This window comes from Sardina pilchardus, chromosome 2 (genome assembly GCF_963854185.1).
Source record: "Sardina pilchardus chromosome 2, fSarPil1.1, whole genome shotgun sequence".
NCBI classification, from domain to species: Eukaryota; Metazoa; Chordata; class Actinopteri; order Clupeiformes; family Clupeidae; genus Sardina; species Sardina pilchardus.
In genome coordinates this window covers 11,598,803-11,739,671 of record NC_084995.1, presented here as the reverse complement: position 1 = coordinate 11,739,671, position 140,869 = coordinate 11,598,803, and the positions used below count along the sequence as shown (strand labels likewise).

The window sequence follows — 140,869 nt, the reverse complement described above, 5'->3', positions numbered from 1 at the left end:
CTCCAGACTACTGATTGTATCTCTATGTGACTTGTCAACTGACTGACTCGGATTGTGACCAGTATTCATCTAAAGCATGGAAATGTCCAAATGAATAAATGTGAATGTAAATGTATTACTGATTGTGACTGTGTTCACCACTACATATAGAGTAGACGTCACTGCGTGTTTAGTGTGGTATGGAGTGTGATACTGTCCAGGTCTCTTCAGGTGCCCATACAAAAGTGTCTTCAAAAGTCGCCTATGGACAAGTGTTGCGAATTAGCACCTGGGGTAAAACACTCAAATAATGCATTTGGTTTGTCCAATACAATTGCTATGTCCATATCAAATAAGCAATAATAATTAGGGCTGTCAAAATACAGTAACTGATTAATTTTGATCAATAAATCTGAAAAAGAAATAACGCAGATTAATTGATTCCATATTACTTTGACCTGGAGCCAAAATAAAGTGTTGATTAACATAAAGTCCTCTGCAGTGTCTGCAGCAAGGAATTTGCATATCACCTGAGTTCGACAACTCTAAAGCAAACCACATCAGTGCAAAGAAATAGCGTTGACATTGACACATTGAGTGTCCTCTAGGTTATAACTGTGGCCTGAAATGCCTTGATATGTGAAAATAACTTCTTTGCTAAGCACTTTTGAATTTATTTCCTCAGCATCTTAGGTGATGTTATAGATTGTTATGCTCATTATTTCCACAGTAAAATAATAATAAAAGAGGTTTTTTTTTTACTTTAATGTCACCAATGCTGATTATTCATTTGAATTGATTTAATTGATTTGAATATATCTAAAATACTTTCGCAGCAAAAATTATATAGGCAAATAATTTAGATTAATTAATCACAGAGTATGTAATGAACTAGATTATTTTTTTAATCGATTGACCCCAATAATAATAATTAAAAAAAAACACGAAATAAAAGGTATGAGGATGAGCAACCATTTACAAGTCGACTGGGTTTGGGTTCCTGCACAAACACATGAAAAGATAACAGAATGGTTAGTGCCTGCACAATTATCCAAAACTTTAACACCATTAGACGAGATATGTGCCATGCAATTACAGTCACACAGAAATGAATGTAAAGAGGCCCTGAAACACTGGGACAAGAATGGAAAAAAATAATGTTTCTGCTCACGAACCAAAACTTATGTTTTTCTTATGAAAAATTATGTTTTCAGTCAGAGAGCAAAACTGTTTCTACCAGGAAGACTCAGTAGACAGAATAGAATCAGATAACAATTTAATTTGAAAGGAGTTGCTAGAATACAAGTATAGAAAGAGTTCGGGATAAACATCAATCTTTGGCGCAGGCCCCCGTCTCGAATCCGTCCAGGGATGAACGGAACTCAGATCCTGCTGGTCGAAGAAGCAGGGGCGAAGAGCCTACCCCCCGATGTCGAGACCGGGACCAACTGGCGGCGGTGGTTGTGAGGGAGAAGGTGCAGATAGCATGCTGCGGCTGACAAGATGAAGACTGCTGGCCATGGTGGCTGGAGGGGTGGTGGAGGGAACGACGAAGACGGCGTACTGAGTAGCAGAGAGAAGTGTTAGAAAGAACAGTTTTAAAACACCCGCTGAATTCCTATAGGCTAGCACTGATTGAATGAATCGAAGATTGGGGGTGTTCCCCGAAAATGTAAACATGGCTATGATTCGTTACGTGAATGAATGGGTGGAGTAAGAAAGATACACTACGAGTCTCCCTAGTAGAACTTTCGCTGAAGCTATCATTTCTACCAGGAAGACTCAGTAGACAGAATAGAATCAGATAACAATTTAATTTGAAAGGAGTTGCTAGAATACAAGTATAGAAAGAGTTGGGGATAAACATCAATCTTTGGCGCAGGCCCCCGTCTCGAATCCGTCCAGGGATGAACGGAACTCAGATCCTGCTGGTCGAAGAAGCAGGGGCGAAGAGCCTACCCCCAAAGAATGAAAGATGCCCGCCAGGGCAGTAACTCAGTAACCTAAATCTGAGAGAAGAATAAAGATTAATATACGTATGACATTACATTTGATTACGTGCGTGGGCAGGGACGATGAGGATGTGCCTAGCCGTTAGAGTGTAGATAGAGAACTAAAGGGGAATTGTTAAGGGACACTTTACATGTTTTCGCTATTGTGGGGTGAAAACAAGCCAGGCGACCAGCGTCTAGGGCAACCTAGACCGAGCGATGAGCCGGGCAACCGGCGACCAGGGCAACCTGGACTGTGAGCTGGGCAACCAGCGTCTAGGGCAACCTAGACCAGTGTGATGAGCCGGGCAACCGGCGACCAGGGCAACCTGGACTGTGAGCTGGGCAACCAGCGTCTAGGGCAACCTAGACCGAGCGATGAGCCGGGCAACCGGCGACCAGGGCAACCTGGACTGTGAGCTGGGCAACCAGCGTCTAGGGCAACCTAGACCAGTGTGATGAGCCGGGCAACCGGCGACCAGGGCAACCTGGACTGTGAGCTGGGCAACCAGCGTCTAGGGCAACCTAGACCGAGCGATGAGCCGGGCAACCGGCGACCAGGGCAACCTGGACTGTGAGCTGGGCAACCAGCGTCTAGGGCAACCTAGACCAGTGTGATGAGCCGGGCAACCGGCGACTGTGAGCTGGGCAACCAGCGTCTAGGGCCACCTAGACCTTCGTGACGGGCCGGGCAACCGGCATCCAGGGCAACCTGGACTGTGAGCTGGGCAACCAGCGTCTAGGGCAACCTAGACCGAGCGATGAGCCGGGCAACCAGCGACCAGGGCAACCTGGACTGTGAGCTGGGCAACCAGCGTCTAGGGCAACCTAGACCGAGCGATGAGCCGGGCAACCGGCGACCAGGGCAACCTGGACTGTGAGCTGGGCAACCAGCGTCTAGGGCAACCTAGACCAGTGTGATGAGCCGGGCAACCGGCGACCAGGGCAACCTGGATTGTGAGCTGGGCAACCAGCGTCTAGGGCCACCTAGACCTTCGTGACGGGCCGGGCAACCGGCATCCAGGGCAACCTGGATAATGAGCTGGGCAACCAGCGTCTAGGGCAACCTAGACAATGTCACGGACCGGGCAACCGGTAATCAGGGCAACCTGAATCATGAGCTGGGCAACCAGCGTCTAGGGCCACCTAGACCTTTGTGACGGACCGGGCAACCGGCATCCAGGGCAACCTGGATAATGAGCTGGGCAACCAGCGTCTAGGGCAACCTAGACAATGTCACGGACCGGGCAACCAGTAATCAGGGCAACCTGAATCATGAGCTGGTCAACCGGGCCAAGTTTAAGATACCACAATAGCTACTGGCATGCTGTGCCCTTTTAACTGATCAGTAAATGTGTAAGGCAAAGCCTGAATATAACCACCGCCACCAGATTATGAATAGTAAATTGAATGGTACCTTAGTTATTGTTGACAGTGACTTCTGAGCATTGAAAACGTCATATGGGGTTAGTCTGATGTAGCGGAATAAGCATCAGAGGACCATCTTCCCAGAGTTTTGATGGATGAAGATGAAAGCCCCTTTTGGGCTGCGGTCGTGGCTGCGCCGATGCGGAAGGAATGAGTGGTGAACTTCTTTGGTGAGAGATTGCATATAGGTTACGCAGAACATTGGCTGGGTGCTGAACCAGGAACGTGACATTACTGAAACATCTGATGTGATAACAGAGGTAAAGCAGGAGGGACGTGCGGTCATAGTTTAAGATAATTGACCATGGAGACAAACGGGCAAACATTATTTATTTTAGCAATTGAAAGGTGGAACCTGACTCAGAGGAATCAGTTTTGGATATTTAAGGAATAAGGTGAAGTGAGTGGGGAAGAGGATATATCAGAAAGACAGAGATGCGTAAGGGGTCGAAAGACTGAATTCGTAGTGAATTCGCCGCACCGAATGAAGCCATGAAAGCCATCCGAAAAACGGCCTCTAGTTGCAGCCACGTAAGGCGAGTGGTAGCCGTGTTTAAGCGCTGTCACTAAGCGGTGCAATATCTGCCGTAATAGGAAGGCGAGAATCAGTTGAACGCGGGGAGGAATTTGAGATGCCTCTGAGGAGAAGACGAATTTGAAGATTTGAAAATAGACTAGGGAAGCCAGGGTCGTGGAGTCTGGCGTGGAATTGAATGCCTGCGAGTGTTTTCCGAATGGAACAAGTTTGAGGCCACGATGATCCGACGATACACGAGAAATGCGCAGACAGAAAAGAGAACGGGAAGGGCAGCGTGTGGTGGTGCTGAGAAAACATAACGAACCAGGACCAGGCAGAATAATAAGCGTATAGGCTACGATTCGATAAGAGCGGATGAAGCAGCATCAGATGAAAATGCGAGACATTCATCGGATCATTTTATCTGCGAACCACAAATCATTGTAAGGCCCCCAAAGCCGAGAGATGGAGCGGCATCCGTGAACAGCTTGAGAGAGACTGACGAGTCGGTGTGATCGTTATAATAAGAAATGCTGTTCCAATGCTTCAGCAACTTGGCCCAGAAGCCGAGATCCGACCGACAGCCCGAATTGAGAACAACGGAGTCGGATGGATTTTCCACGGAGTGGGCCGGGTCTAACGGCGAGATGTAGGCTAAGGAGCGCCCTTGCTGGATGATGAGCATCGCTAAATTCAGGTGGCCCAGGAGAGAGAGGAGTACTCTCTTGGTCACCGTACCGACTGAGAGGGAAGAGTCGGACACTTCGCGGATTCTGGTAAATTTTTGACTGAAAGCAACGAGGAGTTTTCGTAGGCTACCTTAAAAGTGTTTCCAAAATCATTTCGGTGGTTTATCATGCTCATGTTTTACCAGGCTACCTTGGAGAGCGTAATCAGATATGGCATGACGGCTTGATTTGAAAACCTCCCTGTGACTTTAAAACGAAAATAAATCATTTAGTCCATACAGCGATGAAAATTATTGGCCAGAAACAACACAAAAACACCCAGTCAGTCTTCGAGCAAGGTATGCTGACACAGATAGACGGAATACTCTGTGACCTCTCTCAAGTCCTTTTTCACAATACGATGCCCAGCATCCTGACATCCTGGACCATGAGCTGGGCAACCAGCGTCTAGGGCAACCTAGACCAATGCGATGAGCTGGGCAACCAGCGTCTAGGGCAACCTAGACCAGTATGATGAGCTGGGCAACCAGCGTCTAGGGCAACCTAGACCAGTGTGATGAGCCGGGCAACCGGCGTCCAGGGCAACCTGGACTGTGAGCTGTGCACTGTATGGTGGGTTCACCATTGCAGACAAACGGATTTAAAAAATTATTTGTCCCAATCTCCATCAATATTCCTAATAAACGACTTAAATAGACATAGCCTATATGTAGGCTGCACCACATGCCATTCTTATGCCTTTGTTTTGACGTCCATCCTTTTTAACCCATTAACTGAGTATGTTAGGCCTACTGGAGCTCCAAGGGCAGTTCACATTCTGTCGATGGGTTCTCCTATGCTGTCAGTAGCCTGTGTGACAAGGTCTCAGTGTTTCTATTTATGTAATGTTGTGTAATGTGTTGTCTGTCATGGTCATGTTATAGCTGGGTTGCTTTGATGAGCCCAGGACAATTTTCCCCATGGGGACATTAAAGTAGGCTATACTCTGTTCTGACAACTCGTACAGGGTGAACGGCACTTCAGCTTTCACTTCGCGGCCCTCTGTCGGCTATAACGAAGGTGTGTAGCGTAGTTCGATTAAATGAGACATCGGAAACTACAAATTTGACTCGCTTCGATGTCGCGAAACGTCTTACTTCATAAGCATGCAACATATTCTGCCTTGTCTGTTGTTTGCTGGATAAACAATAGCGTGTGTGCGACAGCAAAGTGGATGAGTGTTGCTTTAACAGAGTCGAGGATTAACCCAAATCCGAGAGGTGACGGGTCTTTTCGGCAGAAAGGAGGACCCCTTGCTAGAACGTTGCGAATGACGTCCAGAACTGAACTGGTCTCAGCTGGGAAGTTAATTAAGTAAATAGTCCAGGAGGTGCAGAACGAACGGTAATTGACAGACATTTAACAAAAGCCAGCACAGCGCTTCTGAAAGCAATTAAAATGTGAGGACTAGGCCTACTCTGCACCCGAAAGAAGCCTTAGCCTACAGCAAAGTAGAATTTCGACTGCCATTTTACGCAGAGGCCAGTCGGGGGGTGAATTGGCATAGCCTGCTTGAAGCGTCGGTAGACTAATGACGGCTTTAGCGAGAAGAGCGCCTTGACCAGCGATTTTAATGAGGTGAATAGCATTATCCGGGAGACATAGGCCTAGTGGAGAGAAGGCTCGAGAGGAATCATTTCGTGGACCGGATTCGGAATGAGGTGAAGACATGTCGAAAATCAGCCTTTTCTTGCCGAGTAGCCTAGCATATAGCCTTTCCTTATAGCCACGCCGAGTGAGTTTACACGGAAAGGGTGAAAAGTGTCCAGTCCAGCGTGATTATAAAGCGAAATATAACAAGCGGACTTGGCAGAGAATGCATTGTGATACTGGTAGGAAATTGTAGGCTACCTCCGGCCATGAAGGTAGCCTATGAATCCAGTTCTATTCTGCGGTCAGGATAGCCTACACGCTGCAGATGACGTCGCGATACGGACCAAGCAATCGGATCAGAATATTTTTAAAAGACTGAACGACATCGCAATCTACGAGTCGACGATCGATTGCGGGAGATGGCAACAGCAAGGAAGCAAGATGTCTTTACCTTAGAGAATGATTTGCCTGAGTTGTGTAGGGATGGAGACAGTGGAGGGAGCAACGAAGCTCCTGCCGAGTAGGAGCAGGGAGAGCTGTTGCCAGAGAAGCCGGCGAGACTTGAGTGCCAGCTAAAACTGTAGTTGGGTTAGCCACAGAAAAACCCGTGCTGGTGTTTGGTGCTTGGATGGGGACGAGCCACTGGATGGCGGCGGGGGCCGTCGGTGCTGCAGACGGCGAGGAGGACAGTAGAGCTTGGCGCTGGCATCCCAGCGCCTGAATCCTGGAGTCGATTGCTGTGATCGACGCAGTAAGAGAGAGAACCGCGTCCAGAATGGGTTGAGGCGATGCGGGAGAGGCCGGGATCGGAGCAGTAGACTACCTCGTAGGCTACGAGGCGCTGGAGTGACGTGCTAGGACGACCGGATGGTTAGCAGGGGAGACGAACCAGCAGACATGGTAAGACAATTGTCTTTAAATTACGTAAGAAGAAAGTAAGCAAACGTTGACGACTGAGCTTTGAACGACGAAGACGGCGTACTGAGTAGCAGAGAGAAGTGTTAGAAAGAACAGTTTTAAAACACCCGCTGAATTCCTATAGGCTAGCACTGATTGAATGAATCGAAGATTGGGGGTGTTCCCCGAAAATGTAAACATGGCTATGATTCGTTACGTGAATGAATGGGTGGAGTAAGAAAGATACACTACGAGTCTCCCTAGTAGAACTTTCGCTGAAGCTATCATTTCTCCTACCTGATGTTAGTTATTCAAGGCAAACATCACCAGCATGCCAATGACTAAAGTCTTCCACCAAGTTCCATGGATTTGGTTTCCTGCAGAGGACTATACACACAAAAGTAATAATGATAATGATTGATAATGAAATTACCTGAATGGTTAAAGGTATATCATGAATGGACATATACATGCCCCCAATTAACCATGTGCATAAGTAAAATAACAGTGTTAGCAATATGACAAATGTGATTGATTCACTCACTCACCACAGAAATGTTACACTTATAAACAGTGTCTTTTGGTTCGCTCTCAACATTTGTCTCTGCTTCATAGAGGCCAGAGTCATTCTTCTGCACATTGAACAGCTCCAGAGAGAAGGTGGTCACATTAAGATTTACTCTGTTTTTGTAAGATGAAGAAATGTCGACCTTGTTGTCCACAATCACATAGGCTACTCTACAATAATTGTGTTGTTCACGCTCCATTTGACAACTCTTAAGTTGCTCTTGTCCACATGCGTTGTTATATTCAGGGTGGCTGATCGTCCCTCTTGCACCTCTTTACAACATGCTGAGACTAGAGACACAGAGAATAATGTGCAAATAGTAAAAAAAAAAAATCATTTTCATCTAATTAGTAATCCAACTCTATCTCTTGAATTTCCCCTTTCGGTTTCCACCACATCCTCTGACCTGAGACAGGCAGGCCTCATCTGAGAGCTACTCTACTGCAAACACATCCTCAGAGATCCCACTCATACACTACACAATAAATGAACAAATTAATACATTAATCAAATGTTGCACAAAACTTATACTACAGATGTGCCAGTGTTGATAAGATATTTTATTAATTTGAATGCATGTGGGGTGGGTTGTAATATACGTGTTACAACCTACCCCTGGCTACCCCTGACAGCCATGTGTATCTTTCTGTAAAGGTCTAGTGCTTTGGTTTATGCTTGGATGAAATACATCATGTTTTGCCTCAGAAACTACAGTTTAATATAATAAGAGGCATGTGGCAGTATCTTCAATGGTATAAGTACTAAACAAAACATAGCCGTGGTGAGAAATTTTATGTCAAATCAGTTTTTCCTTATAAAATTAGAACGGGTGACATTATATGCTTAACAATTATGTGGGATAGTGGTGGAATTGTGCTGAGGTGATCATATGTCTAATATCTTATTCCTGTTTTGGAATTGGTGGTTAGAACTTAGGTGTTACCAGTTCTCACTTCTGCAACAGGAAATGGCCCCTTAGATGAACGTTGTGCTGTGCTCTTACTTCTCTAAACAGAATGAGAACCCTGAGGTGGAGCAGGCCAACTACCTGACTGCATTTGGTCAGGGTGAAAACCTTGAATTTACTGATTTAAATCATATTTACCAGGGCTTCATTTGAGCTGTAAAATGTTATGACACCTTCCACATTAGATCCGGCACCTCCCGTCCCACTATGGGAAATGAATCACTGAACTGAAAAAAAAATGCTCTTCGTGTATTGTTAAATGTTGTTAATTAAAAGCATAGTTCGGTATTTTACTCTTTAAGCCCGTTTTCTGTATTGCCTATAGGATGCAAACGAGTGGTTGACACAGAAATCTCGAAGATTGATCCTTTTGCTGCAATTTGGCTGCTTTAGAATGTTCTCTGTATGGCTTAGCATTGCTCGCTATGGGCCAGGATGATTCTGTTCTTAAATGTAGCAAACAGAAAATATGAGCAGGCCCCCTTTCCATTTCCGGTGGCCGAGTAATAAGTCTCAGAAACCCTTTAGGTCTATGAATGGGATTTACAAAATGCCTAATATAACACAGCAGAAGTTGAATTTCGCTGCATAACTTTCTATAGAAGATCGTTGAAGACCAGTAACCACTCTGTGAGTGTGAGTTAAACGAACGTTTAGGGGTGTTTTAAGGACAGAATCGTCCTGGCCCATAGCGAGCAATGCTGAAGCCTTACAGAGAATATAGTCTTGTTTCACTAAGGGGAAAAATATAAATAAAGACAAAGTTTGCATAACGTCTTCAAATACACTGGCCATCCCAGGCAAAAAACGTTCATTCCTTTGACTTGTCGGCCCACTGCTTGTCCGGTTCACCCCCTTTGCATACCAAATGGATTGCAAAAGGACATAGAACTGCACTGGACCAATGGGGCTCTATGGCTCTAATGCCGTTTAGAGTCGCTGGATCAACCCCCCCCTTTTCACTCCGGGACCTCCTACTTCACAAATGAAGCACTGATATTTAGCCCATGTTTCGGTTGTTTCTAAAAACAAAGTACTGCCACAGCCAGGCTGTGATATGCAGTCACAGATCATGTAGAAAGGAATCTGTTCACACTGATGACCTGTTCCACTCTTATGGCCGACACAAATCATGAGTTGCTTACTGTCAAATATGGCCATCGCGGTCCATATATACACGGGGTGAGCGGTTAGGGCTCACTGAGGTGGGGTGGGGTGAATGACACAGCAAGCAAACGTGGACATTTGGTGCAGATTGTAGATGTATTTGTATTGGATACAAAATAATAGAAAACAAAAATACTTTAGACAAAACTAAGCACAAATCAACCAACAGGTTAGTCCTCCATAAAAAAAATCAATACTCAACATGCAGCCTCACAACAAACTGTCCTCTCCCATAAGACTCTCCAGACTTCCCTCCGAGGCAGAAAAGCCTTCCTTTAAGCAATATATTGTTTGTATTCTTCTTCCTGCCAAACCTTACCATACTTGGATCTGACCAAATATGGATTGCCATTGTCATTCTTGACTACAACACTGATGTCAGAATCAAATGCTTTGCTAACATGGACCTTCTTATGATAGTCATCGGCATAAATCTTCACGGTGACTTGCCCCTTTCCTGTTTGGAACGATTCATGACTGTCATGTGGAATCTGTGCAGTATAAACACGGCCATGTGGTCCTCTCAATTCCACGTAGATGTCACTTCCAAATGCATTGGCCACATTGGTGTGGTGTGTGTTGTCCTCATCCCAGGCCCTCCAATATCTTGTAAATAAATACAAATAGCAGTGTTGCTGACACTGATGCCAGCTTGAAATGCATTACAACACATATCCCATAAAACAGACCCAGTGGAACACCTTCTTGCTCAGTTGGTGTTTTTGAAGTACCATACACTATGCACACATACACAATCCAACACACACTGACACAGGTCAAATACACACACGGACACATGTACAAACACAAAGACACACACATAGACTTGTGTGTTATGTTTTAAAACTATATTCCATTCTGCTAGATCACCTTAAATCATACACTCTAGTTTTAAATCATTCCTATCCATGCCATTTCTAGGCTTTTCCTTGAAATTGAACAAAAATGGCATTTTACCTGTATTGCTTCTATTTGGATTGTATGTCAGGGGTTAAGATATAAAATGAGTACACAAAATATGGAATAATTACGCAAAAGTCTATATTTGTGCAATTGTCTAGTTGGTACAATGGGTGTGTATAAGATGGACTATCTGGGTCTTCCTCAACATCCCTCCTCGATCCTCGGTCCTCCAGACTCATTCCCACTGATCTATAACTAGCACTAGATAGACTATCCCATTGTTGCTGCCCCATCATTCTTTATCTAAATCAGTGGGAACGAGGACCGAGGAAGGAAGGGAGGATATATAAAAGACGAATGAGAGGCACCCTATATCTCTACGCAATTTATATTACATAAAATAACATGGAACTATTGTTTTGGGATTTTTCTATTGGGTTTTGCTGGGACAGTTTGCTATGAATCAACAATACTTTGAAGATATAACCTGCATATGTTGTGCTTGTTGACTGCTATGTGCAAACACATAGCAAACATACTGAATACATGGACGCCAGATGATTTATGTGTATTAATGTATTAATGTCTTTACCTACCTTTCCATCCAGCCTTGACTAAATTGCCCTGAGGGAAGAGACATATGTTTTATTTGTGTGTTTTGTGTTATATTTCTATGAATGTGAGCAATTCATAATTGTTAAACTTTAACCATAAATGACCACATCATGTGTACAATTATTACCCTCAACAGAAAAGTTATATCACGGTGAAAAATCATGTACGTACATGTGGATAAGGCCTCTTATGAATGGTTTAACTGAAGCCCTGAGGGAGTGATACCAAAACTAAGGACCAACTAAGCTGTTCAGATAGGTAACATAATAAGCTACACATGTGTATTGAAGTGGAAATACACATGCAGAAAAAGCAGAAAAGAGTCCAAACTTGCTAGAGTGAGATTCCTTACCTATAAGGTGGACGAAAGGAAAGAGGAAACAAAAGGACGCTATGCAAGGGAAAAACAGACACATGCGTCAAAACAGAACTGTGCTTGTGTACTAAGCTATGTGCAGTATAGCCTAACAGTTGTCGGTGCAATTCTTGGCTTCCAGCGTTGTGCCCTTGGCACTGAACCCCGAGTTGCTCCAGGGACAATGTAATCCCTTGTAATATAATTGACATATGTAAGTCACTTTGGTCAAAAAAAATGTGTCTGCTAAATTTAATGTAGGTGGTATCTGTCTATCTATCAAAGACACAGTTTTCTTAGTTCAGTAGGTCGTAGTCTACATGAAATGAGATGTTTAGCAGGCACACATGCATATTCTGAAATCTCCTACCTAGTATCTGCATTAGTGTTGGCCCCCTTGGGACTTCAGATACTGTGGCATTCCACAGAGACATAAAGAGAGAGAGATAGACAGGGAGAGAGAGAGAGAGAGAGAGAGAGAGAGAGAGAGAGAGAGAGAAAGAGAGAGAAAAAAAAATTAAATCCAGAAGTGGCAGTAGCCTACATTTATAGTAAAAAAAAACATTTAACATTGTTAGGCCATGTTACATAATACATGCAGGTGTCTGAATTGATTCTGCCATGGTGGTTATTGTATTTAGCAGACATTTCGGCTAAACAATAATTTGATTGTTAGGCTACTTTGGTAGAGAAATTCAAACAGAACTGTCAAAGACATTTGTCAAACATTCTTCATTATTCCTGCATAGCAAATTAGATTTTATCCCTGGCAGTCGGAGGCTTTCTGGTGGAGAATCTACCCTCGCCCATGTTACCGACTCGTGTTCCCTGGCTTACAACCATGCTGCCCGTTGACATAAACATTGATTCAGTTCCAGAGTGGGTCGTGGCCATCAACAGCTCATTTGCATGTAAGGCAAACAGGCCCCAGCCCAGAGACAGCCTATTCTGACAGGGACTGAAACTGGCAAGAATGAAGCTGCTGCTAATGTGTAATCAGAGGGAGATTTTTTGAAAGCAGCTTCAGGGACATGTCTTCAGCTTCAGGGACATTTGTCTATCCTGACGTGTTAAATAAGAAGTATAATATGGGACCTCATCATTAAGAATCAGCCCTTTGTCCTGTCTGGCATTACAGTAACAATGTTTCTACTGCCATCTGCAGGGGGCAGAGGAGTGATACACCTCACCTCTGCTCTCTTCTCCTCACCTGTGTGCTTGCTGGGTGATACACCTCACCTCTGCTCTCTTCTCCTCACCTGTGTGTTTGCCTCCCTTCCAGTCTGGGGTGTGAGGAGGGCTGGGCAAACGCTTCCTTCTGCTCCTGTTCACATGGCCTTCTGGAGACAAAGCAGTCAACACACAACAGTCATCTACTTATAAAACATCGGTGAGCAAATTTCTGGTTAATTATTTTTCAGCCAAATCCTACATCCAAATACTTATAAGTATCTGATTTACCAGTATTTGACCTGGTGCTGAGGAGGTATTGAATAATGCATAATTTGTACAAAAATACAGACTACACATAACCCCTGACCCTATTATGAATCCAACCCTGTTTTAATAAGTGGCTCATAGGTGGTAAATCCTACCCAGGTCTTGAAGCACATAGGGTTGGGTGTCTCTCAGTACACAGTAAAAGGCGGATTTGACTCTGTCTCCTCCTGAGTCCAGAGCTTTGTAGAGCTCCCTCACTGAAGTAGCCTAGCTAGGAGCAGATCCAGTCAGTGTCCTATAGGCCAGGGGCGTTTTCTAGACTGTAAGAACAACCTGGGCTTAGTCCCTAATGTCAATGCGCGCGCACAGCGCGCGCCGAAAATTTTTTGAAGGGGGACATTAAGGGGTGCGCGAAATGAGGAAGGCAATGGAGGATTTACAGTAGCCTATTACAGTAAAATACAATGTTATACTCCTACATTGTATCTTTTACAAGGAACACAAGATAGCCTATGAAGAGCACTATTGAGAGAAAAAATAGGCTTATCTGACTATAGCTGTTACAACTACCCATAAGCTTACACTATCCAGAGACACACTACAGTGTACTACCAGTGGATGACAAGGAGTCTGAGTAGATATAGCATAGCCTATTGTAGGTCTAAATCAAAACATACAATTTTCCTTTTCGAAGTTGAACTTTTAAGCCTATAGCCTACACTCATCTGCTCCTCTCAGAATGTGTGTAGTAGACAAACACATAGTCCTACCAACGATTCATATCAAGCATCTGCCATGGCTATATGACAAACAGGGGTCTGAATACAACTTCTGATATGAAAAATAAATTATTTTGAAGTGGGGGAAATGGGGATGTATGAAAAAATGCAGAAATTTGATGTGATTTCAAAAAAGGATTTCTCGTGATTACCGCTAATTATACAGATACATTCTACACGCCATTGGAATCAGTAGGATCTCCTGTTTATTACAGTGCATGAAAATGCACTGTACTGTTCTTCCTAGGCTTCTTCTTCTTATTATTATTATAGTGCATGAAAATGCACTATACTGTTATTCCAAGTCTTCTTATTATTACAGTGCATGAAAATGCACTGTACTGTTCTTCCTCGGTCTTCTTCTTATTATTATTATTATAGTGCATGAAAATGCACTATATTGTTCTTCCTAGGTTTCTTATTATTAGAGTGCATGAAAATGCACTCTACTGTTATCCGACATCTTCTTATTATTATTTTTCCTCTAACGTTTTTGTGCGCGCAATTCAGCTTCAACCGTTTAACATAGAAACTTCATTCAAACTGCGGTGCGTAGGTCTTACTTAGGTGACTTCAGCTATGTATTTTTCAACTTTGTAACTTTTATACTTTTTGAACTATTAAATAAAAACTATTCAAATTTCCCCCATAGACTTAACATTGCTCATTATGACATCACGGCAGCAATTAGAATGTTACCCCAGCTGGTCAGCCACCTGGGCACCAACTGTCAGTTTCTCTCAGGCTTTAAGCATACAATCTCTCTGAAGACTACACATATCCTGTTAAACTGTTTCCTCTGTCCACAACTGTTTCAAAATAAAAGTCCTCACTGCAATAATACACTATTAAATCATTTAACCATTGAAACTACTCAACTATTTAACTGTTCAACCATTCCAACCGTCAGTTATCATCAACTATGCCTCCAGTCAACTACATGAAACCTCCATGTACCTAGCAACCAACATAGCAACCATTAAAATCAAGCGTTTATGACCGTTTCCATAGCAACCAACATGATTTTACTACAGTAACTTCTTTATTCCTGATAGTGGCCACCATAGATACCCTATCAACAAATGTTTCAAAATAAAAGTCCTCACTAGCAAGTTAGCTAGTTAGCATAGTTAGCATTTTAGCATAACTGCTAGAAATGATTAGCTAAGTTAGCTAATCAACCTGGTTAGCATTGTTAGCATTGTTAGCATAGTTAGCATTTTTAGCATAACTGTTAGAAATGATTAGCTAAGTTAGCTAATCAGCCTGGTTAGCATTGTTAGCATAGCTAGCATTGTTAGCATTGTTAGCTTAATTGCTAGAAATCATTAGTTCAGTTAGAACTGTAATGTTTAAGCTTTAAACTGTCTACCTTCACACTATCAGCTTTCTTTAAACTATGCAACCACCATGTTTACCCTAGCTACATCTTAGTAACTATATCTACATTATCTACTGTATCTATACATTTTTGCATTTTCATGCACTCGTAATTTCCCTGGAATTACATTCTCTAGTTATTCTTTTTCTTCTAACGCTCGCAATTCAGCTTGAACCGTTTAACGTAGAAACTTGATTCAAACTTTGCTACGTAGGTCTTACTAAGGAGACCTGTGCAATATATTTTTCAACTTTGTAACTGTTATACTTTTTAAACTGTAAATTAAAAACTATTAAACATTTCCCCATAGACTTAACATTGCTCATTATGACATCACGGCAGCAATTAGAATGTTACGCCAGGTGGCCAGTCCAGGTGCAGCAGCTCTCTCTCTCTCTCAGGCTACATACACTGGCTCTCTTAAGACTAGCCAGTTAAATTGATTACACCTGTATCTGTATCCACTACTCTCAGTAGAGAGCTGTGTCTCTCCAGTCTACAAGAATATAAGGCACATTCCATCCAACTTTCTATCCATTCATCTTCTTCAGACCATTCACTCATCCACCCATTAAACTGTCTATCAACATCTATTAAACAATCTGCCTATCAACATCCATTAAACTCTCTGTCTATCAACATTAATTAGACTATCTACATTCAACTTTTAAATGATTTACTCTGTCTCAGGCTTTAAGCACACTCTCTCTTAAGACTAGCCAGTTAAATTGATTACACCTGTATCAACTACTCTCAGAGAGCTGTATCAGTGTCTCTCTTAACAAGAATATAAGGCACATTCCATCCAACCTTCTATCCATTCATCTTCTTCAGACCATTCACTCATCCACCCATTAAACTGTCAATCAATATCTATTAAACAATCTGCCTATCAACATCCATTAAACATTCTGTCTATCAACATTAATTAGACTATCTACATACAACTTTCAAAGTATTTACTGTGGGTGCCTCTCAAGCAGCGTTTATATGTCCTCCCTCGCTCCTCGATCCTCAATGATCTACATAAAGAAAGATAGAAGAAGGGCTAGACTATCCCATTGTTGCCGCTCCATCATTCTTTATGTAGATCAGTGAGGATCGAGGAGCGAGAGAGGACGCGTAAACGCTATATGAGAGGCACCTTCTGTCTCAGGCTTTAAGCATACAATCTCATTTAGACTACAGATTCTGTTTCACTACTTCCTCTGTCCACAACTGTTTCAAAATAAAGGTCCTCACTGCAATAATACACTATTAAATCATTTAACCATTGTAACTACTCAACTATTTAACTGTTCAACCATTCCAACTGTCAGTTATCAACTATGCCTCCAGTCAACTACACAAAACCTCCATGTACCTAGCAATTAACATACCAACCATTAAAATTAAGCGTTTATGACCGTTTCCATAGCAACCAACATGATTATGCTGCAGTAACTTCTTGCTTCCTGATAGTGGCCACCATGGATACCCTAGCAACAAATGTTTCAAAATAAAAGTCCTCACTAGCAAGTTAGCTAGTTAGCATGGTTAGCATAGTTAACATTGTTAGCATAGTTAGCATTTTTAGCATAACTGCAAAAAACATCTAACTAAGTTAGCTAATCAACCTGGTTAGCATTGTTAGCAATTTTAGCATAGTTAGCATTTTTAGCATTATTGCTAGAAATCATCAGTTAAGTTAGCTAATCAACCTGGTTAGCATTGTTAGTTTAAGTTAGCATTGTTACCATAGTTAGCATTTTTAGCATAACTGCTAGAAATCATTAGCTAAGTTAGCTAATCAACCTGGTTAACACTGTGAGCATAGTTAGCATAGTTAACATTTTTACCATTACTGCATGAAATCAGTAGCTAAGTTAACCAATCAACCTGGTTATCATTGTTACCATAGTTAACATTTTAACATGAATAGAAATCAGCAAATCAAAATGTTTCAGCTTTAAACTGTCTACCTTCACACTATCAACTCTCTGTAAACTATGCAACCACCATATTTACCCTAGCTACACCTTAGTAACCATATCTACATTATCTATCTATTTTTGCATTTCATGCACTGGTAATTCCTTGGAATTGCATTTCTAGTTATTATAGTGCATGAAAATGCACTATATTGTTCTCCCTAGGTTTCTTATTATTATTAATCCAACTTCTTCTAACGCTCGCAATTCAGCTTGAACCGTTTAACGTAGAAACTTGATTCAAACTTTGCTACGTAGGTCTTACTAAGGAGACCTGTGCAATATATTTTTCAACTTTGGAACTTTTATACTTTTTAAACTGTAAATTAAAAACTATTAAACATTTCCCCATAGACTTAACATTGCTCATTATGACATCACGGCAGCAATTAGAATGTTACGCCAGGTGGCCAGTCCAGGTGCAGCAGCTCTCTCTCTCTCTCAGGCTACATACACTGGCTCTCTTAAGACTAGCCAGTTAAATTGATTACACCTGTATCTGTATCCACTACTCTCAGTAGAGAGCTGTGTCTCTCCAGTCTACAAGAATATAAGGCACATTCCATCCAACTTTCTATCCATTCATCTTCTTCAGACCATTCACTCATCCACCCATTAAACTGTCTATCAACATCTATTAAACAATCTGCCTATCAACATCCATTAAACTCTCTGTCTATCAACATTAATTAGACTATCTACATTCAACTTTTAAATGATTTACTCTGTCTCAGGCTTTAAGCACACTCTCTCTTAAGACTAGCCAGTTAAATTGATTACACCTGTATCAACTACTCTCAGAGAGCTGTATCAGTGTCTCTCTTAACAAGAATATAAGGCACATTCCATCCAACCTTCTATCCATTCATCTTCTTCAGACCATTCACTCATCCACCCATTAAACTGTCAATCAATATCTATTAAACAATCTGCCTATCAACATCCATTAAACATTCTGTCTATCAACATTAATTAGACTATCTACATACAACTTTCAAAGTATTTACTGTGGGTGCCTCTCAAGCAGCGTTTATATGTCCTCCCTCGCTCCTCGCTCCTCAATGATCTACATAAAGAAAGATAGAAGAAGGGCTAGACTATCCCATTGTTGCCGCTCCAACATTCTTTATGTAGATCAGTGAGGATCGAGGAGCGAGAGAGGACGCGTAAACGAAATATGAGAGGCACCTTCTGTCTCAGGCTTTAAGCATACAATCTCATTTAGACTACAGATTCTGTTTCACTACTTCCTCTGTCCACAACTGTTTCAAAATAAAGGTCCTCACTGCAATAATACACTATTAAATCATTTAACCATTGTAACTACTCAACTATTTAACTGTTCAACCATTCTAACTGTCAGTTATCAACTAAGCCTCCAGTCAACTACACGAAACCTCCATGTACCTAGCAATCAACATACCAACCATTAAAATTAAGCGTTTATGACCGTTTCCATAGCAACCAACATGATTATGCTGCAGTAACTTCTTGCTTCCTGATAGTGGCCACCATGGATACCCTAGCAACAAATGTTTCAAAATAAAAGTCCTCACTAGCAAGTTAGCTAGTTAGCATGGTTAGCATAGTTAGCATTTTTAGCATAACTGCAAAAAAACATCAACTAAATTAGCTAATCAACCTGGTTAGCATTGTTAGCAATTTTAGCATTGTTAACATTTTTAGCATTATTGCTAGAAATCATCAGTTAAGTTAGCTAATCAACCTGGTTAGCATTGTTAGTTTAAGTTAGCATTGTTACCATAGTTAGCATTGCTAGCATACTTAGCATTTTTAGCATAACTGCTAGAAATCATTAGCTAAGTTAGCTAATCAACCTGGTTAGCACTGTGAGCATAGTTAGCATAGTTAACATTTTTACCATTACTGCATGAAATCAGTAGCTAAGTTAACCAATCAACTTGGTTATCATTGTTACCATAGTTAACATTGTAACATGAATAGAAATCATTGGTTAAGTTAGAACTGGGAATGTTTCAGCTTTAAACTGTCTACCTTCACACTATCAACTCTCTGTAAACTATGCAACCACCATGTTTACCCTAGCTACACCTTAGTAACCATATCTACATTATCTATCTATTTTTGCATTTCATGCACTGGTAATTCCTTGGAATTGCATTTCTAGTTATTATTCTTCTTCTAACGCACGCAATTCAGCTTCAACCGTTTAACGTAGAAACTTCATTCAAACGTTGTTGCGTAGGTCTTGCTTATGCCATGCCTGCTTTGTATTTTTCAACTTTGTAACTTTTATACTTTTTAAACTATTAGTTAAAAACTATTACAATTCCCCCCATAGACTTAACATTGCTCATTATGACATCACGGCAGCAATTAGAATCTTAGGCCAGGTGGCCGGCCACCTGGGCACCAACTGTCAGTTTCTCTGGCTTTAAGCCAAAGTCTTTTTAAAGCAAGTCACGTCACTCGGCAGCCATATTGGCCATGGGGTCGGGCAGCGAGTTTGACCGGAACAAGACCAGGCTCTATCTAAATGAATGGGGAGAGAGCTGGATGTCCATGTTTCCGAGGTGTAAGAGACATAAAAATAACATGTTTGAAATCGCGATGAAAATCTGACTAAAATCGCTGAAAGGGTTTGGTGGTTTTGTATCAAATTAACGCTTAAAAAGCCTTTTTCTTACTGGTAATTTTGGACTGCGCATGCTCTATTCTTCACGACGCAGCTTTCAAAAAGCGTGACCGCCAAGGATCGGCCAAATGATTGGAGCAACGGCACTGGAAGAGGCGGGACATGTGCAAACCATAGCCAACCGGTGTAAACAACCGCCATCTTTCGCGTTACGAAGTTACCCCATGCTTTTCAATGGGCGATTTTTCTAGTGCAGTGTCTCCTCATATATAAGTGTCTCTGTTTAAGCATACAGTCTCTCAGAAGACTACATATCCTGTTAACTGTTTCCTCTGTCCACAACTGTTTCAAAATAAAAGTCCTCACTGCAATAATACACTATTAAATCATTTAACCATTGAAACTACTCAACTATTGAACTGTTCAACCATTCCAACTGTCAGTTATCATCCACTATGCCTCCAGTCAACTACATGAAACCTCCATGTACCTAGCAACCAACATAGCAACCATTAAAATTAAGCGTTTATGACCGTTTCCATAGCAACCAACATGATTATACTGCAGTAACTTCTTGTTTCCTGATAGTGGCCACCATGGATACCCTAGCAACAAATGTTTCAAATAAAAGTCCTCACTAGCAAGTTAGCTAGTTAGCATGGTTAGCATAGTTAGCATCGTTAGCATAGTTAGCATTTTTAGCATAACTGCAAAAAATCATCAACTAAGTTAGCTAATCAACCTGGTTAGCATTGTTAGCAAATTTAACATCGTTAGCATAGTTAGCATTTTTAACATTGCTGCTAGAAATCATTGGTTAAGTTAGCTAATCAACCTGGTTAGCATTGTTAGTAAAGTTAGCATTGCTAGCATAATTAGCATTTTTAATGTAACTGCTAGAAATCATTAGCTAAGTTAGCTAATCAACATTTTAACATGAATAGAAATCATTAGTTAAGTTAGAACTGGAATGTTTCATCTTTAAACAGTCTACCTTCACACTATCAAATCTCTGTAAACTATGCAACCACCATGTTTACCCTAGCTACACCATAGTAACCATATCTACATTATCTATCTATTTCTGCATTTTCATGCACTGGTAATTCCTTGGAATTGCATTTCTAGTTCTTCTTCTAACGCACGCAAATCAGCTAGAACCGTTTAACGTAGAAACTTCATTCAAACTGCGTTACGTAGGTCTTACTTATGACATGTGTGCTATGACTTTTCAACTTTGTAACTTTTATACTTTTTAAACTATTAGTTAAAAACTATTACAATTTCCCCCATAGACTTAACATTGCTCATTATGACATCACGGCAGCAATTAGAATCTTACGCCAGGTGGCCGGCCACCTGGGCACCAACTGTCAGTTTCTCTGGCTAAAAGCATACAGTCTCTCAGAAGACTACATATCCTGTTCACTGTTTCCTCTGTCCACAACTGTTTCAAAATAAAAGTTCTCAGTGCAATAATACACCATTAAATCATTTAACCATTGAAACTACTCAACTATTGAACTGTTCAACCATTCCAACTGTCAGTATCATCCACTATGCCTCCAGTCAACTACATGAAACCTCCATCAACTGTATCAACATAAGTCTTCCTAATTCCATCCAACTTTCTATCCATTCATCTTCTTCAAACCATTCACTCATCCACCCATTCTAAACAGTCTGCCTATCAACATCAATTAGACGATCTACATTCAACTTTTAAACAATCTCCTCTGTCTCAGGCTCAGGTATCTCTACACTCTGGCTCTCTTAAGACTAGCCAGTTAAATTGATTACACCTGTATCTGTATCCACTACTCTCAGTAGAGAGCTGTGTCTCTCCATTCTACAAGAATATAAGGCACATTCCATCCAACTTTCTATCCATTCATCTTCTTCAAACCATTCACTCATCCACCCATTCTAAACAGTCTGCCTATCAACATCAATTAGACGATCTACATTCAACTTTTAAACAATCTCCTCTGTCTCAGGCTCAGGTATCTCTACACTCTGGCTCTCTTAAGACTAGCCAGTTAAATTGATTACACCTGTATCTGTATCCACTACTCTCAGTAGAGAGCTGTGTCTCCATTCGACAAGAATATAAGGCACATTCCATCCAACTTTCTATCCATTCATCTTCTTCAGACCATTGACTCATCCACCCATTAAACTGTCTATCAACATCCATTAAACTCTCTATCTATCAACATTAATTAGACTATCTACATTCAACTTTTAAATTATTTACTCTGTCTCAGGCTTTAAGGATACACTCTGGCTCTCCTAAGACTAGCCAGTTAAATTGATTACACCTGTATCAACTGTCAGTTTCTCTGGCTTTAACCCTTTCATGCGCAACGTCCACATGCGTGGACAGTAACTTTAACTCTGTTTTCTACTTATTTATCATGTTGATATACACCAATCCACTTCAGGGCAGTTTTAGTAGGTCCTTGGCAATATATTAACAATATGTATCATCTTATATTTGGAATATTGACTGCTTGATGACATCATCAATTCAACATGAGTGACAGTAATGGCAATATGCTGAATGCTCCAGACATATCTGTAAAAAGCTAGTACTCAAGAAGGCAAAATCATGTAAAAAAAAATATTATGCTGTACAGGAGAGTGTGTTGAACAACTCTATGTTTTCAGAAATTAAATCGGATGTAAAATAGAGTTTGTAGACCCTAAAAAGCAACTGTCCACGTATGTGGACGTTGCGCAACAGAGGAGTTAAATGGCCAAAAATTAGATTTTGTAATTTGACTTTTTTTTTTTTTTTTTTTTTCAAATATGATTTTAATTGCTTTTAATTACAAAGAAACAAACATTTGGTAAACATATTTATAAATAATGACCTAATTACATGTGGTAATGCCAAGGTGGTATGGTAATATGGGGGTAGTAGAGGGGTGGGTGGGTAGTAGAGGGGTGGGTATGAGAGTACTAGAGGGGTGGGTGGATTAGTAGTAGAGGGGTGGGTAGTAGGGATGTAGTAGAGGGGTGGTTGGGTAGTGGTGGTAGTAGAGGTGGGTAATATGGGGGTAGTAGAGGGGTGGGTGAGGGTCGGTGAGCAATAATGGGGGTAGTAGAGGGGTTGGGCGGGTAGTATGGAGGTAGTAGAGAGGTGGGTGGGTAGTATGGGGGTAGTAGAGGGCTGGGTGGGTAGTATGGAGGAAGTAGAGGGCCATAGTTTCCACATTTTCTGTCATTACATTTTATTCTTTTTTACCCCTTTGTTGCGCACTGTCCACATACGTGGACAATAACATAACTTCTATATAAAAGCATATTTTTAAAAAATTCCAACTGATTTTCAATATTGGGCTCATATAGAGTAATAAAATCAATACTAAAAAAATCTAGACACTTTTCTTCATAATGCGTGCATGAAAGGGTTAAGCATACAATCTCTCTGAAGACTACATATCCTGTTAACTGTTTCCTCTGTCCACAACTGTTTCAAAATAAAAGTCCTCACTGCAATAATACACTATTAAATCATTTAACCATTGAAACTACTCAACTATTTAACTGTTCAACCATTCCAACTGTCAGTTATCATCAACTATGCCTCCAGTCAACTACATGAAACCTCCATGTACCTAGCAACCAACATAGCAACCATTAAAATTAAGTGTTTATGACCGTTTCCATAGCAACCAACATGATTATACTGCAGTAACTTCTTGGTTCCTGATAGTGGCCACCATGGATACCCTAGCAACAAATGTTTCAAAATAAAAGTCCTCACTAGCAAGTTAGCTAGTTAGCATGGTTAGCGTACGCTAGTTAGCATGGTTAGCATAGTTAGCATTTTTAACATAACTGCAAAAAAATCATCAACTAAGTTAGCTAATCAACCTGGTTAGCATTGTTAGCAAATTTAGCATTGTTAGCATAGTTAGCATTTCTAGCATTACTGCTAGAAATCAGCGGTTAAGTTAGCTAATCAACCTGGTTAGCATTGTTAGTAAAGTAGCATTGCTAGCATAATTAGCATTTTAGCATAACTGCTAGAATTCATTAGCTAAGTTAGCTAATCAACATTTTAACATGAATAGAAATCATTAGTTAAGTTAGAACTGGAATGTTTCATCTTTAAACTGTCTACCTTCACACTATCAACTCTCTGTAAACTATGCAACCACCATGTTTACGCTAGCTACGCCTTAGTAACCATATCTACATTATCTATCTATTTTTGCATTTTCATGCACTGGTAATTCCTTGGAATTGCATTTCTAGTTTTGATAAGTTTGCCATAGGGCAGTAACGAAATCATGAGATATTTCACAGAGAAGAATGGGTATGACGCAAAACTGCATGTGACATTCATTTTTGTATGTACAGTAACTGTAATTTTCAACGCTAAGTATATCGCGAACCGTTCATCATAGAAACTAGTGGGTAGTGCCACTGTAAAGGCCAGGTTACGTAGTTTCATATGATATGCCTGTTATTTCTATGCGAAAATATCTCGCAGCAATATGACTGAAAAGAATGGGTGCGGCCGCGGCCGCATCTCTCGGAGAAGGCAGAGAGGCCGGCGGCCCGATGGTAATAATCTTCTCGCGGCCCGGTAGCCTACCCATAGATTGAGAAACAAACACTGGGCTAGCCCATGTAGAAACGTGAGGTTGTATTGTGATGCCAATCGATAGCTTGCTTAGCCTACTACTGGTGGTGCTCAACATTTAGCATCAGGCAAATGCTGGTTGATTTTGAAACTGGCTGATAGATTCAAGCATTACAAAAATTTACCCCGGGCTCGGCTCAAATTACCCCGGGCTGAAGCCCCGGTAAAATCGGCTGGTGACGCCACTGGGCCAGAGTGAGAGATTTAAATTTAATTCTGGCTACTATAGGGAGCCAGTGGAGAGTAACTAGGAGAGGGGTTACATGTGTCCTCTTTGGCTGATTGAAGACCAGTCGTGCTGCAGCATTCTGAATCAACTGTAGTGGTCTTAATACGCAAGCAGGTAAGCCAGCTAACAGGGAATTGCAGTAGTCCAGCTTGGAGATAACCATTGCCTGTACAAGAAGCTGAGTGGAATCTTGTGTCAGATAAGGTCTGATCTTCCTAATGTTGTACAGGGTATACCGACATGACTTTGCAATTGAGGCAACATGCTCAGAGAAAGTAAGTTGGTCATCAATTATGACACCCAAGTTACGTGCCGATCTAGTTGGAGTCAATGAGGATGAATCAAGCTGGATGTTCATCTGTTGGGGAATGGCTGTTTTTGCTGGAAACACCAAGAGCTCAGTTTTTGAAAGATTAAGCTGAAGGTGCTGATCCTTCATCCAGATTGAAATATCCTTCAGGCATGCAGAGATCCGATGGGAAACACTAGAGTCCTCAGGTGGGAAGGATAGGAAAAGTTGAGTGTCGTCCGCATAGCAATGATATTCAAATCCATGAGAGCGAATAATCCCACCTAAAGAAGTGGTGTAAATAGAGAAAAGGAGGGGCCCTAATACTGATCCTTGAGGGACTCCTGTAGTGAGGTCATGAGACTTTGATATCTGTCCCTGCCAAGACACGCTGAAAGAACGCCCTTCAAGGTAAGATTTGAACCAGTCAAGAGCTTTCCCAGAAATTCCCAGTTCATATAGTGTAGAAAGGAGAATGTCATGGTTAACCGTATCAAAGGCTGCAGATAAATCTAACAGAATTAACACTGATGACTGAGCAGAGGACTTAGCTACTCTCAATGCTTCAGTCACAGATAGAAGAGCAGTTTCAGTAGAATGACCACTCTTGAAACCAGACTGCATAGGGTCTAGTAGGTTATTCTGATAGAGGAAGTCACACATTTGTTTGAAGACCACTTTCTCCAAAACCTTTGACAAGAAAGGAAGAAGGGAGACAGGTCTGTAGTTCTTCACATCAGTTGAATTAAGTGTACTTTTCTTCAGCAAAGGTGTAATTCTTGCCTGTTTAAAAGAAGAAGGAACTATTCCAGAACTGAGTGAAGTATTAAATACATGTGTGACTGCAAAATTGCAAGTGTGGTTCCTCTTGTTCCTTATGCGTCTCAGACTTCCAGATGTAAACAAGGAGCGATCGCTTCCTAGACAAACTGCAAGGCTGCAATAGCGGATAGGGACACTGGGGGCGGGAGGAAATTTTACTGTTTTCGATAAAACTGGTCAGTCAAGCAAAACAACGATGTTATGACTATGAAAATGTTGCATAGGGTCTCTTTAAAGTATCCAAAGGTCATCTTTCTGTATCTCTCTTATTTACACCGTCAATCAAATGTGACTCAATTCAATTTTGTTGGTGTAGTTTTGATTAGAACATAAACAAAGCAAAAAAAACCCACATGGATTACGTTATTTTAAGATTAGTTTTAGGCCTCATTCTTATGTGGAAATAAATCCAATATGTGTACCCATGCGACAGTCGTGTAAATGGACAGATTGGATATTCCCTGTGATTCTCAACTTGCACATCATTATCATTAAAAATGGCTACAATCTTTTACCCATCTGTATTTTTGCTGTCATTTCAATGACCAAACCATCCTATGTGCATGTGGGTTGTTCCAAGTGTCCCATTATATTTAAAAGGGACATAAATACCGTATAACGTGTTTTAAATGCTGCTGTGTCTCTGTCTCTACAGTATCTGAATGTGAGGTGTTGGAGGTGCTGGAGGGAGGATCAGTCACCCTGGAGATAAGGGGGCATGTGGACAAGAACATCTTACACACGCTTGAGTGGTCTGTTAACAGAACAACAATTACAGAATACAGGAAAACAACTACCGATATTTATATTTCTCCACCTTATAAAGGCAGATTAGAATTTGATCAAAACAACTTCTCTTTGGAGCTGAGGAATCTGATGAAGAATGACTCTGGTCACTACATAGCAGAGAAGAATGTTGACGGCAAACCAACAGAGATTGTGGCTGATTACAAAATGTATGTCCTGGGTGAGTGATTCAAAAGTTTCCATATAGTAGCAATATGGTTATTGTTTACATGGTTAGAGGGTTAGAAGAGAGTATGAATATGTCAACACACTTGAATTTGACTGTGTTTATGTTCTGCATGCTAACGTCTCTGTGTGTTTGTTGTGCATGCTCATATGACTTAGCACTTAGCATGTTTGCATGTCTTGTTTCTGAAATTTCACACGCATCTATCTTATCTTTTTGCCAACAAGTTAATTCCACAAAGTCTCTAATGCATGCCATGTCAACTCATGTTATGGTGATACGTGCTCTTTTGGGTCTCTGTTGTTTCAGGCAGTGTAGCGCCCCCTTCTGGAGTATCTTCATATCTGCTGAGGATCCTGCTGCTCTCTGTGGCTCTGATAGCTATGGTTACTGCTGCCATCACCGTCAGAAACAGAATGCACAAATCAGAATGATCACACACACACACACACACACACACACACACACACACACACACACACACACACACACAAAGTATGTAAGTGGTTGTACAACGGCTATTGGCCATGTTAAATTTCCTTACCTTGTGCTTCTCCTGAGACATACAGTTTATTGCTTATTGTTTATTAATATTTATAGGATCCCCATTAGCTGGGGCTTACGTCCCAGCTGTTCTTCCTGGGGTCTGACAATACAGACAGATAATAAATAATTAAATAATTAATTACGTTAACAAACCTTAGATTGACTCCATACGTATACAGAAGCTCACACACACACACACACACACACACACACACTCACACACACATATATATACATAATCACCTACACATAATATATACAAAAAAAACCCTTCTCTTAGATATATACCCCCCACTGCTCAGATCACAGCTGTTATGCATGATTGACTAAGGTGTGTTTTTTGAACGCATGTTTTTTATTTACTTTAGTTAAAAAATTGGCCGCTTGTTCCATGCTGCACTTGCTCTATACAGTTGAGGCCAAAATCATCAGCCCCCCTGAAATTTTGGCGCATTACTCTAAAATTCCCCCTTTTTCATCCCTGGTCAAATTTTAAAAATCAAACATTCGCCAGTGTTATTATGTAGAATCTGGTGCATTTTGGAGTGTTAATATTATTATTAGAAATGCTTAATCTCAAATTGTGTGAAAAGTGGAGTGGTCAAAATGATTAGCCCCCATATGATTTTTTTGCTTTTAAACACACACGACCAACCTGTCACCTTTCAAGCCGCACCTTTGCAGTCAGTTAATGTCCAGACCCCACCTGAACATCCAATTAGCATTGATTGTTTACCTAAAGACGTCAAGGAGCAGGCCTACAGACACTTGAACACCTATAATATGGAGAAAGGCTATACTGTAATTTCTAGATGCTTCACAGTGTATAACAGCCGTGCAAGACATCATTACAAAGTACCAAGAGTTCCAAGTTTGTGCATAACAAACCTAAGTGTGGATGAAAATGCTAAATATCTCAATCTACAGTATAGAGAAAAATCATCAGGTACTGTATGTTAGCAAGCATCCCCGCACATCCACCAAAATGATTGTTGCTGACCTTGAGATCTCTGAGGTTAAAGTCTTGAGGAAGACAGTAGCGAGGGCTTTATATTGTGGAGGCCTCCAAGGTCCTTCATCGGCCGAGAAAAAACACATTACTTCAAAAGGGGCGCTTCAATGTCAGACGGAACTTTGCCCATGCACATGAGCTGTTTGGGCACATGGATGTTGCCGATGTTTAGTGAAAAAAGATAAGGCCTACAACCATAAAAATACAGTTCCCACAGTGAAGCATAGTGGTGGGAGCATCATGTTATGGGGCTGTTTTGCTGTCTCAGGCACAGGGAGGGAGCCTTGTTTGTGTGCATGGGATCATTAAAAAGAAAGATTATGTTGACCTTTTGAGGGATAACATCAAGACGTCTGCTCTTAGTCTAGGCTTAGGTCGCCACCAGGTCCTTCAGCATGATAATAACCCAAAGCATAGTGAAAAGTGGTCTAAAACGCCCTAAAGTATACCAAAATCAAGGTGCTGGAATAGCCCACACAAAGACCAGACCTCAACCCCATTGACAATCTGTGGCATGTGCTTAAAGCAAGAGTCCATACAAGAAAACCATGCAGTTTGGACGAGCTGGACCTAAAGAGTGCTTAAGAGATATGTGCCAAAAGACTATTCAAAGAAGTTGTTGTCAGTTGAAGCAAAGAAAGGCTACACTATTGTCTATTAATGGTCTGGGGGCTAATCATTTTGAACATGTCAATTCTTGCTTTTCTTGTCACAAATCAGAGCATGAGTAAAAAATGATCATAAAACTTTGTGGGCATACTGTCTTTGCTCTTTTGTAATCATATAAACTAGGTACATTTTTGGAAATGGTAATTTTCTTGTATAAACAAAGGATTATGTCTGAATTCACAAGGGGGGCTAATCATTTTGGCCTCAACTGTATCTGACTGTGCGTTGAAAGGAGTTGGAATTGGCCTTAGGTACAGTAAATCGTCCCGCAGCTGCATACCTTGTGTTATGATTATGAGCATTATGACTTTTGCAGAAAAGATTATATTGACTCAGTGGTGTTTTGTTGTTTAAAATTGTCCAGGTTTATGTTAGTATGGATGCATTCAGCCTATCTTCAACTTTCAACCAGTTTAAGTGTGAGTGCATGTGGTTAATGTTTTGTCTTGTATGGACATCTACAGTAAGAACAAGTCGTGCTGCTTTGTTCAAATGTTCTTTGGTGGCATTTGACCATACAATACTGCAATATTCCATCTGAGAGAGGACTAATGTCTCCGTGACCTTCTTTTTAAAATCTGTTGTTAGGAATGTGCTACTGCGTCTAAGTAAGGCTATTCCACTACTAATTTTTTCACTGTCTGGTCAATTGGTTTAGACCAAGACAGTCTACTGTCTAGGATGACACCTAGTAGCTTAACTTCCTTTACCTGTTCTATTGGTGTTTTGTTAATAGAGAGATTAAGCACTGGCCCATGACTTAAGGAATGATTAGAACCAAATACAATACTTTTTGTTTTTGCTATATTTAGGACCAGTCTATTTTGTTTTACCCAACCCTCTATGATTCCTAACACACTATTTAAAGAGTTTGCCAGGTCTGCAGATGTTTTTGCTGATGTATACACAGTTGTATCATCTGCATACATCAGCTAAAGGTAGATCATTAGTAAAGATAGAGAACATTAGTGGGCCCAAGCAGCTTACTTGTGGTACACCACAACTCTTACACTGTCTGAAAAACTACCATTAAAAATACTTTTTGTGACCTTAGTGTCAGACAGCTCTTCAACCAGTCAATTGCTGGGAGTTGAAAACCATAGCTTTCCAGCTTTTGGAGAAGTAGGCTATGGTCAATTACATCAAATGCTGCAGTAAAATCTAATAGGACAGCACCACAGATGTTTTGATGGTTAATTTCTGTCAGCCACAGATCTGTCATTTGAGTAAGAGCTGATGTAGAATGTCCTTTCCAGTATGCGTGTTGGGACTCGGTTATCAGGTTATTTGAAGAGAAGTAATGTTGCATTTGATCAAATACCAACATCCCAAAGATCTTACTAAGTGCTGATAGCAAGCTAATGGGTCTACTATTTACATCTTTTCTTGTCCTTTAGTAGTGGGATGATTTTAGCCACCTTCCACTCTTGGGGAAAGGTACATTTCTCCAAGCTGGTATTAAAAATATGACTGATGGGGGCAGAGACATAATCAACCACCATTCTGAGCAATTTTCCGTCTATACAATCAGTATGACCTGAGACATTATATTTTTAAGGTGATTCATTCATTGATTAATCTGAAATTGTTATGTTGTGTGTGATAATAAGTGTTATTGTTGTAGAGACCCATATCATTTCAGAGGCACATGTAACAGTGACTCACTCTGGAGATAGCATCTGTTTGGTTAGCACAGATTTGCTTATGTGGCTTCTAGACCATTGGGGTATCCTACGAAGCAAGTTAGACATATCTAGGTTATCTAGGCATATCGAGGCTACACAAAGCCTTAACTCGGGGTATTAAGTTAAGTGATCCTACTATAGCAGTTATGTGATACATTTGTAAAACTAAGCTTTCAGCTAAGATCTGTGTGTGTTCTCGGTGCTGGGATGATGTTGGCAAATCATCGTGGAGATGCATAAGACCACCTATATTAAAAAAAAGTATTACTTCCACATTTATGAGCGATAGTGTAATCTAGGGTGGTCATTTTTAGTGTCTAGCCTATAACATAAAAAAGAATCAATGGTCATCAGTTTCAGCAGCTGACAGCCATAGGGTAGAGAGGTTTATGTGAGGAAAAACTGGATTTAGTACAGATTCACAACAATAAAGGGAGTATTTGGGGACTTGGCCACTTTAGAGTCAGTAATGAATCAGATTCAAGTCTGTGTTTAGTTTGATGATGGTCCTGTTGTGTACACATAACTGAAATAATCTATTACACACTGCTAGGGAAAGTAAGGGAGCTACTATTACGAAGTTAGCTGAGGGCTATTTCAGTCATGTATATAGTCAGAGGGCTATTTCACAAAGGAAGAACTAAGAATCCAAGATGAAAGATAAAGCGAGGCTTGACATGGCGTTGTCTGATCATCCTAGCTCAACTCATATCTTTAACACCAATCCAGGATGAGTAGAAGCGACTATGTCAAGCCAGGTGTAAGTAATTCAGGGGATGTGCGTGACCGTGTGGATTTTTAACTTGACTTGCCCCTATATGAAACACTAACATAACTTGCCCTTACTTATGGAACACTAACATAACTTGCCCCTACTTTATAGAACACTAACGTAACTTGCCCTTACTTATGGAACACTAACATAACTTGCCCCTACTTTATAGAACACTAACGTAACTTGTCCTTACTTATGGAACACTAACATAACTTGCCCCTACTTTATAGAACACTAACGTAACTTGCCCCTACTTATGGAGCACTTTTACGTAACTTGCTCCTACTTATGCACTTTAATCATTATTTCTCATAGCAAGAGTAAATTAGCAAAAGCTGCAAATGCAAAGTGCTAGCTGTACCTGTGCATGTACCTGACTTCAAATGCACATTTTCCTGAAAAGTCAAGATGACACAGTGCGTTTTCTGGCAAATTACAAAAAAGTTTATTTTGATATGTTGAATAATAAATACATGGCAGTATTAACACAACAGTCCCGTGTATTCAAGTCCCCATGGTTACATTGATACATCGTTTGACTACATTAGACCCATCTGTTGCTCAGCAACATCCACAGGCATAAGTGATTCCCCACATCAAAAGTTTTAACTTTTCTTTATTTAAAAAAGGTAATAACAGACAAAGAAATCTCAAAAAATTATAGATGGATGGAAATTTTCAGGAAATGTCTGAAATAACTCAAGGAAGAAACGATTACATTTTGGGAGTGATCCGGATCACTGTCTGGATCCAGGAGCCATTCAATTTTGTTTGTCTGTCTGTTTGTTTGTTTGTTTGCTAGCAAAATAACTCAAAAAGTTATGGATGGATTTTCGATGAAATTTTCAGGAAAGGTCTGAAATGACCCAAGGAAGAAACGATTACTCTCCACACCACTTTGCTGCTGCCACTGTGTCAGTTACAACTCAGTTATATTTTTGCTGATACTGCTTAACACAATCCATTGTTTATCCAATGCTTATCAGTTTGTGTAGGAAGTTTGTGTAGGAAGGGAAAATTCCATGTGGTCTCATTCCAACAAATCCGACCCGCTGCCTAATATGAGTCTGACACCCCTGCTCTACAGTAGGGCGTTCAGGCCTTGTAAAACAACTTGACAATAGATCTATTAATGAAGACCTTATATCCCAGACAAAAATAATCTAAGCTATATAGATAGATAGATTAGTGTATTATGTCTAAATGGTGACTGCATTTTACCTGAATTTTTGGAAACATTAAAATGTCCTAAGTGCTCTCCCAAATGGCTCAGGAGGATCAATCCCTGAGGTAGTTCAAATTAATCTCTTGGGTCCAGAATCCAGCTGTCTGTGTCAGAAAGGCCACCAGTCATGACAATATCACCAGTAGGAACCTGCATATATGAGAGAGAGAGGGTTACTCTGGTTTGTTTCAATGGAGGGTGAGGTTCAGAAAGTCTATTGGGAACTAGGACTTTATCAGGAAGACATTGGCTTTTTAAAAACAATACCTTTACTGTATGTGTAGACTTTTTTTTAGACTTTTCTTAGACTTTCTAAGACTTTGTGTGCCACTTAGTCAATTAGTAGCATTTCTAAGGTTAGAATTGAAATTCTTGTTCAACCTCCACATCATCTTGTTTCTTGGGCACATCAGAAAAACAACTTCTGATGGTTTTGAACAAACAGCAGATCCATGCAATCGATTGTGTAACCTTTCACATAACAACACCTTTCATAAGTAACCTGTATATTTTTGCCATTTCTGTTACACGTTTTGGTAAATGCTAGATTAATGATTTGCTCTCAAGTGAATCTTGACTTCACAAGGGGGAATGTAGTGATCAAACCATTCTCTAAGCTCAGAAATGCTATTAAGAACTTTCAGTTGTGAAGTAAAGAATACATAAGGTAGAACAACAGAAGGGGTGTTTCTATGGTTATATTTCTAATTTTGTGCATGTCGCGCTTATTGTAAAGTATTGCTGTACTGTAAAACTGTGTATGTTTGTGCAAACGCTAATGATGACTTGAGACAATGCAGAGCACGACTGAGAAAAACTGTAATGGGGGAGTTTCATGATAGACAAATATTGGAATAAATTATGCTTTTCTAATAGTGGATATATATATAAAAATGTCCCTTACAGTTAAAATCACTGCATACTGTACATCATACCGTTTACATGTCCATGGATTCTGCTGAAGGAGGGTTTGCTTCACAGACAGGAAACACAGAGAAAAAAAAGAGGATTAGTATTTGGGTCTAAAACTGCATTCATAACTGTGTGTATGTGTCTGGCATATGCATAATTGTGCATATCAATAATATTGTGCTATTATCTTTATACTCAAAATACCATAAAACTACATTAATTGTTCATCCTACTGTATATACTATCACACTGCAAGAGGTTAATGGATAGGACAGCACAATCTACTCACTTAGAAAAGTATTATGAACTACGAGGTTCCCCTGAACACTGTTACTAGAAACTGCTGGTGCAGACATCTGGCTTGCTCCTTCAGCTGAAACATGGAAAAGAACATGTAAAGAGGAACAGTTCAGTTATTTCCTAATGTCATTTGATCAAACATAACAGAATTTTCACAAACTGTCTTTAGCCTATACAGTAGATTTTCCAATATTTTCCAGTGCTGAAATACTGTATATTTTCATTTGTAAAATCTGAATATTATATTCTATATATATATATTACAAAATGAAAAAACCCGCAACCCAAGTTGATCCACTTTCATGAGCCTGCAAAGTATACACTGCAAAAACATCTAAACAAGTATTAATAACCTTATATCAAGATCAAAAATGTAGTTGGTATTGGTTTCGGTACAAAGAAAGAGTGTTAGGTATGTCTCTTCATACTAAAAACAATAAAAAATCGATTTTTTGATTTTGCTATAAGATTATTAAGGGAATATTTCGGTATTTTACACTTTAAGTCCGTTTTCTGTATTACCTAGCATGAAAATGAGTGTTTGACACCGATCTCGACGATTGAGCCCGTTTGTGGAATTTGGCAGATTTAGAATGGAGCTCTGTATGGCTTTAACATTGCTCACTTTGTGCATGGTCTATTCTGTCCTTAAATATGGAAGCCCGTTTCCGCCACTTGGTGGAAAAAAACTGGCAGATACTAAGTCATAATTATGAGATGCAAAGTCGTAATTATGAGATAGAAAGTCATAATTATGAGATAAAAAGTCATAATTATGACTTTCTATCTCATAATTTCGACTTTTTATCTCATAATTATGAGATAAAAAGTCGAAATTATGAGATAGAAAGTCATAATTATGAGATAAAAAGTCATAATTATGAGATAGGAAAGTCGAAATTATGAGATAAAAAGTCATAATTATGAGATAAAAAGTCGAAATTATGAGATAAAAAGTCATAATTATGAGATAAAAAGTCGAAATTATGAGATACTTTCTCATAATTATGAGATGGTAAGTCATAATTATGAGATTATAATAAAGTCGTAATTAAGATTATAAAGTCAAAATTTTGACTTTATTGGTTGGTAGCCTGCCTTGACCTCGCATCACTTCCTTCCCGTTCAAAACTGTTGCCGGCAGTGTTGTGCACGTTCACACTCTTAGCCGGACTACCTAAATCTAACAAGTTAGGATTATTAAAACAATATTTGAGATGGGAAAGTGGTGCTACATTTCCATAAACTTTATTCAGTGAACGGGTAAAGCCGTCCGTTTGTAAGCAAAATCAAGAAATACGATCTTTAGTTCTGTTTACCGTTACCTAGCAACCCCAACAACAAGTGAGTGAATAATTAGTATTCTCCTTCTCTCACTGAACATGGTGTAGTGCAGTGGGTTAATGCTCGGATAACCATGCCTGAAATGTGGGGTTCGAATCCCAGTTGGGCTGCTGTTATTTTGCATGTCAAAGTACGATCGATTACTTCTTTTTTCTTAGATGACGTTACCTCGCGGCAAATAAGAGTTTGTGCTTTTTGAACCTATAATAAATATATATATTTGACAGGTTCAAAAAGCACATCTAAGTCATCTAAGAAAAAAGGAGTAGTAATCGATCGTACTTTGACATGCAAAATAATAGCAGTTTACCTGGGATTCGAACCCCACATCTCAGGCATGATAAACCAAGCATTAACCCGCTGCACTACACCATGTTCAGTGAGAGAAGGAGAATACTAATTATTGACTCACTTGTTGTTGGGGTTGCTAGGTAACGGTAAACAGAACTAAAAGATCGTATTTCTTGATTTTGCTTACAAACGGACAGCTTTACCCGTTCACTGAATAAAGTTTATGGAAATTTAGCACCACTTTCCCATTTCAAATATTGTTTTAATAATCCTAACTTGTTAGATTTAGGTAGTCCGGCTACTGAAGAGTGTGAACGTGCACAACACTGCCGGCAACAGTTTTGAACGGGAAGGAAGTGATGCGAGGTCAAGGCAGGCTACCAACCAATAAAGTCAAAATTTTGACTTTATAATCTTAATTACGACTTTATTATAATCTCATAATTATGACTTACCATCTCATAATTATGAGAAAGTATCTCATAATTTCGACTTTTTATCTCATAATTATGACTTTTTATCTCATAATTTCGACTTTTTATCTCATAATTATGACTTTTTATCTCATAATTATGACTTTTTATCTCATAATTTCGACTTTCCTATCTCATAATTTCGACTTTTTATCTCATAATTATGACTTTTTATCTCATAATTTCGACTTTCCTATCTCATAATTATGACTTTTTATCTCATAATTATGACTTTCTATCTCATAATTTTGACTTTCTATCTCATAATTATGACTTTTTATCTCATAATTATGACTTTCTATCTCATAATTTCGACTTTCTATCTCATAATTATGACTTTTTATCTCATAATTATGACTTTCTATCTCATAAATACGACTTTGCATCTCATAATTATGACTTAGTATCTGCCAGTTTTTTTCCACCAAGTGGCGGAAACGGGCTTCCATACTTAAAACACCCCTAAACGTTAGTTTTTAAAAGTGTGCAGCTCACCGAGTGGTTACTGGTCTTCAACGATCTTCTATAGCAAATTTAGCAGCGAAATACAGCTTCTATCATCTGTTATCAGGGATTTTCGAAATCCCGTAAGTACTTTTTCAACCGTGTGTGCCTAATATAACACAACGGAATTTGAATTTCACTGCGAAACTTGCTATAGAAGATCTTTGAAGACCAGTAACCACTCGGTGAGCTGCACATTTTTAAAAACGAACTTTTGGGGGTGTTTTAAGTACAGAATAGACCATGCACAAAGCAAGCAATGTTAAAGCCATACAGAGCTCCATTCTAAAGCTGCCAAATTCCACAAACAGGCTCAATCGTTGAAATGTCGGTGTCTAACACTCGTTTTGATGCTAGGCAATACAGAAAACGGGCTTAAAGTGTAAAATACCGAACTATTCCTTTAACACTTAACTTAACACTTAACAATTACCACTTAATCTTTTTGTTTGTTTTGCAGAGTACACAAGCATATAAGCTAAAACATTTAAAATTACTTTAACTTACCAGTTACTGGGGACAACACTGGCAGGGTCTCAGCACCTGCAATGGAGTATACAGTAAGTATAGTCATCACCACAGAATGTACTTTTAACTAGGGCTGAAAGATTCATATACAGTAATTTCCTGTGTATTAGCCGCATTGTGTATAAGCCACAGGACAGTGTTTTACGCAAGTTAAAAGAAACAAAACCATATTAAGACCATAGTAACTGCCCCCGTGTATTGACCTCATAGCTGAAGAAATTTAGCAAAATCAATCTTTAAGCCGTGGCTAATAGTTGGGAAATGAAGGTATGTTTATTCAAAATCATGATTTTTTAATAAATCTGGAACAGTTTTTTCCAGGACCATGCACTGCCTAGACCACATCAATTTGATATAGTGAGGGAACATAGGAAAAGCACAACTTTAAAGGTGCTCTAAGCGAGGTTACACAGTTTCTAAGATAAAACTAATTTGTCACACACAGCAAACATCACCTCAGCTGCCTGTCCCCTGAATACACGGTGGACAGACCTGGCTCCAAAAATAGCCTAGCCCAGACCATGAAACATAGCAAACTGTTCCAGCCAATCACTGACGAGGTGCTGGAAGATTCTGGAGAGTTCCCAGTTGCATGGGAGAGAGGGGCGAGCTAGCTCTCTGTTTTGTTTGAATGTCAACACAAGTGACGTTATCCAACATCACTTAGAGCCCCTTTAAGTTAGATGCTATGCTAGACATTAGTTATAACTGAATTCCAAGATAAAGCACTATAAAAACAAAAAAGAAATTGAAGAGATACTATTCTATAAGGAAACACTGGTACCTATGGGAACGGCTGAAGCTCTAGGCTGTTCAGCTGCTCCTGGCGGCATGGTCTGTTTGTAGTCAGCCCCCTTTCGTATAGCAGCAGTCCATATAAGTCTGTCCTCTTCGGCCACCTTCAGTTCCATCTCAAATTCATCATCAGGCCCTCTAATGCACACTTCAAAGTAGGCTGGAGAAGTGTTATAAGTCAGACTGATCTCCTCTGGTAGGATTTTAGACGGGCAGGAAGTAGCTAACTGGAAGTTTGAATTGATCCAGAACGACTGATTGGGTGGAGACTTCTTGATACGTATGCCAAGATTCTTCCACTCCTCCTCTATAGCCTTCTTTGCTGTAGATTCCTTTGGCACAACAAATGTGTTTAGAATAAGGGGTCCGGCGTAGGACTGATAAATCAACACCTCACAGTGGGTCTTCACCGGGACACCCAGGCTCACAAGGACCTCCTTCAGAGAGAAGCAAGGCCTAACAATCCTGGCGTGGAAGGGCATCAGCTCGCACATCTCCAGGGTAACACCGCTGTCGTCCCCATGCAGAACTCTCACTGCGTCCCTTATCTTAGAATGGTCAGAAAGTCCCAGTCCCAGACAGAGAGAGTGGGGCAGATGGACCTCCTCCAGTTCACCTGAGAGAACCTTGATGTCCATCAGAGGACTGATGGGCCTGTACTGTAAAAGCTCCAGCTGGGCAGAGAACTGCTCCTCAGTGCAGAAGTGGTACTGCAGGGTGACTTCAGCAGCACACACCCAGCGCAAACCAGACACTCTGCACTCATAACTCCCTGCAGGAGAGCTGAGGCAGTACACAGACACCCCTGTCTCCATGGAGATGGAGGGATCCATCAGAGCCCAGTGGGTAGAGTCTGGAATGCCTGCACATGATTGACAGCTCCTCCTCAGATTGCTCTGATGCTCAGCAGGGGAGTCTTGCCTGTAGAGACAAAGAAAGCACAGCTCAGGAGTTAAGAGCCAATACTAAGTGGAACACAGGGAGTGCTGCTATTTGTTTTAAAATATACAATAGAGGAGCCATACAGTATGTTTCAATATCTGGTGAAGCTCTTGGCTTATCAATAAATGCCAGTCTACACAACCTATTTTACAAATGTGTGAAGTCTTACTGTGCTCTGTGTGGATTGGTGCTTGAGTGGATGAGGGACTGGATAATCATGGCCCAGTCAGTCATGTAGGTGAAGTCCAGGCCAACTTCCTCCACACCAGGCGAAAAGTGCAAGAACGACCGGAGATTGTTAAGATGTTCTTTGCTCCTATAGAGCACAGACAGAAAGACATCTTAATCTAATGCTTTTTTTTTATTTTATTTTTTTTATAAATATATTAATGAATGTAAACATCCAACAACAGTCATTAACGGTAATCTTTTTTATATCACATACATGCTCTTTCAATCCAAATTTACAACACAATATAACAGGGTCTATTAGTGAACTGGCCTAGTCATTCTAGCCTTACTGGTAAGTCTAGCCTTAAAAATAAAAACATTAATGACATGTAAAGGATGATGTTTTGTCCAACAGAAACTATCAGTCTGACTGGGCTCCAGGACCACAGTGAAAAGCATAGGATGTACATACAGCATTTTCCAATACTGATCGGCAGACAATACAATATCCTGAAAAGTATACTAGTCAGACCAAGAAAATAAACTATGTTGTTTTCAATCATTCTGTCACCATTTAGTGGCTTCTGCTGAGAAAAAAGTAGTTATCCACGTGAGTAGAATTGTTTCAGGATTTGTTTAGCAACATATTATTTGCAGAGCTTAACTTTCAAGTTCCTCTGTGAGACATGAACGGACAACATTCAAAATGATGTGAAAGTCGAAGCAAAATGATATAGAAGCACCAAACCTGTTGCCAATCGCCTGTTGTCAACTAACTTTTTTGCAGCGGTCATTATTCAGAAATATCATACCTCTGAACGTTGGGAAGGTCTTTTCAAGTCTCAAGGATTCTGAAGAGGCATGAGTCGATAAACGGTAAATAAAAATACTCTTACTGTTCTGATAAACACTTCAGGTCGTACAGCTTCTGAAGAAAAGCTTGAAAGTCAGTGTATTCCACATCTGAGGAGAGTGACAGGTTGAAGGAGATGTGTGACTCTGCTGAGTCTAGAGTCGTATCAAGTGTGATATTCAAACTGAAATGGAAAGAAGTGAAAAAACAATTTCATATTTCAAAGCACCAAATAAAACATTGACAGAGAGTCTGATAAAGGCAGTGTGTAATTGTTGATTAATGCAATGTTATGTTCCTTTAGGTTTTAATGTATTTCTAATGTGATACACTAACTTGAATAAGCTAATTCCAAAGAAATGAAACCCAAGACTATACCTATGCCTGTTTTGATAGCTGAGTGACATTGTATGTTTATTTTTATACACTACATTGAATGTTTAAAGGGATATTCCGCCATTTTTGGAAATATGCTCATTTTCCACCTCCCCTCGAGCAAAACAATCGATATTTACCTTGTTCCCGTTTATCCAGCCATTCTGTGAGTCTGGCGATACAACTTTTAGCTTCAGCCTAGCATAGATCATTGAATCGGATTAGACCATTAGCTTCTCGCCTGCTAGCTTCATGTCTAAAAGTGACGAAGATTTCTGGTAAATTTACCATTTAAAACGTGTCTCCTCTCAAGTTGCAAGTTGCCTTGATTATTACGCCAGATGAGAGTGTAGTTCCATGTCAAATCAGCCTAGAAAAACGCCAAGTTTCATTTTCAGTTGGTCTTATTGCACTTTCTAACTTGAGAGGAAACACGTTTTAAATTGGAAAATTACCAGAAATCTTAGTCACTTTTAAACATGAAGCTAGCAGGCGAGAAGCTAATGGTCTAATCCGATTCAATGATCTATGCTAGGCTGAAGCTAAAAGTTGTATCGCCAGACTCACAGAATGGCTGGATGAACGGGAGCAAGGTAAATATCGATTGTTTTGCTCGAGGGGAAGTGGAAAATGAGCGTATTTCCAAAAATGGCGGAATATCCCTTTAAAACAGTATAAACAGTAATATGAAGAGAGTGTAGACTTAGAGAAGCTCACCTGCTGCCATGCTTTTTAACAGAAAGAGATGAACACAGTCTCCCCAGAGTCGGTCCTCTCACCTCAGGCAGCCACTGTTTGTATTTCCTCAACTCAGGCTCAACCTCCACGAGCCTGCCAATCAGAGCACAGATAACCCATCAGTGAGCCTAGCATAGTACTGTAGGTCGCTAAGCACTATACTCAATCAAATCATCACTGCTATTCCCTCCAGAATAATTGGCACCTATGCTAAAGTTGACTAGTGTAAAAAAGGGAAGCAAATTTATTTTAAGAAAAAGTTAAATATCATAAAGAGATCAATATTTTTATATTTAGATAACATATATCTATATATTTTAGTGACTTTCTCTGGAAGTGTCAGATTAAATGAGAATTGCGCTCTTTGGCTAGAAACACTTTAGGTGTGTTTGGTATACATACTGTAGAAGAATGGCTATACTGAAAAGAACCCCATGTCTAATGAGAATTATAGTGGAGGGGTTGTGCTATTGTGGGGCTGTTTTAATTCTCAAAGGCCTTGGGAAAATAATTAAGGTGCATGGTATCATGAACACCAAGAAAAACCTGAGCATTTTCAAGGGAAATCTGTCAATCACTGCCAAGACACAAAACGAGCGAACTAGCTAGGTTAACGGGCAAAAATAAATGATTTATTCTGTGCCCGAGAGTGTTTCATTAGCATCACACACAAGCAATGACAGTAAAATAGTACACAATATTATATTTATATTCTTATTGCTAATTCACAGCACCCCAAAACTAGAGCCATTTCGTTCCATTGGTGAATCCTCCTTGGTAACTAGACTCGGCTCTGAAGCCTGCAGTTATGGGTAACGTATTACACCTTGCGCACGCACAGACTGTACGGTCAGCGTCAGCATAGTTTCGGTGTGTTCTAAGGCATTTTTTTGAACGACTCTGTGCTGATGAAACCCATGAATACGTCAATGACACGCCTCTTTATGCAGAGGAAGCAATACCCATTGTGCGCCCATTGACATGAACTACAGTATGACAGAGTATCTTGCTCCGCCTTAACAATCTTTGTCGCCCTGCCTGCGTTTGTGGGAGGATTTCACCCGCACCCCCTGGCCCCTGCAGGTCACTGTGGTGGCTACATACCCCCAGCCAGCCTAAACCAAATCTGTTCTGGATTTGGACTAGGAAAGAGAGGTGGGATACGCAGAGAGAGGGAGAGGGGGGATGGAGAGAGAGAGAGAAACAAGACTGAACTTCATATACTCCATTATCACCTCTTCTTTTTACATGTTCTGGAAATGTGTATGAAACATATTGATATTGTTCTAGCAGTGTGTGTGTGTGTGTGTGTGTGTGTGTGTGTGTGTGTGTGTGTGTGTGTGTGTGTGTGTGTGTGTGTGTGTGTGTGTGTGTGTGTGTGTGTGTGTGTGTACAGTATGTGAGTGAGTGATCAGTCCAATTGCTTGTCTGCTGATGGCCGTCGGCGTATCCAGGCCTTAAAGGAATACGCCACCCCCACGTGAAATTGAGTCACTCCCCGCAGTCCCTAGAGTTGGATGAGTGAGCCAAAGTGTTTTGTAGTCGACCCAGCCATTGTCCTAATCTAGAAACGGCCCGGTTAGCTTTAGCTTACACCAACAGATCATTTTTTATACCGGTTTTTAGTCAACTTTAGCAGAGGTGCCAATCATTCTGGAGGGTACTGTACATTGCTCCAAACACCATCAAAGTAGAAAAAGCAAAACAGCTCTGTGATATAAAGGACGGCTTTGGAAGATTACTCAGATAATTCAGTCCTTACTGCACTTCTTTTAGAGTGGGGCATTTGGTAAAGAGTACCAGGATCCTTGCAGCCCAGCTGACAGTCAGACACCTCACATGCAGCGTCATCACCTCCAGACCAGACAGAGAGGCCAGGGAGGACAGGAGAGCATCCACATGCTCATCAAACTTTGGGCTTCTACAATAACAGAGAGAGAGAGAGAGAAAAAAAAGAGAGTGTGAGAGAAGGAGAGAGATAAAGTGAACGAGTGAGAGGGACTGTGAAGGAGTGCATGTACTAGCAGGTGGAGAAGACTCAGGCGTGGAAGTCCAAGATTCAAGATTTTTTTTTTTTTTTTTTATTATTTCCTGGTGGGCTACCGGCAGGTTTAAGTGACATACAAACAATTAACAAACAAAACACTGAAAAAACAGGAAACAAATATTGGACATGCCCACGCTTCTGCTATATCAATAGTTCTAACGTCATTAGCATTAACGATTAGAAGATCTCATCAAGATGTTATGTAATAACCCCCCGGCCCCCCCTCCTGGGTCTTATCCACAGGCCCCTTCTACTCCCCCTCATCCTGCAGGTGGATTATGGACTTTCTCACCAACAGGTCCCAGCGGGTGAAGCTGGGGAAATGTACATCTAGCCCCAGATCCATTAGCACAGGCTCCCCCTAGGGCTGTGTACTGTTTTCTCGCTTTTCACACTCAGTTTTCTCTGCAGAGCTCCCCCTACAGTATATATTTTACGACACTCCTCGCTTTGTCAATATGCCATTTCCTCTTTCCCTGTTCCTCCGACAACAGTTTACTCGCTTTCTGCTTCTTTTCGCCAGTTCTGCCATGACTACCACCTCCATCGCTACATTATTCAAACCAGTGCCTGGCTTGTACTGTATGCACTGCTGTAAAGCAAATCATTACATGGCGAGACCGCAAGACTTTTAGACTCTTAGGCTTGCAAGTTGCAAGGCTGACGCTAGGGGAAAGCGAGATGGCCTCAGAGAGGGTTAAAGCGGAACTTTGAAGGATCTTTGATGGCCTCCACAGACCCAGAAAAAGTCATATAATCATTGCATTTATTCCAAAGCTGTAAATGAAGCTAAAAATGCATAGTTCCCTTTTAAACCACACTGTTACGCTATAAAAACAAATACCTTTTAGCGCCACAACCGATGACTGTGTCTTCTATTGAAACACATTCACCACGCATTCACCACACATTTTCAGTCATCACACACATTCCTTCATCCACATGGTATTCACATATTGCAAACTAATAGTAACAGACACACTGCACTCTGTCAGAGTCACACACTTTCTCAGCACTAATTGATTATATACTAACTGTGACATTTGCCCTGTGTTTAATAGCTTTCTGGGCATTTGTAATTAGAGATCATAAACAATAGTGTAGTAGTGCTGATGGTAATTTACGTTTACTTACTTTTCTCCTCTTCGTCTCATAATGCCATAGCGTTTGAGAAAGTTGATCAAATCACTGCTTGAGGATACATCTGAGGAATGCATGAGTGAGATATTTGATATGGCTGAATCAGCAGCTTTGTGTCTGGCAATGTCGAGATCCAGCCTGAAAGTAGGACAGTTTAAATTAAAAAAGAAAGATAAACATTTCAAAGTAACTGTGCATTGTATTATCATTTTGGGATTTAGAAATACTTTGGCATTTCTTTAACTGAGCAAGTGTTTCAAAAGGAGTGAGCTCTTCAGTGGGAGCTGATAGTGGACTACAGGAGACTGCGGGGAGAGGAGCACACACCCATTTACTTTGAGGGGAGAGAGTCAGCTGCTTCAGATTCCTTGGAATTAACATCGGCGAGGACCTGAGCTGGTCACACCATATACAGTATGTGTGTTCACCAAGGTGGAAAGTCAGCAGCTCTTGTTTCTTTAGCGGCTACGGATATTTTGGGCACTTATCGGGCATCTATTTGAGATAGGACTGCACGTGCGCATTCTGCGCAAGGTTTCACGACACCAACCTTGCCCCAGCTGCGAGATCACAAGACATGACACACAGAGCAATGTATTCACATCATACCACACGATTGGCATGATGTATTCACGTCAACTTTTGACAGCGGAAGGAGCGGAATATGTGTAGATAACTACCATGTTTGCGTTACGAACTAACCCCATACAATTTTATGGGAGATTTTTTGAGTGCTGTATCTCCTCATTAGGAAGTCTCTGACTGAGTTCCCAACTATCCAGCACATTTCCAGCCATCGCTGGATGAGAAAGGCCAAGTGGATCCTCTCTGACCACTTTTATCCCAGCCACAGTCTCTTCAACCTCCGGTATTCGGGTCTGTACCAGCAGATACAAAGACAGTTTCTATTCATACACCATCACGATGCCGAACTGTCACTTCATTCCCTCATGGGGTGAATTCTCCCATGTGCATAATTATAAAAGAAACGTGTCACTAAGCGCTTTTCAGCCTGAACGAATTCTCCCCTTCACTTCAATCTGTCGACTACGCATGATGGATGGAGTTACGCTTTTTGGGAGGAGCAACCACAAAATCTGATGGTCCGATTTTTATTTTACAATATCGATTTATAAATAGCCTCTTCACCAATTAGGTCGCGGGTGCTAAAACAAATATGGAAAGAACCTCATAACGCAATAGGATCTAGCATAGCTAGCCTACTCTGAGCATAGCCCTTTGCCAGCAATTCAACACTGCGCTATTGTGCCGCTGTCTGGGGCAGATAGCTACCTTGAAGATGCAGCTCCGTCTCATAGTCTAGTGCTGTCTGATATTCTTTTCAAACAGCGACACCGTCGTTGCATATCAGCTAGCATTTGTGAAACTGGGCACTGCCACCACTGCCACCACATGCATCATGCACTGAGAACCCTAGGGGTTATACAGAACCTTATTTGAACCCTAGGGTTATACTGTCCCATTCACACTTAAGATTCATACAGAACCATGCTATCTTGTGAAAAGAAAGTCTGCACAAGTCGATTACCAAACTCTGCACATGTGATTGCTATGCTTACTAGTAAAACTAGTAAGAGAGGATCACCTGAAGCTATTGGACTCTTTCTGAACACGGAGAGTTGAGCAGAATGTCTGTTTCTCATCATGCAGCCCCCACTCATCTTCTGTGACACTGCCAAAAAAACAAAGCAGAAGACACATTCTCCATTAGCCCATCAATAACACCACTTGACTCCCACCTTTTTTTACATTACATTTGGCTAATGCTTTTTTTTTGCCTTTATTCGGATGGGATAGCGAAGATACACAGGAAGTGGGAGAGAGACTTGGACTCGTACAGTGTGAGCAACGCTGTAGCCTGTTGCGCCACAGCCTCCTACACCAGCATCAGTACAAATGATCAACACACCAACACACAAACAACAATATGATAGACATACAGGCATGAGGACGTATGTAATGGTAGCCAGCTGGTGCGTAGCTGTGCAGTATGTATGTTAGATTAAACCCCCTTCTTGATGTGCTAGTATGAGATACTAACATCCATGGGTTATAGCTCTTTAAGAGATGTGCCAGTGAGACAGGGCATAGATTTGGTCTTAACTTTGGTGGGGACACCGCCCAGGGGAGGATATATCTATATCAACTCCTCTCCTGTGAAGACACATAGTTGTAGGCTTGTGATGTACAGTACTTTAATGACCTTCCCCAAAAATTGCACTGCAATATAAGTTTGCTAATGATTTGCTAACCCAGATAGCAAAGGCGTGTCAAAGCGATGTTGATTGCTGGTCAGATTGCCCAGTTTCCATCACACAACCAAAACACAAAGGTCAATCGATGGTGTGGATGCAATTGTGTTGAAGCAAGCCTATAACAGTAGGCTACCCATTGTACCCACATATATTACCATAGTCCTTTGAGGCCTTAAGAGATGTACTAGTAAGAAATGCTAGCATCCATGGGTTTTAGTTCCCTTGCTAGCATGCTCAATTCCCAATCCAAGGTGTTGCATGTTGTGGGTTTGAGTCTGGGAAAGTGCAAGGCTGAGCCACATGGTCAACACAATGCAGGTTACAACAAATATACAGATAACACAGATAGATGTGATGCAGATCTTACATTAGCTTCTCCAAACTGGAGCATCTGTGGATGAGACAGAGGATCAAACCAGCCCACATAACAGTGAGACAGTCCACCTTCAGATCCACTTCCTTCAGACCAGGCAGCAAGAGCACGGAGACAAGCAGACTGCCCTCATGCTTCAGATCTCTATATTTATGTGCATGAACACACACACAGAAACAAACATATGATATAAACACACGCTGACACTGCCATTATTCAAGTGCATTGTAAACAGAGGTGGAAAAGTCCAGCTTCAGAAAGTAGAAATCCAACCATTTATTGATCTTACTTACCTTTCTCTGAAATATCTTTGTTTGTAAAGCTCGTGGAGAAACACATCAAAGTTGGTAGGACGTTTCTCTGGTGACAGAGTAAGTGTGATGTCTGAGACTATAGCCTTGAGATCCTGCTCAACTAAAACATTGAATCTGTCCAGAAACCAATTTAAACATTTGTCAGTATTTCACACAGCACAGTGTTACACAACTAATGTCGTCCACCCTGACATTTTAATGCAAATGATCAGATGAAAATATACATACACATATACATATTAGCATTAATCGATAGGACAGTGAAGTGTAGACAGGAAATAAGGGGGAGAGAGGAGACGGGAATGGATCGACAAAATGACCTCAGGTCAGATTTGAACCTAGGTCCCTCTGGGCAATGTGCCCACATGCGGATGCCCCCACTACGATACAGCTGCCCCCAAATGATCAGACATTCTTACCTGAAGCTGCCCGCCTCTCTTGTCAAATATATGGCTGAACAGAGACTCTCCCTTGTGTTGTTTCTGCAACCTATAACCCTGCAAACCACAGTGCAGAGTCATCAGACTGACCAGCCAAAGATGGTCCATCCCAGCTTCAATCACCCCATACACCAAGTGCAACACACAACACAGCACTCAGAGCTATGCTCAAACTCACAAATACACACAGATAGAACATGACGCATGGAGGAAGGAAGAAAACAGAAAGGCACAACAAAGCCTGACTGCAATGCAGAGATCTCAGAGAAGAAGGAATCTTACCGCAGATGGTGAAGATCACTTGAAGTGGGACAGTTTTGGATGAAAGCTAGGATCTTCGCAACCCAGCGATAGGTCAGGCACCTCACCCCCAACACAACCTGCGTCACACCAGACAAGCAATGTAGCGAGGAGAGCAGAGCAACCAGGTGTTTCTCACTGTCAGAATGTCTATGATGAACACAAAACACACACACACACACACACACACACACACACACACAAAAACACATTAATGGCAGAGTGGCTACAGAAATCAATGTAACTTTGAATGAATAAATTACTTAATATATGACTATTTTTACTATATACTTTATTATATATTTTATTTTCACTACGGTATATTCTTTACTTTTGTGTAAACTTTCTGAGAGTGTGAAATTTGTCGAGGAAGGAGCTGATGCAGTCTGTCTCTACAGAGGGTGACAGAGTGAGGGAGATGTATGAGATGGCTGCATCTCGAGCCACATCCGTATCAACATGAACCTCCAATCTAAATATGCAAACAGAAAAAAATCAAATCATAACTTGTATTAGCACACTGCACAATACACAAGTGAGTGAAATCATGTCACACAACAACAAAAAAGTGTTCATTTTAAATGTATTGAGAAGCAATTTCAACACGGCTAATTTGTGGAATCCTTCACCTGAGGATGGTGCCCTGTTTCATCACAAGTATAGTCCAGCCCGGGCCCTTCCGTACCCGCTTATCCTCCTCCCTGCCAAACAAAGGGCATCGACAATCAAGCATATCCAGTTAGATTTCTATCTGAGCACCTCAAAGACGATAAGAACACCCCACAGTGACTGAGGCACCATGAGGTAGCCTAGCTTACCTGAGATCCATAAGAAGCTCCTCTGAGTCCATCCATTTTGCTCCATGATCAGAAGTTGGTCTAGAACCAGTGCTGGATTCATCTGCGGAAAACCAACATGTACAATGTGTCAGCTAGTACCAGAGAGAGAGAGAGAGAGAGTGTGTGAGTGAGTACATCACCTGTGTGTAAGTGAGGGTGTGTGTGTACTACTTGTGTCTATTCAAGGGGAATATGGAATCTCTCATTGACTTTCTGAATGCCATTCAAATCCAGAAAGAACACACACCAGTATTTGAGTTTAAAGCCCCATCACATTGCACACGGCATGAAAGACAACTGTTTATTCCACCCCTCCGATTGAACCTTGCCTTCCCAGACCCTACATCTTGATGTGGGTCTGGCTTGTAATTACTTTTTAGGCTATGTGATGACACATCATATTTCTGTAGGCCATTCGCTATTCAGTTCATCTTGCTTAACACTTGGAGGTCCGGGGCCTTTTCAGGCACTTTGAGGCAGTCAACTATACCTTGAGATTTTTCAAATTTAACAAATCATACGGTGTAGTGTGTGGGTAGCCTATAGGGGCATTAGCCTACAACGTTCATCTCAAGGTGTTGCCATTAAATTGACTTGGGAAAAAACTGTCGGAATAGGGGTGCTAAAATGTGTCGGATTAGCAGCATGTCTAAATAGCATCATGTCGAAATAGAGGCATGTCTAAATGGAAGCATGTCGTAGTGGCAATGGTCACGAACTCGCCTAATAGTCAGGGGGCCTATGTGTCTAATTTGGGGGCTCGTGGGAATCACAAGTTAATTTTTGGAGACTATTATATCTCTGTTCTATGGGTTCTTAAGAGTTACAATATGTCTCCATTTTTTCTTGAAGGTTTTAGTGACCCTAATAAAAGGTCAAATTCTGAAAAGGTCAGATTAGGCGTTTTGCCCATAAACCTCACATTTCTGGTATTGTAGCACAGGGTTTAGAGCCAAAAAGCAAAGATATTCTACAAGGTTCTGTGTAAAAGACCACATAAACAATACAACATTTTAAAAAAAAATAGCCTGATGGTTGATCTCTTTAACCAGACATTGTGCCAAAAATGCTCAATATTGTCTGCCTAAAAATACTTTAATATCAATACTATCAATTCATGCCTTTAGAGTGCTTGAGTGTAGGCCTGCTCTGCCAGTTCTTGTCTACACACATTCAGAGCACAAAGTGCAGAGATCTCTGTTAAATCCAGTTTAATGGACTTTTACATAGCCAGCACCAGCTGAGGCCTGTAAGGCCTTCCGTAGCCTTTATGAAGTGTGAAGAAAAGAAAGGGTAAAATGATCAGATAGACAAACAGACAGGTGTGTGTGAGAGGGAGAACTGGATGTCCCACTAATATGCTTACTTTAATCGGATGGTGCTTTCATGTGCATCAGGAGCGGAGTGCACCATCTGAGGTCATGTCTGAGTGTAACGTTATGTCTGTCTCAAAAACGGAAGTTACTATGGCTAACTTAATATGGCACATTTAAGCCTGTATGTATTGCGCCAGGAGCAATGAATCAGAATAGTAGGCCTATCCCTGGTAAGAACTTAAAATAAAACTGACAGTTGACGGGGTGAAATTAAATGCTCCCATCGTTCTGAATCGTGAGTGTGCATCCATTCAAAACGGTAAAACAAGACTTTACCCATAATCTCCCGACTATTAGCCGCGGCTTATACATTGATTTCGCAAAATTTCTTCCACTATGAGGTTAATACAGGGGGGCAGCTAATATGGTGTTACAGTAATATGGTTTTGCTTCTTTTAACTTGCATAAAATACTGTCCTGCGGCTTATACACAATGCGGCTTATATGCGGGAAATTACTGTAAATTGTTCATATGACAGAAAACCAACATTAGAATACTATAAAAAGTGTCATGGCTACGAGTGAGTAAGTCGTTTGAACAGTTCGTCCAGGTATGGCGCGGTGAGTGTTGGAGGTAGCACATACGCATGCAAAACCACAAACACTTACACACACACACACAAAGGTGCAGATCTTACTGTATCTCATGTTCTGCTGATTTTAGCAGGAAGGCAAATGTCAGAGGATGTGAATGTCACTAAATCTCTATCTGTTGGTCACACACACACACACACACGCACACACACACCCAAGCTCACTAAAAGATGAGTAAGATGTCCGTGTACATCTCTCTAGCTCTCTCTCTGTCTCTCTCCCTCACTCATTGCGTGTGCATGTGTCTACATATATTGGAGTGTTTGTGTGAGAGTCTGTTGCGGTTTGTGTGTGTGTGTGTGTGTGTGTGTGTGTGTGTGTGTGTTTGTGTTGGTGTGTGCTTGTGTGAGGTTGACTCTGGTGGCCCCTGGTGTGTACTGTAAGTCATCTCAGCAGTGCGTCTACTGTAGGTCAGGGTGATGTGTGTTGGAGGCAGTGCCGCTGCTGATGTACTATTGGCTACCCTGGGGTGTACACACGCATGTGTATAACTACTGTAGAAGGTGGTCCGTGGGGGGGGGAGTTTGGGACCACTGATCTAGGTAAATTGCACAGAACAAAAATGGAAGGATTGCCTTTTTCATGAACATGGACTAAAATAGCTTAATCACATAACCCTAATGGACTAATAATTGCTCTATGTTTGAGTTTGATTTGAGTCTGTTTAAAACATGTTCACTATCCACTGTTCATATGTTCATATACTTCAGGAATGGAGAGGGGTTTGTATAGTGTAATAAAATGTTGTTACAAACAAGGTGTTACAGATAAAGTGAGGGTGCAGTACTGAAAAAAGTACCGTTGAATACCAACACTGAACCTCAGGATCCGGCACCGGTAATGATATCGGTACCCAACCCTCTCTCTCTCTGTGCGTGTGTGTGTGTGTGTGTGTTCATATAATCATTCCAATTGAGTCCACTTTGAATCAAGTTAGGTAAGCGTTTACAGGGGGAAGGGAAAACTAAACCTTTTACTTAGCCTCAAACCTCAACTATAAACCTCAAAACGTTCAAATATTTTTCTTTCAAACAAAATGTTGAACTGACATATTTTGCCACAGCAATGAATTCATCCCACAGAATCGTGTTAGATCAATGTGGAGCACTTAAGTACTGAACCAGTAAGGCAAATGAATGCATGCAATGCCTTCACACATGGTGCTATGAGCCTTTGCAAGAACAGTGAGATGATTATGCAGTTAACAGTGTTGCCAAAAGTTTTCACATGAGTTTCACATGAGAGCATAATGCAGAAACAAGTACAATTTGGAGCCAAGTTTTATCTTATATTATGTTATCTCCACTTCTGAAGCACTTATATCCACCAAACGTTCCAATCTTATACCAAACTATATTTACAAGATCTTTACAGAGGGGTTGGTTGATATACAGTATATGACATGTTGTTCTTAAAAACATGGCCAAAAACGATTTTTCAAGGCTAATGACAGTATATTCTGATTTACAGGAGCAGAACAGAAGCAGATATCCATATCCCCCTGCAATTTTCTCCCATCTAATGTTAACACAATGAAAAAAAAGCTCCGATTTTGTGTTTTAATATGTACGCAAATTAGTGCACATCTAATTAGATAATACCTAATTAGCATATTTGAATATGAAATTACAGAAAACTTGTAATATTTAGTTTTCTTATGCTAATGCAAGTAATCAACTAGGGAAGTTTCATAGTGATATCTGCTAGTTAAAATGTTGCCCTATTCACCTATAGTGTATCACCTTACAGTGAAATATACAATATCAGAAAAATAGGGTTAAAACAAGTAAAAAAAAAAAAAATGGAGACATCATTTTCCTTCATGTTCAATGACCACTAGACAGTCCAACCTCCAAAAATGAACATTTCAGTCCCACGGAAACCACATAGGCCCCCTGACTATAAGCGCGGCGCTGCTCGTTTGCGCGTGCAATGTGAAGCCTGCATAAGAACCAGCATGTTTGCAACTGACGCACTCACACATCAGCACATGGGAGAATTAGACGTTGCTCCCAAAATGATTTCAAACAGATTCACAAGTGCACAGCACATCCACAATGAACAGTGGCCTAATCAGCTACTGAAATGTGTAGTGCACAATTTCAGAATGGCAGGAAATCCAGTGTGCATACAAATTATCTGCATAGGCTATATTTGAGTTGTGGAAGTAGATGGTTCGAGACACAGACCGACACAGACAGAGTGATTCTACACGTCAGATTTCGTAACCTTTAAAGATCTAGACGCATTTTGATAGTTTATTCCTTATCTGCCTGTGTTGCGTGCCCGCAGGTGTCGTGGGTCGGTCCATAGGTAAAACACTGCGCTGCGCATTTAGCCTACATGTTGGTAGCCGTTGGCGCAGCCCACTGTTTGACAAGGTGGTCATAGCGTAAGAGTGCAATTTTACAGCCCATGCTACATTGCAAATAGGCCTAAAACAAATGACTACGTACCAACTCCAAAAGCCAACGACGCAGACGGTTCCATATCCTCCGATATCCTCCCGGGCGTGAACACAAAAATGCTTCCTCCAAACGTGGCTGAACATTTACTGTAGCCTATTTTATGATGGACTTCTCGGTGGATTTGCTATAGGCTAGGTTAAACCTCCCATTTAGGCTACTTAGCGAAGCTTCGTATGGTAAACTGAATGACACTAACTCATTCTATTTCGCCGCAGCAGTCAAATCAACTGTCAAGGTGTCAAAACTATACCGAAACCGAAACTGATCACTGATCAGAGATGCCACTTTGGAAGATCAAAATAAAAGTCTTAACTCTACGGAGGCCCTAATGGAACATGAGCAAAAACAATCTAAACATTTAGTGGCATGTGCTCACATGAAAAGGTCTTGTAGCACCTGCACGTTTCGTGTGAGCACATGAGAGTAGCCTCGGCCTAGGCTATTGATGCTTTGTACATGAGACCAATTGGCTTTAGTCTACAGATTTCGTTTGTAAGTAAACTTTATATTGTACGGCATTAATATAGTAGCCTACACTTACGCGATCAATTTGATTTAAGGACTATGCTTAAGAGTCATGGAAAATATGGATTCGTGCGCAGACAACGCGAGCGCTTTGAAACCTTTCAAAGCGTTCATTAGAAAGTAAACGATGGCAATGCATCTCTATGTTCATGAACAATTTATCATGAGATGCTTTGTACCACATATAGTTTTGGAGACAGAGCCGTCGATCCCTAGCCTACTCTGCGTTCAACACCCGTTAGATAGCCTACTTACAATGAAGACCTACTGTATATTAAAATATAGCGCAACTAACTCCTGTAGCCTACTGTAGTCATTTCTCTAACTACCACTGGCTCAGTATGCCGCTAATACTGCAGGCTTTCATGTGCTCACAAACGTTGAGCGTGCATGTAGCCTACCTGAAACTTTCATGTGTGCACGCAAAACTTTCATGCATGTGCGCACATGAAACTAAAAATATATTTTGTGTCCCGTAAGAGCAGCCCTATAACTCTGTCACAGACTATTTCAAAGTTCTGGACATGTTCTCTCATAATTATGATATCCTAATCTTGTAATTATGAAATATTTTACACTAATGAGAAACAATCTCACAATAATGAGATAAGGATTAGCTTATGGAAATTATATGGCCGGGAAGTGCAAAACAAATATTTGTTTCCTGGTGCAAATTTACAATGTACTGTACAAGCACAATACATTAACCTGACTCTCGCCAGATCCTTGTGGAGCATGGCGGACCTACAAGGTAAACAGCAGAATCTGACGGAAGGGGGATACATTTTATATGGGGAAGATTGTCCTGTGAGGAAATGTGTTCTCTGCATTTTACCTATCCAGGTGTAGTGTACACACCTGGAGCAGTGATCTGGGGGCCCACACACACCAGGAGTATGGACACAAGGACATACAGTACACAAGAACTACACATCCAGAGCAGTGGACAGCCCTTAATCCAGAGGCCAGGGAGCAGTTGGGAACTGGTAGCCTTTATCAACGGTACCTCATCCGTGGATGTGGGAGAGCTGATATTAATCATTCCCCCCATCCACTTTTTTCCCTACCAGTCAGGGATTGAAATGCCACACAAGTCAAAGTTCTTATCCAGATGGGTTTTGCCACCAAACTGCTTTTGAAGGCAACAATTTATCTGGGGGACAGGGCCAGTGCAAGTGGATCTCATCACCAAGTTAATTTGCTGTGTGCTAAATAAAAGTTGGCCACAATTAGCCAGCTATTAAGCTTAAATTACATGCTGACTGTATGTTAGTTTGCTTCATTCATTCTGATGAATGAAGTTTCATACGCAAATGTTCATGCATAGGAAGGGGTTTATCAGATTCAAAGCAGCAGTTTTGAATTTAAATCCAACTTTATTTGCAAGTCATGCTAACCAGAAGTAAAGCTTCCACAATCTGGTTTCAGCTCATTATTATGGTAGACCATTATGGTGGTGCCTTTTGCCTTTACTGTGTGACTGAGTGTTCATTCTTTTGTTTTATACAATGACTGTGTGTGTCTATGTGCAGCTAATGATGTTCTATGTTTCTATTTATTTTTTTTAGTTAACACTAGCTCTTAAATTAGTTATTATGTTTTTAGATTTATTTATTTATTATTAATTCTTTTTTTATGATTTTTAAAAGATTTCTATTCTATTCTTTAGAGCTTTAGGGCCCACTGAGGCTGCTTGAAGAAACATCAGCTTTAAGGCCCACTAAAGATGCTCTTACAGGTGGATGCATCAGCTTTAGGGCCCACTGTGCTTTCTCCGTCATGGACTCTCCATTAATGCTCAGCTGCACGTGCCGGTTGCAGGGAAGTTTAGAGTCCGACAGATTGGTGCACTGGTCACAGGGTTTGTTGCATCTCCACCTTTAGAAAAACAACATTGTGAGAACGTGGGTGAGAGCACTCATTTGGTGTACAGTGGGTATATTGTTCACACATTTATGCTCACAGACATTCTCGCACCCACCCACAGCCACCCAAACACAATCACCCACACCCAGTGTTGTTATACTGAATGAACAGACCCTATGACAGTCAGAGAGCAGTCTGGGCGCTTTGGTGAGCTCCTCAGCAGCTTCAGTCCATCCTCCAGCAGGAATCCATCTCCAGACAAGTTTAAGCCAACGCCCCGACCAGCAAGCACCCTTTCAGGGAAGCACATCGGTTAGACAAGCACTAGATATGTATGACATGTGTGAGGTAACTGAGAAAGTGTGAGAAAGAGGGAGAGAGGAGGTGGAAGAAGATATGGGGAAGGTAGGCAACCTGAGAAGAGAGAACAAGAAAGAATGTGTGTGTGAGAGAGAGAGAGAATAATGAAAGGAGGAGAGAGGGGCAGGAAAGAACAATGGGGAAAGGAGTGATAGAGCAAGAGGTGAGGAGGGAGGGAAGGACTGAAAGGAAAGAAATTACATGGGAGGAGATATGGTGAAAGGCAAAGAATGAAAGAGAGAAAGGGGAAAGGAAAAAAAGGGGAAATGGAGGAGAGAGAGAATGAAAGAGAGAAAGAGGAAAAGAAAGTAATGGAGTGGATAGAGAGGAGAGAGAGACTCTCACGTGATCTCCTTGAGGCTGGAGCATGCCTGGACGAGGGTCAGTACTCTGCTGGCCCAGCCCGTGGTCAGACAGCTCACCACCATGACCAGCTTCTTCAGGCTGGCCAGAGAGAGCAGGCAGGAGAGCAGGGCATCCACACGCTCAGCAAACCCTACACTGCTGCAGTGATGCACACAGACCCACGCACACGCACACACACACACACACACACACACACACACACACACACACACACACACACAAAACATCAACACAAATGGAAACATACTAAATTTAAACACACACATACTTGCATAAGATCAAGAAATGCACACACCTACTTAAAACACACAGCTGCTGGGTGCTTGAGTGAACCACAGCTGTGTGTGTACGATGCAAATGAAAAGTTCATGTACCTCTCTGTTAAGCCCCTGACAGAGTGCAGTGTCTGGAGGAAGGCTGTGCAGTCGGTGGGCTGGAGCTGAGGGGAGGGGGGCAGCGTGAGGCTCATGCTGGAGAGAGCTGCCTCTGCCTGGGGACTGGAGCTCTCTGAGTCGCTGAGGAGCTGGGCCGAGGAGGAAGCATAGTGCTTTGCACTCAGGCTGGGGACAAGGAAATAAGATCATGGGTTCAATTTTGACGATCAGAAACGTGGCACAAAGCTTTATCATAATATCTGTAATAAATAATTACCGCTGTCATTTGGCAACGGAGTTTGTGCTTCTAATTCAGGTCTTTCATATCACTCCACAATGGAATTTCATTGAGAGTGAAACACAGCTAGTAAGATGTTGCCTAGCAACATCTGAAACAGTCAAAGTCTGTTCTGTTATTTTATTAGCGGAAGCCACGAAATGGTAGCTAAGTCATTGCTAAAGAGTGTTAAGTTTCTTTTCTCGTTTTGGCAAGTAGCCGTATAATACGCGGGATAATGTATATAACGCTGGTCATTATCGAAAATAAGTACCTTCAGGGCAAAACAAGACCGGTTCGCCCTGTCGGTAGGCTACTTATTTTCCTGATAATGACCAGCGTTCTCTACATTATCCCTTACATAGAGCATTGGGCCAGTGTACAGCCCTGACTGGAATCTCACTTGAGATGCTTGTCTGCATGTCTGCGGAGGGACAGGGATGAGCACAGGCTGACGCTGTCCTTATCAGCCAGATTAGGGACACTCACACTGCCCAACAGAGAACACAAAGGAGTCAGTGCTGCAGCAGCCATGCACCCACAGACACACACACACACAGACACACACACACACACACACACACACTCACACACACACACACACACACGAATGCACACACAAGCACAGGTACACCAATGACTGTAAAGCACAATACGCATCTTACTAACCAAATAGTCAAATTCTGGGACAATCTAGTCTACACACACTGGCTCCACCGCTGCCATTCTGTGTTTACTAGGCTAGTATGCAAAAGCCAGAAGAGTTGTGTGTTCCATTCTGTGTTTACTAGGCTAGTAGGCCTATGCAATAGCCAGAAGAGTTGTGAGCTTCATTCTTGTCAGACACCATTGTGTTCTTGGTAAAGGCACTTAAGACCCCCAAGTTGCTCTGGGGAGACTGGCCCTAATACTTCACACATGTACTGTACATGTAAGTCAAAAGTGTTAGGTAAATTAATAAGTAAGCAAGTTGTCTCAGAGTCACTGGTCATTACAGACATGTTACAGCAAAGGGCACCTCACTCACGGAACCCCTCAGGCTGTTTCTGATGGATAAGATCAGAGAGACCCGCAGCTGTTAAAAACTGGAAAGACTCGCTCAACTGACCTTATCTACAACACTAAGAACCACATACCTGTAGCTTTCTCAACTGTATTTACAGTACAAGTGAAAAGCACATGATTTGTGTCCCTGCCATAACCTTCATGAAAGCCAGCTTTTTTCTTTTTGTTCAACAGTCAACAACAGTATAGATCCCCGTCATCTTATAGTCACACATTTTGGCTCATTCACCTGATCTCATTGATTTGTGTGTTTTGGATGAAGTGTAGAAGTGTTTCAGCAGTGCGGGAGGTGATGGTCTTCACTGAGAGGGAAACTGCACCCACAGACTTCTGCCTGGTGAGAGCACTGAGGACCTGCTGCACACTCTCGTCTGACAGGTGACTCTCAACTACACTGTGTGAGGTGAAACTGTTATATCATCTCTGTTCAAATGTAAGATAAAACATGAAAACATGACACATGGCACAAATGTCTCCCTTTGAGACAATGATCATCAAATAACTCACTCACTCATTTACTCCTTCACAATCTCATTCAATAGGCAAGAGGCAAAAACAAAGCATTGTCAATAATTCACTCAGTCACAAACATGAACAGACCTTCCTCCTGAGCCAGGCATACACCCATTCACCAACACCCTCACCCAGACATCTGCCATGAAACCAGGAAGTATTTACCTCAGATATCTCAGGACGTTACCCTCACCCAGAGCTGAGAGCAGATCACCAACATCTCCATCAGACAACTCTTCCACCTGCAAGCTGGAAATAACATAACAACTAACCTTCCACTAAATGTACAACAGTTCGAGCTTTTGGCTACAAGTTATAGGGGGAATCATATTTTCCGGATCACTTATACAGCACATTGTAATCGGCATTGTTATTAGACAGCACGATGCTGTCATGATAATATATTAGAAAGAAAAGAAGAAAGAATGCATCTCTAGGTTGAAAAATGTTTATATAACATTGAAAAAGCAGAAAAACACGAAGACGATCTGGCACTGATGAAAACGGCATAGTTGAAACACATTGGCATGTAGCCATTTTTTGATTAAAGGCTTTTATCAGTAGTGCCACATTTTTTTCTGCTTTTTCAATGACAATATGTTATTATGAATAATCTCTTCGCTGGAATCCTCAAAATCACACATTCACACTTCCACACCCTGCTCACCTTAGCTTCTCGCTCCGGCACAGGACAGGCTGCAGCATCATCATCTTCTCAGCTGTGATGGCGCAGCCAGTGAGCCTCAGGCTTTTGATACACGGGCAGCAGAGCAGACAGTAGCGCAATACCCAGCAGTCGGTTCTCCTCAGAGGAATGTCCGTAAACTCCACCTCTTCCCAAAGCGCCATGGCCCTGCTCACAAACGCCTCTTCGTTCAGCTCGTACAGACAGTGCAGAAGGCTCAGCTTCACGTTGTTCCCCCACGGGTTCCTCAGGTAGCTGCAACGTGCACGGTCAGATGTTGTGACAGACGTCTCCTTCATAACTCGGAGAAACCAGTCTTCCAATCGGCTGCGGACGCTGAGAGGAACGGTCAGTGTGTGCGATTCTAAAGTGATAGTCCTCACACTGTTGTTTGCCAGACCCAGCAGGAACTGAATGATGGGCAGAAGGTGATAGTTGTACCTCTGTTTGGGTTTAATCACTATGATGGAAATTCTCATGCCCTGACATATGGAGCCCAGCATCTGGTCAAGCTTCCTGTGAGTCTCCTCTTCCTGGATGACGGTGTAGTGAAGTGCCGTGAAGAACTCCTGGAAGCTCAGGTGCATGAAGCTGAACATGGTCTGCAGGATGGTTTTCTTCTTCAGCAGGAACTTGCAGAGGAAGGGCCCAGTGACGGGGTCAGAGACGGCCTCGGACACGCTCTTCTCATCAAACAGGACCTGCTGCTTCAGCATCCCCCTCTCGGCCAGCTGGCTCAGACTCTTGAGAAGTTTCAGAACAAGGCCAGGCTGATCCAACTGCTGGCAATGGTGCTTCAGCAGAGTCGAGACAAAGTACACAAATATGGAGGTGCTAGTCTCCAGCCTTCTTGTGACGTCCATATCTTCAGCAGACTGTTCTTTAAACACTGTGCAGACGATCCAGCAGATGACAGGGATGAAGCAGGCGGTGTAGAGTGTTTCATTGGACCTCACACACTCATATAGTCTTGTAGACAATACCTCATCATGGAAGAACTTCCCAAAGTACTCCCTAACTCCTCTCTCGGAGAAGCCCAGAATCTCTGCGAAGCGCTGTGGACGTTTGAGCAGCTTGCTCAGTCTGTCTGAAGCAGTGGACCTGGTGGTGACCAGCAGGGAGGACTTGGACAGGATCCTGCCCATCAGCAGAGCGCTGATGTTGTCCTCCAGTGGGGCGGGGCTGAGCAGGTCACTGCGGGGTAACGTGCGCGCCCCGTCCAGCGACAAGCTGAGCTCGTCGAAGCCGTCTATGAGGAAGAGCACCCTGTGGGGGTGGTGGTGCAGCACCTGCGTGATCATGGGGGTGAACCTGTAGCTGCGGCTCAGGAGCTCCACCATACTCATCTCTCCCGTCAGCAGGTTCAGCTCTTTACACCTGAGGTGGAACACCAAGTCAAAGTGTTCTCTGTAGAGCCGGCCGCACGCCCAGTCGTACATGATCTTCTGGGCGGCGAAGGATTTGCCGTGGCCAGAGTGCCCCTGGAGGATGACAGCTTTGGGGGTGCGTCCGCGGTCGAAGGGACAGAAGAGCTGCTCTATGCTGGTGGAGCGGTACGTCTGGCTGGCTCTGGCGCCGAAGGACGTCTCCCCCCTGCTGCGCACCTCCTTCTCCCTCTCGCTCTGCTCCCGGTGCTTCTGGACGATGTGGGGCTCCGTGAAGCGCTCCTCCAGCAGCACCTCCTCTCCAGGCTGGGGCCTGTAGTCCTCCACCGTCTCATACTCCTCACAAAGGCACTGCTTATACTCACACAGCACGGACCTGCAATCTATCCAAGGGTACATTACAACACTGACCTGTAGACCTGCAATCTATCCAAGGGTACATTACAACACTGACCTGTAGACCTGCAATCTATCCAAGGGTACATTACAACACTGACCTGTAGACCTAAAATGTATCCAAGAGTACATTATAGCACTGACCTATAGACTTGTAATCTACAGTATCTAAAAGTACATTAGCCTACCATTAAAGACAAGAGAAAATGTATCATGACTTTCAAAAGACAAAATCAGTTTGAATTATTTTTTTTCACAACCAGAGGAAATACAACATATCATTGTTTTGTATCTCTACACTCTCCAAAATGCAATTGTACACCATTCATTACATCATTTCCTCTTTTCTGCAGACACTGATATGGCTTCAGTGTTAACTCCACTCACGGAATGAACCTGAAACTCTGATATGATGTAAAACTATAATATTACTGCACTTACCTTGACTCTGATATGATGTACAACTATGATACTACTGCACTTACAGTACCTTGACTCTGATATGATGTACAACTATGATACTACTGCACTTACAGTACCTTGACTCTGATATGATGTACAACTATGATACTACTGCACGTACTGTACCTTGACTCTGATATGATATACAACTATGATACTACTGCACGTACTGTACCTTGACTCTAATATGATATACGATATTACTGCTCTTACCTTGACTCTGATATGATACTGTATATATCACTGCACTTACCTTGACTCTGATATGATACAACTATGATACTACTGTACTTACAGTACCTTGACTCTAGTATGATATACGATATTACTGCTCTTACCTTGACTCTGATATGATACTGTATATATCACTGCACTTACCTTGACTCTGATATGATACTGTATATATCACTGCACTTACCTTGACTCTGATGTGATACAACTATGATACTACTGCACTTACCTTGACTCTGATATGATACAGTACATGATATTACTGCACTTACCTTGACTCTGATATGATATAGGATATTACTGCACTTACCTTGACTCTGATATGATACAGTACACGATATTACTGCACTTACCTTGACTCTGATATGATATAGGATATTACTGCACTTACCTTGACTCTGATATGATACAGTACACGATATTACTGCACTTACCTTGACTCTGATATGATATAGGATATTACTGCACTTACCTTGACTCTGATATGATATAGGATATTACTGCACTTACCTTGACTCTGATATGATACAGTACACGATATTACTGCACTTACCTTGACTCTGATATGATATAGGATATTACTGCACTTACCTTGACTCTGATATGATATAGGATATTACTGCACTTACCTTGACTCTGATATGATGTACAACTATGATATTCCTGCACTTACCTTGACTCTGACAATCAGTTGCTGAACTCCCACTTTCTGAACCAACAGAGATGAAGAAGAAGAATGTTTATCCCTCCTTCAATCCCACCACTCTCACTCACTCACTCTCTCTCTCTCACACACACACACACACACACACACACACACACACACACACATTTTGACACAGGTCAAAGCAATCTAGAAAAACTGTAATCAAGAAGCTGTATACTGTATTTAAAATAGCCCTTTAGCCTATTTCATGAGTCGGTATGAATATATTTGTGTTGGTTTCCTCAAAATCCCACAGCACACCTCACTTCGCTTCACGGCACACCAGTGGGCCTCAGCACATATGAGAACCTATTGTGCTAAGTGCAATTTGAAACTGATCACTTTCAATGGCTTCTTCTTCCTATTGTTGTCTGGTTTGTGAACTACTGTACTGTACACTTGAATCTCACGTTCAGTTGTCTGCCTTTCAAATCAATAAATCGGAATGTACAAGCAAATATCGGTGTCTGCCTTTTAAATCAGTAAATTGGAATGTAAAAGCACACCTGGATGTCTTGGCTTCTTCACCTCTATTTCACTTTGGGTACTCAGCAAGCGCTTTCGACTTGTCGGAACACACCTATCCTCTGACACATACAGAAAAATATGAACCACATATAAGTCACACTAAAATACTGAATAATACAATAATAAAGGCTGCTTGAAAGGTGTTCATTAGTTAATCGATAATAAACTATGTGGACTATGTGGATCTGTCACACAAATTGTGTGAATTTTTTTGTTTTATTCTTTAACACCACTGTAATACACCTAGACATACCAAAATCTTGGATGAGCTGAGGATCATGCTCTTTCAGTGTGCAGTAAAAGGCGGATTTGAATCTGTCTCCTCCTGAGTCCAGAGCTTTGTAGAGCTCCCTCATTTTCTCCTGGCTGGTCTTGGCTGTGTGGATCTCTGAATAGGCCTCTGCATGGAGCATGCCCTGTGACCGCAGCCTGTCAGCCAGAGGCATCACCAGGGTAACCCTCTGAATGAATTCTGCTCTGTGGCTATCTACAATCCAAGCATCTAGGGCATGCAAATAAATAAGCATTTAGGGATTTATTTAACACTGCTTGTGAAAAATCTAGACAAACCTGCTCAGGACCTGGGGCGACAGGGCCTCAGCTGCTGAACCCACCCTCCCTCTGAGCCCACCTCTTCAAACTGCCTTTCCATGTTTAATGGACACCCCCAATTCTTCTCATTGACCACCTCTCTTGTTGTTAAATATACTTTGGCCATATGACTGTTTTTCTCCTTTCATGTAACCTTGTCCATGTAGACTACCCTGCGCGTTGTTTGTAGCCTGTCTGTGTGTCTGTGTGAAATTTGTAAAGCGTCTCTCGCTGTGCCTTGAAGCGATATACAAATGAAATGTATTATTAGCATTATTTAGAAAAGTTCGCCTCTTAAAGTGAAATAATGCTGTTACAGACAGTGTTGCTATTCGGGAGACTTACTTAAACAATATCATATCACGATTTTGCGCATTAACACCATAATTAATATCGCCTACAAGATTTAGAGAAGGTAGGCTACTTACAGTCATTCTCCATGTTCAGCAGCAGCAGTTGGATATGCAGGCGGAGAGAGAGACTTCAACCAGTTGCTGTCATAGAGTGGGACAGTCTCATAGTAATTTACTAAATAGGCTAGTAAAACAAAGGTTCGGTTGTTGAGCTATCATTTAGGCTACCTATGGCCTATTAGAATGCGTCTATCCATTTAGACATACAGATTTATTTTCCAACTTTTACGCTAGACAAACAACTCACGGAGGAATAATTGTGAAGCCTACATGCAAATCAACAAGGCTGTAGTAGGCTGTAGGCTAAGTTGTCTCACTTCCGGAAAAATACCTGACCTATTACTGCACGACTGTTAGGATAGCGCACAGTTAATTTTCACATTGTAGGCACGACACGACTATCAACAACGTTTACAAAATTGGCAAAATATTGGAAACAGACGATAATTAAATCAATCTATCAAAACCGTTATGTTCAAATGTAGGCCCAAGACTACAATTCTCATTATTATGTAGGCTATTATGTCCGAATAGTTACGCATTCTGTACTGCTGGTTCCACAAAAGTGGCTTTAGCGTTGTGGGCGGGAACGGAAACATTTTGGACTCATTTACAGTAAAGTATGTGTTACGATGTCCATAATATGTAATAGCCTTACCAGACATGTTCGGGAGAGAAACAAATATTGGTCTAATGTAAAATGAAAACACAGATAAAAACTGAGGAGACCCTGAATTTGGGTTTAAGAAGACAAAATGAAACAACAAAAAGAGGGAGGCATTAAGCACACTCCTAACAGAAAGGTGAGTATATGGGCATTTGGTTGATGGGTATGAGCAATGTTGAATGTAGGCCTACAAGTGAAATGTTTGGCTGCTATAGGCTGTCTCAAAACAATATTATAAGCAGGCTACGTTTGTTTTACCAAAGGCTGTTCTCATAATGTCTAATGTTGTAAAGTTATAATCCTAGGTCAATTCATGGGGCAAAGTTCAAAGTTCAGCATGTGATTTTGATGGCACAATATTGTTGAATTTGATGGCAAAACAACAACTGCTGTGATAAGAAATGATGATATAGTAAAATTCAATACATTATTTGTCACATGCATTATATGCCATGAAGTCGGTTGGGCATAGTTGTTGTGCATTGCGTGTAATCGGTTGCAACAGCAGACTTTGTTTGTTAGAGTCTCTGTCACTGACATTTTTAAAACAAACAACTCCAACTTACATTCAAATCTCTCTTATACCATACAGTAGAAGCTGCACCCTTTTCACTGCATGTCTGATACACCTTTCAGCTGTCCCTCATGGCCCTCAGATGAAAAGTACACACAAAGTGGAACACATGAGCTTGATCTCACTTTATTGCAGTAAATAAAATAGACAGTAGTGACAAGAGACCACCTGTTCCCAGTATTGTAAAGGTAACGGATGCCAGCTAGCATACTGTACCTGTGCGTGTGGAATGTTAGTAAAGCTCATCAAAGCCAGCAAAGCCAGCGATTGTCAGCAAAGGCGACCGAGGTGCCGGGGAACAGCTCCTCTGTGAGCCAGGGCCTCAGGAGGTAGACGGCTGGTGTATGGGCGTACGTGACTTCTCCAAGCGTGTCTGACCCTTAATCTGGATGATCACGGGCCGGTTGCAGCTCTGCTCCCACTGCTGTCCACTGGTGCAACAGTCACTGGGGCTACTCTGCATCCTCCTGCATTGAAGAGCACAACAGCAGCAGCAACACGTTACATCTGTTTATGCACCCAAAGAGCTGTACAGTGAAAGGGGAGGGGGGAGGGGGGGGGGGGGTCACCTCATCCACCAAGGTGAAAAGAAATGCGTATACTGTAATAGGATGGGATGGGCAGAATAGGAGAGTGCCACTTGCCACTCACCCCACAAGTATCAAAGCACAATCAGGAGACTTCTGTGAAAACTGGAGCAACTGGAGGCCTTCCTCATGTAATAAACCATCTCCAGGTAAATTCTGTCCAATACGCTGACCAGTTATCAACCTTGCAACAAAAAGGCAGAGAACATTGCACATAAGTTTCATTCACACCTGAATAGCTATTCAATGAATTGGTATAGAATCATAGCATTGAATTAGAGAAAACGAAACGATTGCTATTACATGAACACACACACACATGAACACAAACACACACACACACACACACACACACACACACACACACACACACACACACACACACACACAGTGAGGCTGGTATGGGGTAGTGATCTTACCGCAGCTCTTCCAGGCTGGGACAGCCTTGCATTAGGGAGAGGATCCTGTTGGCCCAGCTCACGGTCAGACAGCCGACAACCAGTTCCACCTTCTTCAGACCAGCCAAGGAGCCCACGCAGGACACCAGGGGAGACAGGTGCTCCTCTGAGTCTGCACTGTATGTCACACACAGACATACATGTGTGTATACAAACACACACACACACGAACACACGCACACACACACACACACACACACACACACACACACACACACACACACACACACACACACACACACACACACACACACACACACACACACACACACTGATAAAAAACATAAACGCACAAGAACACACATTGATCATTGTGATCAGTGATAAGCACATGAACTTGTCCAGAGTGTATGAAGATGGTTTACCCAGACGGGTGGCGCTGATCCCGCTCCCTGACAGAGTGCAGCGCGTGGAGGAAGGCTGTGCAGTCAGTGGGCTGGAGCTGAGAGGAGAGGGGCAGCGTGAGGCTCATGCTGGAGAGAGATGCCGCTGCCTGGGGGTTAGAGAGAGCTGCCTCCTCCTGGGGGCTGGAGAGAGCAGCCTCCTCCTGGGGGTTGGAGAGAGCTGCTTGGGGGTTGGAGGGATGGGCAGAGGAAGGATGGTGTGCCGCAGTAAGCCTGGGAACAGACATCAACTCCTTACTTAGAAAGTAATTAAAAATGTGGCGACTTTAGCACTAATGTTGGTCCTTCAAAATGATGAGTACCGTAGTTCCTCAACATGGATTCTAATGCACCAAACGTAAATATCAGCCCTCGGGGAATATGGAATATGAATGAGGAAACCTTTCTTACTTGAAGCTGCTGTCAACTTTTCCAAAAGACAGGAATGAGCAAATGTTCTCCTTGTCATCAGAGGTCAACTCAGGCATCTCAACACTGCGTATAGAGAACAGAGTCTAACACACAAAGGTTTCACCTTCATCTATGGCCATTTCAGACTGACAGCCAATGGCTGCATGGAGCAGCTGTTGTCGGCTTTGTCATGTCATGTCCATGCAAGCTTGTATGGGAAGTAATCCGGTGGCATCCTGACGCATTTGGAAGTTTGCATCAAATGATGGAAACATATAGTCACTTACCTGAGCTCTGTGATTTGTGTGTTTTGGACGAAGTGTAGAAGAGTTTCAGCAGTGCGGGAGGTGATGGTCTTCACTGAGAGGGAAACTGCACCCACAGACTTCTGCCTGGTGAGAGCACTGAGGACCTGCTGCACACTCTCCTCTGACAGGTGACTCTCCACTACACTGTGTGAGGTGAAACTGTTATGTCATCTCTGTTTAGAGTAACTATAGATAAAACATGAAAACATGACACAAAATAACTCAAACATGAAGCACAAACATCTCCCTTTCAGACAATGATCATCATCTTGAATTTTCCCTTAGGGATCAATAAAGTATCTACTGTATCTATCTATCTATCTATCTATCTACAGTATCTATCAATATATCTATCTAAATAACTCATTCACTCCTTCACAATCGCACGCAGGAGGCCACAACAAGAATTAACAGAGTGACTGACCGACTCAGGCCGCGTTTCCCAGATTCGAATGTATGTATGAATTAATTCAGTAATTTGTTACCTTAGTTTAGTCAGATGTTTCTCCTCCCCAAGGCTGAGCACCAAATCATCAACATCAGAGTCTGACAGCTGCACTACCTGCAACCTTAAGATTTTACAAAGCACACATGCTGATCATCATCTTGGTCTCAATAACATGATTTGCACTGCTGAGTTAATATGCATATGCAATTAATAGCTAATCTTCAAAAGAGATCTGTGACAGTGAGATCTCATTTCAGCGTTGAGGTGTCACTCTCATGGCCTGTAAAGCTATCAGTCCATCTAAGACTACAAACAGCAATGTACACACTATAATAAGAAGCAATGATAATCAATACTTCTCTCTCTGGACTATACACTACTTTCCAGGAATGTGTCTTGAGGAGCGTGCATGATTTGCACTGCTGAGTTAATATGCATATCGTGTGATGTTGCAAATTTCCCCCTGAAGAGCCTCATTAGTGGGTTGAAAACACCAGACATGTCTCTCACCGTAGCTCCTCGGCCCTGGTCAGTGCAGGCTGCAGCATCCTCAGAGTCTCTGGCGTGATATTGCAGTCTGTGAGGTGCAGGGCCCTGACACGCGGGCTGCAGAGCAGGCAGTAGCGTAGCACCCAGCAGTCGGCCCTCTTCAGGAGAACGCCAGTAAACTCAACACTCTCCCACAGCTCCAGGGCTCTGGCCACAAAGCTGTCTTCATTCAGCTCGTGCAGGCAGTGCAGGATGAAGAGCTTTAGATCATCCTCCCATGGGTTCTTCCCTGAGGGACTGCCTTGCTTTGAGACCACCATGTCCTGAATGATTCTAAGAATCCACTCCTTCAGCTTGTGCTGAATGCCTGGAGACACACGTAACGGGTACATGTCCAGAGGAGGGCTTTCAATGTTCCTGTTGGCCAGGCCTAGTAGAAACTGAAGGACAGGAAGTAGGTGTCTGTTGTAGCTGTATGGCTCTGTGAGGAGGGACTGGTTCACTATCACACCTTGATGGATGGAGTCTAGTATAAGGTCGAGCTTCCTGTGTGTCTCCTCCTCCTGGGTGACGGTGTAGTGGAGTGCCGTGAAGAACTCCTGGAAGCTCAGGTGCATGAAGCTGAACATGGTCTGCAGGATGGTTTTCTTCTTCAGCAGGAACTTGCAGAGGAAGGGCCCAGTGACGGGGTCAGAGACGGCCACGGACATGCTCTTCTCATCAAACAGGACCTGCTGCTTCAGCATCCCCCTCTCGGCAAGCTCACCCAGGCTCCTCAGCAACCTCACAGTTATCCCAGGCTGACCCATGCTCTGGCAGTGATGCTCCAGCAGAGTGTAAACAAAGTACACAAATATGGACGTGTTTGTGTCGAGCCCCTTGGTCATGAACACACCTTCTTCAAACTGCTCCCTGAAAACTGTGCAGATGATCCAGCAGATGACTGGGCTGAAGCAGGCAGTGAAGAGGGTCTCATTGGTCCTCACACACTCATATGCCTTCTTAGACAATGCCTCCTCCTTAAAGAAACGCTGGAAGTACTCCCTAACTCCTCTCTCGGAGAAGCCCAGGATCTCGGCGAAGCGCTGTGGACGTTTGAGCAGCTTGCTCAGTCTGTCTGAAGCAGTGGACCTGGTGGTGACCAGCAGGGAGGACTCGGACAGGATCCTGCCCATCAGCAGAGCGCTGATGTTGTCCTCCAGTGGGGCGGGGCTGAGCAGGTCACTGCGGGGTAACGTGTGCGCCCCGTCCAGCGACAAGCTGAGCTCGTCGAAGCCGTCTATGAGGAAGAGCACCCTGTGGGGGTGGTGGTGCAGCACCTGCGTGATCATGGGGGTGAACCTGTAGCTGCGGCTCAGGAGCTCCACCATACTCATCTCTCCCGTCAGCAGGTTCAGCTCTTTACACCTGAGGTGGAACACCAAGTCAAAGTGTTCTCTGTAGAGCCGGCCGCACGCCCAGTCGTACATGATCTTCTGGGCGGCGAAGGATTTGCCGTGGCCAGAGTGCCCCTGCAGGATGACAGCTTTGGGGGCGCGTCCGCGGTCAAAGGGGCAGAAGAGCTGCTCTATGCTGGTGGAGCGGTACGTCTGGCTGGCTCTGGTGCCGAAGGACGTCTCCCCCCTGCTGCGCACCTCCTTCTCCCTCTCGCTCTGCTCCCGGTGCTTCTGGACGATGTGGGGCTCCGTGAAGCGCTCCTCCAGCAGCACCTCCTCTCCAGGAAGGGAGTTATACTCCTCCACCGTCTCATAGTTGGGGCACACTGAGTCTCTGTACATGAGGATGATGGCACTCAGATCTGCTTAGTAGAATATATTTATCAAGTGGAATTGTGGGAAAGGGCATTTTTCTCTCTCAAATTATCCACTTTAATTCTAAATTATTGAAGATTTAACTAAAGCAGCATTACAGATAAGGGCCGCGTTTCCCAAACACGTTAAGAAGCTCTTAACGCCAAGATCTTCTTTGGAGCGCTCTTAAGAACGCTGTGAAAGAAGGAAACACTTCTTCACTAAGAAGGAAACGTAAGATCGAGCTGACCCACTCTTAACAGCCTTCTTAGCGATCAAATGCTCAGTGATCATAGCCTGCCGCTAGGGGCACCTAGATTTCTAGGCTTTAGTGATCAAGCTGCGTCAGGGATATGTATCCTCCACTTTTTAAAACAGTAAAACAATTTTCAATGTTGCAATGCACTCGTGGCTGTGGACCACTGGCGCAAGAAACAGACTTAAAAAAATAATATTGAATAACACGTTTAAGTTTTCAACACATCTGCATATGAGTTTATAATACTTCGCATACAAAAAACATCAACAACCCTGTGGCATTCCACGGATATCAAGGAAACAAATGTAATTGAACTAAGAACCTAATCCAATGAGGCTTCACCTGCTACTGTACTCTAGGCGTTGCCAAAGTCCGCGATGTAAAAGTCCGGTTTACATTAATGCATACTGTATGTGCACCCCACTCGCAGGCCACATGGGCTGGAGGGTTACATCTTCTCGGATATTAATAAAGTAGACTAGCCTACATTACATACTACCACACTATCTATAAGAGAGATGGGATGCGTCTTGCATGAGTTAATATATGAATTGCCTGAGCTAATAAAAAAAATAGACCTAGGCTATATTGATAATCACCCTGTTTTATCAGTTAGTTTGAGTTTTTTGGCAGACGTAAGGAGCCGCGACCGCACAGCCCAGGCTGCAGAAGTGCCGCAAGGGCGCAGCAAATTATCTTCAGAAACAATATATTTAAGCTCACGATATTCACACCGGCCCAAAACGTTAACGGCCCACCGGTAATCCTCCCGAATCTCCCGATTAGCCACCCGGGCCTGCACACACACACACACACACACACACACACACAAACGTGCACGCACACACGATACATGCGTAGCCTAATTGCACCTGTAGGGGGAACACGGGGCGCTGTGTGTGACTTGTGCGCTTATAAAGTGGTGGGTCATCGATTTGCCTGGCATCGATTGATTCCGTTTCAGCACCACCGTGGTGAACAGCTCTCGTTAAGAGCTTCTTCAGAAGCTTCTTTGGCTTGATCTTAAGATTCTCCTAAGAAGACAGTTAAGAACTCGTTTGGGAAACACCCGTATCTTAGCGCTCCTTCTTAGCGATTCCTTCTTTGGAGCCTTCTTAAGTCCTTAAGAAAGATCGCGTTTGGGAAACGCGGCCAATATCAGGAGAGACGCAAAGCATCTTAGAGTATTCTGCTTATATGTTATTTGCACTATAATTAAAAGCCTCATAGAATTAATTCTTTAAAATGAGATCTGTGATAAACAATAAATCCACTTAATCCATAATCAGCAGTGCACCATTCATGACTTTCTAATCCTTTTTAAACAGTTACTTTGAGGTGCTAATGAATAAGTCATGTCAGAAGAATTATGAAAAAATAATCAATGACACGTATTAGACTTTTATCGGATTCATGTTCACAATCCCTTTGTGATTATACATTTTTAAGTTTCACAAGTGCATTTTATAATCACAAATCTCTTACCGAGGTTCTGTTGTGATAGTGGCCCTGGGGATCCAAGTCCTGTGTCATTTCACAGAGGGAGAGAGAGCGAGAGAGAGAGAATGAAGATTGTTTTAACTAAGACAATAAAAAGGATAAAGCAGGCAGTGAACAGGATGGTATCAGCCGTTACAGTTATACACTGTATCCTTTAGATACTTCAGCATCAAGTTTAAGGTAATCTGTCTCCAGCTATGGAAACTAAAAGGGCATGGGCTAATGGATGGTTAGGAGGTGTTTACTGGTAGGGGTAGACTACTACAGTAGTCAGAGGTGTCAAGTAATAAAGTACAAATACTTTGTTACCTTACTTAAGTAGAAATGTTGGGTATCTATACTATTTTTCAGACCTTTACTTCTACTCCTTACATTTTCACCCAATTATCTGTACTTTCTACTCCTTACATTTTAAAAACAGCCTTGTTACTCCTATTTAATTTCGGCTTGTCTAAATCCAGATTTATCACGCCATCCGGATAGAGCGAATTTGATTGTGGTTGGACGATAAGTATAAACATATAATTCAGACACCGTATAAATTTGTACGCGATCCATCACACCACCTGCAGGAAGACCAACCAACCCTTGTACATCCCTCATCCCTGCACTGTAAAACATTTCCCTGTTAATTTACAGTAAACCACTGGCAGCTACAGTTGCCAGCATGATACTGTCATTCTACTGTATAGCTATTGTAATCTACAATAACAGTTTAGAACTGTACAAATTAGACAGTATCATACTGTTACACTTATATTCTGCACTGTACACTACCGTAATGTTTGAAAACCATAGAGATCTTCAAAGGAATGTATGGTATGGTTCTTCAAGGCAGGAAGTTTGTTCCCAGACCGAACTTCCCAACCTCAAAAATTGTCAGCAGGGCTAAGTTCGGCTGGCACCCGGCAAATGATTTGCAGAGTCAGATTTCATATTCATTTCAAAGCGTAAACTGAAACATCGCTTCAAAGTGTGTAAAAGCCTCCCGTTGCTGTAGTATGATCACCAGAATAATGAATCATAAGCATAATGGTACATTGCCGTAAAAATGATGAGGATTTACAGTTGTTTACTGTATTTAGAAATTACGGTATCGTACTGTCAGAATTTGGCCATGTTTTTACAGTAATATTTTACACTGTATATTGCCGTAAAAATGGTAAAAGATCTACAGTCGTTTACTGTATTTTGACATTAGGGTGCCTTACTGTCAGAATTTGGCTGTATTTCTACGGTAATATTTTGGAAGACGTTTTTGAGATGGTTGGATGCGAAAACAACTCCTTTCGGATGTGCTTCTGCAAGCTCTCAAGTACCCAAGTATCACAAGCTAATAGCTTTCAAAAACTCGCCGTCTCATTTGAAAGGGCATATTGAAGTAAGCTGAGAGTTTGTTATGATCAGTTGATTACTAATGGTAAATTTGCTATGTTTGCTATGGCTAGATACATGCCAAGACATGTCATGGTTTGCTTGCTAGCAATAGGCTATGATTTAACGTTGCAAGGTTGTTTGGTGGGCACTGTGTGAGATTGGAAATTCAACTTTAGCCAAATGTATGAGCTTATACTATTGGTGTATGCAATATTTGTAAGTTAACTGTGCAAAGCTATATTCTAGTTCTTGAAGCATACTAAGGGTATCCTCTCTGTGTGTGACTTGTACTCTGACTTTCATAGATGAACTTAAAGCATGACATTTAATACAGCGGAGGTGATAGTCAGAGCTTGTGGTTTGAGAGAAATAATATGAATCTTAGTATATTCCTGTGCATTCGTTTTTCTCCACAGGAGAAACATCAGACTTGTCTAGAAAGGTACCTGCAACTTACTTCAGCAGCCCTCAAAAGGAAGTCATCCACTGAAGGTTCTTTAGCCCCACCCTCCAAACAAACCAATATCACCTGGATTAATCAAACTAATATCCTCTGTATAAAGACAACCATACAAAGGTAACTGCCACTAAGCCTGCCCTGGGTACACCAATTTTCTTGTCCAGTTTTGTTATCTTACATACCTTACATTACTTTCACTTCTATATTTAAGTAGTTTTAAAACCAGTACTTTTACACTTTTACTAAAGTAAAAAAGCTTGAGTTCCACTTCCACAGTCTTTTTAAACACTAGTATCTTTACTTATACTTGGGTAATGAATGTGAATACTTTTGACACCTCTGACAGTAGTAGATGTTTTACATGACAGTGGCTCTAGTACCATAGTAATACATTACATGACAGTGGCTGTAGTACCATAGTAATATACTACATGGCAGTTTCTGTTGTATCATAGTAATATATTACATGGCAGTGCATGGCTGTTGGACCATAGTAGTGTATTACAGTACATGGCGTGGAGGAGGTTGAAAAGTGTTGGAGGTAGCAGTTCATTTTCACGTTAACGACATAACACAAACACATAAGAACCTACCTTCTTAACTTACCGTAAAAACGGTATTGTGTGGCAGGGTACCTTTAAAGATATTCACTGAACTCGTCTGTTTGATGTACCGAGGCAGGGTGTTCCCTGTAGTATATTACATGGCAGTGACTGTTGTACCATAGTATGCTTTACGTGACAGTGATTGCTGTACCATAGAAGTAGCTGGACACACTGACGCTCCCACCAACCCTCATATGTGACATCACTGGAGCTGAAACATGGCTTGCATGAGCGGAGATGTTGACAGCCGGAGCAGCAGAGAGGGGACTCTGTCCTGTGGCCCATTCTGGGGGATCTGAGACAAATGCGTGAGAATATCCTCAGTGGAATATTCATTTAACACACAGTAAAATAAAACAAAAATCTCATGATAGTTTCCTTTCAATCTTTTTTTTCCCGACCACTTAATGATTTTGCTCTGCAGCATTTATCAAGCCTGATAAGTGTAATGTTGGGGGTGATCACACTGATCCATCCCTACCAAACACTGATCAGTAACCATCTCTCCGAAGATTTTATACTGTTGAACACCCAAACTGTGTTTTGAACTGTGATAACCGATCACATGCTGCTATAGACCTGAGCAGTGGGGTCTGTCTTTTAGTCTGGCATGATCTCTCAGCATCACCTTTGCACTGCCATCTGTGGATGACTGAGTTTACCTGTCTGCTCTCTTCTCCTCTCCTCGCCTGAGTGCTTGCCTCTCTTCCCCTTGGGGGCAGGAGGAGGGCTGGGCAAACGCTTCCTTCTGTTCCTGTTTGCCTGGCCCTCTGGAGACAAAACAGAGCATCACACACAACAAAGTCATCAGTGAGTTAACAGTAAAATAGAGAAATATAGCTGCAAGCAGCAATGAGGGGGCCAAGCAGTTAGGCTGGAGTAACCATGTCAACTAAATGCTGTAAGCTCAATGCTGCAATCACACGTATGGCCGTAAGCTGTCAAGAGCAAATTTCATGTCTAGCACGTCAACAGTTACAAGCCAAGTTTAATTTTTCCAAATGTTTTGGGTGTCCTCCCGATGGGGTCCTGAGTTCATGTACCAAGTTTGGTTTTGATAGATCCAAAGGTTGCTGAGATATGAGCTCACTTCCTGTTTGAGTGTGTGAAGGTACTTCAAACTTTGGCCTGTTGGTGCTGCTAGAGTGTATGAGGTGCTGGCATGAAATTTGAACCAAGGGACTGTCCCCTATCAGTGTGCTAAATTTCACAACTTTTTACCAGACCGTTCTATGGGCTGCCATAGACTCCCATGGCAATATAAAAGGGAAGAATATTAACAAACACATTGGGTGCTTCTCTGCTTAGCCCCCAATAAGAGCTCTGTTCTAGAATCGTTGGTAACTACATTCTAGTAATTTTCACTGTAAAACATAATAGCTTTGCTTACTTACAATGTTTAGCAAGTAGAACTCGATTTTTTGTCTTTTGCTGAGATTACTGGCCTAAAATGAGTCACTTAATTTTGAAGTGGAAAAGTAAACAATCAAGTAAACTATACTTTAATTGCTGATTTTTTTGCTACACGATATAGTTAGTTTACAGTCACCATACTGTATACCACCTGGGTAATGCACAGTCGCCATTATGCGCCATGCTCACCATACACCAGCTCGAGGTGGAGAGTGAGGGAGTGAATGAGCCAATTACACTGAGGGCATGATCAGGGGACCGAATTGAGTGAGCCAGGACACCAGGGATAAGTGCCATGGAATCTTTAATGACCACAGTGAGTCAGGACCTTGGTCTAACATTGCAGTAGAAGGACAGTATTTCCTACAGTATCTCCATCACTTCATGGAGGCTTTTTTGACCAGAGAGAAGAGACAAAAGACAAAAACGGAGTTCTACTTGCTGACCATTTCATGTATGGAAAGCTACTATGTTTTACAGTGTTGGTGCTGAAACAATATCCAAGAGTACACCATAATGACAATAAATCTGTAGCTCAGTAAACAAGCCACGGATGAGCTTGAGTCTATTATGAATTCAACCCTGCTCAGGTAATCCTACCCAGGTCTTCAAGCATATAGGGATGGGTGTCTCTCAGTACACAGTAAAAGGCGGATTTAACTCTGTCTCCTCCTGAGTCCAGGACTTTGTAGAGCTCCCTCATTTTCTCCTGGCTGGTCTTGGCTGCGTGGATCTCTGAGTAGGCCTCTGGATGGAGCATGCCCTGTGACTGCAGCCTGTCAGCCAGAGGCATCACCAGGGTAACCTTCTGAATGAGTTCTGCTCTGTGGCTATCTACAATCCAAGCATCTAGGAGAACAGTAATGGTCAGTTAGGGGTGATTACAAACAATATGCTATAGGAAAGGGTCCACTTCAGAAAAGGCAATAAGGCTGATTAAGGCATTTAATAGCCAATTTTAGACAGTCTAATGTTTCTGTGAGAGGCATACTGCCTTTTCAATATAACTATAACTTCTCTATAACCTCTCTTCTCTGACTCTGTGACACTACTAGGCCATTTAAGCCAGTGACATGGCGCTACAATTTCCAGTAAACTATCAAAAAGAGAATAGAATCAGCTGTGTCTGCGTCACGCTTTCAAGCGAGCCATCACGCAGAGCATAAACGACCGGTTACACTGTTACACAGACTTTATAATATGGCAAATTTGTGATTTTTTTCTCGTGGCCCTAATACGCCGTCGTATGTTCTCGCCTGAGGACGTCCGGACCTTCACAATTCATGCAGTCACATTCGTCGTTAAACACTGAGTTTCGTTGAGTAAAAATCCTGGCAAGATCCTTGATTAGTTTAGGCTAGCCTACTGCTTATGTCCTTGCCCACCAGCCAGTAGTTGTGACGTCACATGCAAAGTAGGCTATGGATAGACAAAGTGCACGAAATGCACGAAATTCTTCCTGTAACCTACGCTCGTTTAATTCTGGTGGTGCGTCACCTGTTATAACGGAATCTCCTGTTATCATGCTACATCTTCACCTCAACACTGGATATCTTTCATTGCCTAATAATAACAAGTAGCCTAACATACACATAACTCCTTTGTAACGTGCTGATTTCCTAGTGAGACACTATAGCTAGGCAGCAGTTTCAAACACACCTGGACCCATCTGAAATAACGAGCGTACTGTTCACGTATCAATTGAGAGTGGGTCGACTTCCAGCAGGCGCGTAAAAGTGAAATTAAACGTAAATTGGTAGCCTACATCGAACACTTATCGAATCGTTTCAGAAGTGTAGCAATGAAGAAAGGAAAGAAGTGCAGTTGTTCACTCAATTCCATACTCGCCCATGCCGAATTGGCGATTGTACTGTAGGCTATTTACGTGCTCCTGTTTTAGGGACATTGGAAATGGGCTGAAATGGCCTCTTAGCCAGACGGACTTGAAGCGCAAACCCCAAATTTGCCAAACTACGGATACTCTATATTCAGGCTAGTTCTCGCCATAGAAGCCTATAGTCTAAACACTTTTTTTCTAACATAAAGGCCCATGACTTCTTGACATCTTATTAGAGAGTCTGACGAAGAGATTATAGGCTACAAGAAACAAGTTTAAATTTCTCAAGTTATTGAATATAGGCTACGTACGATTGCCAGCTGGCTCCATGTCGAACGTCTACCCTCGCAGGGGCTCCTACTGTAGCCTAAACGAGAGGTGGGGCAGACCTGAGGGCTCACGTCATTCGTGAGCACAAAGGTGAAATGTAACATCTGAACAATTATTTAGAATGCTATACAGCCTATGCTGTCAGGAAATACCGACATAATCGTGTCATGAACATAACTTTCTGAAGGAAGTGTCGTTGCGTCGGAAACGAGATCATGCTGATAAAAAGATAATATGGCTGGTAGGCTGCCACGATAAAGCCATCATAGCCTATTTCTGTCCGAAGGAGAATTGAGCTGTGGTGGAAACGTAAACATGGATCGAATCTTCCACAGTAAGTGTGTTTGAAATTGTGAGGGATTTTATCATTCACATTGTCATTCAATGACACCGCTGTGGTGTAAAAACAGCGCAACACAGTTTCGTTTTCTACAAATATATGGAAGAGGAGTTGTTTTCGGAGAATGTGCCACTGTGAAATAGCCTAATTACGCATCAATGAATATGATAAAGGTTGCCGAATATAACTTCTTAACATCCTGGGAAACCATAATCCCCGTGCAAGCGCGTAATTTCGCGCTTTCTGGACAACATGTATCTTACGAAGTTGTACGTGATCTCAGCAAGTAGCCATTGGGAAAGGAACAAGGAGTGTGTATTGGGGAAAACGACTTATATTAGCTATGTCATATTAATCAAACCAAACAATTTAGACTAAATAAATAATCATAATAATTAGACATAAAGGTTATACAAGTCTTAATTACTCTTCAGATGCGCGCTTTGTGGAACAACACAAGACGGAGCTTATTCGGATGGTGGGGGTGAAGGTGATTCCACTTGTAGATCAGCTGATGTCACAGGGCATGCTCCAACTTGAGACACTCTCCAAGATCCATGCAGCGAACACCAGCCAGGAGCGAATGAGGGAACTCTTCAAAGCTCTGGACACAGGAGGAGACAGAGTGAAATCTGCCTTTTACTGCACGCTCAGGGAGCATGACCCTCAGCTCATCCAGGATCTGGGTAGGATGAAGTGTCTTCGTTGATAGGTCAAAGGTTAGAGTTGATATGTTGCACCCTAAACAGCATTGTGTTTTCATAAATACACTACAACTGTTTTTACTAATGGGTAACAGTTGTCCTTACCATGAAAATAACTGAAAGCAGTTACAATACAGTGTCCTCCATAAGTATTTGAACATGCCGAAGTTTAAATCTTTTGGAAATTGATGTTAATGCCTTAAATTAAAAAATGAGGAAATATCCAACTTTTAAAGACGTCAATTTTCTTTGTGAGTGAATAATGTATCGTAAATAAATAAATGTTTTCCTTAAAATACAGGGGTCATAAGTATTGGAACGCCTATGTTAACCTTATGTGTTACTTTAAAATTCCCATAGAGGCATTCAGATTTTTTTTTTTTTTTAAATGGCGGTTACCGTATTTCATGGATCCAGGACACTATGCACCCTAAAAGTTCTCTTGGTCTTTGGATTTAAAATAGCCCCACATCACATACAGTACTATTCACCAGAGATTGGCATATTTTATTTCAGTTAGCCTATTACTGTAGCTGGTTTCATTTTCACTGAGCTCAATGCAAATCAAACTAATAATTCCAATTCATAGATCATACATCACACCCTACAATTGTCTAGGCCGCTTCTCGCTGGACCTAGGTGGTTCTGCAGTGAGCACCTTCTTGTTTACTCTGGTGCCTCCACCTGAATTTCCAGAAACCATTAGTCGTAATGTTATCCAATTACAAGACGACTGGTCACTGACACCATACTGTAATACATTGCAATATGGATAAACTGTGTGGTGCAGGCTAGGTTCAACAGTATCAAATGTAAAATATGAAACTACAGATGATTATAAAATGACATAACTTCATTTAGAATTGATTATGAACAGTATGCTATTTAAAGGTGGATAAACACAATTAGGAGGTGGATAAACACAATTTGCAGGTGCGTAAACGCTATTCCGAATTTCAGGAGGTGCGTAAGTGACGTTTATGTACTGTACTTTTAGCCTCCACTACCTCCCTGCCACCGATGTCCCAAGTTTGTGGAAGGGTGCAGTTGGCATGCTGACTGCAGGAATGGTCACTAATTCATTGTTTTACCAAATTTGTGAACAAATTGTTGAACAAACATCTTAGATGTTTTACTTTAACTCAAAGTGAAAATGAGTGTGTTAAATTAGAGTGTTGCATGTATATTTTTGTTCAGTATATTCATAACATTGTTTCTTTTCTTGCATCATGACCTGAGTAAAATATGATTACGGCACAGGTTTTTTTTTTTCTTTTTGTCTGTAGAACAAAGTGGTGGAAGTAGTAGCAGAACAGCTGAATCCTCGTCTCCAGAAGTGAAACGCGTGAGATGTGAGTAGCACTCTCCCCACATGTATAGATGAGGGATGAACCTTAGATTCTGACATAAACCCAGTAGAGCAATATAAGATGACACAGACACAATCATACATACATGCATACAACTGTATCTTTGTGTAGATCTAGGCCCAGATGTTGCAGCATATAAGGCCAAGATCCACGCTGAATATAAGTTGGTGCAGGAGTATAACAGCTTGCCAGGGGATGTGGTCCTGCTGGACGACCGCTACATAGAGCCCCGTATCGCTCGGCACTGCAGCCTGCCGATGGAGCGAGGTGTAGCAGGGACCTCATCCAGAGGAGAGAGTCTTGGGCAGTTTCTGGACACCAGGGCAGAGGAGCCCCATAGTGTCATATGTCTGGGTCAGCTGTTTAGCCCTGATCACAAGGGCACCATCCCAAAGGCAGTGGTCCTCCAGGGAGGCTCTGGGTACGGCAAGTCCTTCACTGCCCAAAAGATCTTGTCTGACTGGGCATCTGGAAGACCGTACTGTGAGTATTTCCATATGGTTTTGTTCCTGAGAGCCCAGGAGGTGATTGCCTCCTCAGGACACAAGAGCGTGCTGGATCTCTTCTGCAGCAGTGACAGGTTTAGACCAATGGTCAGAGACTTCCTGCTGAAATCGCCCGACAGGATGCTCTTTATCATCGATGGCTTTGATGACCTCGATGTGGCCGTGGAGGACACCGGCATGCCACCTCCTGGTGACGCCTTGACGCCACTTCCTGGTGACGCCTTCACACCCGCTCCAGTAGAAGCTACCTTGAAGGCCCTCCTGAAGGGACAGGTCCTGCCTCAGAGCATCCTGCTTGTCACCACCAGGTCTGCTGCCTCGGACAGACTGAGCAAGCTGCTCAAGCGGCCTCTGCATTTCACTGAGATCCTGGGTTTCTCCGAGCATGCAGTGGAGGAGTACATCCATAGGTTCTTTGACAACAAGCAAGTTTCTGAGACTTTGCTTCGGTACGTCAGGTTAAACCCGATTCTCTTGTCGGCCTGCCTCGTCCCCGTCGTTTGCTGGATCGTCTGCACGGTTTTCCAAGGGCTGGACGTGATGAGGGGGCTGGAGACCACAACCTCCGTATTTGTAGAGTTCCTGCTCACGCTATTGGAGCACCACTGCCAGGACTTGAGTCAGCCTGTGCCTGCTCTGCTGAGGAGCCTGGGGCAGCTGGCTGAGAGGGGCATTCTGGAGCAGAGAGTCCTGTTTGATGAGAAGAGCATTTCCGAAGACCTGTCAGATCCCATGCATGTCCCGTTCCTTTGTAAAAACATTCTGGAGGTGAAAGGCAGCCTGGAGACTATGTACAGCTTCACACATCCAGGCTTTATGGAGTTTTTCTGCGCTCTCCACCATGCCCTTATAGAGGATGAGGACGTGGTGGGCGAGAAGCTGAAGGACATGCTTCTCTCTGCTCATAAAGGGAGAAGCAACAGGCACTACGTCATCCAGTTCCTATGCGGACTCTCCAACAAAGAGGTGGGCAACTCTCTCATGGAGCCAGTCTTCATGGAAGCAGTGACCTTCTCTACATCTGTCATCTGTGGTCAGCTGAGAAGATGGATTCTTGATGAAATGCGCAGCCCTGGATGGGGAGATCAGTCGAAACTCTTCATTCTCCTCTGTCTCTTTGAACTGCATGACCGTGACTTTGCCGAGCAGGCCATGGGGGTTTGGGCTGACATTACACTAGACCACACTCGGATGGGCAAAACTGACTGCTGGGCACTTCTGTATTGTTTGCAGTGCTGTCAGAGGGTACAAACCCTCAGCCTTCTGAACTGCAACATGACCTCAGAGAAACTGAGGATGCTGCAGCCTGCACTGAGCAGATGTAAGCAGCTGGGGTGAGTTCAGGAAGACGACTCTCACTTCAAGCTCTCCTGATTTATATGTGGCTTTTTGTCTTAGTCTAAACCCATAGTTTGTCTTCTCTAGTTTTGAATGACACCACGGGCCCTAATTTAGATAAAGGACAAAGGGCAAAGCCACACTGTGAGCACTGTCTCATGCATAGTTAACCTAAGCTCCTGTGTTGCATGTGGGAGCAATATCAAAATGATATTCAGATATTTAATTAAAATAAGATGTTGACATTGTGTATAAACCAGTAAGCTCCTGTTTTAAGCTGTTAGCATGCATGAAGTAGAGGAAGCTCTTTCTGTGCTATAATGATACCGGATAATAATAACTGGAACTGAAACTGTAAGAATGTTGAACCGTAAGCATTGTAGTAATGATTTTTTTTTTTTTTTTGTCAAGTTAGAAAATGCTGTAATAGCTAAATTCCCACCATCTGTAATTCCCCCCAAATCTATATTTGGATATTTGTGCATCAAATTTCTGCCTTTGATCATTGCAGGCTGGAAGTGGAGGACTTGTCAGGGCACCATCTTGGTGAACTGATCCTAGATGTTGCAGGGGAAAGCAGACTGCAGTATGTTCACAACACGTTCACACATTTTCTACTAGTAAAGTCATATAGACCCTTTCACTGTTTATAAGCTCAAGCTGTGATAGATGTGCACGCCTCATGGAGCCAGAAGTTAGTTTGTTTGTCAAGCTACGCAAAAGGATTACCCACAAAATATCTCAAAAACACTGTTCACTCCCTATTGACATTCATTCTATCGAAACTGGTTGCTGTTCATCCATAGTTTCCATAGGGCGGTCGTGATCGTGTCCCAAATGAATGGGAGTCTATGGGGATAGACAGCCAAATGTATTTTTTCACTTGCATATTATCCAACAATTTTCACATTTTATTGTAGTTTCCACAACTACTGTATGATACTTTCGGTATTTTACAGGGTGGGCTGGTGTGCAATTCTCTGAATGAATGGGGTAGCACATCACTTCTGTATTCAGTATGCACTTAGTCTTAATACATAATCAGTATGATTATGGTTTGTATAATATAGAGTTGTTTTGTTTTCATTTGGCCATTGATTTGGCAAAGGCGTCTGCTAAGTAGCATAACCATATCCATAACCATAACCAGAACAAGCTGCGTCCGCATACTTTTGAGGAACAGAGGCAGTCAAAGGGTCAATTCTGTCCTGATGAAAGGCCCCTTTGTGTGTTGTGTAATAGCAGTTCTAATATCTGCATTGTGTTGCAGCCTTAGTGTGACTAACATCACAGACCGGACTGGAGAGAGCCTTGGTATGCTACTGAGACTGACGAAGGATGTGAACCGATTCACGTGAGTACCATTTTACAACATAAACCGGACTCTACCAGTCAGCATCAAATACGTCACTGCACTATGTGGTCTGGAAACTACAGTATTTATTGATTGATTGATTGATTGATTGATTGATTGATGGGTGGATGAATGGGTGGATTGTTCGAAAATATGATTGATTTATTGATTTACTGATTGACTGCTTTTCTGTCTTTCCTGCCCCAGCGTGACAGTAAGGCACCACACCCATCTGGCCCCTGAGAGGCACATGCCTGTGGTCGGGCTCCCTTCGAGGCAAGGTTCCCTTCCGCTTGTGGAGCCCAGGGCCCTGGACCCTACTGTCTCCCATTCCTCGTCATCCTCACATCCACACACAAAACCAGCAGCCCCTCATAGGACACCAGCACATCCATACACGGAATCAGCAGACTCTCATAGAACACCAACACGTCCACACATGGAACCACCAGTCCCTCATAGGACACCAACACGTCCACACACGGAATCAGCAGACTCTCATAGAACACCAACACGTCCACACACGGAACCAGCTGTCTCTCACCTCACACTCACACTTCTTCACTCTGAAGGGATAGCTAAGGTGAACTGGGCTGAGTTCTTCCAGAAGTTTCACCAGCTCTGGGATCTGAAAGAAGAGTAAGTGGAACACTAGTCAAATGTTCATATCAGGTACACCCATGCATGAGTGCTTATACCCATTAGAAATTAGTATTATGCTTATTGAGTCATGTTGTGTTATGATGTGCCACTGGTCCATAAGTCCATTTCCATTTATTTTACGGCATGTGTGCCTGTGTGTGTGTGTGTGTGTGTGTGTGTACGTGTGTGTGTGTGTGTGTGTGTGTGTGTGTGTGTGTGTGTGTGTGCGTGTTGACTTTATCTGTTGTTACCAGCACAGTGGGTTCTGAGTGCTGTGTGGCAGAGCTGCTGTCATTCCTGCACTCTCTGTCAGACTGTGAGCGGTTGGAGGTGGGCCTGAGAAGACTGACAGAGGGCTGGGCCAATCGAATCCTCACACTCATTGAGGTCAGCCCCAGCCTCAAACACATCAGGTGATCACTTTCTGCATGAAACAAAGGTCTCAAATGATTCGGAAGTCTGCGTGTAATGTAACTTTGGAGGGAAAATTGTGATTGTTTTAGACCACACATAACAATGTTGTAAGTGAACCACAACAAACCACAATCTCCAGTTAAAGTCAGGTTGTTCAGGGAAATAGCCTATAAACTGCTACCTCAGAGGTATTCACAGATCATGGCTCTGCTGCTATAGGCTATGCTGCCTAGGAAAATCAAAGAAACGATAGGCCGAGAGTATTACAACCGTCAAAATCCCTTGGATTTTATGAGCTAACTAACTATTATTTCATTGTCCTCGGCTCTAAAGTCAGACTTCCTCTTTTTCTCTTGGGGGGGGGGGGGTTGTTCAATAAGATGTTGTTATTGTTTGTGAAATAAGTGTCAAGCTCAAACATGTAATTGTTTATTTATTTAGCCCCTTTCAAACTTGTGGAGTTGGTTTTCTACTTTTTTTTAAATTGAATATTCAGTTCTGTGTGTGTGTGTGTGTGTGTGTGTGTGTGTGTGTGTGTGTGTGTGTGTGTGTGTGTGTGTGTGTGTGTGTGTGTGTGTGTGTGTGTGTTTGTGTGGTGGTTAGATTGTGTGCTGGCTTGAGTGGAGATGGAGTGTTAGAGGAGAACGCAATCCAGATTCTCAGAGATTCCCCAAAGCGCCCAGGCTGCACTCTGGTCATTATAGGGTAAGTTGATTTACGTTTCTTTAAATCTAAAAACTAAACCTTTGGTCTCTAGAACCTGCACGTGATACATTGTTCTATTTTGGTTTTGTCATGAAAATATCCAACAATAGTGGTTGAATAGGCTGCATATTTAGACCATGAGTAACCCCAACTCAATATGATTGTCTAGTGTCTGATTAAAAAAACATGCTGATAGCATATTTTTGAATGAATAAAGTAACAGATCAGATTATATTTTGTCTGATATTATAAATTGCATGCATGTGTGCTGTTTGAAGGTGTAAACCTGAACAGGAGGGTGAAGGAGATCAAGTGAACATTCAGATGGAGGGACGGGCTTTCAATGAGCAGAGAATAGGGAGAATCCGGCTACAGCAACCTGCTGCAGAAACAGAAGACCTCGAGGAGGGTAGGAGTGATGAAGGCTTTGAAAATGAAGACCAAAAGAAGTGTTTACATGAAGAAGAGATGGATACAGCTCAGGATGAGCCAGGGTAAGGTCTCGATTGCTTACTCTCACATTTGGATAAATTTAGCTTTGGTTTAAATGTCACTGACCAATTACTGTGAATTTTATTTTAAGTGCCTTGCTCAACAGTGGAAGCCGGGGATTGAACCCACAACTTTTCATTGACTTTTCATCATTCTCTCTCGCTAGCTGCTTTGGGTAGTTAATCTGACAGCCATTTGTCCTCTAACCTGGATCGTTTCTCTTTTTTGCCTAGAAGATTAGAGTCATCAGCTGGAAAACTCCATCAACACTTCATTGGTGCACTAAGGAGCTGTCAATCATGTGCAGGCATTCCAGACTCTACCCACTGGGCTCTGATAGAGCCCTCCATCTCCACGGAGACAGGGCTGTCTGTGTACTGCCTCAGCTCTCCTGCAGGGAGTTATGAGTGCAGAGTGTCTGGTTTGCGCTGGGTGTGTGCTGCTGAAGTCACCCTGCAGTACCACTTCTGCACTGAGGAGCAGTTCTCTGCCCAGCTGGAGCTTTTACAGTACAGGCCCATCAGTCCTCTGATGGACATCAAGGTTCTCTCAGGTGAACTGGAGGAGGTCCATCTGCCCCACTCTCTCTGTCTGGGACTTTCTGACCATTCTAAGATAAGGGACGCAGTGAGAGTTCTGCATGGGGACGACAGCGGTGTTACCCTGGAGATGTGCGAGCTGATGCCCTTCCACGCCAGGCTTGTAAGGCCTTGCTTCTCTCTGAAGGAGGTTGTGGCTTGGATGGGTTTCAGTGTACCAACTCACTGTGAGGTGCTAATCTATCAGTCTTATCCAGATCCACTCATTCTGAACACCTATGTTGTGCCAGTCCCATCCAGAGCAAGGCATGCTGTAGAGAGGGACTGGCAAAGCCGTGGCATCTACATCAAGAAGCCTCGACCCAAGGAATCGTTCTGGATCAATTCAAATTTCAAGTTATCCACTTCCTGCCGGTCTGAGATCGAACCAAAGGAGATCACTCTGACATATAATACGCCTCCAGAATACTTTGAGGTGTGCATTAAAAAGCCAGATGATGACTTTCACTTGAAGCTGACCATTCCAGAAGAGGAAAGGTCCATATGGAAAGCTATTATTCGAAAAGGACCTGACTACAAAAACACTACGTTGCAAAACGTAGGTGAAGAGCCTGGAGCTTTGAGGCTTCCTCGTCCATCAACTTGTAAGTATGACTGCCAAGTCACATGGGCTTAGATATCAGATTACAGTGTTTCACTAAAATAGATCAGTGGTGACCATTAACTTTCTGCTTATCAAAAGTACGTTACCAACCATTTTTTTGTTTTGTTTTTTTGCAGCGGCTGAGATCTTCCCGGTCAGATCCCCATCAACCAGTAAGTAGTGTGACTGCATGTTTGAGTGATATAGGTATGTTCATTCATTCATTCATTCATTCATTCATTCATTCATTGTTCATTCATTCATTCACAAACTCTCTTAACATGCACAGGTACTGAGCAGTATTCACCCCCAGCATTAACAATTAAAGCAACAGGTAAGTGCTAGAAGAATTATATGGAACAGGTAAATTCTTACCGGAAAACTGTTTATCGGAGCTTCTAAACCTATACTAACGCAAATAGGCTATATTCATAAAAATAACTGATCAAAATAATGTGACTTTCTTGTTATAAAAGTAGTATACTGTCTCCTCACAGATTTTGTGTTTAACGCTCGGACTGAACTGATAAACAGAATAGAAGATGCCTCTCTGAGAACTTTACTAGATGGCCTTCAGAAACCCACCCCTGACATGCCTCCAGTGATTAAGGGCAGGGAGAGGAATGAGGTTCTGCAGAAAAACAGTGTGACTGAGGACCAGGTGACCTGCCTGGTTGACAAGGTGTTGAAAAAGGGTGAACGAGCTTGTGAGAGATTTCTGTCTCTCCTTAAAGGAGTGGAGCCTGGCCTCTGTGAGGAGCTTGGTCTGTAAACGAGTCCTTGATCATGACTTGTTGAATAGCATATATTATATATTTCTGTTTGCGGACAGATCAAGGGATCATGGGATAATTCTCTGCCTACTTAGATATGCAACTGTTTGGGAAGCTGTGCCTCTGGGCTCAGCGACACTCTAACAGAGCATGTTAAGTGTCCATGCCTGCATTATTGGGAATGCTTTGAAATATGACAGACATGTTGAAGTCAAACATTGAATTGTTTATTTATTATGTAAAAAAATGTGTGTACATGTGTACACTTAATTGAACATTGTGATAAACCTTAACCTCTCATTAATGTAAATTAGTACATGAATTGTAATTGCTGAACAGTGAACACATAAGACAAGCAGAGGCTCTCATGCAGCTTCTGAGATAAGGATAACAATACTGATTATGTCTGCTCTGCATGAGCATCTGTGTCATGGTGGTCCAGACTGGGGAGTGATTCTGTCCCTACCTGATGCCCGATGCTGATTGGAAATCTACCCTAAGCCCCACATGGATCCAGGGGATCAGAAATGGAAATCTACCCTGAGACTTATATGGATCCAGTGGATCAGAAACAGTCATGGGCCGTACATCGTCCAGCTTCTGATAATTATGGATAAGGATTATATCACTGCCATAACATGGTTATGTCGCAGGCTGCTACTTCCATTTACATTATAGAACATGTAACCTGTGTATATGCATAAAGATTTTGTACATACATATTTGCCTTGCCTCTTTATAATGAACTAACCACCATTCTGTTGGGGGGTGGGGGGGGGGGGGGGGAATCTCATTTGTCTTTACTTTTGCACCAGAGAAATTAACTGAGATCCCACATCCCAAAGAGTGTTTAGGTTAGTCTAAAGAGTCTTATCCCTGTTTCCCTGACTGCTGTACACTTGTTTACGAGTGTAGCCTACTCGAATCATTAAAAAAAAAAAAAAAAAAAAACACAAACATCGTGAATGATGATAGCTGACAATGCGCCCGACACTATTTCTCATGTGTGCGTCGGTGCCACGCCCACAGCGCGCAGGAGCTAGCACTGTCATGTGTTGAAGTGAGTGAGTGTAAACATTCTCTGGTAGGACAATATTGAAAGAGGAAGTCGTTTTGTGAAAATATGCGGAGGGGTCACTTTCTGTTGAAGTATAGCCTTAACAAAACAGAAATAGTGCTAATGGGTGAAAATCACTGTGGACGTTGCGGACGCTGATCTTATGATGATGAACATGGACCTTGCCAGTCCTGACGGTAAAGTTGAGTTTTGCTGAAATAATAACAAATAACCTACCTACTACAGGCAGGCAGGGCGCCTGCAGGAATGAATAGGCTAGGCCTAGCTATGTTCTGCACACCCACCTGAAATAACTCCTCGTCCAGCTTCGCCGCCTCCATCGTTTCTTTTTCGTTGTTTACAAAAATCTATGATGGCCTTGAAGTGTTGAGTCAGTGTATTCGTTTTGTGTGCTAATAACCAGCAAAGAAAGCCGCCTACAACTTCTGTAATTGCTGCGTGCATGCGCTATTAGCCTATTGTCTTTTCTGCTCAAAGTCATGAGATGCCATAAGTTGATTTTTGGTAACGTTAGGTTAAACATGAAAATAACCCCACATCAACACTATACCCTTCACCGTATCAAGAGATTGGCATGGTTTTATTTCAGTTAGCCTATTAGCTGCCAATCTCTTGGTATGGTGAAGGGTATAGTGTTGATGTGGGGTTATTTTAATTCCAAAGGGCAAGGGGACTTTATCAGGGAGCATAGTGTCCTGGAAACATGAAATAACTGGCATTTCAAAAAAAATAAAAAAAAAAAATAAAGAACTGCTAGCCTCCATGGGAATTTTAACACATACTGGCCGGGTTTCCCAAAATTGTTAAGAAGCTCTTAAGTGCTAAGAACTTCTTAGGAGCGTTGTAAGAATGTTCTAAGAACGCTCCTAAGAAGTTCCTAGGACTTAAGAGCTTCTTAACGATTTGGGAAACCCGGCCACTGTAGGTTAATATACTGTAGGCGTTCCAATACTTATGACCCCTGTATTTTAAGGAAAACATTTATTTATGTACAATAAATTATTCATTCACAAAGAAAATGTATGTATGAGGTTGAATATTTCCTTTTTTTAATTTAAGGCATTACGATCAATTTCCAAAAGATGATTTTATATTGTCAACTTTAGCATGTGTTCCAATACTTTTGGAGGGCACTGTATATTTGTACATGCTCTTATATGCTGCCAATTTATGGTAGGCCAATTTGGTGTGAATACACACACGGGAAATTCACTCTCCTTGTTGAGCAGCTTGACTCACAGTGCGTAGTACGTTTGTGCACCTGCAGGAGCACGAGAACTTTGCTTGATGACAGACAGTAATTTGCCTGCCAAGCAAGTTAGGGCCCTGTGTCTTTGGAACAGCAGTGTAAAAGGCATGGCACATGACTACGTTATGTTTATGATAGCTGAACTTGTAAACACCAGCACAATGAAATGTGTGGAATTGTGGTCTAATTCTATCATAGGTATTTAGCAAGAGCAGTCTGCGACTGTAGACCTTGATTACCCGATTGTAAAGCGGGCAGCGGCGCTGCTCCCTGCAGGTCAATGCAGGTCACTTTATTTGAACTGGCACTGAACAAAGGAAAGCTATTTAGAGGGAGAGCAATAACTCCAGAATTCTGGCCGTTGTAAAGTGTTTTGTGCTGAGTTATAGATTACATCATACACTATATTTCCAAAAGTATTGAGTCACCTTCCTTGACGCCATATGAACTTAAGTAACATCCCATTCTTAATCCATGATATTGGTCCACGCTTTGCAGCTATAACAGTTTCAACTCTTCTGGGAAGGCTTTCCACAAGGTTTAGGAGTGTCTTTATGGGAATGTATGGACTCTTCCAAATCACAAATGAACGTGAATTTGTGAGGAGCCGGATGGTTTTAGGTCTCATCAACACCCCCTCATCAATAAATGCTTTATTATTTTCCAAAAGGCACACCTGGATCATTGGTCTGATTGGTTGAAGGACTATCCAAAAGCGTACAGAATCATTTGAGCTATGCACATTGATCAAGCCTCTTGTGCAGTAGAAATAAAGCACAGACTCCCCAGACTAATGTTCAATCTTAAAAGATTGAGCTTAGTATGGTGATAGCAGATGCAGTGGTGTTAAAAGCCTTCATGGCCCCTGGCTGTTTTTTTGTTTGTTTATTTGTTTGTTTTGTCCCTCCACAGATGTGAGCTGCAACAGCATTAGAAAGCACAGAATCCCCATCTCCGCAGATGAGAGTGTGGTGAAGAGGAGGAGGCACTCTGGTGAGTTCAGGTCATGCCGAAACCCGGCGAGTAGATCTCCGTCTCTCGAGGTCACCAAGTACTGTTGGTATGAAAAAACAATTGGTTCTACCTAGCTCAAGACGGTTGAAAAAGCAGGTTCTTAAGGATCTTTGGTTCTATCTAGCTCAAGTTGCTACAGCCAGCAGCTGAAGCAGCCAGGCAGCCATAGTGCTACATTCTGCTGGCTGTAGCAACTCAAGCTATAGGGAAAAAGTATTGTTTCTTTTTTTCACACCGACAGTGCTCGAGAAGCAGAGATCTGCTGCATCATTGGAGTCCACTATCTATCAGTAGGCCCACTATTGAACACCGTGCTGACTTACTTACAGTATAATGTATTTATTTATATGTCATTTGCTAATGATGTCACATAATGTTGCTGATTCTAGCCCGGCTTGACATCTGAAGATATTTATAGGCAAATGTGTGATGAGTACTTATGTGATTTGATTTGATTAATCAAACATTACAAAGTGTATGATTATGTTTATATGGGTCACATGTTAGAAACCAATGACATGCTATTACACATTTATTTATACACAAACACATACGTATACCGGTATATATATTTTTATTATTATTATTATTATTATTATTATTCTTGCGAAATAATACTTACAGTAATTGCTTTACTGTGTGTGTGTGGGTGTATGGGTGTGTGCATGTGTGCATGTGTAGATCAGAGCACATTAGTTCTTGAGTATAAGAACTCAGTCCGTCTCAAGTATGAAACGGTGCGGGAGCACGACTCCCTCTCTGGAGAAGAGGTGCTGCTGGTGGATCGCTACTCTCAGCTGCTGATCGTTCAGAAGCACAGAGACCAGCACGAGAGAGAGGAAGAGATGCGCTCCAAGGGACCAGTCTTCCAGCAGGTCCTCCAGGCCCGGGCCAGTGAGCGCTACAGGCAGACCAGGGTGGACCAGCTGTTCAGCTCAGATTACCCTGGTGATGCCCCGAGCACCGTTATTCTCCAGGGCCACTCGGGTCACGGAAAGTCCTTCACCGTGCAGAAGATCATGTACGACTGGGCAACTGACAGCCTCTTCCAGGATTACGTCCTTGTTCTCCACGTGTGCTGCAAAGAGCTGAACTCAGAAGATGAGAAGAGTGCAATTGATCTTCTGAGTCTTACTGAGGAGTTTGCCCCGATGGTGTCACAGATCCTCCTGCAATCACCAGAGAAGGTGCTTCTACTCATAGATGGATTTGATGAACTCGGACTGCCACTAGATGGAGCGAAAGCTCCAGTTCCTACTGATCTGTTCAGTGAGGCGCCTGTGAAGGACATTGTGAGTGCTCTGTTGTCAAGGAGCGTCCTTTCTGACTGCTCCCTGCTGGTCACCACCAGGTCCACTGCCTCGAACAGGCTGAGCAAGGTGCTTAAACAGCCTCAGCGATTCGCCGAGATTCTGGGCTTCTCCGAGAGTGGCGTGAGGGACTACTTCCACAGGTTCTTCAGAGACGAGCAGATGGCAGAGAAAGTGCACGCGTCCGTCAGGTCCAACGAAACTCTCTACAACGCCTGCTTCATCCCCCTCATCTGCGGGATCGTGTGCTCCGTTTTCAAAGACCAGTTTAAAGCTGGAGCAGACGTGGCCAAAGGGCTGGAGACCACCACCTCCATATTTGTGCACTTTGTGTCCACTCTGCTGGAGCACCACTGCCAGGGTTCTGAGGAGCCGGAGCCCACTCTCAGAGCTCTCGGGCAGCTGGCAGAGAGGGGAACGCAGGACAAGCAGGTCCTGTTTGATGAGCGAAGCGTCCACGCAGCCGTTCCGGATCCTTCCACGATGCCATTCCTGTGCAAGTTCCTCAGGCCGGCGAAGGCGCGTCTTCAGAGTCTGTACGGCTTCATGCACCTGAGCTTTCAGGAGTTCTTCTGCGCTCTCTTCTGCGTCTTGCAGTTCCCCGAGGAGCCACAGAAACTCCACGAGATGCTGCCCGTCCACGCCGACGACGAGGGAGACGTCGTCAAGTCTCACCTGCAGCCTGTCATCCAGTTTCTTTTCGGACTGTCCAACGGCAACGTGAGGAGGTCTCTCACGGGCTCTGTGGGCTCGGCCGCAGCCTTGATCCGGCCTCGGCTGGAGAATTGGATGCGCAGAGCCTTCCGATACAGGAAGGAGTTCAAACCGGACCGACATGTCCTGTTCGTCCTCCACTGCCTCTATGAGCTCCACGAGGAGCCGTTTGTGAGAGAGATCGTGGAGATGTGGCAGAAGGTGCACGTTGGCTTTGTGCCCATGAGCAGGACAGACTGCTGGGTGCTGCTCTTCTGTCTGCAGTGCTGCCCGACCATCAGGAGCTTGAGCCTCCTGAGCTGTAATCTGACCTCGGAGAACATGCGGATGCTGCTGCCAGCTCTCCACAGATGTGAGGAGCTCGGGTGAGCACTTGTGCAACAATTTGATTATAATCTTTACTCATGTTGAACTTTTAAAGGTTCAAGTTTTAAAGGCAGTTAAATTATACAGACAGTCATACAATCCTGTTTCCAAAATAAAACAAAAATAAAAGCAATTAGATACTAACTAGACAGTATAAAAACAATACAATGTGTATGAGTATGCCATGAATGGTTAAAGAAAACAAACAAAACAATTACAGTAGGTATATTAAATCCATTACAATTGTAAAAATCAATACTTTTTAATTAAGCGGAAATAAGATCCAACATTGCACACTGTGCCTAAAAGGTTCTTGTTAGAATGGTGTAGTATTCTTAGTGTAAATGACCAGATGGCATTGCTGATGATGCGTTTACTTTTGGTTAAGATTGGACTTGGAGGACCTGTCTGACAATGACATTGGTGACCTGATCATGGCCATTGGAGAAGGAAAAACCTTAAATAAACTGGGGTAACAGACAATCTGCTTTACACATGACACTGTGTGTGTGTGGGGGGGGGGGGGGGGTGTGTGTGCAAGTGTGTTACTCTCTTGTGTGGTGAAGTATGTAACATTGTGAGTGATTATCTTTACATAATGAGCCCATAAGGATTGAGAGGATCAACAATGTGTAACAGAATTCCCTGGATAACTAATTCTGCATGGGAAATTATTGTTTAAATTAACTCATAAGGCATATATGTATATAGATGTACCTGATAATGTGCCCATGCAAGCTCGATGTGTCATTTGTGTCCCTGATGCAGGGTGTTCAACAGCAGTCTGTCAGACGAGAGTGTGCAGCAGCTCTGTGGCGCTCTCTGCAGGCAGAAGCATGTGGGCTCTGTGCAGCTCTCAGTGAAGACCATCACAGCCAACACTGCAGCCGCGCTCTTACACTCCCTGCACAGATCACACATTCAGCGCCTGATGTGAGCTCTATCTGGGTTAAGATTATGGAACACTATAGAATTAGAATTAGAACAGAGTACCGGTAGATATGGTAACATAAGGATTTCTGTGCTCACCATGTGTCAACTGTGGTACTGACTGAACAGTTAATCTCAGATATGAGTTTAAATTTTACATTCATCCATTTAGTAGACACTAACAAAGCCACTTCAGGCATAGTTGCAGGGCAGCCATTAATCCCCTGTGTGATTTCTGTGACAGTGTTGATGTAACGAAGGAGTCAGACAGCGATGAGAAGAGTCTCTGTCTTTGTCTGTCTGCTGAGAATTACACCAAACGCCTTCAGTGAGTTTGACTTCTTTCTCATTACTGTAAAGAGGAACTCCAGCCATTTTCAACGTATTGCCCTGTTGTTCGAGGTCACCAAGTACTGTCAGGAATTAAATCTGTACAGTATATAGCCCAAGTTATCTTTGTAGTAGCTAGCGCAGCCAGGCAGTTATAAAACTATGCAATGGGGACACATTTAGACTGTGTTTGTGCAGCCAGGATGCTATAAAACTATGCTATTGGGACATGGGATGCTTTGGGATTGAGGGTGTTTTCACACTTGGTCCCTTTTAGTTCTAAACAAACTGAACATACCAACGGAACTGAGATTACCTCGGTAGGTAGTCTCGGCATGGTTCGGCTAGGTCGTAAGCGAGACCCAAATGAGTGGCAGTCTATGGGGCTTATTTATCATCAAAAAAGAACTACAGATACAATAAGGGTTTTCCATTGAAAGTGACACAAATAGATACCTCCTTTCAGTATTAGAGAGTGGGCCATTGGCCAACTGGTCTGAATGAATGAATTATCACATCACTTTCAGCACCAGTACTGTATGTGCTCGCAGAAATGTTGATGACGTAAGCAGTAAAAGGGTCAATTACTCGTTCTAAAGAACGCATGACTGGGAAATTCAACCAAGCAGTATATCATACTGAGTTAAACATGGATAATGGTGTCTCGTAAGGATCCTGTTCATGTTGCCCAGCACTTGTAAAGGATATGTTTCCCTATCGGCAGAACTCAGTGACGGTGACCTTGAACAACAGAGCCCAATGTTGAAAATAGTCAGAGTTCTCTGATCAGCAGAGTTACTGTAGCTCTTGGTGAGCATGTCTCATCTAACTATCAACCACTTTGTTGCTGTTGCAGGTTACACCGTAGCGAGGACACTGAGGCATGCGGGTATGTGAGATTTCAGTGATTCCCCAGATAGCATAAAATACACTGAGACAGAACTGGGCCACACCTACATCCAGCGGATCTACTTAATGGACCTGATCCGACATCCAAACGCGAATCAATCCAAAATTGTCCTGGATACGATGGACGGATCTAGCATTCATATGCAGAGGGTTTTCCGGATCTGTTGATCATAAGCAGTAGGCTAGACCTTTGAAGTTCACCTACAAAAAGCTACCATCTTTGCCCATGTAAGGAGATCCAGTATCTTGAGAATTTTCCTATGATAAAATAACATGGGGATTCTGAATTATCGCACCAGTAATGCAGACGTTTTGCTCTACACACTTTTGTCCTATGCCTTTGAATGGATACTGCGATCTTTGGTGCGTTAAGAAAGCATGCTTTGATTTTTGCTACCCCAGAGCTAACTTACAATGCAACTTGCCATAGGTAGTTAGTTACAGTAGCTTCAGTTAACACCCGATCTCCCTATATGGGCAAAGATGTCAGGTTTGGTTCTTTTTTGTAGGCGAACTTCAGAGATCTATTCACCTTATTCTGTGCCACAACACAGGGGTCTTCATTTTTCCCCATTTTGTGATTGAACTTCTGGCTGAGCTAGCCTGACGAGCCAGACCCATCAAGATGTAGGGTCTGGGAACTCACTGCAGTCAATCGGAGGGGTGGGATAAACAGTTCAAAACAGTTTCAAATTCCCTCTCCGCAATAGGATAACGCTAAACGAATCATCTTCTAGTTTTCAAGTAGCAGGATGTGTAACCTTCCCTCTCCACGCAATAGGATAACGCCAAACTAATCATCTTCTTGTTTTCAAATAGAAGGATGCGTTACTGTCGCAACTTCTGGTCGCATGTCAGATGTCAGTCACCATTATGTTAAGCCCGCCCACCGACTTTATACACGCTGTGATTGGCTCGCTAGATTATCCAGTTCTCACCTCCTAAACTCTATGGATCGTGTCTAGACTGCCCCGCCACCAGCCAAATTACATTTGCTGCCGCTAGGGGCGTCTAGATTTCTAGGCTATGGCTGAGCAGTATATCCGTAGCGATACATTGAGATAGCATAGCAATTACATTCCCGTCAGCTACAGACAGATCAAAAGAAAATTGCTATCTGGGTCTCTATTGAAAATCTTTCTTCTGATCTTTCTTCTTCTCTTTGCAGCTCAGTGCAGTCAGCACAGATGGATACAGAAAGGTAGCATATACTGTAGCCTACTCACTACCATTAATAAATCATGACTGCACACATCATTTAAATCAGCAAATCCACAGTGTTGGCTTTAAACGTCTATGGCATTCTCTGCTGTATGTGTTTCAGGACCTTGGAGCTGTCTTATGAATACACTGTGTATGTATTTTATTGACACACATATGCAGTATGTACTTTATGTACAGTATGTACAGTATGCATATAGACATGTATGTATGTAGGTAGGTATGTATGTAATTTATGTATTTATGTATGTATCTGTGCACACTATCGGTTAAAAGTTTGGGGTCACTTAGAAATTCCCCTTCCACTTCATTATAGACAGATACCTGAGATCAGTGGCATTGTTTTCTCATCAGGGGAGTAGTTTTCCAATTACATGATGTGCTTAGATACAGTATAACGAAAGGGTTCTTGACTGATGCAGAAATAAATGGCTGGCATTTAATGCAATATCTATATTGCCCATTATTAGCAACCATTCATCCAATGTTCCAAAGGCACATTCTGATTTCTAATCTGTGGAATGGAAATGTCTAGTGACTCCAAACTTTGACCGGTAGTGTACATGTGGATGTACTCATTCAGTATTTGTACTGCAGCGTGACTCTTAGCCACCATCGCCGCTACAAACATTTGGGCGTTAAAGACCTGCACACCTACGAGCCGCCGAATCAACCAGCCGTGTCAGAGCTCTCCGTCTTCCTGTCCCACTCCCCAGAGACACACACCAGCCAGTGGACACAGTTCCTGCTCCACTTCCATGCGCTGAGAGGGCTCAATGAAGGGTACGTCTCACCATTACCAAGTTTGTTTGTTTGTTTTTTATTTAGATCCCATTAGCTTTTGCAAAGCAGCAGCTATTCTTCCTGGGGACTATCATCAATATGACAAATATGATATTGAAAAACATAGATGACAATGGACATGACATACTGTACATCACATGAATACATAACATAAGAGAACACACAGACAATACATAGTTACATTTCACATTAAACATGTGAGCATGTCTTGGTGCTGTGCAAGATGTGCCTTTAGTGTTACGTTATTTGTGTATCTCTGCTGCGAGGTCTAATATCTGCCGAAAGGTTCTCTATAAGCAGAGCAAAACGTTGGTTTCTCTTTCATATATTTGTGCCATTTCTTGTATGTCTGAATGTGCATATGGGGGTTCACATATCAGGGACACATGCTTTGAGGAGCATTTGGATGGTCTTATGGGCTCACTGCACTCATTGACGGGTTTGGCAGAAGTGGAACTGGTGGTCAACTCAGTGACCGTAAGCTTGACTGCAAAAATCATCTCCCTCATCCATGCCTGCCTTACTCTCCAAGAAATCAAGTAAGGACCTTTAGTGTGTGTGTTGAACTTACTCTGAATCTCTGCCATTTCATGATTTGTAGTTCTGAAACCCAGAGGGTACAGTGCCCTCCAAAAGTATTGGAACACATGCTTAAAGTTAAATAGAAAATCATCTTTTGGAAATTGATCTTAATGCCTTAAATGAAAACATGAGGAAATATTCAACCTTTAAGGACATACATTTTCTTTGTGAATGAATAATGTATTGTAAATGAATAAATGTTTTCCTTAAAATACAGGGGTATTGGAACGCCCATGTTAAATTCCCATAGAGGATTTTTATTTTTATTTTTAAAGGCCAGTTATTTCTAGCCTCGCGAGCCATCCACGTACTTCCGGCCAAGGATTGCCTCCACTACGAGTCTGGCCGTGCTCCTCTGTGGAGCATTCTGCTCGGTAGAATTGTAACAGAACGCCCCCCCTCCAGAAAGCAGCCAATAAACGAAGAGACGGGTTGGTGGGGGCGAAAGGGGGAGGGCGCTCGTGACGATGACGTTAAACGCCTGCGCTATGTTGTTATGAGTAGCTATCGCCGATTGGGTGAGAGCTGTCCAATCAATTCAAACCAGAACTGGGCGTTACTTCCCGCTTCCTGCAAGCGCTTCAGAGCAAAGAAATGCCAGACCATAATACGAAATGAAATGGTAGTATTATGGGATGGTTAGGACCAGGCTAAGTTATTTCATGGATCCAGGACACTATGCACCCTGATAAAGTCCCCTTGGCCCTTGGAATTAAAATAACCCCACATCAACACTATACCCATCACCATACTAAGAGATTGGCATGCTTTTATGTCAGATATTAGCTGTTAGCTAATTAGCTGGTTTGAATTGCATTGAGCTCAATGAGAATGCTAATATCTGAGATAAAAGCATGCCAATCTCTTAGTATGGTGAAGGGTATAGCGTTGATGTGGGGTTATTTTAATTCCAAAGGCCAAGGGGACTTTATCAGGGTGCATAGTGCCCTGGATCCATGAAATAACTGGCCTTTAAAAATAAAAGTAAAAAGATGGTGCTATTGAGCGAAGGCACGCACACACATATCCATAGATTCACATGCACACACACACACACACACACACACACACACACACGTATGCGCACATACACACACGCATCCACACACACAGTCTTATACACAAAAGCAAACAAGCACATGCACACACTCATTTATATACACATGATATGCACATACATTGCACAAATAATAGTTACTGGAAAAGTTGGCCAGCGTCAATTTATTTTTGTGGAGAGAATGTGCAGAACTGAGCGGCTAGTTTGTTTGTGTATTCCCCTCATTCCTCTGTCCTTTGTCGGTTCGTCTCTTTGTTTGCGCTGCTCATCTGTAGGTAATACTGCCTTCATGCCATTCGTAAACGCGAAGGACCCGTCTTTAAATGTCCTGACCACTGAAAAAAGTGTGTTCATGAAATCAGTTCAGAAAATGAATACAGGAAACACATAAATACGTTATTAGAACTGCTTACTGTGGTTAAGCAAGAAGGAAAGTGTGTCAGGGGTTTCTATCTGTGTTGTTAATTTAGTGACAAATTACCTTGCTTATTTGTAACAACAGTGAAATTCACCTCTTGTGTTGTTGCAAGGGAGGCTTTCGTGGTTGGAGAATATGATAGTGATGTCAAGTCGTACACCTTGGAGAAAAAGCTTCCGCACGAGTCTCCAGCACAAAAAATCCAACCCGACTTTGCGTTCAAGTCATTTTTCAGCTATCAGAGATCAGAATTTCCAAAGAACCGATGTGGCATGAAGGCACTATAACTCTGTACATTTTGTAAGTCATTAAACATGTTTGTCCGCTGACAACAGTGTTGCACGTGGGTCATATTGAGAAACCTGACACACCATTAGTGATAAATAGAAAGTAAACTTTTGGGGAAGATGAACACAACATAGTTCATGTTTTATAGGGTGAAGGCAGGCTGGCGCTTTGGCCCAGGGTTCATAGCCGACGGCTTGTTACTGGAGGAGGGAGTTCAGCTGCTGCGAGAGGCTCACCTGAGGCCTGACTGTAAACTCACACTTCAAGGGTCTGTAACCTTCAGTTTCTTTCTTCAATTACCCCTCCACAACAGATGTGATTGGACGCTTAGTAATACTACTGTAGCTAAATACTAAATGCCTCATCTCATATTGTATTCCACAATGCAAACTCAGACCATATTGCATTGCGTTTCCATGGCAGAAGTTACAAAGGTAGTAGTTCTGCTGGCCATTTTGATCCCGCTACTCCAGACACAGGCGCTAAGGGAGAACTGTTTAACAGTGAGAATTGGGGAAGATAACAGTTATGACGTGTGTGTGTGTGTGTGTGTGAGTGAATGTGTGTGTGTGTGTGTGTGTGTGTGTGTGTGTGTGTGTGTGTGTGTGTGTGTGTGTGTGTGTGTGTGTGTGTGTGTGTGTGTGTGTGTGTGTGTGTGTGTGTGTGTGTGTGTGAGTGAATGTGTGTGTTTCTTATGGTTGCTTGTCTTTTCTACAGGAAGAGATGCACCAAGCCCTTTGAGAAGTGCGGGTCCAGCGAGGATAGGAGACTGAGCTGCAACCGTCAGGTGGAGGTGGTGGTGTGGGGGGAGCTGATGGAGGAGCACAGCAGCGAGTGGGACAGTCTGAGTGAGGGGGACTGGGGGGAGGAAGAGGAGCAGGAAGATGATGATGATGATGATGATGAAGATGATGATGATGATGGGGAACAGAGGGGAAAAGAGCAGGAGAAAGATGATGGGGGGCAGGGGGAGGAAGAGCAAGAGGTAGATGACGGGGGACAGAGGGAGGGAGAGCAGGAGGACATTAATGGGTCTGGAGACATGGAGACGGCAGGGAGTGAAACATGAAGTGCCTAAAGAAGCCCATTTGGGTCCAGAACCAAGGAAATAGACCCTAAGGATCTCATGCAGGTGAGCGCATATCTGAGCACAAAAGGTTAACGCACGGGTGGATTCGCACTTAGGAGACGTGTTGATGTTCCGAGCAAAACTGATGCTGTTACTTTGGCTTAAAGTTGGAAAGAAATCCATCATGTCAGGTGGGAGACATCTGTTGATTTCACATGGAATGACCCACCAACTCAACTAGTAAATAACAGTAGCACCCATGGATTTTAGCCTCCTGGTAAGGCAAGGCATGTTTACTTACTGTACATAGTTTTTCTTTCTTCGGGAAGTTGATTCCAGTTTGACCACATAGCTACTATTTATTTCACCATGTTCCATTTTAACAGTGGATTTTACAAATAAGTGCTTCATCAGTGATCTGAACGGCCTTGAGGGTGTGTTAGAACAAGTAGCCAACCCATTTTGTGATTTAAAAACTAGAAGTAGGGCTTTAATCAATTCTATAGCTCACAGGAAGAAAGTGTAGGAACTGGGATGATTCTGTATGTTCTGTTCATTTAGTTATTGTCAGAACTCTGGCTGCAGCGTTTTGGATCATCTGGAGCCAGCCAGTGGTCTTTTTTGGAAGGCCTGTAAGAAGACCATTGCAGTAATCAACTTTTCTACAAATGAATGCATGCACAGGTTTCTCTAAAATTTAAATCACCATCATTGAATATTTTTTACAGTATCTTTAGCCTTTAGACCTTTTTTTCTATCAAGGAGAGTGGCAACCTCTCACCCTTTAAGCAAACATAATTACTAGTTTTGTCCTTGTTTAATTGGAGTACGTTCTGGGACTGGGACATCCAGTTGTTGAGCTGTTCAATACATTGACAAAGAGAATCAATGGGAGAATGGTCTTAGGGTGAGATGGCTAAGTCAATTTGGGTGTCATCAGCATAGCTATGACATCTGGTGGTTCTTGATAATCTGTCCAAGTGGGAACATAAATTGAATAAAAGAGGAGTCTCTGCATAGGTTCACAAGTTTATTGTGTCCAATTCAAGAAATTGCATGATGTAAATACAGTACTCAGAGGCTAACTCTTCCTTTCCTTGTGCCTTCAGGCCTAACATTATTGATTACCTACTGGTCATATACAGTACACTATATTGCCAAAAGTATTTGGTCAACTGCCTTGACCCCCATATGAACTTCAGTCACATCCTATTCTTAATCCATAGGGCTTAATATGACATTGGTCCACTCTTTGCAGCTAGAACAGCTTCAACTCTTCTGGGAAGGATTTCCACAAGGTTTAGGAGTGTATTTATGGGCATTTATGACCATTCTTTCAGAAGTGCATTTGTGAAGTCACACACTGATGTTGGACGAGGAGACTGGCTCTCAGTCTCTGCTTTAGTTCATCCCAGAGCGGTAGATAAAACAGAGTGGCAACACTCCCATAGACCTCCATAGGAAAAAATGTCAGCGCTTTTTCCAGGCTATTTCCTCGTGGAACTATTTACAGCCAATCTTTTGGTCAGTAGTCAATGAGTTAATTGATTACACCTTCCAGCATCCAGAAGTACATCCCACCCTCCTGCGATTCAACCATTCACCACAGGTTTTTTGGAACTTTTGATCGTGTGGCGGCAACATCAAAGTGTGTCGCAACTCTCTCTTTCTATGGCTCTGGTTCATCCTAAAGGTGCTCTATAGGGTTGAGGTCAGGATTCTAATCTGTGCAGGCCAGTCAAGTTCATCCAGACCAAACTCTGTCATCCATGTCTGTATGGACCTTGCTTGGTACACTGGTACACAGTCATGTTGGAACAGGAAGTGGCCATCCCCAAACTGTTCCCACAAAGTTGGGAGCATGGAATTGTCCAAAATCTCTTGGTTAATGCCGAAGCAGGATATCAGTGAAAAAGGGTGCTCCCCAAAGCCCAAGATGAGGTTCTTTAATGGTTCTCTAATGGTTTGTTCATCCAAACACTAAGATATTAAGTTTACTACTTTATGAGTAAAGCCACAAGAAAGTGTTGATTGTAGCCTGGGTGTTCCCATGCTGCTTTGCGCGCAATTTAATTCACACTACAAAGGCAGCCTGGAAACTATCACCCTAATTTTTGCCTGAGATAGGGGACCAATCACAGAACAGGGGGGGAAGCAAGACGATAGTGAACTATGCACAGACACATTTGATAGACATCCGTGGCGGCGAATGAACGGATCTGGGCATTTTTTCAAATACGAGAAAATTAACGTTTGGTTCGGTTTGGTTTGGTTCGGTTCGCGTCAGCCAGGCTAGAAATGTTAGACACTGGAATAATAATCATAATTTGAAAAGACCTAGTGAAAAGAAACAGTTTCAATATTACTCATTTCAAAAGAAACCAACATTATTAGTGGCTACTAAAATGTTTGAGTTGATCTGGGCAACTGGGCACTAATACAGTAGATTTCAGATGTATAAGATGTAGACAGTGTAGGATCACCCCACCACTTACTTTCGTCTGTCTGTAATATATGAAACTGGCGCAGATACCATGTTTGCATAAACATGCATCCATAAAATGTTAATGGCCGTTAGCTTCCTCATTTTCAAGATAAGTGAAACGGACCCTAAATTACCTCGGTGGTGTAAGTGACCAGTTTTTAGACTTCATCATACTGTACGCTCAGCTTTGATAAACAAGCCTAACTGGATTTAGTGCTGAATCACAACAATTAAGGAAGCATTTTAAGAGACTTGCCCGCTTCAGAGTCAATGATTACGTAATTAGCTTTACTCCTGTGTTTTAGTTTGCTGACGTTCCAGACAGAAAAGTCAGTCTCTTTTTATTTGACTGCAGCGAACCTGAATAGTGTCTGAATAGTTACATTTTTGTTACATTTTGTTACATTTACCTCAGTAGTCATCATACCCGTGTCTTCTGTACTCCTGAGGCAATTGGATGAAATAGAACATGCTGAAAAAACTGCTTATCTTATAAAATCTAACCAAGTGTTTTATCCTATATCAAGATAAAAAAAAACTAGTTGGTATTGTTTTCAGTACAAAAAGACTCATCAACAGTAGCCTAGTGCCTTCTTGTGAAATCATTTGACTTAATTTAAGAGAGGTTTGGCAGGCTTATTGTAAGACAATTCGTCCTGAAAACAAGCAAATTTATCTGCCAGTGCGTAAAGTTGCCTTGATAATAAACCTTAATATGACATATATGCGCTCGGCACAAATGGGGGGCGTTGATCACTGTTATTCATCACAACGTTTAAGCCTCTGACAACAGAATCAGAGAATCTAGAATCTAGGTTGTCATACATTTGAACCTAAACTATTCAGATCACCACCACGTGGCCATACCATGCCTCCGGAATCCTGACGTTGATACGGATCACTCCCTAAATCGTTTCTTCCTAGGGTCATTTCTGACCGTCCCTGAAAATTTCATCGAAGTCCATCCATTACTTTTTGAGTTATTAAAAAAATTATATCTTGCTAACAAACAGACAGACAGCCAGACAAGACTAACCCTGATGAAAACATAACCTCCTTGGCGGAAGTAATAACACTTGGATTGAACTCTTAGATTTCATTTTTTTTGCAGTGCATGCTTTACTCAAAATTACACTGAAGCAGGATAAGTCCACACATCATAAAAGTCATAAAGAGATAGTGAAAAGAAAGCAGGCACACAGAACAGACCGTGACAAGCAGGCTCAAGGAAAAATCCAACAGAAAACACTACAAACAGCTGAGAGGCAGGGAACACTGTTCTGGGGAAACCCCAAACCACAGAGTACACATGACAGGGCAGTAAATGAGCAGCTAGAAGGCATAAGGTGCCTCTCATTCAGTGTTTATACGTCCTCCCTCGCTCCTCAGGCCTCGATCCTCACTGATCTACATAAAGAACTAGAAAAGCACTCAGAGAGCGCAGACCTCCGCCGGTATTGTTCTAGGTTGTCATACATTTGAACCTAAACTATTCCGATCGCCACCACGTGGCCATACCATGCCATTACACCACTAAGCGAAACACATAAACGGCTCCGGAATCCCGACAGTGTTACGGATCACTCCCAAAATGTAATAGTTTCTTCCTTGGGTCATGTCTGACCTTCCCTGAAAAATTCATCGAAATCCATCCATTACTTTTTGAGTTATCTTGCTAACAAACAGACAGACAGACAGACAGACGCTGTCCCCGATGAAAACATAATGTCCTTGGCGGAGGTAATGATGGGGCGGCAACAATGGGATAGTCTATCCCTTCTTCTATCTTTCTTTATGTAGATCAGTGAGGATCGAGGCCCGAGGAGCGAGGGAGGACGTATAAATGCTAAATGAGAGGCACCCATAGAGTCACTCAGACAAACCACTTGTGCTTGTTCTCAATGAGAAAAGTTCTAGAATGCAATGTTTAAATACACAAATAAATGGGCATACAATACAGAGAGACAGATTGGAAGCTGGGATTGGCTGGAGGAACAGTTAATATCAAAATATAATAATGAATTGACAGCAACAACTTTATGGTACAACCCCTCTAAAATTAGATTGAAAAACCCAGTGTTAACGTTTTCATGTGAGATAGTGACCATCCTACATAAGCGTCTATCTTTTAATGGATACACATTACCTTCATGTCCACTGTGGCATAACCCCTTGTTTAAAGCCGGTGGTGAAACACTTAGAGACAGAATGTGGCAACAAAATAACGTAAACCATGTGGGACAAATTATAGACAATGGGACAATTATATCCTTCAATCATTTAAAAACACAGTTTGGTTTGACCGATTTAAATTTTTTAACATACAATCGAGTTTACTCTATTATGAAATCATTGTTGTCCAAGGGTATACAGCTGGGGATGCACAGAGACTTGGAGAACAAACTAATAGCAGCCATAAAAAGAAAAGGCACTGTGTCTACTATGTATAAATTACTGTCTGCAATGAACCCATGTACAAACTTACAAACTAAATGTCAATGGGAACGTGGCATGGGTTTGCCTATCTCCGAATCACAATGGAATGCAGCACTTAGAAACAGTACAACCATTTCAAAATGTGTAAGGTATAAAATGATCCAGTTTAAAATAATTCATAGGGCATACATGACCCCAGAAATAATGAGTAAAATTGATCCCTTGGTGTCAAATACGTGCTGGCATGGTTGTGGTTCGGTGGGAACACTAGTGCATATGCTATGGAATTGTCCTGCTGTCAAACAATTTTGGAAAGATATTGTCAGTGATTTAACATCTATACTCAATACAGAGATTACACTCTGTCCAATTGTGTGCTTATTTGGAGTCAATATTGATGGTATACAGTCCAGGAGTATACAGAACATTTTTGCACTTGCTTTCTTGGTGGCAAAAAGGACTATACTTCTTAATTGGAAGGAACGCAAAAACAACTGCTTCAGTATAGAACTCTGGCGAAATGACTTTATGGACATCCTTGCTATGGAACAGGCTGCCTTGACTCTCAACCCACTAGAGAGGCCTAGTGCTCTGCAAAGCCCCTTGGACTATATGAGAACTTTAATGTATACATAATGTGTATTTAACTGCAGCTAACTTTCCCTCCCCTTGTCTTTGTTTTGTATTTTGTCTCTGTTTTGTACTTTCTTGTTGTCTTTGTCCTTGTCTTGTATTGTCATTGTGAAAAAGCAATAAAATCTAAATATAAAAAAAAAAAAAAAAAATACACAAATAAATGTTAACCCTAACCGTTAATTGGTCACAGAAGATTGTTACGCATAACCTCTATTTGAGGTCAGGAAATTCAGTCTGGACTTGTTTAGAAGCCATGTTCGTGTGAAGGCTGGTGCACAAATCAAATCATTTGGACAGGCTTTATATGACTATGTACAGATGAGCAACTGTGCCTCACGTCACCCGAGTGCCCAAAAAAGTCTGTGGCTAGAGAAGCTAGACGTTTAGATTCTGCACATTTGTTGGACAAGATATTGACAGTGCAATGACTTTACAAACTAACAGAAAACAGAGATTAGGGCATTTGTCAAAAAAAAAAATTTTGGCTGTTATCCCTACATTGCTCTGATTTATTAGGTCTATACAATTGTGTGCAGAGGCCTTTTCTTCCTGTTTCATTTTAAACACACTCCATTATCATGTCCCAAGTGCTTATGAGGCATGTTGAGTCTGGCAGCAGTTCCAGAATCGAATTCTGAATAGAATTTAGTCTGGCTACATAAGGCTATGTCGTTATCTAATGCAATATCTGAACATCTGTTCATCCCTTTTCCCAGTGTGTTAGGTCTGACTGAGGAGGTGATTGCAGATTACTGCTCCCTATATGTCTAACAAAGTGATCTCTGACGAACATATCACAAGTGACATTACCAGCAGTGGTGAAAAGTCCGGCCACACTGCCACATTTTTGTTCCAACTGTCCACTTAATCAGCTGATTCTAATTAATAACATTTTTAAGCCAGGTAGATCAGCTAATTAGTGAAATTACATGTGGTGTTATGCCTTTTTCTTTCTGAAGCTGGACTTCTCAATATCTGATTCCACCCATTTCCGCTACAAATCGCACACCCAGCTGGGCCATTCTGGTGGAGGTCTGGGCGAGTCATCACTGGTGAAGCTTGTGCTGCCTGACTATTGCCCAGTGATCGGGGCTCTATGCCCTCGGGGCAGGACATGATTTCACCTGCATGCCACCCTATGATGCCATCAGTGTAATACACCTCTGCAGTAAGAAAGGTTCACCCTCTAGCTACCTTAGCGTCTCTGCAAAGGTTATCAACTGCAGTGCCCCCAGGATATTAGATGTATTCATCTTGCAACCCATCACTTTTCAGGCTAAAAGCCTATGTTTAAGCTTTAAAGGGGAACTATGCTGTTTAGCTTAATTTACTTTTACTTAATAGTTTCATAGTCATGAGACACTTATGAGTTTTTTTCTGGGGTGATTTTCTGGTGGCCCTCTCGCTTCGCCCTGGCGTCTGTGAGCAAAAAAAACACCCTTGCAACTTTGGGCCGGCGGGCCTCTGGCAACCTAACAATCATGCTCACAATGTAACAAATTGCCTTTACTGCACTACACACATACGCCAGGCACCAGCTACAAGGTAGCGAATCGCACATTTTTCCAGTTAGCCTATTAGCCTGTTTGATTTGCATTGAGCTCAATGAGCATCAAACAGGCCAATAGGCTAACTGGAAAAATCACCATGCCAATGGTGAAGGGTATGTGATGATGTGGGGCTATTTTAATTCCAAAGACCAAGGGAACTTTATCAGGATGCATAATATCCTGTATCCATGAAATAGCTGGCCTTAAAAATAAAAAAAACATATAAAGGATTTAAGGAAGAACATTTATTCATTTACGATACATTCTTCAATCACAAAGAAAATTGGTGTCCTTACGGTTTGATTTTTACTGATTAAGGCATTAAGATCAATTCTCACATGATGATTTTATATTCCCCTTTTTAGCCAACTTTAGCATGGTATCAAATACATGTGCTCCCCACTGAAGCTGTAGGTATAGTATAGCATAGTTTGCCTTTATGCAGGGAACGCCTGACAAATAAGTACACGACTCATCCAGCAATAATACAACCTATTTTATGACTAGGCTTTGTCAATGTGGCTAACATCGTTTTGGTCTAGTGGTTATCTAAGAACAGGTTGCATAAGGGGCAAGACATTTTAATGACCTGAAAACAATAACAGAAAAGAGCATCTTGAAAGAAACAGATACAGATTAAATGGCATGCATCTTGAATTCAATCCAGGCATTGGATACATGATGACATCAGGGCTAATTTTCAAGTTGGTTACAAATTTCCTCACTTGTAGCACCAGTGACAATTACAGTTCATATATTCATAAGCTATAATAGAATATGCTTTAAAATAAAATGCAATTCTTCAGTTCAGAGACAAAAAGCAATACATCATAGCATTACGATACAGTATTTGTGTAAAAACGTGTACAGCATGCGTGGTCCGACAGGTCCAGATTTTTGCGCCGCTGACAACACAACCCAGGGAATCCGTAGAAGTCACAGCACCACTGAAAGTTCAAATGGACAGCTCTATTTAGTTAATTTCGTACCAGCTGATCCCCAACCCTATAACTCTATTGAAATAACAAAAATTGGCTTGCAGTTAAGCTTACGTTTTTAAAAGACAAATTTGCTTAACTTAATAAATTAAGTCAAATAATTTCTCAAGAAACCACAAGGTAATTCCCTTTACACTGAAATCAACATTGGTTTGCCTTGCCGTACAAATGCACTGTAAATATTTTTTTTCTGTGAACCGAACGCCGAGTCATTCATTATCCCTTACTTACTACCAACCACAGCCGGTTACATGCTGCCACTCAGACATGCCACCACTACGACATGCTTCCATTTAGACATGCCTCTATTTCGACATGCTGCTATTTAGACATGCTGCCAATCCGACACATTTTAGTACCCCCATTCCGACAATTTACAAATCCTATTTTTTTCCAAGACAATTTAACGGACCCTATGAGCCCGACGGACGCAAAGTGCGTCAAAAAACACACCCATTTTTCTCTGTACATTGCTCCGCGATTATTAGTCATAGCGAGATGAGACCTATATTGCATGAAAGAGCAGAACCGGGGCTTTAACGAGACTAGACAGTGTCTGTACGATCAAGTATGAAAATAAAATAAAATCATGAATTTAAATCAAAGTATAGGCCTATCATATTTACAGTCTATATTGCTCCACGCAGCCACTGCTCTCGCTTGGATTACTCCGGGACCAGGCATCGCAGGCAACAGACACGCATATCAAATGAAAGAGGAGAAACAGAGCTTTCCATTGATACCAAACACATCGATCCTTTTGTGTTATAAAGACAGACGAAGTGACAAACAAATAAGAATGTCATATAGCTTCGGCTACCGCTACTTTCGTTTGATTTAGGCTACTCGTGAAACCATGGTAAAAAATATATGGCTTGCATGTCAGATAAAAGAGGAGAGCTAGAGCTATCCACAGATGCCAAATACAACCTTCTAGGTCATAAAACAGACGAAGTGACAGGAAAATAATAACTGTAACATTAATAGCCTATTAATTACCTCATGTCGGAATGGCACGTTGTTTGAAAAAAAAAGTTAAATACCGCCACTGCGACCATGAAAAAAAAATATGTCGGAGTGGTGGGACTTTTTCCCATAAGGAGACATGCCTCCACTACGACAATTGGACGTCAATGTCGGAGTGCTGGTATGTCGGAATGAACGGCGGATACCCCACAGCCACAAGAAGAGCACTCTTGTCGTGGTGACATTCAGCTTTTACCAGGACAATGAACATATAATGCCTGAACAAGAGTCAAATTTTGAGGCACTTGCTGATATACACAGTAGAAGGGTCTCGTCTCCGCTCTGTTTCCCTGTCTGAACCTTGATCTTATATTCCATCCTGTCTCCTGTGTCGTGTGTTTACTCCCCCCGTCTTGTGCCATGTGCTCGTTTGTTCATGTGCTCCCTGTTCTGTGTTTTCTGTGTTTCCGCCCCTCCGCCGATTTGAATTCAGTTCATTGTCACCACCCGTGTCTTGTCACCCAGTGTATTTAAGCCCTCATTTTCCCTCTGTGCTTTGTCAGTCTTTCATTCATGTTTTCTGTGACAGCGCTGTTGTGTTGCCCTTGTATCCTGTTTGTACTGTAAGTAAAACTTATTTTGATTCCAAGTTTCCTGGTGTTGTCGTGCATTTGGGTCCTCCTCCTTAAGAATATGTGACAGGTTGATTGTCTCAACAAGATATTTGTAATGATAATGCTGCTATGAAATTATTATCATTTTTAGGGCCCGAGCACCGAGGTGCGGCCACTGAAAGTGGCTGCACCGGAGGTGCAAGGCCCTATTGTTTTTGCTCAGATTATTATTATTAGGGCCCGAGCACCGAGGTGCGGCCACTGAAAGTGGCTGCACCGGAGGTGCAAGGCCCTATTGTTTTTGCTCAGATTATTAGGGCCCGAGCACCGAGGTGCGGCCACTGAAAGTGGCTGCACCGTAGGTGCAAGGCCCTATTGTTTTCGCTCAGATTATTAGGGCCCGAGCACCGAGGTGCGGCCACTGAAAGTGGCTGCACCGTAGGTGCAAGGCCCTATTGTTTCTGCTCAGATTATTATTATTAGGGCCCGAGCACCGAGGTGCGGCCACTGAAAGTGGCTGCACCGTAGGTGCAAGGCCCTATTGTTTTTGCTCAGATTATTCTTCTTATTATTATTATAGTATAATTATCTTACCAGTAACATTTTTCACCAACTTGGCATGCTCTAAAACTCTTGCAATTTAGCTGGCATATGGGTAGTTGACATCTGGCCAAGAAAAAGTGTTTTTTTTGGAAAACATAATTTTTAAAGAAAAAATACAAATATTTATGTAGTATGGAAACTGTAGTTTCTGAAAATAATAGTGGTCACTCATTTCGTCAATGACCTCACCTATTTTTTCCACGTTTACACTCATCTGCACTGTGAATGTGTCCTATGGTGTGACATTCAAAAAGTACTAAGAAATGATATTGAATAACATTAAAAAATACATGAAACAGAATTGTTCACATTATTAAATCATTCTTTTCTTAAAATTATATTTATTTCACATAAAAGTTCTAATTACAATCATTTTCACCACGAATAGATGAACTTGATTGACTTTTTCCTATGAATGTCGATACATTTTTTTCCGCCAACCTTACAAAACTGTTTGAAATTGTACCTATCTAAGAGGAGCCATTATTGGAGCTCCCCTCATGCCAAACCTGGCTTTTTTTAAAGTACGTTTTGAAATTAAGGATGTTTTTCTGTTGTTTTATGTTTGTCACACTATAGGACAAAATGTCACACTGAAGGACAAAGATAGCTATTGCATGAAGTGAGTCAGAATATATGTAGTGTTTATTGTAACAGTGATAAAGGAGGACATTTGTTGGATAAGTGTTGCTTTTTCCAGGCTATTTTTTTTTATGATAACCCATTGTCAGTCAATAGTAATAGTACTTAACTGTGTTGAACTAATTTGTCGACTATGAAACCACGGTGAAGTTTCACTTTGTCTATGAGTTCAAATAATAGGTGAGTGCAGATGCATGTAGGCTAAACTCTGCTAGTCACAAGTAAAGCAAGGTTTAGTGGAATCCCTGTTCCATATAGTCTTGTGTGCATGCAGATTCCTTCAAATGTGCTGTGTGAAGTTGCATTGTTTGCTGTTGAAGGAAATTATAGATATTATTCTCATTGTTTTAAAGGATGTTACGCCCAAAACACACCCATGACTGATTAAGAGACATAAGAACAACCCTTTTGTGTCCAGCACCTGACAAAATCACACCATTAAATTAGTGAATGTGGACTGCCATGCCTTTAATGTCTATAAACGTTGTGCTTCTGACCATCCGTTTTTGATCGCCAAAAGAGGGACCATAATCCTCAATAGGGAAATTCCATTTTAAAACATTGCGTTACATTCATGAAGTACACTCTATCTAAAACATCCCTACTGAAAAATAGCAAGAAACCATGTTGATGTTGGTAGCTGGTTTTAGCTGTTTTTTGCTGGTTTTCCTCCAGCTATTGCTGGTCTTTGCTGGTATAACTGGTTAGGCCACCAGGTGGACATGCTGGCGTGACCATCTAAGGAAGCTGGTCATGCTGGTGTGACCAGCCTGTCGTGTGGGATACCGCTGGTGTGAGATGGTCATGCTGGTGACCAGCCTGCCAAGCTTTACATTGTAGGTGTAAGATGGCCATACTGGTTTGCTATGACCAACATAAGCTGGCATGACCAGTAAAAACCAGTAATGTAGACCAGCAACACCAACTAAAATGACCAGCGTGAGATGGTACGACAAGCAAAACCAGCAGAATTACCATCGTAAGCTGCAGGTATGTTTTTGCATGACTTTTGCTGGTCTATAGCTGGTTAACCATCATAGGGTGGCCAAACAAGCTGGTTAACAAGCTGGTCAACCAGCAAACCACCCTAAGCTGGTCAGGCTGTTTTTTCAGCTGTTAGAGCAGTTTTTAATCATACTTGACACAATTATCTACAATGACATTCTATTCGTTGGTGGCAACACTGGAAGTTCCAGGGCAGGTTGGGCCACAGGTCCTGCAGGGAGGTTCTTTCTGTTATAAAAAAAAAAGTTTTAGATTTATGTACTTTATATTATAGTTGCTTTAGTAACACTTCAGAACATTGTATGTCGTCTCTAAAACAGCAATAAATATTTGAATTTAAGTCATTATAAGTGTCACACCAAAGGACATTTCCTGTCACACCAAAGGACATTTAAGCTGTTGTGGCAGTTAATGACCATGCTAATACTAACTGAGCTGTCATTAGCAACTGACATCATGCACTTGCATAATATTACATAGTCCTGCTGTTAAAAATACAAATTTTAATACAAAAATGGCATTTAGGGGTGTCACACCAAAGGACAAAAAAACTTAACTACTTCAGTGGTCTGAAAACATAGTTGAATATCTGAGCAACTCTGAGAGAAATTCTCACCATGTTCACTGCTCCAGGGCTTCATTGGGGTCTTCAGTCACATGACCTTGAATGGGGTCTTTCAACTAAATGTATTTGTCCATGATTTTGGCCAACTTAACATCAGGTTATTGCATAACACCAAAGGACATTTTTTTCTGTGACGAACTTTACGGAGCTCCTACCATTTTAGAAATGTATGTATGGGAAAAGTGATTGCCACTTAGTAAAATAGACACTTGCACAATTATGCCAGGAGCGTTCATTAAAAATTTGAAACATTATTTCCTCTATTTATAAAAGTTAATATTTATATAATTATGTTGTCTACCATCACACCATAGGACAATTGTAAGGTTTGGCTCAAAGTTCTGAAAAAGCGATAAATAACTCAGGTATTAAAACAACAAATTCATGTAAAGCAAGAAAATGTTTAACCTTTTACAGTATTTTAAAATGTGAAAATGTGAAATTAATTGTGTTTTATCTTCTGTGACGGTGAAAAAGCCATGTCATGTCATCTACCCATATGTAGAATTGCATTTGATACTCAGACACAGAGCTGTGGCCTAGGGTGTGGCTCAGGGACTCTATAGCGCCACCTAGCGCGCCGTCTACTGTGGTTGACACATACATTCACGGAAATGAACCAAATTTGGTGGACATGTGTGTTGTATTATTCTGAACAAGTTTTACATTCAAACTATATAGTGAATCTTAGAAGAATTTGAGTTATGATTATGATTATGATTTTTGCACATCACGTATTTTGAAATACTTCTCCTAGACGGTTTATCGAAATCATGTCATATAAGCACTAAAATGATCTTGAGGGGTTGCCCGAGAGGAATTGCGACCAGATTTTTGAATTTTTGAAGTATATTGAAATGGCGAAGGTTTGAATTATGGCGTTTTATTAAGAAACAGGAAGTTGGTGTTATAGGCAGAAAAAAGGTTAGGAATTGTATGTAATTTGGCAGCTACATGTGGAATTGCTTCTGCTAGTCAGAGACAGGGCTCTGGCCTAAGGTGTGGCTTTGGGACTCTATAGCGCCACCTAGCAGCACGTTATCTGTTGTGGTTGACACAAACATTCACGAAAATGAACCAAATTTGGTGGACTTGTGTGTTATTGCTGTGGCTAGTCAGAGACAGAGCTTTGGCCTAGGGTGTGGCATAGGGACTCTATAGCGCCACCTAGCAGCACGTAATCTGTTGTGGTTGACACAAACATTCACGAAAATGAACCAAATTTGGTGGGCATGTGTGTTATTGCTATTGCTAGTCAGAGACAGAGCTCTAGCCAAGGGTGTGGCTTAGGGAATCTATAGCGCCACCTAGCAGCACGTTATCTGTTGTGGTTGACACAAACATTCACGAAAATGAACCAAATTTGGTGGGCTTGTGTGTTATTGCTATTGCTAGTCAGAGACAGAGCTCTAGCCAAGGGTGTGGCTTAGGGACTCTATAACGCCACCTAGCATATAGGCTGTTGTAGTTGTCACATACATTCACGAAAATTAATCAAATGTGGTGGGCTTGTGTGTTATTGCTACCACTAGTCAGAGACAGAGCTCTGGCCTAGAGTGTGGCTTAGGACTCTAGAGCGCCACCTAGCGCATTGTCTGTTGTGGTTGACACATACATTCACGAAAATGAACCAAATTTGGTGGGCATGTGTGTTATTGCTATAGCTATTCAGAGACAGCGCTCTGGCCAAGGTTGTCTTAGGGACTGTATAGCTCCACCTAGTGCATTGTCTGTTGTGGTTGACACACGCATTCACGAAAATGAACCAAATTTGGTGGGCTTGTGCGTTATTGCTATCGATAGTCAGAGATAGAGCTCTGGCCTAGGGTGTGGCTTAGGGACTCTATAGCGCTACCTAGCATGTTGTCTGTTGTGGCTGACACATACATTCAGGAAACTTGACCGAATTTGGTGGGCTTCTGTGTTGCTCATGCACATGCCCACCAACACGCACCTGTTGCTTTGTTAGATTTCGAAATCTCACAGGTCTCCGCACCGCAGGTGCTCGGGCCCGCCATCGCCGCTTGCGGCTATATTTATTATTATTATTCTTTTTCCGTCTTACCTGTTTTTTTTTTTTCACCAACTTGGCATGCTCTAAAACTCTTGTAATTTGGCAGCCATTTGTAGAATTGCAATCGAAACTCAGAGACAGAGCTTTGGCCTAGGGCGTGGCTCAGGGACTCTATAGCGCCACCTATCACGCTGTCTGTTGTGGTTGACACATGCATTCACGAAAATGGCCCAGATTTGGTGGGCATGTTTGTTGTATTAATCTAAACAATTTTTACATTTACACTCTATAGCAAATATTCGAAAAATTTGAGTTATGGTTATGATTATGAATTTTGCACATCATGTATTTTGAAACACTTCTCCTAGACGGTTTATCGAAATCATGTCATATAAGCACTAAAATGATCTTGAGGGGTTGCCCGAGAGGAATTGCGACCAGATTTTTGAATTTCAAAAGTATATCGAAATGGCGAAGGTTTGAATTATGGTGTTTTATTGAGAAACAGGAAGTTGGTGTTATAGGCAGAAAAAAGATTATGAATTGGATGTAATTTGGCAGCTACATGTGGAATTGCTTCAGCTAGTCAGAGACAGAGCTTTGGCCTAAGGTGTGGCTTTGGGACTCTATAGCGCCACCTAGCAGCACATTATATTTTGTGGTTGACACGTACATTCACCAAAATGAACCAAATTTGGTGGACTTGTGTGTTATTGCTATGGCTAGTCAGAGACAGAGCTTTGGCAGAGGGTGTGGCGTAGGGACTCTATAGCGCCACCTAGTGCGTTGTCTGTTGTGGTTGACACAAACATTCACCAAAATTAACCAAATTTGGTGGGCTTGTGTGTTATTGCTATCGGTAGTCAGAGACAGAGCTCTGGCCTAGAGTGTGGCTTAGGGACTCTAGAGCGCCACCTAATGCATTGTCTGTTGTGGTTGACACGTACATTCACCAAAATGAACCAAATTTTATGGGCATGTGTGTTATTGCTATAGTTATTCAGAGACAGAGCTCTGGCCTCGGGTGTGGCTTAAGGACTCTATAGCGCCACCTAGTGCATTGTCTGTTGTGGTTGACACATACATTCACGAAAATGAACCAAATTTGGTTGGCATATGTGTTATTGCTATAGCTATTCAGAGACAGCACTCTGGCCAAGGGTGTCTTCGGGACTGTATAACGCCACCTAGCGCATTGTCTGTTGTGGTTGACACACACATTCACGAAAATGAACCAAATTTGGTGGGCTTGTGCGGTATTGCTATCGATAGTCAGAGATAGAGCTCTGGCCTAGGGTGTGGCTGAGGAACTCTATAGCGCCACCTAGCGTGTTGTCTTTTGTGGTTGACACATACATTCAGGAAAATTGACCAAATTTGGTGGGCATGTGTGTTGCTCATGCACATGCCCACCAACACGCACATGTTGCTTTGTTAGATTCCGAAATGTCACATGTCTCCGCACCGCAGGTGCTCGGGCCCGCCATCGCCGCTTGCGGCTATATTTATTATTATTATTATAGTTTTTTCCTCCTTACCTGTTTTTTTTTTTTCACCAACTTGGCATGCTCTAAAACTCTTGTAATTTGGCAGCCATTTGTAGAATTGCAATCGAAACTCAGACACAGAGTTTTGGTCTAGGGCGTGGCTCAGGGACTCTATAGCGCCACCTATCACGCTGTCTGTTGTGGTTGACACATGCATACACGAAAATGGCCAAGATTTGGTGGGTATGTGTGTTGCAGTAATCTGAACAATTTTTACATTTACACTCTATAGTAAATATTCGAAGAATTTGAGTTATGGTTATGATTATGAATTTTGCACATCATGTATTTTGAAACACTTCTCCTAGACGGTTTATCGAAATCATGTCCTTTCAGCAGTAAAATGATCTTGAGGGGTTGCCCAAGAGAAATTGCGAACAGATTTTTGAATTTCAAAAGTATATCGAAATGGTGAAGGTTTGAACCTAGGTGTCTTATAAAAGGAACAAAAAGTTGGTGTTATAGGCAGAAAACAGTGACTAATTTGGATGAAATTTAATAGAGTATTAGTTAGTGTGTTTGTAGTGACAGTCATAAACAAAGTTTTGAATTTGGTGTTGTTTGTGTTTTTTAAAAGCGCATTAATGATTGTGGTGGACACAGTTTTAGCTAAAATATTTTGAAGCGAGTTGATGAATAATAATAATCATGTTAACCTATGCTGCAATTTTGACTTTAAGCACATTAACAGAAAGTGAGTTATTTAGGTTTTCATATGAGGATGGCTCTGTGTTACCATCTTTCCTCATCCGCGCCTTCATGTTGGTCCTGTTACACACACAGAACCACATGTAACCGCACACACATTACACACGCGCAAGCTTTCCAGAGAGTTACGTACACACACGGCCTCCCCCTTGACCCCTCTGCCTCCCTCCCTCTCTCTCTTTCTATCTTAGCCCCATGCCCCCCCCCCCCTCCCCTCATTTGCATACTGACCCCCCACACACTCTCTCACCAATCCCCCATGCCTCTCTGGTGGTGGTAAGAAGGCCAACAGATGATAACCCAACTTGAGGATGAGAGAAGGCACCACAATCCTGCAACTTATTTGCCATGTGTGTGTGTGACAACACCTTGGTTAATAGATCTTAAACTTTCCTTAATATTAGACAATGATTAAAGAAGGCTTAAGAACGCTCTGTCGGGTTGTCTGTTGTGGTTGACACATACATTCACAAAAATGAACCAAATTTGGTGGGCTTGTATGTTATTGCTATCTCTAGTCAGAGACAGAGCTCTGGCCTAGGGTGTGGCTAAGGGACTCTATAGTGCCACCTAGTGCATTGCCTGTTGTGGTTGACACATACATTCACGAAAATTAACCAGATTTGATGGGCTTGTGTGTTATCCCTATTGCTAGTCAGAGACAAACTCTGGCCAAAGGTGTGGCTTAGGGACTCTATAGCGCCACCTAGAGCATTGTTTGTTGTGGTTGACACAAACATTCACAAAAATGAACCAAATTTGGTGGGCTTGTGTGTTATTGCTGCCGCTAGATAAAAACAGAGCTCTGGCCTCGGGTGTGGCTTAGGGACTCTATAGCGCCACCTAGCACATTGCCTGTTGTGGTTGACATGTACATTCACGAAAATTAACCAAATTTGATGGGCTTTTGTGTTATTCCTATTGCTAGTCAGAGACAGAGCTCTGGCAAAAGGTCTGAAATAGGGACTCTATAGCGCCACCTAGAGCATTGTTTGTTGTGGTTGACACAAACATTCACAAAAATGAACCACATTTGGTGGGCTTGAGTGTTATTGCTGCCGCTAGATAAAGACAGAGCTCTGGCCTCGGGTGTGGCTTAGGGACTCCATAGCGCCACCTAGCGCATTTTCTGTTGTGGTTGACACGTACATTCACCAAAATGAACCAAATTTGGTGGGCATGTGTGTTATTGCTATAGTTATTCAGAGACAGAGCTCTGGCCTCGGGTGTAGTTTAGGGACTCCATAGCGCCACCTAGCGCATTGTCTGTTGTGGTTGACACATACATTCACGAAAAAGAACCAAATTTGGTGGGCATTTGTGTTATTGCTATAGCTATTCAGAGACAGCGCTCTGGCCAAGGGTGTCTTAGGGACTGTATAGCGCCACCTAGCGCATTGTCTGTTGTGGTTGACACATTCACGAAAAAGAACCAGATTTGGTGGGCATTTGTGTTATTGCTATAGCTATTCAGAGACAGCGCTCTGGCCAAGGGTGTCTTAGGGACTGTATAGCGCCACCTAGCGCATTGTCTGTTGTGGTTGACACACACATACACGAAAATGAACCAAATTTGGTGGGCTTGTGCGTTATTGATATGGACAGTCAGAGATAGAGTTCTGGCCTAGGGTGTGGCTTAAGGACTCTATAGCGCCGACTAGCGTGTTGTCTGTTGTGGTTGACACATACATTCAGGAAAATTGATCAAATTTGGTGGACATGTGTGTTGCTCATGCACATGCCCACCAACACGCACATGTTGCTTTGTTAGATTCCGAAATGTCACAGGTCTCCGCACCGCAGGTGCTCGGGCCCGCCATCGCCGCTTGCGGCTATATTTAGGGCCCGAGCACCGAGGTGCGGCCACTGAAAGTGGCTGCACCGGAGGTGCAAGGCCCTATTGTTTTTGCTCAGATTATTCTTATTATTATTATAGTATAATTATCTTACCAGTAACATTTTTCACCAACTTGGCATGCTCTAAAACTCTTGCAATTTAGCTGGCATATGTAGAATTGCATTTGATACTCAGACACAGAGCTGTGGCCTAGGGTGTGGCTCAGGGACTCTACAGCGCCACCTAGCGCGCCGTCTACTGTGGTTGACACATACATTCACGGAAATGAACCAAATTTGGTGGACATGTGTGTTGTATTATTCTGAACAAGTTTTACATTCAAACTATATAGTGAATCTTAGAAGAATATGAATTATGTGAGATTTTCTGATTTTTGCACATCATGTATTTTGAAATACTTCTCCTAGACGGTTTATCGAAATTATGTCATTTAAGCACTAAAATGATCTTGAGGGGTTGCCCGAGAGGAATTGCGACCAGATTTTTGAATTTCAAAAGTATATTGAAATGGCGAAGGTTTGAATCTAGGTGTCTTATAAAAGAAACAAAAAGTTGGTGTTATAGGCAGAAAACAGTGACTAATTTGGATGAAATTTGATGGAGTATTAGTTAGTGTGTTTGTAGTGACAGTCATATACAAAGTTTTGAATTTGGTGTTGTTTGTGTTTTTTAAAAGCGCATTAATGATTGTGGTGGACACAGTTTTAGCTAAAATATTTTGAAGCGAGTTGATGAATAATTATAATCATATCAACCTATGCTGCAATTTTGATTTTAACCATGTTAACAGAAAGTGAGATATTTAGGTTTATTAGGTTTTTATAGGTCTGTGTGCCTAGCGGCGCACGGTCTGGCTCCCTCACTGTGGCTCGCCCACTCTCCCCCCCCTTGTCTGTTTCCCTCCCCCCACAGTTCTTCCCACCCCTCCCCTCTCTCCCAGCTGGATGTCTCTCTAACCTCCCCCGCTTTCCACACAGAGACTCAGACACAGACACAGACACGCACACACACAGACACACACACACACACACACACAGACACACACACACACACACACACACACACACACACACACACACACACACACACACACACACACACACAGAGAGAGAGTCAAGAATGACAGTGTGATGCAAAGTAAAAGGTAAAGAAAAGATCATGTGTATAAAGATTTTACTCAGGTTAAGTCATTTTTGTGATAGAATTGGGGACTGACTAAGTCAGACCCAAGTTCTAATCCTCATAAAAATGCTTGGTTGGAATGGCATGTAATAACCAGAATACAGTAAAGTCATGTATTTTGAAAAACTTGTCCTAGACGGTTTATCGAATCAAACCAAGGGTTTATCGAATCATATCATATCAGCAGTAAAATGATCTTGAGGGGTTGCCCAAGAGAAATTGTGAAGTATATTGCCCCGGCCTAGGGTGTGGCTTAGGGACTCCTGGTCACTCACTCACTCACTCACTCACTCACTCACTCACTCACTCACTCACTCACTCACACACACACACACACACACTCTCACTCTCACTCTCACTCACACACACACACACACACACACACACACACACACACACACACACACACACACACACACACACACACACACACACACACACAACCCCCCCCACCTAGCATGTTGTCTGTTGTGGTTGACACATACACTCAGGAAAATTGACCAAATTTGGTGGGCATGTGTGTTGCTCATGCACATGCCCACCAACACGCACATGTTGCTTTGTTAGATCCCGAAATGTCACAGGTCTCCGCACCGCAGGTGCTCGGGCCCGCCATCGCCGCTTGCGGCTATATTTAGGGCCCGAGCACCGAGGTGCGGCCGCTGTAGCAGCGGCTGCACCGTAGGTGCAAGGCCCTATTGTTTCTGCTCAGATTATTATTATTCTTTTTCCGTCTTACCTGTTTTTTTTTTTTGACCAACTTGGCATGCTCTAAAACTCTTGTAATTTGGCAGCCATTTGTAGAATTGCAATCGAAACTCAGAGACAGAGCTTTGGCCTAGGGTGTGGCTCAGGGACTCTATAGCGCCACCTAGCGCGGTTTCTGTTGTGTTTGACACATACATGCACGAAAATGAACCAAATTTGGTGGGCCTATATGTTGTACTAATCTGAACAACTTTTACATTTAAGTGATATAGTAAATCTTAGAGGAATTTGAGTTATGATTATGATTATGATTTTTGCACATCACGTATTTTGAAACACTTCTCCTAGACGGTTTATCGAAATCATGTCCTTTCAGCAGTAAAATGATCTTGAGGGGTTGCCCGAGAGGAATTGCGACCAGATTTTTGAATTTCAAAAGTATATTGAAATGGCGAAGGTTTGAATCTAGGTGTCTTATAAAAGAAACAAAAAGTTGGTGTTATAGGCAGAAAACAGTGACTAATTTGTATGAAATTCGATGGAGTATTAGTTAGTGTGTTTGTAGTGACAGTCATATACAAAGTTTTGAATTTGGTGTTGTTTGTGATTTTTAAAAGCGCATTAATGATTGTGGTGGATACAGTTTTAGCTAAAATATTTTGAAGCGAGTTGATGAATGATTATAATCATATCAAGCTATGCTGCAATTTTGATTTTAACCATGTTAACAGAAAGTGAGTTATTTTTAATTTCATATTTGCCCAATCACACAGCCCCTCCTCTCTGTCCTTCTCTGCCTCTCTCTCTGTTGCAACTAACAGACACACGCACGCACTCTGTCACCCCCCTTCTCGGGTCCTCCCTAACTAACACACACACATTGACACACGCGCGGCTTTCTAGAGACACAGAGACAGACAGACACACACACACACACACACACACACACACACACACACACACACACACACACACACACACACACACACACACACACACACACACACACACACACACACACACACACACACACACACACACACACACACACACACACACACACACACACACACACACACACACACACACACACACACACACACCCTCCCTTTGGGCAACCGTGGCCTACTGGTTAGGGCTTGGGGCTTGTAGCTGGAGGATTGCCGGTTCGATCCCTGACCAGTCCACAGCTGAAGTGCCCTTGAGCAAGGCACCTAACCCCTGACTGCTCCCTGAGCGCCGCTGGTTGGGCAGGCAGCTCACTGCTCTGAGTATAGTATATTAAAAAGTATACAAAAGTATATTGAAATGGCGAAGGTTTGAATCTAGGTGTCTTGTAAAAGAAACAGAAAGTTGGTGTTATAGGTAGAAAACAGTGACTAATTTGGATGAAATTTGATGGAGTATTAGTTAGTGTGTTTGTAGTGACAGTCATATGCAAAGTTTTGAATTTGGTGTTGTTTGTGTTTTTTAAAAGTGATTGTGGTGGACACAGTTTTAGCTAAAATATTTTGAAGCGAGTTGACGAATAATTATAATCATATCAACCTATGCTGCAATTTTGAAATTTTGACTTTAGCCATGTTCACAGTAAGTGAGTATTTAGGTTTATTTGTGTTTGCATATGTCTTATACTCCATCCATTTAGCTGAGCAGAAGTAGGTGCTCTCTCTCTCAGCTGCATGTCTCTCTCGTCCCCTGCTACTTCTCTACACAGACTCACAGACACTCTCTCACCCCTCCCCAGTCATTCTCTCTCTCTCTCACGCACGCACGCGTGCGCGCGCACACACACACACACACACACACAGACACACACAAACGCGCACACACACACACACACACACACACACACACACACACACACACACACACACACACACACACACACACACACACACACACACACACACACACACACACACACACACACACCCTCTTTCCTCCCTCCCTCCTTCCCTCTAAGCAGCCGTGGCCTACTGATTAGGGCTTGGGGCTTGTAACTGGAAGGTTGCCGGTTCAATCCCCAACCAGTCCACCACTAAAGTGCCCTTGAGCAAGGCACCTAACCCCTCACTGCTCCCCCAGCACCGCTGGTTGGGCAGGCAGCTCACTGCTCTGGGTCAGTGTGTGATTCACCTCACTGTGTGTTCACTGTGTGCTGTGTGTGTTCACTAATTTGGTTAAATTGGGTTACATGCAGAGAAATAAATTTCCCTCACGGGATCAAAAAAGTGTATATTCTATTCTATTGATCCATTTGTCTCTACCCCCTCTGTCTGTGTCTGTCTAGTGTTACTGCTATCGATAGTCAGAGATAGAGCTCTGGCCTAGGGTGTGGCTTAGGGACTCTATAGCGCTACCTAGCATATTGTCTGTTGTGGCTGACACATACATTCAGGAAAATTGACCAAATTTGGTGGGCATGTGTGTTGCTCATGCACATGCCCACCAACACGCACATGTTGCTTTGTTAGATTCCAAAATCTCACAGGTCTCCGCACCGCTGGTGCTCGGGCCCGCCATCGCCGCTTGCGGCTATATTTAGGGCCCGAGCACCGAGGTGCGGCCACTGAAAGTGGCTGCACCGTAGGTGCAAGGCCCTATTGTTTTTGCTCAGATTATTCTTCTTATTATTATTATAGTATAATTATCTTACCAGTAACATTTTTCACCAACTTGGCATGCTCTAAAACTCTTGCAATTTAGCTGGCATATGTAGAATTGCATTTGATACTCAGACACAGAGCTGTGGCCTAGGGTGTGGCTCAGGGACTCTATAGCGCCACCTAGCGCGCCGTCTACTGTGGTTGACACATACATTCACGGAAATGAACCAAATTTGGTGGACATGTGTGTTGTATTATTCTGAACAAGTTTTACATTCAAACTATATAGTGAATCTTAGAAGAATTTGAGTTATGATTATGATTATGATTTTTGCACATCACGTATTTTGAAATACTTCTCCTAGACGGTTTATCGAAATCATGTCATATAAGCACTAAAATGATCTTGAGGGGTTGCCCGAGAGGAATTGCGACCAGATTTTTGAATTTTTGAAGTATATTGAAATGGCGAAGGTTTGAATTATGGCGTTTTATTAAGAAACAGGAAGTTGGTGTTATAGGCAGAAAAAAGGTTAGGAATTGTATGTAATTTGGCAGCTACATGTGGAATTGCTTCTGCTAGTCAGAGACAGGGCTCTGGCCTAAGGTGTGGCTTTGGGACTCTATAGCGCCACCTAGCAGCACGTTATCTGTTGTGGTTGACACAAACATTCACGAAAATGAACCAAATTTGGTGGACTTGTGTGTTATTGCTGTGGCTAGTCAGAGACAGAGCTTTGGCCTAGGGTGTGGCATAGGGACTCTATAGCGCCACCTAGCAGCACGTAATCTGTTGTGGTTGACACAAACATTCACGAAAATGAACCAAATTTGGTGGGCATGTGTGTTATTGCTATTGCTAGTCAGAGACAGAGCTCTAGCCAAGGGTGTGGCTTAGGGAATCTATAGCGCCACCTAGCAGCACGTTATCTGTTGTGGTTGACACAAACATTCACGAAAATGAACCAAATTTGGTGGGCTTGTGTGTTATTGCTATTGCTAGTCAGAGACAGAGCTCTAGCCAAGGGTGTGGCTTAGGGACTCTATAACGCCACCTAGCATATAGGCTGTTGTAGTTGTCACATACATTCACGAAAATTAATCAAATGTGGTGGGCTTGTGTGTTATTGCTACCACTAGTCAGAGACAGAGCTCTGGCCTAGAGTGTGGCTTAGGACTCTAGAGCGCCACCTAGCGCATTGTCTGTTGTGGTTGACACATACATTCACGAAAATGAACCAAATTTGGTGGGCATGTGTGTTATTGCTATAGCTATTCAGAGACAGCGCTCTGGCCAAGGTTGTCTTAGGGACTGTATAGCTCCACCTAGTGCATTGTCTGTTGTGGTTGACACACGCATTCACGAAAATGAACCAAATTTGGTGGGCTTGTGCGTTATTGCTATCGATAGTCAGAGATAGAGCTCTGGCCTAGGGTGTGGCTTAGGGACTCTATAGCGCTACCTAGCATGTTGTCTGTTGTGGCTGACACATACATTCAGGAAACTTGACCGAATTTGGTGGGCTTCTGTGTTGCTCATGCACATGCCCACCAACACGCACCTGTTGCTTTGTTAGATTTCGAAATCTCACAGGTCTCCGCACCGCAGGTGCTCGGGCCCGCCATCGCCGCTTGCGGCTATATTTATTATTATTCTTTCTTCGTCTTAGCCCGTTTGGCCGTTTCACCAACTTGGCATGCTCCAAAACTCTTGTAATTTGGCAGGCATATGTAGAATTGCATTTGATACTGAGAGACAGAGCCCTGGCCTAGGGTGTGGCTCAGGGGGTCTATAGCGCCACCTACCGCGCTGTCTGTTGTGGTTGACATGTGCATGCACGAAAATGAACCAAATTTGGTAGGCAGATGTGTTGTATAAATCTGAACAACTTTTACATTTACACTACATAGTGAATCTTAAACAAATTTGAGTTATGATTATGATTATGATTTTTGCACATCATGTATTTTGAAACACTTCTCCTAGACGGTTTATCGAAATCATGTCATATGAGCAGTAAAAGGATCTTGAGGGGTTGCCGAGAGGAATTGCGAACAGATTTTTGAATTTTCGAAGCATATCGAAATGGCGAAGGTTTGAATTATGGCGTCTTATTACGAAACAGGAAGTTGGTGTTATAAGCAGAATAAAGGTTAGAAATTGGATGTAATTTGGCAGCTACATGTGGAATTGCTTCTGCTAGTCAGGGACAGAGCTCTGGCCTAAGGTGTGGCTTCGGGACTCTATAGCGCCACCTAGTAGCACGTTATGTGTTGTGGTTGACACAAACATTCACGAAAATGAACCAAATTTGGTGGACTTATGTGTTTTTGCTATCGCTAGTCAGAGACAGAGCTCTGGCCTAAGGTGTGGCTTAGGGACTCTATAGCGCCACCTAGTAGCACGTTATCTGTTGTGGTTGACACAAACATTCACGAAAATGAACCAAATTTGGTGGACTTATGTGTTATTGCTATCGCTAGTCAGAGACAGAGCTCTAGCCAAGGGTGTGGCTTAGGGACTCTGTAGCGCCACCTAGCAGCACGTTATCTGTTGTGGTTGACACAAACATTCACGAAAATGAACCAAATTTGGTGGGCTTGTGTGTTATTGCTATTGCTAGTCAGAGACAGAGCTCTAGCCAAGGGTGTGGCTTAGGGACTCTATAGCGCCACCTAGCATATAGGCTGTTGTAGTTGTCACATACATTGACGAAAATTAATCAAATGTGGTGGGCTTGTGTGTTATTGCTACCACTAGTCAGAGACAGAGCTCTGGCCTAGAGTGTGGCTTAGGGACTCTAGAGCGCCACCTAGCGCATTGTCTGTTGTGGTTGACACATACATTCACGAAAATGAACCAAATTTGATGGGCATGTGTGTTATTGCTATAGCTATTCAGAGACAGCGCTCTGGCCAAGGTTGTCTTAGGGACTGTATAGCGCCACCTAGTGCATTGTCTGTTGTGGTTGACACACGCATTCACGAAAATGAACCAAATTTGGTGGGCTTGTGCGTTATTGCTATCAATAGTCAGAGATAGAGCTCTGGCCTAGGGTGTGGCTTAGGGACCCTATAGCGCTACCTAGCATGTTGTCTGTTGTGGCGGACACATACATTCAGGAAAATTGACCGAATTTGGTGGGCATGTGGGTTGCTCATGCACATGCCCACCAACACGCACATGTTGCTTTGTTAGATTCCGAAATGTCACAGGTCTCCGCACTGCAGGTGCTCGGGCCCGCCATCGCCGCTTGCGGCTATATTTAGGGCCCGAGCACCGAGGTGCGGCCGCTGTAGCAGCGGCTGCACCGTAGGTGCAAGGCCCTATTGTTTTTGCTCAGATTATTCTTATTATTATTATTCTTATTATTCTCTTTTCCTCTTAGCCCGTGCGGCCCTTTTTCACCAACTTGGCATGCTCCAAAACTCTTGTAATTTGGTAGCTACATGTGGAATTACCGTCGCTACTCAGAGACAGAGCTCTGGCCACGGGTGTGGCTCAGGGACTCTATAGCGCCACCTAGAGCGATTTCTGTTGTGTTTGACACAAACATGCACGAAAATGAACCAAATTTGGTGGGCATGTGTGTTGTATTAATCTGAACAACTTTTACATTGAAACTATATAGTAAATATTAAAAGAATGTGAATTATGTGGGATTTTCTGATTTTTGCACATCATGTATTTTGAAACACTTCTCCTAGACGGTTTGTCGAAATCATGTCATTTTAGCAGTAAAATGATCTTGAGGGGTTGCCCAAGAGAAATTGCGAACAGATTTTTGAATTTCAAAAGTATATCGAAATGGTGAAGGTTTGAACCTAGGTGTCTTATAAAAGGAACAAAAAGTTGGTGTTATAGGCAGAAAACAGTGACTAATTTGGATGAAATTTAATAGAGTATTAGTTAGTGTGTTTGTAGTGACAGTCATAAACAAAGTTTTGAATTTGGTGTTGTTTGTGTTTTTTAAAAGCGCATTAATGATTGTGGTGGACACAGTTTTAGCTAAAATATTTTGAAGCGAGTTGATGAATAATAATAATCATGTTAACCTATGCTGCAATTTTGACTTTAAGCACATTAACAGAAAGTGAGTTATTTAGGTTTTCATATGAGGATGGCTCTGTGTTACCATCTTTCCTCATCCGCGCCTTCATGTTGGTCCTGTTACACACACAGAACCACATGTAACCGCACACACATTACACACGCGCAAGCTTTCCAGAGAGTTACGTACACACACGGCCTCCCCCTTGACCCCTCTGCCTCCCTCCCTCTCTCTCTTTCTATCTTAGCCCCATGCCCCCCCCCCCTCCCCTCATTTGCATACTGACCCCCCACACACTCTCTCACCAATCCCCCATGCCTCTCTGGTGGTGGTAAGAAGGCCAACAGATGATAACCCAACTTGAGGATGAGAGAAGGCACCACAATCCTGCAACTTATTTGCCATGTGTGTGTGTGACAACACCTTGGTTAATAGATCTTAAACTTTCCTTAATATTAGACAATGATTAAAGAAGGCTTAAGAACGCTCTGTCGGGTTGTCTGTTGTGGTTGACACATACATTCACAAAAATGAACCAAATTTGGTGGGCTTGTATGTTATTGCTATCTCTAGTCAGAGACAGAGCTCTGGCCTAGGGTGTGGCTAAGGGACTCTATAGTGCCACCTAGTGCATTGCCTGTTGTGGTTGACACATACATTCACGAAAATTAACCAGATTTGATGGGCTTGTGTGTTATCCCTATTGCTAGTCAGAGACAAACTCTGGCCAAAGGTGTGGCTTAGGGACTCTATAGCGCCACCTAGAGCATTGTTTGTTGTGGTTGACACAAACATTCACAAAAATGAACCAAATTTGGTGGGCTTGTGTGTTATTGCTGCCGCTAGATAAAAACAGAGCTCTGGCCTCGGGTGTGGCTTAGGGACTCTATAGCGCCACCTAGCACATTGCCTGTTGTGGTTGACATGTACATTCACGAAAATTAACCAAATTTGATGGGCTTTTGTGTTATTCCTATTGCTAGTCAGAGACAGAGCTCTGGCAAAAGGTCTGAAATAGGGACTCTATAGCGCCACCTAGAGCATTGTTTGTTGTGGTTGACACAAACATTCACAAAAATGAACCACATTTGGTGGGCTTGAGTGTTATTGCTGCCGCTAGATAAAGACAGAGCTCTGGCCTCGGGTGTGGCTTAGGGACTCCATAGCGCCACCTAGCGCATTTTCTGTTGTGGTTGACACGTACATTCACCAAAATGAACCAAATTTGGTGGGCATGTGTGTTATTGCTATAGTTATTCAGAGACAGAGCTCTGGCCTCGGGTGTAGTTTAGGGACTCCATAGCGCCACCTAGCGCATTGTCTGTTGTGGTTGACACATACATTCACGAAAAAGAACCAAATTTGGTGGGCATTTGTGTTATTGCTATAGCTATTCAGAGACAGCGCTCTGGCCAAGGGTGTCTTAGGGACTGTATAGCGCCACCTAGCGCATTGTCTGTTGTGGTTGACACATTCACGAAAAAGAACCAGATTTGGTGGGCATTTGTGTTATTGCTATAGCTATTCAGAGACAGCGCTCTGGCCAAGGGTGTCTTAGGGACTGTATAGCGCCACCTAGCGCATTGTCTGTTGTGGTTGACACACACATACACGAAAATGAACCAAATTTGGTGGGCTTGTGCGTTATTGATATGGACAGTCAGAGATAGAGTTCTGGCCTAGGGTGTGGCTTAAGGACTCTATAGCGCCGACTAGCGTGTTGTCTGTTGTGGTTGACACATACATTCAGGAAAATTGATCAAATTTGGTGGACATGTGTGTTGCTCATGCACATGCCCACCAACACGCACATGTTGCTTTGTTAGATTCCGAAATGTCACAGGTCTCCGCACCGCAGGTGCTCGGGCCCGCCATCGCCGCTTGCGGCTATATTTAGGGCCCGAGCACCGAGGTGCGGCCACTGAAAGTGGCTGCACCGTAGGTGCAAGGCCCTATTGTTTTTGCTCAGATTATTCTTATTATTATTATTATAGTATAATTATCTTACCAGTAACATTTTTCACCAACTTGGCATGCTCTAAAACTCTTGCAATTTAGCTGGCATATGTAGAATTGCATTTGATACTCAGACACAGAGCTGTGGCCTAGGGTGTGGCTCAGGGACTCTATAGCGCCACCTAGCGCGCCGTCTACTGTGGTTGACACATACATTCACGGAAATGAACCAAATTTGGTGGACATGTGTGTTGTATTATTCTGAACAAGTTTTACATTCAAACTATATAGTGAATCTTAGAAGAACTTGAATTATGTGAGATTTTCTGATTTTTGCACATCATGTATTTTGAAATACTTCTCCTAGACGGTTTATCGAAATTATGTCATTTAAGCACTAAAATGATCTTGAGGGGTTGCCTGAGAGGAATTGCGACCAGATTTTTGAATTTCAAAAGTATATTGAAATGGCGAAGGTTTGAATCTAGGTGTCTTATAAAAGAAACAAAAAGTTGGTGTTATAGGCAGAAAACAGTGACTAATGTGGATGAAATTTGATGGAGTATTAGTTAGTGTGTTTGTAGTGACAGTCATATACAAAGTTTTGAATTTGGTGTTGTTTGTGTTTTTTAAAAGCGCATTAATGATTGTGGTGGACACAGTTTTAGCTAAAATATTTTGAAGCGAGTTGATGAATAATTATAATCATATCAACCTATGCTGCCATTTTGATTTCAACCATGTTAACAGAAAGTGAGATATTTAGGTTTATTAGGTTTTTATAGGTCTGTGTGCCTAGCTGCGCACGGTCTGGCTCCCTCACTGTTTCCCTCCCCCCACAGTTCTTTCCACCCCTCCCCTCTCTCCCAGCTGGATGTCTCTCTAACCTCCCCCGCTTTCCACATAGAGACTCAGACACAGACACAGACACACACACACAGACACACACACACACACACACACACACACACACACACACACACACACACACACACACACACACACACACACACACAGACACACACACACACACACACACAGGTTTGAACCTAGGTGTCTTATAAAAGGAACAATAAGTTGGTGTTATAGGCAGAAAGCAGTGACTAATTTGGATGAAATTTAATGGAGTATTAGATAGTGTGGTTGTAGTGACAGTCACATTCAAGTTTTGATGTTGTTTGGTGTGGTTGTGATTTTGTCACTTATAATAGCATATTAATGATTGTTGACACATAGTTTTACCTAAAGTATTATGAGATGAGTTTACAAATACTAATAGTCATATTAACCTATGCTGCAATTTTGACTTTAAACACATTAACAGAAAGTGAGTTATTTAGGGTTATTTGTTTGATGCCCTAGGGAATGAAACTCAATTGTCTGTAAAAGTCTCTCACTCATTTGACATTCTGTGGTCGAGAGTACTGTCCCCGCCCACTACACCATGTGATTTGTTAGTCAGTGCAGATCTAGGCGACAAGCTGTACCATGGTGGAATGAGAACTGTGACAAAGCCGTAAAGAGTAGGAATCAAGCTTTCAGAGCTCTGAGAAGAACTCATAATTTTCAACGTTTGGTTGAGTATAAGCAAGCACAGGCAGTGGTGAGGAGAACCATACGACAGGCAAAGAGGGCATCCTGGAGGGAGTTCTGTAGCTCTATTGGGAACACGACGTCTATTGATCAAATGTGGGGGATGATCAAAAGAATGGAAGGGAATAGAAGAGAGTGGAGCTACCCTATCCTTTCTAATGGCAGTCAGTTGGCAGTATCAGATGCAGAGAAAACAGAAATGATGGTGCAAACACTGAGTAAAGTGCATAGCTCTCATAATCTATCAGAGGAAGAGAAGAAGGGCAGGGCAGACACTAGGGAAGCCTACTCTGAATTTATCAAAAGGAAAGAAAAGGCCCAAGATAAATATAATGTCCCATTCACTCTAGAAGAGCTAAAGGCTGCATTAGCCAAATGTAAAAACTCAGCCCCAGGGAAAGATGAAATCTGCTATGCTATGTTGAGACACTTAAGTGATGAAGGTCTCCAGAAGCTTTTAAGCCTGTATAATACAGTGTGGGAGGGGGGTAAAATTCCATCAGTATGGAAGGAAGCAGTTATAGTACCAATTAAAAAACCAGGGAAAGATGGTAGTAACCCAGTAAGCTATAGACCGATAGCTCTAACATCTCATGTAGGTAAGTTAATGGAAAGACTGGTCAATGGAAGATTAATGCACTATGTTGAGGAGAAGGAGCTGATGGCCAATTACCAGAGTGGGTTCAGGAAAGGTAGAAGCACTATTGACTCAATAGTATGTTTGGAGGATGAGATAAGGAAAGCTCAAATAAGCAAAGAAACTGTGGTGGCAGTATTCCTAGATGTAGAAAAAGCGTATGATATGCTGTGGGTAGATGGCCTTTTGATTAAAATGCACATGATGGGGGTAAGAGGCAATATGTTTAACTGGGTTATGGACTTCTTAAGTGAGAGAAGCATACAGGTGAGAATAGGTTCAGAAACTTCAAGGAAATGTCTGGTAGATAATGGTACTCCTCAAGGGAGTGTAATAAGCCCTATACTATTTAACATCATGATAAATGACGTATTTTCAGATGTCCATCCAGGGATTGGCAAGTCTCTTTTTGCAGATGATGGAAGTTTGTGGAAAAGGGGGAAGAATGTAAGTTTTATTGTGAAGAAGGTTCAAGAAGCTGTAAATCAGGTGGAAGGGTGGGGCAGGAGATGGGGCTTTAGGTTTTCTGTAGAAAAGACTAAGGCTATGTTTTTTACTAGAAAGAAGATTGGGGAGGAAATAAGACTGTCCCTGTATGGCAATGACTTGGAAAGGGTGAACAGCTTTAAATTTTTGGGTGTATTTTTTGACACTAGGTTGACATGGAGGTGCCATATAGGGAAAGTGGTTGACAAGTGCAAAAAGGTCATGAATATAATGAGATGTCTTGCAGGAACAGAATGGGGGGCTGATATGGCATCCTTAAAACAAATTTATGTGTACCTGATAAGGTCAAGAATGGAGTATGGTAGCCTGGTGTATGGATCTGCCTCCAGAACGGTTCTGGCTAGGCTAGACCTAGTTCAGGCTAGTGCTCTCAGAATATGTACAGGAGCGGTAAAGTCATCTCCCATATGTGCCCTTCAGGTGGAGACAGGAGAAATGCCTCTCAGTCTCCGCCGGAAGCATCTGCAGTCCAATTATTGGATAAATATGGCGGGCCAAAGAGACAATCACCCAGTTAAATTAGTGTGTCAGCCAAGTTGGGAGAGAGAAGTGGCAGTACTACCAAGTTTTGGGTGGGCAGGTGATGAGGTAGCAAAGGAGATGGCTGTATACGATAAGATCTTCTGTCCTGTGGTACTATGGCCTTCAATTCCCTTGTGGCAATTAGAGGTGCCTAAAGTTGACGTAAGCTTACTTGACTTAAAAGCTGAAGACAGTAATGTAGATCTAGTCAGTGAGTTTTACGCCCAAGTAGCGGAGAAATACCCAGGTCACATTCAGATATTTACTGATGGGTCAAAAGACCCAGAGGTAGATGCCACCGGAGCAGCATTTGCTGTTAAAGGATGGAACGTTGAGTCATTTAAGAGAACTGCAGACTTTTTGAATGTGTTCACAGTGGAGCTATATGCTATCTTAATGGCAGTACAGTGGGCAGTTCAGTTAAATAATCATAAAGTACTGATTTGCAGTGATGCTGTCTCAGCAGTGAGGAGTGTTGGGACAGGCCAGTCCAGAAGTCGTCAAGACTTAGTGTATGACATCCTTATGGCTATAAGGGAGGTGGCAAGGAAAGGTGTTGAGGTAACATTGATGTGGGTTCCTGCTCATATTGGCATTGCAATGAATGAGAGGGTGGACAAACTAGCCAAAAAAGCTGTTAAAAAAGAAAGTGTGGATGTCAATATAGCTTTGTCAAAAGCAGAAGGCAAGTGTATTGTGTGGAAACAAGTTAACTTAAAATGGCAGCAACAATGGGAGCAAGAGAGCAAGGGGAGACATTTATTCTCAATAGCTAGCAGAGTGACTGAATCAGTAACCTGTAAGAGTAGAGGGGGGAAAAGGAAGGATGAAGTCACTATTACTAGGTTGAGAATAGGACATACCCACCTTAATAACACACTTTTCCTTTTAGGAAAGCACCAGAGTGGATTGTGCATTGAGTGCCAACAGCCAGAGACAGTTCACCATGTTCTCATTGCCTGTACGAGCTATCATGAAGAAAGGCTGGAACTTATTACAGAACTCAGGAAACTGGGTATGGAAGAAATGTCAGTGAGAAACATTTTAGAAATGGGAGCAATGGGGAAGGGAAAGTGTTGGCTTTTTAAATACTTGAGAGACACTGGCCTCATAAAAAGAATCTAACGCAGTAACGAACTGGACCTAGAGGTGGCAGCAATGCAACAAATTGGATGCCAGCTGCCGTTAAACACTAAGGAAGAAGAAGAAGAAGAAGATCTAGGCGACCCCATAGAAGTCTCAGTCAATGTAGCTCTATACTGAGTGTTTTCGTGGATTTATATCGTGGAAACAGTGCAATCATTTTGACTTTTTGTCTACGGAGTTATTCTTGAAAGTAAGGTAACCGTTTTGTTGAAACGCAACTTTGCAAGCTATTTGATGCGGTTCAATAAGTTGGCTAAAGCGCTCGTTTCCTCCATCTAGCTAACTCCAAGTGATGCATGTTAGTGATATGGTGTTTACTAGCTAGTTTATCTCAGCTTACAAATAGAGCCTTAATAGCCTAGGTGACAGCCTAACTAGGCCTACTGAAACATAATCCAAACTTTTGACAGTTGTAAAATGTAACGTGAAGTTCAAATGTGTCACTGTTTGGGAGTAGCCTGCCGTTTGGGAGCTAACGTTATAGCAAGGCAGGTTTTTGTCACGTTCGGTAATTAACAAGTCCCAGTGCGATAACGAACGTCAAATAGCCTACTGTAGTTGGTCTTGTTTGAAAAGGTCTAGCGGAAAACACAACAGGCACCTAGGCCTAGTGCCAGCCGTAGTAAATTCGACCTGGTTTTAAATCTTGGCCTAAGCTAGCTAGCTAAGCTAGCTCGCTAAGCTAGCTCGCTAACTCCAATTGATGCACGTTAGCGATATGGTGTTTACTAGTTTATTTTAGCTTACAAATAGAGCATTGATAGCCTAGGTGTCAGTTTAACTCCTGAAACATAATCCAAACTTTTGACAGATGTAAAACGTAATGAGAAGTTCAAATGTGTCACATTTTGGGAGTAGCCTACCGTTTGTGAGTGGAAGCTAGCTAATGCCTTTATTAGTGGAGGACGTAAGTTTGAAACCACAACGAACTTACTCTGCCTAACTGAAGGAGGACGTTTCTCCATGGACATCTAGAAAGCAGGAGAGAAGATGACAGAACTAGAACTGGCCGTCTGCTTAGCTTTCAATCAAGGTAAGAACATTTCCCTGCAGTGCAAGGCAGGTTAATGTTATTCAGTTGTGGTGATTAATTGCCTTTAAATTGAGTGAACCATCTATCTATTCAAAATAATCTAAACGTTTCCCCTATCTGGAAATACGTTAGTTTGGTGCCACCGATTCATATGAGCAGTCGTGCAATGTGTGTGTGATCCAAGTGAAACCATACGAGGCTAGAAACAACCATATTTTTCAAACGATTGATTCCTGCAACTAATACATGCAAACAGCATAGGCAGACTGCCTAATCTTAGTTTTTGAAACGATTGAAGATGGTATGAACATAGTTTATCCCTTTGCATGCGTTTGCAAACATGCTCTGGGTAGACTTCAAAACGTTTTTTTTATTATTTGATCTGCCATCACTAAGCCTAGTTAAATTAGGCTATAGGCCTATGCATTAATAACCTTGCCTATGATGGACTGAGAAATTTGCTGTCGACGTTAGGCATGAAACGGTAGGCTCAAATTATTTATTTAAAAGACGTAATTTATGAAGTTGTTGTTGGCTTTGCCACGCGTTCGCATCCAGTTTGACGTGTCCGGATTTTCCGATAATGACAGCAATCTCGTGATGGCAATATTGACTTTTAATTTCTGCGCGTGTAAACTAGTCTAGGCTACAGTGCCTGAAGTTAGCTGTGACAGACTAGCCTACTGGTTTTCAGTTTTAGCCACAAAGCCTGTCTACCCTAGGTCAACTCAATTGTTTAGTTATCACCTTGGCATTTCGCGTTTTTCCAGCCTTATCTCCGTGCGCCCCATGTCATTCAAGACGTCATTCAAAACATATTTCGGGATAGCCATCTCACTATGAGAAAACGTATGACGACAGTGCTAAGAGATTAACACATTGGCATGCTTGGTAAACTTGTCTTGCACATAATATTGAGCTGATTTTTTTAGTGAAAATGGCCTGTAGCATTGTGCTGATAGATGAAAAAAGTCGCCTATTTAAAGGCACAGTTTGAATTTTAATCCTAGCTCTCCATTTAGTGTGTGCACTTGAACAAATGATGTAGCTTATAACAGTAGGGCCAGACATTTGTTTTTAGGAGGAAAGGTGATGGACATATTACTTTGGATAGGGAGTGGTGCAATTTGATTTTCTTTGGAACTTAAATATCATCAAGCAACCTCTTCAAACAGCATCAATATATCAATAGGCCTATTCACTATTATATTGTACAGGACTAGAGCTAGAGGACTAAGGGGGTAGGCTATATGTTATCAAGTAGGTCTATATTAAAACATGTAGTCAACATTATAACTTTATGTTGGTTTAAGTGAAAACAAAGCATGTCATGAACTAGGAAAATCCATGGTTCTACATCATTGTTGGCAAAATGATCATGATAGCTGCCCTACATATTTCAGCCATATCTGGTTTAGTCTTGAGTAGGCCTAGGCTACTTTGCTATAAATTAGTCGTAGACTTATTACAATATAGTCTATGTATATCTATATATATCGAGGGCTGAGAACCACAGGGGAGTAAGTGACATTTCACCAACTTTACAATAGAGCCAAAACAAATCTAACTGCTTATGTTCACAGTTAAAGACCTTTGGTTTTTGTTTTAGTCAATCATTTAATATTTATAAATATTTTACTTCTATAATTGTGTCAGCTAAAAAGAGCTCATCAAGAGCTTTCAGGTGATGTATATAACTCAATTTTGACCAAAATGTCACTTACGCAACTGCCCCTTTGGTTCTCAGCCCTCGATATATGTTATAATGTTTATATGTATCACAGTTTATAAACAGTTCTCATAAAAGTCATCTGATGTTATCATTTAAGGGGTCATTTTTGAAAACTTTCTCCTGAGGGTGCTGGGTATATTTTCCTCTTTTTTGTCCTTTGCCAATCACACCCCTGAAATATGGTGTGAATCAATCTCATCGAGTGCTGTCATTAAGAAAAAGAACAAGGAAACTTGATATGACAGGGCAGCAAACACTCATTTTCTATGCCCCATTCAGTTAACCTAATGATAGTTGCTGGTTCAGTATTCGGCTAAGGTTGTATCAAATTTCCTGGTTCTTTATCCTACAGTGACCTCAAACAACAGGGCTTTGAATTTGTTCACACACAATTTCAATACTGGAAAACTGGTCTTGAAAGTCCTTAAAAAGTGCTTGAATTTGGCCATGACAATGGTGTACAAAACCTGTGCATGTAAATTTAACGGTCTATCGTAGCAATAACAGCAACATTTTCTTTTATTTGGACTTCGAAAAGACTTTTTATGAGGAACATTTAAAACCCTTGAACTAATAAAGTAAATTAAGTGAGAGGAAGTGTGTGGACCTTTCACTCTTTTTTTGAACATTTAAAACCCTACAATTTATCTTCGTGGCAGAAGGCGTACTTTAGAAATTTCACAGACAAAATTGTTTTTGCTACCCCTAGTCAGAGACAAAGCTCTGGTCTAGGGTGTGGCTTAGGGACTCTATAGTGCCACCTAGCAGATTGTGTTGTGGTTGACGTGTACATTCACGAAAATGAAGCAAATTTGGTGGTTTTACGTGTTATTGGTGTCGCTACTGAAAGATAGAGCTCTGGCCTAGGGTGTGGCTTAAGGACTAAGCGCCACCTAGTTTGTTGTCTGTTGTGGTTGACGTGTACATTCATGAAAATGAACCAAATTTATTGGACTTCTTTCGTATTGCTATCGCTAGTCAGAAAAGGAGCTCAGGCCTAGGGTGTGGCTTAGGGACTCTATAGCGCCACCTAGCGTGTTGTCTGTTGTGGTTGACACATATATTCACGAAAATTAGTCACATTTGGTGGGCATGTGTGTTATTGCTACAGCTAGTCAAGGACAGAGCTCTGGCCTAGGGTTTGGCATAGGGACTCTATAGTGCCACCTAGCACGTTGTCTTTTATGGTTGACACATACATTGACACAATTAGGTAGGCTTGTGTGTTATTGCTACCGCTAGTCAGGGACAGAGCTCTGGCCTAGGGTGTCGCTTAGGTACTCTATAGTGCCACCTAGCATGTTGTCTTTTGTGGTTGACACATATATTCACAAAAATGAACCAAATTTAGTGGGCATGTATGTTGCTCATGCACAGGCACACCAACCCACACATGTTGCTTTGTTAGATTCCGAAATGTCACAGGTCTCCGCACCGCAGGTGCTCGGGCCCGCCATCGCCGCTTGCGGCTATATTTCTTATTATTATTATAGTATAATTATCTTACCAGTAACATTTTTCACCAACTTGGCATGCTCTAAAACTCTTGCAATTTAGCTGGCATATGTAGAATTGCATTTGATACTCAGACACAGAGCTGTGGCCTAGGGTGTGGCTCAGGGACTCTATAGCGCCACCTAGCGCGCCGTCTACTGTGGTTGACACATACATTCACGGAAATGAACCAAATTTGGTGGACATGTGTGTTGTATTATTCTGAACAAGTTTTGCATTTAAACTATATAGTGAATCTTAGAGGAATTTGAGTTATGATTATGATTATGATTTTTGCACATAACGTATTTTTAAATACTTCTCCTAGACGGTTTATCGAAATCATGTCATATCAGCACTAAAATGATCTTGAGGGGTTGCCCGAGAGGAATTGCGACCAGATTTTTGAATTTTTGAAGTATATTGAAATGGCGAAGGTTTGAATTATGGCGTTTTATTAAGAAACAGGAAGTTGGTGTTATAGGCAGAAAAAAGGTTAGGAATTGGATGTAATTTGGCAGCTACATGTGGAATTGCTTTTGCTAGTCAGAGACAGAGCTCTGGCCTAAGGTGTGGCTTTGGGACTCTATAGCGCCACCTAGCAGCATGTTATCTGTTGTGGTTGACACAAACATTCACGAAAATGAACCAAATTTGGTGGACTTGTGTGTTATTGCTACTACTAGTCAGAGAATGAGCTTTGGCCTAGGGTGTGGCTTAGGAACTCTATAGCGCCACCTAGCACATAGTCTGTTGTGGTTGACACATACATTGATGAAAATGAACCAAATTTGGTGTGCTTGTGTGTTATTGCTATCGCTAGTCAGAGACAGAGATCTGGCCTAAGGTGTGGCTTCGGGACTCTATAGCGCCACCTAGCAGCATGTTATCTGTTGTGGTTGACACAAACATTCACGAAAATGAACCAAATTTGGTGGACTTGTGTCTTATTGCTATGGCTAGTCAGAGACAGAGCTTTGGCCTAGGGTGTGGCATAGGGACTATATAGCGCCACCTAGTGCGTTGTCTGTTGTGGTTGACACATACATTCACGAAAATGAACCAAATTTGGTGGACTTGTATGTTATTGCTATCGGTAGTCAGAGACAGAGCTTTGGCCTAGGGTGTGGCTTAAGGACTCTATAGCGCCACCTAGCGCATTGTCTGTTGTGGTTGACACAAACATTCACGAAAATTAACCAAATTTGGTGGGCTCGTGTGTTATTGTTTTTGCTAGTTAGACACAGAGCTCTGGACTAGGGTGTGGCTTAAGGACTCTATAGCGCCACCTAGCACATTGTTTGTTGTGGTTGACACAAACATTCACAAAAATGAACCAAATTTGGTGGGCAAGTGTTTTGTTATAGCTATTCAGAGACAGAGCTCTGGTCGAGGGTGTGGATTAGGGACTCTATAGCGCCACCTAGTGTGTTACCTGTTGTGGTTGACATACATTCACGAAAATGAATCAAATTTGGTGAGCTTGTTTGTTATTACTGCCGCTAGTCAGAAACAGAGCTCTGGCCTAGGGTGTGGCTTAGGGACTATAGCGCCACCTAGCAGATTGTGTGTTGTTGTTGTCGCATACATTCAGGAAAATGAACCAAATTTGGTGGGCATGTGTGTTATTGCTATAGTTATTCAGAGACAGCGCTTTGGCCAAGGGTGTCTTAGAGACTGTATAGCGCCACCTAGCGCATTGTCTGTTGTGGTTGACACACTCATTCACGAAAATGAACCAAATTTGGTGGGCTTGTGCGTTATTGCTATCGATAGTCACAGATAGAGCTCTGGCCTAGGGTGTGGCTTAGGGACTCTATAGCGCCACCTAGCGTGTTGTCTGTTTTGGTTGACACATACATTCAGGAAAATTGACCAAATTTGATGGGCATGTGTGTTGCTCATGCACATGCCCACCAACAAGCACATGTTGCTTTGTTAGATTCCGAAATTTCACAGGTCTCCGCACCGCAGGTGCTCGGGCCCGCCATCGCCGCTTGCGGCTATATTTAGGGCCCGAGCACCGAGGTGCGGCCACTGAAA

General features: G+C 42.2%; 4 protein-coding genes across 13 annotated transcripts; 2 read left to right on the top strand and 2 right to left on the bottom strand.

Annotated features, from left to right (window-relative positions):
- Nucleotides 1-31,973: 31,973 nt before the first annotated feature.
- On the bottom strand, nt 31,974-64,417 carry LOC134063064 (NACHT, LRR and PYD domains-containing protein 1 homolog). 8 transcript variants are annotated; one of them, XR_009935893.1, is made up of 20 exons: nt 53,159-53,401; nt 48,712-48,793; nt 48,523-48,594; nt 48,225-48,365; nt 47,876-48,043; nt 47,573-47,650; nt 47,133-47,267; nt 46,834-46,983; nt 45,797-45,883; nt 44,185-44,328; nt 42,766-42,924; nt 40,983-41,096; nt 39,934-40,074; nt 39,036-39,182; nt 37,914-38,845; nt 37,109-37,144; nt 33,979-34,062; nt 33,682-33,750; nt 32,774-32,927; nt 31,974-32,408 (listed from the first exon to the last, which is right to left on the bottom strand). XR_009935893.1 is itself a non-coding variant. In XM_062518848.1 (19 exons), the coding sequence occupies exons 1-18, from the start codon at nt 53,190-53,192 to the stop codon at nt 33,716-33,718; spliced, it is 2,739 nt and encodes a 912-aa protein (XP_062374832.1). In that variant the 5' UTR covers nt 53,193-53,402; the 3' UTR covers nt 31,974-32,927; nt 33,713-33,715. The 8 variants fall into 8 exon arrangements, 7 of the variants coding, with proteins under 7 accessions (XP_062374832.1, XP_062374833.1, XP_062374831.1 ...); XM_062518848.1 differs by having other exon boundaries at nt 31,974-32,927; nt 33,713-33,750; nt 53,159-53,402; XM_062518849.1 differs by having other exon boundaries at nt 31,974-32,927; nt 47,133-47,197; nt 47,573-47,642; nt 53,159-53,402.
- Nucleotides 64,418-65,264: 847 nt separating this feature from the next.
- On the bottom strand, nt 65,265-77,929 carry LOC134063038 (NACHT, LRR and PYD domains-containing protein 1 homolog). 2 transcript variants are annotated; one of them, XM_062518840.1, is made up of 13 exons: nt 77,791-77,929; nt 76,243-76,491; nt 74,892-74,999; nt 74,381-74,524; nt 71,773-71,811; nt 68,260-70,036; nt 67,787-67,870; nt 67,281-67,445; nt 66,994-67,077; nt 66,565-66,816; nt 66,161-66,316; nt 65,806-65,925; nt 65,265-65,621 (listed from the first exon to the last, which is right to left on the bottom strand). In XM_062518840.1, exons 1-13 carry the CDS (start codon nt 77,807-77,809, stop codon nt 65,477-65,479), a joined length of 3,342 nt encoding a protein of 1,113 aa, XP_062374824.1. In that variant the 5' UTR covers nt 77,810-77,929; the 3' UTR covers nt 65,265-65,476. The 2 variants fall into 2 exon arrangements, with proteins under 2 accessions (XP_062374824.1, XP_062374826.1); XM_062518842.1 differs by lacking the exons at nt 76,243-76,491; nt 77,791-77,929 and having other exon boundaries at nt 68,260-70,008; nt 74,892-74,994.
- Nucleotides 77,930-78,034: 105 nt separating this feature from the next.
- On the top strand, nt 78,035-88,374 carry LOC134062960 (NACHT, LRR and PYD domains-containing protein 1 homolog). Of its 2 annotated transcripts, none has more exons than XM_062518835.1 (14): nt 78,035-78,143; nt 78,584-78,835; nt 80,140-80,205; nt 80,335-82,063; nt 82,579-82,653; nt 83,338-83,421; nt 83,629-84,060; nt 84,318-84,476; nt 85,081-85,182; nt 85,461-85,676; nt 85,911-86,857; nt 86,994-87,029; nt 87,146-87,190; nt 87,354-88,374. In XM_062518835.1, exons 1-14 carry the CDS (start codon nt 78,125-78,127, stop codon nt 87,626-87,628), a joined length of 4,437 nt encoding a protein of 1,478 aa, XP_062374819.1. In that variant the 5' UTR covers nt 78,035-78,124; the 3' UTR covers nt 87,629-88,374. The 2 variants fall into 2 exon arrangements, with proteins under 2 accessions (XP_062374819.1, XP_062374818.1); XM_062518834.1 differs by having other exon boundaries at nt 85,908-86,857.
- Nucleotides 88,375-88,751: 377 nt separating this feature from the next.
- Nucleotides 88,752-107,643, top strand: LOC134075280 (NACHT, LRR and PYD domains-containing protein 1 homolog). Its single transcript, XM_062530848.1, has 15 exons — nt 88,752-88,883; nt 90,869-90,949; nt 91,652-93,359; nt 93,749-93,832; nt 94,129-94,293; nt 94,535-94,618; nt 95,477-95,509; nt 96,698-96,730; nt 96,854-96,883; nt 97,348-97,533; nt 97,935-98,093; nt 100,048-100,167; nt 100,617-100,787; nt 100,998-101,031; nt 107,485-107,643. Exons 1-15 carry the CDS (start codon nt 88,850-88,852, stop codon nt 107,641-107,643), a joined length of 3,081 nt encoding a protein of 1,026 aa, XP_062386832.1. The 5' UTR covers nt 88,752-88,849.
- The last annotated feature ends 33,226 nt before the right edge of the window (nt 107,644-140,869 follow it).

Coding starts and splice junctions, on each gene's coding strand:
- LOC134063064 (XM_062518843.1), bottom strand. Junction 58,766..59,183: donor TGCCGGAGCGAGAAGCTAAG/GTGAGCAGGGTG, acceptor TGTTATTTCCAG/CTTGCAGGTGGAAGAGTTGT. Junction 58,398..58,681: donor AACGTCCTGAGATATCTGAG/GTAAATACTTCC, acceptor CACCTCACACAG/TGTAGTTGAGAGTCACCTGT.
- LOC134063038 (XM_062518840.1), bottom strand. Junction 67,078..67,280: donor ACACAAATCACAGAGCTCAG/GTAAGTGACTAT, acceptor CTCTATACGCAG/TGTTGAGATGCCTGAGTTGA. Junction 66,817..66,993: donor AAAGTTGACAGCAGCTTCAA/GTAAGAAAGGTT, acceptor GTCTGTTCCCAG/GCTTACTGCGGCACACCATC.
- LOC134062960 (XM_062518834.1), top strand. Junction 83,422..83,628: donor AAGGATGTGAACCGATTCAC/GTGAGTACCATT, acceptor TTCCTGCCCCAG/CGTGACAGTAAGGCACCACA. Junction 86,858..86,993: donor GCTTCCTCGTCCATCAACTT/GTAAGTATGACT, acceptor GTTTTTTTGCAG/CGGCTGAGATCTTCCCGGTC.
- LOC134075280 (XM_062530848.1), top strand. CDS start 88,850: ATGATGATGAACATGGACCTTGCCAGTCCTGACG. Junction 88,884..90,868: donor GGACCTTGCCAGTCCTGACG/GTAAAGTTGAGT, acceptor GTCCCTCCACAG/ATGTGAGCTGCAACAGCATT. Junction 98,094..100,047: donor CTTACTCTCCAAGAAATCAA/GTAAGGACCTTT, acceptor CATGTTTTATAG/GGTGAAGGCAGGCTGGCGCT.